Raw genomic sequence first — 108,350 nt, 5'->3', positions numbered from 1 at the left:
GCATTGGCACCAATTTTGTTTCTTGTTTATAGTTTTATTTTGGGTAAATTATAATGACCCCCTTGTACTATAGGGTTAGTGACAGAGACCCCTATACTTTAGTTTGCAACAAAGACCTCCCTGAATTTTTAAGTTGCGACAAATACCCCCTTGGTTGTTAACATAGATGACGGAGAGCGTTAAATTATTAGAGCACCTCCCTAAACTTTCTCTATTTTCTTTTTCTTGCCATTTCCCTTAAAACCTAACCAACTAACAAATACACCCATTATTTCTCAACAGAATGGAAGTCAAACGTAGGCACACCTTCGACCGGTCTTCCATTCAATGGTGGTTGGACACCGACAATTAGACTTGCCTGTCTCATCCCCAACCACGCTCTCAGAAGCCTCATTAGTCATTTCTAATTTCACCCTCTCTTCCCCTCCAAAGATACAATCTCAACCACAACCATAGACCCTAATCTCCACTCTTACCTCCCCATTCTCATCTCTTGACTCCAACCTCAATTCTCTTAACCAACTCAGTCATCTCTCTAAGCGGAACCCACCTAATGCCAAAAGTTAACAGAGGCCGGTGTCGTTTCCACCATTCTCAATTGCGTTGGCTCCAAGGATTCCAGAATCTAAGAATCGGCGCTTTCACTTCTCTTGAACCTCAATTTGGATGAGGACAATAAGGTGGGTTTGGTTGCTTTGGGGCTGGGGAGCAATGAGCTGTGTCAGTTTTGCTTTGCAATCTGGGACACCCAACTGTAAGGTGCTTGCAACTAGGGGTGGCCATGAGCCGAGCTTTTCACGAGCTATTCGAGTTCGGCTAAACTCGGTTTAAACTAAGCTTCAAGTCAAGCTCGAGCCTGACATATAGGCTCGTTTGCTAATCGATCCGAGGTCGAGCCCAATGAAACTCGACTCGTGACGCTCGCGATCCTGGTATAATAAATAAATAATTTTTTATTATATACATATATATAGGGGTGTCCACAATTCGGTTAACTAAACCATGACATTTTTTTGTAAACCAAACCGGTAGTACTGGTTTTCCAATTCTCCAAACCAAAACAAAACCGATACCACCGGTTAACCAGTCTGCCGGTTTCGGTTTTTGACTGGTTCAACTCTTCGGTTTTTCGGTTTTTTATATTTATAATATATATTATACAAATATATGTATAACATTATATAATAAATAATAAATGATATATAATATATTATAAATATTTGAAAAATATATAATATATATTTATAAATAGATCATTATAAATATAATATAAGTATATATTTATATATATAATGAATATATATTTATATATATAATGAATATATATTTATATATAATACACAGAAAATATGTGACATATATTAAAAATATATATTAACCAGAAACCAAACCGGTCCTTCGATTTTTCAAAAATCCTGAACTGATTGGTTCGGTTTTCTCGGTTTGGTAAGGTTTTTTGGTTTTTTATGAACACCCGTATACATATATACATACATACATACATACATACATATGCATATACATATACATACACATATGCATTTATACATATACATATACATATACATATACATATACATATACATATACATATACATATACATATACATATACATATACATATACATATACATATACATATACATATACATATATATAATAAATAATTTATATTATATAATAATATTTTATATATAATATATTAATTTTTTATGTATAATGGTAAATAATTTTTATAATTCTTATTTTTTGTATGTAAAATAAAAACATTATTTATTTGTATATTTTTATTTTTTATATGTATAATAATAAATGATTTTTATAATTCTTAATTTTTTGTATGTAAAATAAAAAAATATTTTTATATGTATACTTTTTATTTTTTATAAAAATAAACTTGGCTTGTAGTCAAGCTCGAGCCAAGCCAAGCTCGAATTTGCAAGTTTTGAACAAAGTTGAGCTCGAGCTTGAGCTCGAGCGTAACAAAATTTCAGTGAGCCGAGCTAGAATAGCCAAGTATTCGGCTCGGCTTGGCTTGAATCCACCCCTACTTGCAACAACAATGCTAGAATGCCTAGCCATTATGGAAGTGAACAAGGAGAGACCATTGGTGCTTTCCCATTTACAATTAGAGGTCTTGTCTCACTTCTTCGTGAGGGCAAGGAGAAGGAGAAGAGAAAAGCAGAGACGAGCTGGAGAAGTGGCTCTGATGCCTAACTAAATGGTGACGAGCTGGAGAGGTGGCTCGGATGCCTAACTGAGTGGTGACAAGCTGGGGAAGTGGCTCTGATGCCTAGTTGAGTGGTGACGAGTTGGAGAGGTGGCTCTGATGCAACCTGCAAGGAAACAGTGTCAGAGTGTCCGGGTTGCTTTACTCGGGGTGGGCACTCCGATGCTTAAGTTAGCGAATCAGAGATTTTAATATAACTAAATGTGGGAGAGCTGGAGAGCTGTGAGAACTAAATTGTGCATCTACCTGGGTCTTAAGGGCTAACGCCCTTATAAAGTTGGGTTGTTGTGGGTCTCACGAAACGCTCCCAGAATCCTTGACCCACGACGTAGGGGTCCGTTTCGCTTTGGAAGGAGGATAACGTTCCAGTTAATAAGGCTTACCATTTCCCTCCGATTCGGGCAAGAAGAGGATAAGGCCTGCGGTTATGCGGCGTGATCCCGAAAGGTTCAGAGACAACTGGAAAGCTTCTAGAGAGGTAGGTCGCTAGGTCGCGCGACAGAGGCAGATCGGAAAGTCGTTAGGTCGGCGACAGAGGCAGGTTGCCAGGTTGCCAGGTCGGCGGCAGAGGTAGGTTGCCAAGTCGGCGGTAGAAGTAGGTCACCCGATTGACGATAGAGGCAGGTCACCAGGTTGCCAGCTGGGACCCCATTTTGGCTAAGGAAAGTTGTTGCCTAGGTGATGCTGGGATGTAGTCCAACTATTCTGATATGCCATGTGTCATGATGTCAATGGAGGGCCAAATCTGCCTTCATCAATTGCCCCCCACTCCTGAGCTGAGATCAGCTTAGCAAAGGGAGTAGATTCATGCTTCGTCGTACGTCCTTTGGCCTTTTACCAACATATTTCGAGGTCGGCTTAGGGGTCCTTGATGCTAAAAGCGGTTTGGCTTTCCCTTGCAATATGTGCATTGATGTTGGAAGTTAAGTAGTGGGTCAGTGTCACGGCTACACTATGTCAATCCTCTAAGGTGCTGGTCATCTACTCCTATGATAAGCCACAAGGAGCTCAACCAGCGAGGGCAGATTTACTAACTACAGGTTGCCAACTTGCATGTGAACCTTGAAAGGCTCAACCCACAAGGGCGATTGTAGTCCGTTGTCTGCCGACTCCCGCGGGAGCCACGGAGGACTCGACCTGTACCTCACAAATAGGGCTGACAAGGCTCGTCCGGGCTGATTATGTGTGTTGCCAGGTCGGCGGAGGTAGGTCTCTAGGTCTCCAGGTCATTGGAATTTTGACAGTCTAGTTTTGCTCTCAGCACTTCAGCCTACAGACACCTCATCACCTTGGTAAGACTGACCTGCGAGGGTGGCTCCACAACCTGCTGGCCATCAAATCCCACGTAACGCATGGAGGGTTCGATCTGCAATGCGACATCATAGTTTGTTGGCTATCAACTCCCATGGGAACCACGGAGGGCTCGACCTGTGGGGTGGCCTCACATTTTGTTGGCCGTCAACTCTTGTAGAGAGCACGTAGAGCTCGACATATGGGGGTGGCCTCACAGTTAGGGAGATTCTGTCCGGGCAAGACTGTGAGAACTTGTTTGGGCTAATCATTTTGCTTTTGCCTCCCTAGGGGGTTCTTTCGATCAAGCATTATTGTTGTTGCTTGAAGATGTTATTACTTGAGGCTCAGAGAATCGGGTGTGGACATAGCCTTTTGTAACGTTTCCCACAAACGGCGCCAAGTAATGATGCACATTTTGGCAACTCCCGGCTGGCAGGTGACTTGGATGCCTGGCTAAATAATCCCTACCTAGAATGTGGCTTGGATGCCTAGCTGAATGGTTCCTACCAGGAAGGTGGCTCTGATGCCTAGCTGAATGGTGACGAGCTGGAGAGGTGGCTCTGATGCCTAACTGAGTGGTGACGAGTTGGAGAAGTGGTTCTGATGCCTAACTGAGTGGTGACGAGCTGGAGAGGTGGATCTGATGCCTAGCTGGGTGGTGACGAGCTGGAGAGGTGGCTCTGATGCCTAACTGAGTGGTGATGAGCTGGAGAGGTGGCTCTGATGCCTAGCTGAGTGGTGACGAGCTAGAGAGGTGACTCTGATGAGACCTGCAAGGAAACAGTGTCAGAGTGCCCGGGTTGCTTTACCCGGGGTGGGCACTCCGATGCTTAAGTTAGCGAATAAGAGATTTTGAGATAACTAAATTTGAGAGAGCTGGAGAGCTACGAGAACTAAATTGCGCATCTTTCTGGGTCTTAGGGGCTGATGCCCTCATATAGTTGGGCTGTTGTGGGTCTCGCAAAATGCTCCCAAAATCCTTGGCCCACGATGTAAGGGTCCGTTCCGCTTTGGAAGGAGGATAGTGTGCTAGTTAATAAGGCTTACTGTTTCCCTCCGATTCGGGCGGGAAGAGGATGAGGCCTACGGTTACGTGGCGTGATCCCGAAAGGTTCGAAGACAACTGGCAAGCTTCTAGAGAGGTAGATCGCCAGGTCGCCTAGTTGGCGACAGAGGCAGGTTGCCAAGTTGCTAGGTCAGCAGTAGAGGCTGGTCGCCAGGTTGGCGGTAGAAGTAGGTCGCCAGGTCAGCGATAGAGAAGCAGGTCGCCAGGTCGGCAGCAGAAGTAGGTCGCCCTATTGGGCGGCAGAGGCAGGTGACCAGGTCGGCAACAGAAGTAGGTCGCCAGGTCGGCGGTAGAGGCAGGTTGTTAGCTGGGACGCCATTTTGGCTAAGGCATGTTGTCGCCTAGGTGATGTTGGGATGTAGTCCAGCTGTTTTGATATGCCATGTGTCATGATGTCAGTGGAGGGCCAAATCTGCCCTCATCAGTAACTAATCTTATTTCCTAAAGAAAACAAAAGAAAATGAAGATAAATTAAAAAAAGAAAAACTGAAGATAGCGAAACTGTTCTGTAAGACTTATGAATAGTTGTTTTTATTTCTTGGAACACCATAGACAAAAATTAATTCCAACTATGCTGCACAAGTGCTTGACTACCTGGACTTTGATCAGTATTAACTGTTTGCTCTGGAAACTCGCCTAAGAATCCAAGATGAAGGGAAGCTTAGGTCTTGGTGGTTGGAGGAGTCTAGCATCCAATTCTAAATATCCATTATTCACCCAAACACTATGAAGAAAATAAAAAACAAATGCACTAGAAATGAAATTCTTTCCATGAGCACGTCTCTGTTTTTCTCAAGACCATAGGGGCCATTCAAATTTGAAAGATTTAGACCTCTAATATAACCTTAGCATGTAAACATTCTCGCATTTGGAATGCATGAACAAACTAGAAGGAGGAGCAGGGAAAGATAATGAACAGTATAAAAAAGGTAAAATAATTCTTTCCATGAGCACATCTCTGATTTGATCTATTTGCATCCTTACCAAACCACTTGCCTACAATGACCTACCTAATTGAATAAATGAACCATTTGACATGGTTTGTGGTCATGTGTTAGATATTAATGCTGTTTATTTTTTATCCTAATTTTTATCTCATTTCTTTCATTAATGAAAATAATTCTCATTAATCACACTTTTTTTATGTGATGAATATATAACATTATATAATGTACCCAAAATTATCTACAAATTTCTACATTTTCTAGCATTTTATTTATTTTATTATTTAATAATAATATCATGTGCTGATCCATTTGACATGGATAGTTGAACCACTAACCCAACACTTGGATGGAAAAGCCATTTTTTTCTTTTTCAGTTGATTATAAATCATGTACTACATTTTCATCATCAATAAAAGTAATTCTTATTTTTGCTTTAATTTTGCATGTGGTAGTATCAAAAGATGATAATGATAATTATCAGTAATCAAAGGACCTTATTGGTTGAACCATTAACCTATTTAACCAAGAAAATGGACTATGATTAAGACAATAATTAATTTTTTTATTTGTATTTTAGCCATTTCTATCTTCACTAACAATAATTCTCATTTTTTAAACATATTTTTGTTTAATATGAAGAACATAATATTAATGTATGTTCAAATTTTCTTATAAAATTTATAAAAATTCTATATTTTTATTTTTTATTATTTAATTTATGAGATAATAAAAATTACTTATTTACCAAGAGGAATTGCAATTCCAATATATTGTTTGGACATTGGTTTTTAATATTGTGGTCAAATCAATTATTTATATGTATATATATATATTAATTATATATAATATATATGTTATTTATTGTTTATTTATAAATATGTTATTTATATTGCATTTTTGTAAACTTTTTATATGATGGAAATAGTTGAAAAAATACTTATACTTTTTGTTTTTTTATTTCAACTATTATTGTTTTAATTTTATTTTAATATTTATGAGATCCGATCGAATCTTTGGATCAGATCAGATTTGAATATACCCTAATTCAAATATGGTTTGATCTGTTTGCATCCCTACCAAACCACTTACTTACAATGACCTAACTAATTAAATTATTGAATCATTTGACATGGTTAGTTAGGCTATGTGATAGACATTAATGTTCTTTATTTTTTATCCTAATTTTTATCCCGAAGATAATTCTCATTAATCACACTTTTTTATATGATGAATATATAATATTATAGAATGTACTCAAAATTATTGATAAATTTCTACATTTTCTAGAATTTTATGTATTTTATTATTTAATAACAACATCTATTTGACATGGATAGTTTAACCACTAACCCACCAATGGGATGGAAAAACCATTTTGTTTTTTCGATTAATTTTAAATCATGTATTCCATTTTCATCATCGATAAAAGTAATTCTTATTTTTAGATTTATTTTTTATTAATATGGTGAATATATAACAATAGAATTGTACCAAAATGCTTTATACAAAGCTTATATTTTTCTTTGAGTTTATATATATATATATATATATATATATATATATATATATATATATGTATGTATGTATGTATATATGTATGCATTTGATATTCGTTACTTAGTTATGACATCATAAATTGACCCATTTGGCCTGGAATGGTAGATCATTGACCTACCTACCATCTAGATATGGAAATGATTTTATTTTCAAATTGGTTTTAAAGTTTGCATTTCATTTATATAATTGATAAAGCAATTATTATTTATCATACTTATTTTTGTTTATATTATTAGTATATAATATTATAAATGTGTCCAAAATTGTTTCATATTTTTTGTACTATTCTATTTTAAAAAATTTGTTTTTAATTATACATCATGAGTGGACCTATTCATGGGCTGGGCCGGGCCGGGCTCGGGCCGGGCTTTTACTCTTCATTAATGGAAATTTGTTAGGCTCGAGCCCGAGCCCGGCCCGACCAATGGGCCTACAACTTGGGTCCGGGCCCTGGCCTTGATAAAAAGCCCGAAGCCCAAGCTCGAGCTCGAAGTCCGAGGACTCACCGCCAGTGATTGTGTTCGTCGGAGCTGAGTTCGCGGTGACTATGAGCTGCGACCTACGATTTTAACAGTGATCAGTTCGCGTCTGAGCAAGAGAGTGAGAGTGAGAGAGAGAGAGAGAGAGAGAGAGAGAGAGAACTCACAGCCGCCGCCGGTGCCTATATTCGCCACCTCGCAGTCGCCGGTGTCTGAGATTTGAAAGAGAAGTGAGATTTGAGAAGAGGGACGAGAGAGAGAGAGAGAGAGAGAGAGAGAGAGAGAGAGAGAGAGAGAGAGAGAGAGAGAGAGAGAGAAGGAGAGGACTCACCGCCGGAGTTGTTGCGCCGATGAACGTTTGCCGCTTCGCCGGTTGTGTGGCTGCCTGAGAGTGTGAGGACTGAGAATTGTGGAGGATGTGGAGAAGAAAGGTTCGACTAGAAAAAGAGGTGAAAGAAAGAGGGGTATTCGACTAGGGTTTTTAGCTTTAATTATAGGTCGGGTCGGGCCGAGCTTAGGCCGGGCTATTTCGACAAATCCCGAGCCCGGCTCGAATTTATTGCGAGCCGGGATTTTTGGCCCGAGGTTAAGCCCACGGGCCCATTTGCGTGTTCAAGCCCATCCGGGGGCCGGGCCGGGCTGGCTCGTCGGGCCACCCAACCCATGAACAGGTATAATCATGAGTTAACTTATTTGACCAGAAAGGTTGAACCACTAACCCACCCCCTAAATAGGAAGATGGTTTAATTTTTAATCGGTTTTAAGTTGTATATTTGATGTCCACCATTAATAAAATTATGTCTATTTTATCATAGTTATTTTTAATATGACAAATATATAATAATAGAAACGTGTCCATTGTTTTTCATAATTTTTTTACTATATTTTTTATATTTTTATATTTCTAAATTTGTATTATTTATTTATGACATTTCGAAATTATCCATTTGACCCAAATGGTTGAAATACTTACCCACGACCTAGATGGAAAATATGATTTCTTTTCTAGGTTTATTTTAAAATATAAAATTTCATTCAATTAGTAATTATTGTGTATGGATTTATTAGTGGAACTTAATGATGATATGGTTGAACTACTTACCCACCACCTATATGAAGAATATGATTTCATTTCTATGTTTATTTAAAAAATATAAAATTTCATTCTATTAATAATTATTGTGTATGGATTTATTAGTGGAATTTAATGATGATAAACATAAGTATAAATGTTGGATTCAATGAGAGAATGTGATTTATTTAATGACTTAAATGTGAGACTTAATGAGAGGTAATTGAATGTAATTAATGGTATTCTTTTAATTACATTTTTGCCCTTTAAGTGGAGATGAACTAAATTCAAGGTGAGGGGTATTTCAGTAAAGAAAAATTCTAAAAGCCAATACCTCATCATTCACACTTTTATAAGTAACTAGTAATTAAGTACATGCATTGCACGTAAGAAAATTTTCTTTATATTAGTTATTTGAATTTTAGATATATCATAGTTAAGATAGAAATTGAAAATTAACAAAAGTAACAATATGATTAAAAATATAACTTAAATATTTATTATTCAATTATGACATGATGGTTTTTTTTTTTGGATCATTGACCCACCATCTAGATAAGAAAATAACTTTGCTTTTGGATTAGTTTTAAATTAGGGAAAATTATAGTCGGAGCCAGTTGTACATTTAAAATTAGGATACAAGTTGGTTCATAAATCAACAAAACTCTAACAACCAACTCTACATTTCAAATTATAAAAATCGTTGCCATGTCATCAAAGGCTTATGTGGCTATTGCTAACATAGGACTTTTAATCCATGTTATACACAAAAAAAAGCTTATATTGAAATTGCCCTTGAATGTTGGGTGATTGGAAAAAAAAAGTTTTTAGTCTCTCTCTCTCTCTCTCTCTCTCTCTCTCTCTATCTATCTATCTATATGTTTGTCTCCATCTCTCTTTCTCATCACACTCACAATCATCTTTATCTGCTCAACAACTATGTGATTTGAAAATAAATAAAAATGGTTTTTGGTTTTTTTATTTACGTTCTCTATATCAATTTCTCTCATTCTCTCTCTACCCATCGTTCTCCCTCAATCTCTTTCATTCTTTTTCTCGGTCGATTTCTCATTCTCCCTTAATTTCTATCATTCTCCCCTAGTTTCTCTCTCGCTCCCTTCTCATTTTTTTTTATTTTCTTACTCAATTATATGGTATTAATCTGGTCGTATAAAATAACATGAGACCAACTTAGTATGGTTCAAAAATTATTACACCAATTTAATAAAAAATCACAAGAAGCTCTTAGCTATGAAGTTTACACCAACTGGAGAATGATAGAGATTGAGGGATAAGGAGATATTGACTGAGAGGGAAAGTGAGGGTGAAGAATGAAAGAGAGAGAGAGAGAGAGAGAGAGAGAGAGAGGTTTTGATTTGGCTACGAAGCCGGGAGAGTGGGAGAGACAGAGGGAGCAGGAGATTGAGAGATGACTGTGAGAGTGAGAGATGGGAGGGAGATCGAGAGACAGAGGAAGTGGGAGAGAAGCTTAAAACCTATTTTCGATATAGGTTTTTTGCTATGTACGACATGGACTAAGAGTCCCATGTTGGCAACAACCACATAAGCCTCTGATGACATGGCGGGGGCTTTTTATAATTCGAAATGTAGAGCTAGTTGTTAGAGTTTTGTTGGTTTCTAGACTAACCTATAACCTAATTTTAAATATACAACCGACTCTGACTATAATTTTCCCTTTAAATTATATATTTTGTTTACATTATATAAAATAATTTTTACTTATCACACTTAATTTTTGTTTGTCTATGATATCATTTGACTCAAACCACTAACCCACCATCTAAAAATAAAAATTGTTTGATTTCTAGGTTAACATTAAATTTTGTATTACATTTCCATCATTGATGAAATTATTTCTTATGTATAAAACTTATTTTTGTTCAATATAATGAATGCACAATATTAGAGATGTACCCAATATTTTATTTTTTATAAATATATAATATTAGATATGTGCCCAAAATTTTCTCTATCTTTTTTTTTTTGTGATTCTTTGTATTTTCTATTATTAAAAATTTTATTATTTGACTATGACATCATTTCATTTCTAGGTAGATTTTGAAATTGGCATTCCATTTTCATCATTAATAAAAATACTTCTTACATTTTTTAATTATTTATTTTATTATTTAATTATGACATTATTTGTTAATCTATTTGACTCCAAGTGGTCAAATTGCTTACCCACCACCAGGAGAGAAGAAAGTGGTTTTGTTTTCAAATTACTTTTCAAAATATTTATTTTTATATTATTAAAATTAGTATTGTGGATTTAATTACAAGAATTCAATGATGAGAAAAATATATCTTAAATATAGGATTTAATTAGAGATAATAGAAAAATATTTTTATTTCCAATTGGTTTTGTTTTTTGCATTCCATTTCCATCATTAATAAACACATTTATTATTTATCATACTTATTATTGTTTAATATGTATGTTCAAAATGTTCCCATTTTTTTTTTCATTTTATCTATTTTTTAATTTTATTATTTAATTGTGGCAACATGGATTAGCCCATTTAACCCAAAATGATTTAATTTCTTACCACCACCTAGATGAAAACACTATTTTTGCTAGATAGATTTTAAAAATATAAGCTTTTATGTTATTGAAATTATTAATTTATTAAGTATGAATGTAATTAATAGAACTTAATAACGAGAATAAACAAAAATGACTTAAATATATGATTCAATGAACATGAATGCAAGTTAATAGCTTAAATGTTGGATTTAATGAGAGAGAATTGAATGCATTAAATATTTTTAAATTACCTCTTTTCAACTTATTTAATATCAAGAACCGATTACCTTATTTGCCCTCATTTTTCTATCAATAAATTTAAATATAAAAGGGTAGATTTTATCCTTAGAAAATTCCAGAAATATTCTTGAAGCCATTCATGCTTTTTAAAGTAGTATAGATATGTACAAAAGTGAAGTCAAGTTGGGTTTGGATTCGCCAAGGCCTCAACCATAACGTAACCCAAACTTAAACTGGACTCATATTTTTAATCCAAACCAGTCCAAATATATATAAAAATTTAAGGAGTGGCGCTCTTGTTTTTTAACTTTTTTTTTTTTTCGTGCAAAAAGATAGTAAAATGCATTAATTAACAGAAACTTTACAAGGCCTCTACTGTGGTAGTTGAGCCATATCCTCCCAAAAAAAAAAAAGACAAAATATTTCGAGGGAATCCGTCTAACCATCTTCCATAACAACATTGGGACACTGCATGACTAAAGCATCTGCACTTCTATTAGCCTCTCTAAATTAAACATTTTGGGTCAGTTTGGAAAGAGTATAAATATAAATATGTACAGTTCTAATCTATACAAAATGTAAGGTTTTGCGTTCTATATATTTGTATTTATACACCTTCTAAATGAAACATTTATTAAAATGATATTTGGACACTGGTTAATCAATTGTATTGTTTTCTAACTTAACTAGAAGAAAAATTAAAATGGATGGCAGCATGGGCGACAGGACATCTAGTGGTGATGGCAATTCAAGCGATTCTCCATGTTCGGAGTTTTTTTAAAGTTTGTAATTTTTAAATGAAAGCGCGTACATTCACGAAATTCCATAAATTGAAAAATGGAACTCCACAAAAGGCCCACTTTTACTTATAATTGAAATCAACAAATTACGAGTGGAGATCCATACTTTTTTTTTTTTTTAAATCGATGTGGCGGATTCATTAAGGATAATTCAGTGAAACATACAAAGAAGAAAATTTCATACTTGGATCCAAACAAGATGCTCAATCTAATCAATAAAAGCCTGGGCACGTAGGGAGGTTCTTAATGGAGTGAGAGAAGTCAGAGGTGAGAACAAAATAGAAAGCTCCAGAGAATACTGAATAATACCTCGCCTCTAAGCTCTACCAAATCATTTTTCCACACTTGTTCAGAAATTATGTCATTCTAAGACCTGATTGAAGTAAATTTCTGGTGGATGTCAAGAGATTAGAGATAGTAACTTCTACGCTTAACAATTCTTTCTCTCTCTCTCTCTCTCTCTCTCTCTGTAACTGGTTTGTCGAACCTCACAATTCTCTCGAACTCGAAAGTCGAAACATTCGGATGATGATCAACAAAAAATGGAGGTCAAATGAGAATCAATGAACAGGAAAAACGTAATGGAGTTAAGATTAATTAGAAAAGAAATATTGTTCATACATCCGCCAAAAAAGCAATATATACAACAGAATTAATTAAAAGGAGCTAAATACAGAGATAAAAGATAATCCTCCTCCACACACACACGCGTCAGACGCAGTCGGTCGGGGAGTAAATAATTAAGCAGAACCCCGAATCAATCGAGGAGGAGGCGTGGGGTGGGCGAAAGGAAGATTTCGGAGAATGAGGAAACGCAACCGCCATGGAAAAGGGGCTTCGTGAAACATTTGCTCTAATACTCTGGCCAGCAGCGCCGTGTATTCCTCCAGAAACTCCGCCACAATCGCCACCAATATCATCTTCTTCCTTTTTTTTCTTCTCTGCCTGCTTAATGTACGTACCCTTCCTTCCTTTCTTCTATTAAACTAAACAGCTGGATCTCTCTCACTCTCTCTGTGTCTGTGTCTGTGTCTCAGTCTCAGAGGAAAACCAAAACCAAGGAAGCTATGAAGGATTTTGGGACTTGGGAGGGAAGACGTTTTTCGGTTTTTGGAGTGGTCGGACAGCTACGCTGGTCATTTTATACGGGCGAGAGGGAGCGGACCGAGTGGCAAATTGGCAATTAGCTACTTGCAAAGTGTCGTATACGACTGAGAATGTGTATTATGTGCTATTTGGGTCCTTGTTTCGTTTTCAACGGCGGCACAACTTTTCTCTCGATGAACCGTGAACGGACCGGGACGGTCGCTTCCAACTGTGTTAACTGACACGTGTACTTATGGCGAGATGCATCCCAAGTTCCACTAACCGTCAGAGCCATCGGATTCGGATCTATTCTTTCTTAGCCTGGCGGCAGCCACCAGCCGGCACTCGGCAGGACTATTGATTATTGAATGAAATTGTTGGAAATATCTAGCAGACTAGCAACTAGGCGCAGGTAGGTAGTAAGCAGTAAGCAGAAAGCAGAAAGAAGAAGCAGGCAAGCAGCTTTTTAATTTTTATCTCATTTCCCCCAAAAACCACTTATGGGCTAACGGTAACGGCGCGTCCGCTGTTTTCCAAGACAATGACGTTAATATACCTTTATTAGTTTATTTGTTGGCGGTTGGCGCTAGTGGCAAGGAACTAAGGATTAAACTTTGGTTTAGGTTTAGGATAAGGACGGAGTGAGTACAGTTTCTTTTCTGTTTTTCAGTGGACAAGGACGGAGTATAGAAGGTTATTCCGATTGGACCTGTTCGAACTTCATCGGGCTTCTTTCGCCCTGCTAGTTGGGCTGGGGCCTGGGGCCTGTGGGTGGCAACTGGCAATTGGACAGCTTTGGATAATTGGGTTGGGTGGATTCGATTTTCTCTGATGAGTTCAAAGTTTCAATCCATCCATCTTATCCATCAGCCCATCCGTCATCATTCATTTGCCATTTACCAGAAACTATATACTATGGGTAACCAGTGATTTGTGAAGCCGTCAAAGGTCTTTCCAAACTTTTCAAAATGGGGTGGATACTCCAAATCAATTAGAATTTTATTTTGGGAAATTGTCTAAAATTTACTATGTCGGTATTTTCTTAAATTCATCGTAACTTTTCAAAATGTCTAAAATTTATTATATAAGTGAGTTTTTATTTTCCAAATTTCACTTTCTCTTAAAGCACATTTGATATTTATTGGCAAAAGTTGTCCACATCGGCACAAATACAATTCTCATAACTAAATTGCCCCTAACTGGCAAAGTACAGAAAAAAAAGGCTCATATAGGGTCTCTCTCTGGTTTCTAGATGTTGCACCGCCACTCACTATCTCTCTCTTTTCGCTCATGTCTCCAGATCCAAGGTAGGCGTTGCACCACCCCCTGCATAGTCTCTCTCTCTCTTCACTCGGATCTCCAGATGCCACATTGTCGCTTACTCTCTCTCTTCGTTAGGAGTGGCAACGAGCCGAGCTCTTCACGAGCTACTCAAGCTTGGCTCGTGAAAAGCCCAGCTCGATTCAGTTTCAACTGAGCTTCGAGCCAAGATCGAGCCCAATTCATAGGCTCAATTAAGAAACGAGCCGAGCTCAAGCCTAATAGATTTCGGCTCATGAGGCTCGTGAGCCGACTCGAATATATATATATATATATATATATATATATATATATATATAATAAAAATATTATAATTCTTAATTTTTTAAATATTAAATAAAAAATATTTTTATATATAATTTTTTTATTTTTATAAAACATTTTTTCTCAAAATCGAGCTCGAACTGAGCCGAGCTTGAGCTCAAGGTTCTAGCTCGAACCGAGCTCGAGCCTTGTAGAACAGTCTCGAGCCGAGCTCAAGCCTTGTACTATTCGGCTTGGCTCGGCTCGAATCCACCCCTACTCTTCGTTCAGGTCTCCAAATCTCCAAGGCAGATGCCGCACCACCATCTCTTGCCCAAATCTATAATAGATGGGTGCCACACTGCCCTCTCTTTGCTCATGTCTCCGAGATGCTGCACCACCCTCCCTCACTCAGATCTGTAGTAGGTGAGCGTTGCACCGCCCTTTCTTCGGTTAGATCTACAGTAGGTAGGTGCTGCATCACCCTCACTTTGCTCAGATCTCCTAGACGTTGCACCACCCTCTATCGCTCAGATCTACAGTAGGTGGGCGTCACTACGTGGGCACCACACCACCACCACCATCTCTCAAATCTATTGTTTGAATGCTACCTCCGCACCACCACTCATATTTCTAGTTTGAAGATGTAGAGGAATGAATACAATGATAAAAAAATTCGGAGATTTCTAGTGTTTTGAAATATTTGTAATGCATTGTAAATTTTTGCAACCTGAATCTAGAATGTAAATCTCCATTGAGGGCTTCATAAATGTATGCAAAAATACTTTTGTAAATTTTTATCTGTTTGTCTTAAATATTATTTTGAAAATTTATTACAATATTCCTTGGATGTCATGTCTAATTTTTATTTGATTCTGCCAAAACTTTTTATCATTTTGTTAGTTTGTTTGCATTTTTTTGAAATTTCTGCTTTTTTTAGTTGATATATATATATATATATATATATATATATATATATATATATATATATATATATATATATATATATATATATATATTATCACTTTATGTTTTTTTTGTAATTGATTTTTTTGAAAAATTTATCATGTTCTTGTTTTCTACAATTTATTACTTTTTTCTATATAATTTTTATCATTTTATGTATATTTGCAATTTTTGTTTTTATCCAATCTTTATATTTTTTTGAGATTTTTTTGTCTTTTCAGTTTTCAATTTTCTTTTTTTTTTTGCATTTTTAGTGTTTTGTTATAATTTACAATGTTTTTTATAATTTCATTTTTTTACATTTTTATTTTTCTACAATCTATAAATTTTCTTGTATTTTTTTTATTTATTTGTAGTTTCTGTGTTTTTCTATAATTTTTGGTATTTTTCTACAATTTTTATTTTCTGATTTTGTTTTCAATTTCTATAGTTTCTATAATTTAAAAATATGTTTTTCCTTTTTTATGTCTTTTTAGTTAAAATATTAAAATATATATGTATATATTTTATATTTTTCTATGAAGGGTAAAATGGTAATATATTAACAACCGTTACTGTGTTTAATAAGTTAGTGACATGGTGAATTTTAAACATTTTGAAAAGTTATGGTGAGTTTAAGAGAAATGCTGAAAAGTCATGGTGAGTTTAAGAAAAATGTTGAAAAGTCATGGTGAGTTTTAGACAATTTCCCTTTTATTTTTGATAATACAAGTATATGCTGATAAAATAAGTGTTTTAACCAAAATTATCTTATATAAGTACTGCCAATGAAATTTAACTTTTTAGATATAAAATAAACAAAAAATACAAGAAAAAAAGAAATCTTCATATATTATTAACCACACAATTGGTTCAAAACAACAAGATTCGGTCCTAGGCCAATTATTAATTTGGACATAAACCGTAGAACCAGAACTGGTATAATTAATTTAGTCAATTCGATTCTATGAGATAGACTCAGCCCATTGATAGCCCTAAATCCACATCAAGCTCCTTTGATTGTTTGATTGTTAATAACTAGAGGTTTAAAGTTGGTCGTGCAGTGCTGGCCCACAGGCCATCATGGGCCGTGCCGCCCTCCTCGATGAAAATTTTGGGGGTCGGCCCAACACAGCCCAAGACCCAGAACCCAGGCTCGTGCGGGCCTATGCCATGCCGGGCCACAAGGTGGGCCTTGAGCCTAGGCCGAACCGGACTAGACTGATTTTTTTTTACTTTTTTTGTTTTTTTTTTGAAATTTTTGATTTCTTTTCTAAGTAAAAGTGTAAAACTAAAATATTTAACTTTCCTTTAAACTTTGGGAACTATTTGAAAAAATAAGAAATGAGAAATCTAAGTTATTAAGAATGATGGAATAACAAATTGGAAGAAAATTAGGAATTTTATTTCATTTAAATTTGAACGATACAAATTACAAATACAATGATCGGATCATTGGATACTTGGATGAATGAAATATGAAAATGGAATAAATTAATAAAATATAAAAAATACAATATAGTTACAAATTAAAAATACAAAATTATATTGTTAAAAATTAAAAAATATATATATAATAAATTAAACAAAAATAAAAAATTACAATAATTTGAAAAAAATAAAAAATTCTATGCAACTAGTCAACTTCATGAATCATGACTTTCATCATCTACTTCAGGTGAAATGTCTGGTGTGGTATCATGCATTCCTTTGTTTTGTAATCTATCTTTTACATCTAGCCAATGATACCTGCACTAAAACAAGACTCCGATGGAACTGTAGACACCGGGGGGGGGGGGTTAGTAGATCACGTGCCATGGCAGCGAGAACTGAATAATTTTTTGAATTGTCACTCCACCAGGCTAAAGTATCAAAATTATTTGTTCCTCACCTAAACTAGAAAAATTGCTTGTAAATAAAAATTAAGTTCAATAAATGAACTTGTTGTATAAGGAGTAGATTTCTGCATTCTACTTGTTAAATAAAAAAGTTTTTCTCATCTACTACTTGTTGTATAACAAATTATTAATTTCTTCTTTTTTATTTCCAATTTCAATATTCATATTTTCACAATATGTTTCAAGTAAAATATCTAAATACATAAATTTATTTTAGAAATATGAGTAGAAATAATATTCAAGGCATCTTGAATACATAAATTTAAGATGTGACATGCACATCTGGTATGAAATAATTTACCATTTAAACATGATTTTAATTGAGATTTAAAATATTTATTGCAGAATCATTATTGTTGGCATTATCAAAACTAATAGAAAGTAATTTATTTTCTATTCCATAAGCATGTAAAGTATTTAAAATACTTGCAGCAATAGCTGGGCCAGTATGTGGCCATTCAAGCCTAGTAAAACTTAAAATTCTTTTATTTAAAAGCCAAATTTCATCAATAAAATGACTAGCAACACAAATATAACTTATGTTAAATTTAGATGTCCAAACATCAGAAGTAATTGCAGCCTTAGAATTAAGACTTGACAACAAAAAAAATTAAATTTTGTTTATATGAATAAAAAATTTTTAAAGCATCCAATCTAATAGTATTCCTATAAACTTTTTTATATTGTAGATTTACAGAATTATGCAACCATCTTTCAAGCTTACTATCTTCAGCTAATATAAATGGTTGTTCTGCATGTACCATATACTTTGTTAATTCTTGCCTCATTTTTTCTTGTGAATATTTAAATGTACCAAAATTCCCCCTCCCAATTTGTGTTTGTGTTGTTTCTCTCCCTTCTTCTTCTTCTTCTTCCTTCTCATGTGTGAGTAAATGTATGCTCAAATGACCCGTACCACCCTTGCTATAATAACTAAAGTCTTTTCTACATTTTTAGCGAATTGCTCTTTTTCCCTTCCCCTCAATATCCTCTACTTTAAAAATTTTCCAAACCAGGCTACTCAACTTAGAGGCCCTTTTTTTTCTTTCCCCTAGTATCAGTACCAGGGGTGAAAGTTCCACTTCCATCAATATCAATAGCATCAGTGCTAACACTATCATTATGCGATTGAATATCATCAACAATGAACATGTTAGGGAATCGGTTTTGGGAAGAGCCGGCCATTTTTTTAATTATAAAAAGATAAAAATTAATTTAATTGGATTTACCCGGATTGCCAGTTCAGAATCCCAACTTGATTTCAATGGCTAAAGCCTTTCAACGTCTAAGCCTCCCAAATTGAGATACTTGAGCTGGTTAAGCAAGCCTTCTTCTTGTTGAAACTTCAATAAAGTTGAGATTTGAGAATTGGAGAATCAGACAATCAACTAATCAGAGTTACTCAGATTGTAGAGAATGTATGAGTATGAGAAAGAGAGAGAAGAGATTAAGACAATTATTACTTTTCCAAGCTGGAAAAGAGATACTCCTAAAGTCAGTAATCATTGCTATTCCTACTTATAGCATTTCTTGCTTTCTCTTGCCAAAATCAATTTGCTCCACCCTCCAAAAACTTCAAACGGAATTTCTAGTGGGAAAATACCCAGAGTAAGAGAAAGCTAAATTGGATAACCTGGAATGAAATTATTAAGAGTAAAGGAGATGGTGGTTTAGGGGTAAGGGATCCTTAGATATTTAATCTAGCCCTCTTAGCTAAGCTTGCTTGGAGGCTTTGTGAGGACTCTCAGAGCTTATGGGCTAGAACCTTGAAAGCTAGATACTACACCAATACCCACTTTCTTCAAGCAAAATATAGATTTAATCAATCATGGGGCTGGAGGGGTGTGTTGGAGGGTAGGAAACTCATTCTTCTTGGAGGGTGTTGGAAGGCCAATGTAGGATCAAATACAAATATTTGGTCTGATCCATGGATTCCGGATCTTGAAAACTTTAAGCCGATGGGACTTAGGACTAGAGATACTCAAAATGCTATAGTTTGCTCCTTGATTGATCCGGAGAGAAGGTGCTGGAACATGGAGAGAATCCAGAATCTCTTTCCTGAAGCTATTGTTAAAAATATATGTAGCATCAGTCTGGCTGCTAATGAGTGGGAAGACAAATTTATTTGGACCCCAACTCCGACAGGAAAATTCTCTATAAAGTCAGCTTATCAGCTGGCTGCCAATGTTAATCACCAATCCTTAATCTCTACAAGGAGAGAATCGCTCCCAAAAGATGTTTGGAATCTGATTTGGAAGCTTCTTATTGAGCCTAAGATCAGACACTTCATATGGAGGTGTTGTTCTAATGGGCTGCCTGTGAGAGAGAAGTTAGAGAAAAGAAAGGTTGTAAGCTCTGTTGAGTGTCATAGATGTGGTGAGGCGAAGGAAACCCCTGTGTAATAAACCTAGATGTGTGTGGTTTGGTTCAAGGATAGGTCTAAGGACTGATTCAATTGATCAAAATGAAGAGTTCAGTAGTTGGTTTCTGAAATCCATCTCTCAGAATGGGAAGCTTGTTACTGAAACTGCTGCTTAAGTGGCTATTTGTCTGTGGATTATTTGGAAGGACCGAAACTCCTTCTACTTTGAGAATACTGACTTAAATCCTTTTGTGGTTATATCAAACGTGAACAGGTTGATAGCAGAGATATTTCAGCCATCGCCTCCGGGATTCAGATTGGAAAGCTGTTCTAGATCTCAGGTAGCTCCAAGCTCTCAGTTTTTGTGATTACCTCCAGCTCAGGGTGTTCTAAAAGTCAACGTTGATGGAGGCCTCTGTGAAGGCTGTCCATTGAAATTTATTTGGGTCCTGCGAGAAGCCAATATAGCAGCTCACAATATTGCATCTGCTGGTCTCAGTTCATCATTCTTGTTCCTGGACTGGTTCCCGTCCATTGAAATCCCAGTTTTAAGAGCTTTCTGTAGTGTTTCTATTGTGCTTTTGTTTCTTTGTTGTTGTTGCTTGTTTAAAACCAATCCGGATTTCCTACTAACTCGATTCTACAATCCTCCCTACTAACCCAATAAAACAATGCCACCTGTCTCTAAACATGCTTTAGAATCCTAATTTGTGCAAATAGTTAACGACTGTTATTGTCCTTGCGTTAGATATCTTTCCCTAAAAACTTTTTTTTTTTTTTTTGTTCTTGTGCACGATTTCTTTGAAATTCCTCTCACCTTAGTCCAGTAATGAGATTATGCTTAGGGAAGCAGCAATGCCTGTCGTGTTGCAATGAAATAGTCGACGGAATTTTGCTCCATTCTTGTAGGCTAGTATGGCCATGCCTGCTTGATGCAAGCTTGGATTGGTGGTGAGAGGATCGCCTGGAACGTCATCTTGCCACACAGTGATCATGGATGGGTTGGGCCTGTGATTCATCTATCGAGGAAATTGGTCATGCTCACTGACCATGGGCTGGCTATACAAAGCAGTCCCTTCTATTCCTAATTGGTCTTACAGGAATGGCTATACAAAAGTCAAAAACTGTGATAATTGGAAGCAATGAATAAGATCTTACCTCAACCTGCTTGTCGGCTACAGAAAAATTCAAAAATTCAGAGACAGTAGTATTACCATTAGCATCCCCGACGTTTACAGACTTATCGGGGTTACTCATTAAATCCAGCAGCTGCTCCAACACATTCAAGCCCCCATACTTGACACAAAGGTGCAGAATGGTCTCACCACGACCCACAAGTTGAAGAATCGTTCTAGGTTTCTCCATAACCAGATCTTTAATGGCATCCACTTGGCCTTCAATTGCTGCTAGATGGAGAGCAGCAATCATTCCATTTGTATCGCGAGCATGGCAGAGGCCAGGGCCAGAATCTTGATCCAGCAAAGCTTTCACGATTTCAAGGTGCCCTCTTGCTGCTGCCAAGTGAAGCGGAGTATGTCCTCGTAGGTCTTTGAGGCGTGCAAGTTCAGGCTTGCGGCTCAAGAGCAGTTTAACAAAATCAACGTGACCGAGGGTTGCTGCTATGTGCAAAGGAGACTCTCTGATGCAACCCACAACTACTCTATCAAGAATTAGATTGTCTTTTTCAAGCAAATCGGACATGGACTCCGCATTCCCTTGCAATGCTGCTTCACGAAGCTGTCTCTCCGTTTTCATGCTTTCAGGAAGCCCTTCCTCCATTCTCTTGTTCTTGCTCTTGCTCTCAGGAAGCTGCATGGATCTCCATTAATATTCCATTGCTCTTTCCTCTTCATTTGGGATGACCGACAATGAACTAGTTTGCCTTGTTTCAGTTGCAGAAAAGAAAACAGAGCAGTAGTGTCTATACTCGATTGAGTTGAGGATGAAAGCGGAAGTACAAGCAAGAAAAGTAAGGGGATGTCTAACTTTTCTAACCTGTTCAAAACAAGTCGTTAACAAGATTGATGCAAATTCAACGAGAATTGGAGCTGGGATTTTCAATACATCTTGAATAAGAGATTGACTTATATTTGAAGGGTTTTGAGAGGTTCAAAGGGGAACGTCCTAATCAGCATATTGTCCGATGAATATAGCAAATTCTAGAAACACCAGAAAGGAGAGGGTGAGAGGAATTTCAAAGAAATCGTGCACAAGAAAAAAATAATATTTTAGGAAAGAATATCAAAGGTTAAGGACAATAACAATCGTTGACTATTTGCTCAAGTTAAGATTCTAAAACATGTTTAGAGATATAGGTGGCATTGTAATTGAGTTAGTAGGAAATCTGGATTCCTTAAAAACACCCATAACGTATACCAGTTAAGTACTGCCGGGGTCCAACTTGATGTGATGTAAGCCCAATAAAAATTGAAAATTCAATGTGGCCATGTTGGGCTTAGACAATAGATCCATTCGTTGCTCTACCGATGGATAACAACGCCCATGCCAAGAGGCCCATGACCTTTGCTTGAAATCCGGTTTGCCCCCTAGACTGGATGGCTGGACCAACCATCCGGTTCGATCTGCTCTCTCCCGAAGCAATTGGCCTGATGCCCTATTACCCGAGGACAGAGGTAATAGTATGCCCGATCAATGGTTCTCTCTCTCTCTCTCTCTCTCTTCTGTCACTGCTGGCGCATTTTAGTGTCCGAAGAGGCAAACTCCTTCAGAGAGAGAAATGGACGTCGAACAAAATGACGGGCAAACCCTAACATCCGATCTGCAAGCTTTGTCGGTATCGGATCCATTGTCGAACCAGTTCAGCTCTTTGAACGATCTCTGCTACGAAGCCTCATCTCTGCAGGAACTAGCTTCTCGAGGTTCATGGCGGTCGATCCTCGACAAGGTTGTCCGAGCTCGAAAACTCTCTCTTCTACAAAAACCCCACGAACACTTGATCTATCTTTGCTACAACGTTCTTGCCCTGACTAAGCTTCGTAAATATGGTGAAGCCTCCGAGGAACTCGACTCCCTTGAGGATTTCGATTCTGCTCGCTACAAGTACGAAACGCATCCGGAACATTACCCCAACCGATCTGGTTCTATGGTTCCTTTTGCGCTTCGGTGGATTCACGCGGAGATACCGCAGAGGTTAGGGAAGCGGCAAGAAACCCTAGATAGGTTGTATTCTCTACTTGATTTCGTTCGGACAAAATTGAAAGAGAAAGAATCGAAAAACATGAACTTCTGTGTCGATCGTTGGAAGAAAAGAGAAGCCTTTCTGATAAGTTCGATCTCCAGTCACCATTTGAGTCATAAGGAATTTAGTGTCTGCTTGGCGTTGCTTAGGCAGTTGCTTAACAGTGATCCTTCAAATCCGATCTTATTATCCAAGCTTGGTTACATACAAATGCAACTTGGAGATCTGGAGGGATCCAAGGCATTGTTCAATCGAGTTGAAACCTTGATGACGGAAGGTAATCCGGGAGCGTTATTGGATGAGGTACAATTTAAGAATCTCGTTAATAGGAATAAGGCTCTGATATATTTGGTGGGAAAGGATTATGTTTCTGCCGTTAGAGAGTACGAGGAGTGCATTGAGAGAGATCCAACCGATGTGGTGGCAATCAATAACAAAGCTTTGTGCTTGATGTATTTGAGGGATCTCTCGGATTCGATCAAGGTGTTGGAGAATGCATTAGAGAGGATTCCGACCGTGGCTCTGAATGAAACTATAGTCGTGAATTTGTGTAGCATGTATGAATTGGCTTATGTTAATCATTCTGACATCAAGAGGACGCTCAGTAACTGGATTGCTCGAGTTGCCCCTGATGATTTTGATTCATCTTGTACCCGAATTTGAGGTACATTCCCCTCCCCCCGAATTTGAAAGAATAGATTTTTCATTTCTATTTACTTGTCAGATTATCTGTAGGTGTTGTAGATATTAACCACCATTGAAAATTAATGGTGCTTACCAAGAGCTTTATTTGGGGGTGTTAATCTGAATAAATAGTGGACCTATCTGCAGTTAATGTGCCTGATATATCTATCCTTTTTTTCTTGCCTTCTGCTGTGTGCACCTTTGATATGTATTGTTAGTGACAAGATTATGTCTAATTGGATAATCTTTCAACATTTACTCTTAACTGTGATGCTAGAGCACTCTAATATAGGTGTTGTTTTTGCATTGTTTTTGTAGAAGTAGGACAAATGGAAACGTTAGTTAAACCTGCCTCATTATAGGTCAAATAAGAATATCATCTTAATCTATTTTACAAATGCCATCCCTTACCCTTTAGTAAGCACACAATATAATACCAGACTGTCCAATTTAAAGTCCAGCTCTTGGATGTTCCGAGGCCTAAAATCTGCCCCATAAGATGAACCTTAAGATATGATGTCTGTATTCATATTCTGGACTATGTCTTATAGTTGTAGTGACTTTGATGAGTCTACCAATAAAGAGGTTACTAGGGTTGTGAGATTGTTGAAATTTGTTGCTGTGTGGTCAGTCAAAAATTTGGGCCATCAATTAGATGGTCTAGATCTTCAAAAAATAGCAATGCCATGATATATATGTGGCTATTTTATTTATAGTAGCCATTGGGAATTTTAGAAGTACCAATTATACAAATTTGGTTTCTTCATTTCATTTAAAATGAGTGTATCAGAGATTGTAATCAAGGCACACACTTGAAATAAGGAGAAAAACATCTAGGGAAACATGTCAACATGACCGTTCTTGTGCATCTATTTAAGATTTTAAAGAGAAAATTTAATTTCTGTTTTCTTATCATTTGGTAATTGTCTCCGCTTTCAGAGGTGTTTACATTTTCCCTATTTTTTCTTTATTAGCAACAAAAGATGTTTTTTTTATTATGCATGAAAAGAGGAAATAAGTACAAAATCAATTTTTTTTTTGAGAGAGAAAAGGTAAAGTATTTCATTAACTGAAGACTGAAAAAAGATCCAGCCTTGCTCACTGAGGAACTGAGCAAGGCAAAGCTTTGTACAACTCAGAAAAAACCAAAAAAGAACATCATCCAAAAAGATTTCTATACTCCAAAAAAGAACTGTAAGGGCAATTCTTGAACAGTTTGTGCGTTGCCACCCAGGAGTGTAACCTTCCCCAAATGCTTTTTAAGACTTCCTCCTCTGATCTCAACTGATTTTCAATGAGTCTCTTGTTTCTTTCTGACCAGATTGACCACACCACCACTGCTGGCAGCACCTTCCATACAATCTTACCTCTTCTTGACAGACCCCTTAGAACACAACCCCGTAGCAGATCCAATACATTCCTTGGGAGGCACGACTGAACTCCAAAAACCTCTAACATTTTCATCCAAATTACCCAACTAAATCTGCAGTGCAGGAAGAGATACTCCAACTTTTCAGAGTTGTTGCCACATAGGACACATCTACTTGGTTCTACTACCCACGCTCTCTTTGTCAAATTGTCAGCTGTTAAGCACATCCCTAATGCCGTCACCCATAGACAAAAGGAAACTTTTTGAGGAGCCACCGTCCTCCAAATGAGGTCTTCGGGAAAATTATCTTCCTCCCTGCAGAGGCTGCTGTAAAAAGATTTGACTGAGAAACTACCTGATTTCTCCTTTGCCCAAATCCTTCTGTCCCCCCTTGTTGTATCCACCCTTATCGCGCTCAGGATCATCAACTCCTCCCATTGCTCCACTTCCCAATCAGTCAGGTTCCTTCTAAAACTGGGACACCACACACCTGCCCCTCCAACCTGAGAACACCTCCGACACCAAACACTCCTTGTTGGTGGCAATATCAAAGAGGGTTGGAAATCTGTCCTTAAGACCTCCTTCCAACCTGAGAACACCTCCGCACCAGACCTCCTTCCAAAATCTAACTCTTGAACCATCTCCTACTTCCATTCTTAAACCGTGTCTGAAAGCCTCCTCTGACTTCTGAATACCCTGCCAGACTGCACATCCATAAGTTAAATTTGATTCCCCTGGGTCCCAATTTGAGTTCCTTGAACCATACTTAGCCTCTATTACTTTTCTCCATTGACTTGTAGTCTGCTCATTCCACCTCCAATACCATTTCCCAAGACGAGCCAAATTAAACTTTCTCACATTCCTTAAACCCAAGCCTCCTGCCTTTCTAGAGTTACAAGCTTTGCTCCAATTGACTAAATGGAATTTAAACTCATCCTTCCATCCCTGCCAAAGAAAATCTCTCATTGTCTTCTCCAACTTCTTAGCCACATTAGCTGGAATAAAGAAGAGAGACAACAAGTAGGTAGGAAGAGAAGACAAAACACTTTCTAATAGTGTAAGTTTCCCTCCCTTTGAAAGATACCTCGATTTCCAATCCATTAATCCATTAATGGACAAAATCCATTAATCCATGCATTCGATATGGGAGGGGAAAAAAAAGAAAAAAAAAGGTCTAAGGTTGGTAGGGCCCAGCAGCGAGCCCTTATACAAACTATAGAAATAGTAGTCCCTGTCTAGGCCATGAAATGGCTTAGTAATGCTTAGTAATGTTCATTCTCACTATTCCATTCTCAAGGCTCCCATCAATGGAATTATCTGATCTTGTAAATTCTATGGAAGAAGGGTTTTACTTTCTCTTTGACCCCACCAAAGCCTGTAGCTGATTGTTCCATTCTAACCTCTCATTTGATTTGTCTCGAGATTGTAGTTTTAGAAGGGGCCTTAGTGAACTTGACTGTGATGATGTTGTCTCCCTCTGTGATGCTTTTAAAGGGACAGGTCCATGGTGTGGTTATTAGATTCCTTGGGTCATTTCTCTTGTTCCTCTATTTTGAAATACCTTGATGTCACTGCTTCTGACCTTCCTTTTTCGGGAAGGTGCTATGGATGGTCTTACTCATGTAAAGATTAAAGGCTTAAAATTTTTTGTTAGGTAGTCATTTTGAAGAAAATAAACACAAGTTAGATGCTCCACTGTGGAATGAAAACTTGGGTAATCTCCCATTATGTAGACATTCTTTCCTTAAAGAATGTTGAGAATGTCATGTCAATCACCACTTCCTTTCTTGAACAGTTGAGCCACATATTGGTGATATTGAACCACTCTCTTCCTCTCTTTTCAGTATCATGCTCTCTCCCTCTTGATATCATGGATGTATTCAAGAACAACATGGTTGCTCCTAGCACAAAGGGGAAAGATAATATAGAAGTATACAATGGCTGCAATCCTATGGGGCGTTTAAAATGAAATAAATGCTATTATTTTCAACTAGGAGAAAAGGCTGTAACAGACTGACCTCATTGCAATGAAGGTAGCCCATTGGATTTCCACAATTCAACTTAAAAGGGATCTTCGTTGACTCTATTCTGCATTAGTAGAAAGTAGTAGTTGGCTTTGCACAGAAAATTGGGCCTATACAGGACTGGATTGCTTAGGGTGATGGGATCATCAATTTTAATTTTGGTTTTTGAGGATGCTCTTTAGGTGATTTCAGCCTTTTAAGTGTTGGTGGTGTCTTTAAAGACTGAGTGAACTATTCTTGTAAGCTTTTCAGACCCAATGGAAGAGGCCAATTCTCCAAGGGCTGAATTTCTTGCTTTGCTGCAATTATTAAAGTTCACTTTTTATTCAAGGTGATTGAATTTGGTTGTGGAGAGTTATTTGCTAGATGGTGAATGACTGGATGTTGGCAGCTGCACAAGGTCCATTTTCTTATTAGAGAGGGTTAGATTATTAGCTCTAACTGCGAACAGCTTGTTCATTTGGATCCTCCAGGACTTCTGTGGCCAAACTAGGCCCAGGGATATACAAGCACTAAATTAACAACCTGTATTGGTTCTACTTTTTTTCCCTTCCTGCTGGTTGGGTGAGCTTCATGCTGTTTATGTTGTATTATTGTGTTTGACTCCTGTTAGTTATAAGACCTAACAGCAGAGAACAGTTTTCTCTCATTAAACAAATTCCTATTTGTGTATGAGAGAGAGAGAGAGAGAGAGAGAGACCATCCTTGCTTGTCATAGCCTTAAAGAATGGGGATGGAAATGAAATAGCATAGAACTCGAAAACTTATAACTGACTTCTGGCTATCGGTATGGTTAAGAGAAATACGTGTGGCATTTCAGTTGTAACCATCTTGCATCCAAATAGGCCCTAAAGTCTCTCATTTTTAATCTCTAGTATGCCATCTACAAGATGACAACACAATTTATGTTTTTGAGGTAAATAATCACTCGTACATTTTAAAACTGATATGAATCGTTTTGTTAGTCAAACTGGATTTGAGATTGTCATCTTAAAGTGGCGGGAATTGCATACTTGTCTCCAAAATCCAAATCACTTTGGTATGACAGGTGGTGCTTCATGCAGTTGAAGAAACATCATTGGTGTCTTCTCAGACCTCAAATTTGCATGAACATTAAGCTGCACGATGCCTGGCCATCATCTGCAGCATTTCTTCAGTGTTCAGAAGTTTAATCTCTTGTCACTTTTTATTCCATATCATTGTTCAAAATATGGCAACATTTTGCTGCATATTATATGATATGTATTAGTTTTTGAACCCACTGAAACGCCATTTAAAGGGTTTCAAGGGGCCTCTAGGACCTAACACCAAAAGGGCAGCCTGAAAAAATTAGAAAAAAAGAGTATCGTAGCTAGGTGTGGCAAATGGGTGGGTTGGGTGTGGGTTGTAGGACCAACCCACCCATATTGACCCACTAATCCATCTGCCACCCATATTTGTGGGTCACAAGACTCACAACCCACTCTGACCTTGACCGACCCTAACCCACCCATTTGACCCTCTAATTCAAAGTAGGGGTGTCAAATCAACATCAATTTGGACTGATTGGATGGACCAATAAGACATTGAATTGGACCAATCCAGGGATTTACTGGTCCAAAGTATTTATTGGATTGGATTGGACCCGGTCCATCCATAATGATTTATATTGGATTTGGTCAGATTAAACCAATATCTGGTCCATTGATAGAAGATAAGAGTACAGGTGTCAATGAAGGGGCCAGTTTTGGAGTGGAACAAATCTAAATTAAAACTAATTTGAGCAGATTGGATGGTCCAGACATTGAATTGGATCAATCCAAAATGGTCCATATTATTCATTGGATTGGATTGGACCATTGGATTTAACCAAATCCGGTCCAATTGACACCCTAATTCAAAGTATACTTTTTTCTTAATTTTTCTCTATTCTAATTGCATAAAAACATAGAACTATATATTTCAACTAAAAAACATAAAAGGTTCCACTTTTTTCAAATAAATAAAAAAATTCATAAAAACACAGAAAACGTAAAAATATATATTTCATGTAAAAACATCAGAAATAGCAGAAAAATACAGGAAAGTTGCAAGAAAATTCAGGAAATGCAAATATTTGAAGAAAGTAATGGGAAATGTAACACATAGAAATTGTAGAAATTGCAGAAATTGCAAAAAAATAAAAAATTTTCAAAAATAGAAAATGTAGAAAAAACAACAAAAATTATAAAAAACACCAAAGACTATAGAAAAACACAAATTGCAAATAAATAACAAAAAATATAGGAAAATGTATAGATTTCATAAAATAGAAAATTACAAAAAAAGGAAATTATAAAAACATTAGAAATTATAGCAAAGCACTATAAATGCAAAAAAAAAAACAAGAAAAATGGAAAAGACAAAAAAACTCAAAAAATATAAAGATTGGATAAAAACAGAAATTGCAAAAATACATAAAATAATAAAAATTTTCAAAAGAAAATGATGAAAGTTTCAGAAAAAAAAGTGTTTAGACAATCAGAAACTGCGAACAATACATAAAATGATAAAAATTAAAATAAAATTTATACATATCGACTAGAAAACAGAAATTACAGAAAAAGAAATGATAAAATTTGTATTTTAAAAATTATATATTTTAGAAAAAACTGAAAATGTAGACAAGCTAATAAAATGATACAAAAATTCAACAAAAAATAAATAAAATCAAACGTGGCATCGAACAAAGATTGCACTAAGTTTTCAAAAAATATTTTGCAATCAGATAAAAATTTATGAAAATATTTTTGCATAAATTTGTGAAGCCCTCAATGGGTATTTGAAAACAGTAAAATATACATTCCATATTCATGTTGCAAAAATTTACAAGACTTTGCAAATATTTCAAATTTCTGAGTGTAGTCTTTGTTCATTCAAATCTTCAAACCGAAGATCAGAGAGAGAGAGAGAAGATCTGAGCGAGTGGCAGTGAGGCTGTGAGGAGGTAATTGGCAACATGAGAGAGGGAGAGAATTTTGGGAGAATAAATCCAACCCTAAAGAGAGAGTCAATGGGGTAACTCTTGACCCAATCGACCCTGACCCTTATGGAGTTATGGGTCATTCGACCCATATTGACCCGTTGTTCAACTGGGTGGGTAATTCTAAATTTATATTATGTGAAAAGTTGAGGGGGATCTTGGTGTTAAGAAATCTGTTGAGATTATTAATAATATTATTATTATTATAAAAAAATATGTTGTGGTGATTAAAGCTCTTATTGGTAAATTAGCTTGGCATTTACTGAATTCTTTGAAATGCTTAAATCTAAATACTTGAAGACTAATTTGAATTTCCCTCACAAAATTAATAATTTTAACATCTCTTATTTGGAAGTGCCTTGTTCGTGCATCCGAAAGACTATTGGTTGGCAAATTCATAAAAGGTCTGATTTGAACGTGTGGAATGTGGCCTGGATATGAGATGGCGGTGATTATTACGCTACTATTGGACGACCGTAAGTATAAATCAAGTTACCATGTGTTTAAGGCTGCGTTTGGTTGCAATGCAAATAAATTTGCACTGTTGCAAAATTATTGCCGTGCAAATGATTTGAGTGTAAATTCTGACCTATTTTTATTTTAAATTTTAGCTTATTTTATTTAATTGCAATACAAATGAAGTAAATTAAGACATGAAACAGAATAAAGTAAAACTCGAAACAAAATTAAATGAGAATTTGCATTTTTTTCATTTGCACTGCAACCAAACACAGCCCAAAGAATTTGATTAATCTTATTTACGGGCAATGGAATTGTCATAGATTAGATCATCTGTCAAAAGGTATTAAAAAACAGGGGTAAGGACAATATAATCTGATCTCCTTGGGGACAATGTAATCTGGGTCCAATCCAAAGGTATCTTGTCAGATTATTTGTATTGTAAGATGTTTTGCCTTTGTTAAGAAAAATTCGGAATTTGAAACTCTCGCCAGGTCTGGATGTAAGCTTGCCTTTTGGAAAAGAATAGCCATTGTGGTTGAACCATTCCGTATGTTGGATGGATGGAGGCGGCATCTACCATTCATATTTTCTCTTGTTCTGAAGGGCTCTGTTTGGGACGAGTGCAAATACAGAAATGTTCAGTACAAATGTGAATGTCTGGTTATAAAAAATGTAAAGTTGGTTTAGTTTTGTGGTCATAATTTTGTAGTCTTGTCCAATTATTTTTAGTTGTTGCAAGTATAAAAGTTACTGGAATTCACATTTTTTAATATTAAATAGCTTTTGGGTGCAAAGTTTTTATCCATTTTAGATCCAAACTTTTCTCTCATTTTGAATGCAAACATATATTGATTATTGAAATCTATATCTGTCGTCATTTCCAAGACAAATGCATTCTTATCAAACACCAACAAAAGCAGTTTGCATATATACACTGAACCATCATTTTTATACCCTTCCCAAATAGAGTACAAATACAAATATGTACAACACAAAATACAAGGTTTTGCACTCACTCTTAGGTATTTGTATTTGTACTCCTTCCAAACTGAGCCTAAGGTTGTGTTTGGTTGCAGTGTAAATTTATTTTCACTGATGCCAAACATTGGTGGTGCAAATTTTGATTTATTTTTGTTTTAAATTATACTTTTATTTGCTTACAGTACAAATGAAATAAAATAAAGCCTGAAGCAATATAAATTAAAACCTAAAACAAAATTAAACCAAAATTTGCATTTTTTTCATTTGCACTCTCATGCATTCGTACTAGTACAAATAAAGTTGCACTGCAACTAAACACATCCTAAGGTTTGTATGAGCTTCAAGGGTCACCAGTGAGAATCAGGGCATCATATCTATATCTATAATATAAAAAGGAATATGTGAGAATTGAAACGTCTGTCACCACAAGCCTCACAAGTTGCTCTTTGCTTTTTCACTCTCCACACATGTGAGTTATTTCAGTTGAATGACAAAAAGAGCCTCTACATTTTGATATCAAGACTCTTATTTAAGCACATAGGAACCCTTATTTAAATATGATTAATTAACTAACATAGACTTTTACTGTTTTTATTCTAATGGAGTAGTGGGTACCGAAAATAGGATGGGTTTCTCCACAAAATAGTCTCTTGGTGAAACCCACTCCATGGATTTCTTCAAATCTTCCATTATATTTTTGAATATAAGGGACATATCCCTCTTAATGCTCAGATTAATTGACTCATAATTAATGCTTAGGTTCAGCCACATCTCTCTTAATTAATGCATAGATTCAGCAATATCCCTCTTAATTAATTGCCTTCTAAATTATACCTTTTTTCTTACCCAAACGTTTTTGAATATGCATCAAATGTGGTTGATTCATATCTCTCCTCAGCCTCACTCTTCCTCTTGTAAGCCACTGTTAGCAAAGGAATCGTCCTTCATTCTCAGTTCAATAGGTATATATAATTATTTTGATGAATTATATATATATATATATATATATAGAGGATCTTTGATGAATTATATGTTCTTTGTTTGGGCTTGCAAATGGTTCGGCCAACCATCAATGTTTCAGTCCGACCACTTCTCTCTCTCATCCAGCCTCTAAGCATGATTTTTGCACTAGTTTTTCTATTTTTCATTTCTTTATAGTCGAAATTTGTTCAAAGCCCTATTTTTCAATTCTAACCAGCTAAAACGACATTTTGTCGGTTGCCCTTAGTATTCTGCTCATACTTTAGTCTCTAATATCAAGCCAACATGCTGATCACGGCTTTTCTACATGTATCACTTGTGGTTTTTATTATTATATATTTCATGCTTCTCTTTTCGGATGCTTTATTAATACAGTTATTTGGTGAGTGTTCTACAGGATAAGAAAACTGAAATTGCAAGTCTGAACAAGTTCTTGAGACCCGTAGTTTATGCTTATTAGTGTCGGTCCTGTAAACAACTGTTTTTTTAGTTATATTTTGCCTTTTTCCTTTAATTTTTATTGCCATACTCTCATTTCTGGAAAATAGTTTTTCTTTTAAACATTCAAAGAGACACTTTAACTCATCATTTTCTGTGACATTTTGTTCTCCCATAAGTTGTTGATATTTCATATAGCCAATTAGGTTTCCTTAATGGAGTTGGGGATAGGGATCAGTAACCGTTCTCATATCAATCTTTTACTTTGTCCTCATAGGGCATAATTGATTTTTGAATACTATAACTGTGTTATGCTGTCCATCAAGTCTATTGCCATCAACATTTTCTACCTTCATGTTTCCATCGTTCATATGCTTCACATCTTCAACGGTAGAGCAAAAGAGGCACACAGATAAAAAAAAAAAAGGCTTTATTTACACAACCAAACTGAATAACAAGTCAAAGAGCTTCTCAGCCATAATATCTTCAATTGAGAATAGCACAAGTGATACAGTCTCACTATTTCACCTTCTTTTCTCAAGTTCTTTCCTTCAGCCTGTGTTTGGTTGCAGTACAAATTTATTTACACTAATACAAATGCATTTGTAGAGCATTGGTCATGTCTAACCTGATAATCAATGTTGTTCTCATTTAATCTTACGGCTAATGGAAACCGTTAATGAGATTGGAATTTGACGGCATTTGCCACAATTTTCAATTATATAGTTAATACAATTATTATACCGATGTAGATACAAAGAGAGCTTTGGACACTTTGTTAAGGCCATTTATTTTTTTTCATGAATAAATAACAATAAAAGGAATCGAGTACATTAATGCCTTGAACTTGACATTATAAATATGCAAAACATATCTTCAAAGTGATGATATCCATTTTATAATATCTTTGCAAAAAGTATTCTATCTCATCTATTATCATTTTCTTTGGTTTTTTGTTAGTACATACTAAAAGCAAAATGGGTACGACAGAACATCCATTTTGTTGCAAATGAAATTTAATAGTTTAAGGGCTCTATGAGCTCATGTGGAGTATTTTAATGTTTTTGGCATTGTGGTGCATGTGGATGTTTATAAGCATTTGCTAATTACGAGACTATCATTCTTTGTCACATTGATTTCTTTATTAATTACAAGAATATCATTATTTGTCACTTTAGATTTTTAATAATTATAAAAGTACCATTGAAATCAATTATAGCTTCTTTTTTTATTGTCCATATAACATTGAATTTTCATATAATTATAAGAGTGCTATAAAAAATAATTACAATATTATCACAAAATTGTTATTACTTTCTTTACTTTTATTTATTACGATAAAAAAGAATTCAACCACTCAAAGAATCCAAAATTGTCTTGTGCAAATTTCAAAGTAGGTATACATACTGTATAAGCCACTAAATTCCTTAAGAAGTAAGAAAAAAATACAGTAGGCACGCTACAATGTGGGCATCACCATCAATGAGGTGCCTTCCTAAGTTGCCACGTGTCTAGAATAAAAATAGGGTTCACCATCCCTACTCTAGACAATAGTTGGATTAGAAAAAAACAGGAAATCAACCAAGTCAAATGGTTCTATTCGTAAAAACTATTTAATGGTGAGTTTAGATTCACTATACATGGGATGTATCATGGTTCACGCACTTGTTAGACTTTCCTCCTTATCTATATTTCAATAAGGGTTCTTACTGATAATGGCAATTTTAGGCCCCTAATATCAATAAGAAAAAATTTTAGTATAATCTCTAGAATAGGCTATGATTTTTGAAAAAAAAATATTAAATAAGGGGAAAAATACTGTTCACCTCATTCTTCCTTCGAATGGTTAACAACAATGACAAACCTCCCCCGTCTCTCTCTCTCTCTCTACATTTGAGTTGTTCCAAACTCAGAGCAGAGTAAAGATTCCTTCTCCTATTACCACAACCTATTCATTCTATTTGACTCAGCTAACTGTAGATGGTAAGCAGCAAAATTGGCGTGCGACAAATGTCTTATAGGTCTGAGTGGAGAGGGATCTCACCATTCTGCTCTATTCTGAGTTTAGAACAGCTCAAATGTGAAAAAGAGAGAGAGAATGAGGGGTGAAGAAGGTTTGCCACCGTTATTCACCGTCCGAGAGAATGAGGTGAACAGTATTTTGCCCTCATTTAATACTTTTTTTTTAAAAAGATAGTCTAAAAACTATATTAAAAAGTTTATTTTTATTGATATTTAGAGCCAAAAGTTGCAAAAAGCGCTTGGAGATAAATGACACAATAGGTTAAACTTCAATGCATGGGTTCCAATGCATGAGATTTGGCCCAGCCTAGCCCAGCCCATTAGCAACCGAACATCAAACATAGACAAGACCGTAAAGGATCAATCATCAATGTCCAGTTCCACTTCCAGCTGCCAATCCCAACTTTGAATATTGAGTGGGTGGTTGTGTCACACCTACTCCCGTCTCCACTACCACTACAGCAGCTTTCAGGTTCGACTCGAATACTGAAGTCCATTAACGGTTGCCTACCCAAAATCCTGTTCCAGATCCGAACCCGTTTATCTTAAGTCCTTTGACCTTGGCTTGGAGTATCCAAGACCTGTGTTCGAGCTTCTATTTGCACGAACTTGAATTGTAGTGCAACCCACCAGCACCAGCCCAGACTCCACGCCGACAGGAAGATTTTTTTCCCAAAATTTTCGGGTTATTCGTCCCGATCCGTTTTTCAAACTCCAAATAACCAACAAACCATGCGCTCTCTCTCACCAAAATTCAGTTGGCATTGCTGGACAAAAACATATACACCCGGCTGAATTACCTATCACGATTGGACACACCAGTGTTCAAAAAGCTGAATCTATGATAGGTAGTTCAGCCGAGTGTGTATAATTTTGTCTTCAGCTCATCTGGACTGGGCATTGCAATGCCGGGCCCAACAGACCTAACGTCCTCATCGCTACCAACTCCCTTTATGCGCTCTCTCTCACCAACCTCTAGCTTTCTACCTTACAAATATTCGAGGAACGAGGGATGAGGGGTGAGGGAATCGCAAATTGAAGTTCTCTAATGGCCGGTTCTATTCGGGGCACCAGCATTACTTCAAGACCAGCTCGTCTTCTTCGAAATCAGCCTTCCGGAATATCTTTGGACCCCCAAGCTTTCAGATCCCTCTCTTTCTCCTCCCATCTTCATCATCTCTCCCTCAAGTGAGCCCCCATTTCCTCTCTGAGTACCTCTTTTCTGCTTTTCTTATTTTCTTTTAGATTTTTTCTGTGGCCTCAGTTTACAAGGAGTTTTTCATTTGAAACTAAAGCTTGAATGTTGCCGTCCTGTATCATTTTCTCTTTCTGAAATTCCCTGCTACTTTATTTATTTATCTCTTTACTCTTTACTGTATGTCGATGAATTTTTTCCGAAAAAATTTTCTTATTATTGCACGAATTTAGTTGTTATTTATAGAATTTTTTTGTCTGGTTCTGACTTACATCCGTTTGTTCAAGTACTATATAAGAACTTGATCGTGAAGATTTTATGTAAGCTCAAAGTAGTGATGCAGGGCTTACTAAGCTGTTGATCTTGATCCTTTTCTCGGTTAATCTTTATTAGACAGCATTTCTTACACTGTTATGTTCTTCTGGTAGATCTTTAGGGAAGAGGTTACGCGTCCAGACAATTAGAATATCTGCTGTGGTAAGAGCACAGAGCATCTTCGAGAATATGCAGGTTGACATCTCGTTGAGCCCCAGAGTAAATTCTGTCAAGCCCTCCAAGACAATGGCTATAACCGACCAGGCAACTGCACTTGCACAAGCTGGAGTGCCTGTTATTCGATTAGCGGCCGGGGAACCTGATTTTGATACCCCAGCTGTAATTGCGGAGGTTGTCTATTCACTTACGCCTAATTTGTTTGCCATTAATCGTTTGTGTTTATTCTATGTTAATACCAATGGTATTCATCATTTAGTTTCTCTATTATCTACCCTATTTTTCAAAATTTAGGCAGGAATTAGAGCAATCCGTGAAGGTTACACAAGGTACACCCCAAATGCTGGTACTTTGGAGTTGCGGACAGCAATTTGTCATAAGCTCAAAGGTTAGTTCTTGTGTTGTAAATCTAAAGTTTCTATAGTCCTCAAACCAAGTAAGTACTTGGGAACTTTATGACTGTTCTTGGGAAAGGTTTTGACACCTCATTTTCGTATGTTAGAGGAGAATGGGCTGACTTATACACCTGAGCAGATTTTGGTTAGTAATGGGGCCAAGCAGTGTATCCTGCAAGCTGTGCTTGCAGTTTGTTCTCCAGATGATGAGGTAAAGTGATTATTACCTTCATTGTCATCGTATCATTGACAGAATCTGTATAATCTCTGGGCAAAACACTTTCAGAACTGTCTTTCTTCTTGTGGATTTATTGTAATGGCATATGCACTAAAAGGGGGCCATTTCTTGGTGTAATTGTAAAATCTCAAGCTGGCAAACATATAAAAACAGGTTTTATCAGAGAGCGACCTCTATGTGCACAAAAAATAAATATTAGAAAGAAAGAAAAATTAGATCCACATTAAATCCACCTCTCCCTAGACCCTAGATAGCCTGCATCAACATTTTATAATGTCTCTGACACACGAAACAAAGTGATACCAATTTTTTGACACATGCTAGTATTTAGAGAGAGAAAAAACTTACTTTATCACGTTCTTACTGAAATTACTTAAACCATTTATATGATTTTTCTTGTGTATTAATTTATTTTAAAGTATCATTGCCATATATCACATGGGACCTAAATTGAGTAATGACTTTTTTTATTGTCATATATCACATGATGAAATTATTTTAGGATCATATCTTGTAACATTTGGAACTGTGTACGTGTGCCTATGATTTGGATTTCTGAATTGTCATGCCAAATTCTTTGTTTAGAGCTTGATATAACATTTTTCCAAGTCCTTTACCAAGGATGTAATCCCTTTCTTGTTTTTAATATTTCTTTTCCTCTTTCTACCTTCTTAATTCAGCTCCTGACATGTTTTGCAAGGTCAAGTTAGGAGTTCAACTTTGAAACCCTATCTTCATATTCTTCAGATATTTTATTTCTTCAATCTCAAGACAGCCTTCTATGTTCCATAACCAAACCATGCAAAACTGCTGCCGAAGCCTCTTACTTTGGTAAAAAAGTTTGATCTGTTGTACTAATTATGTGATTGAGGACAAATATATGTACATTAAGTCTGGTTTTAGAACTTTATGATGCCTTATTAGGAAATGATACAGAAATAGAAAATTCCATGTTGCAACATAATGTTGATGATGGATGGTGGTGCAACAACTGTTCACTTTCATAACCTAGTTAAATATCTTTACTACTTATAGCTATTCAATGTGGCTTAAATCTTACTTCACCTTTAAAAGAAAAAGTTAACATACAAATAAAGTTGTATAAATTCCCAGGCCATTCACATCATAGGATAGGGGTCATTAAAGCACGAATTATTAATAACAGGTGAGATATTTTGATGATTGATGTCAGATTTTTTTTTTATTTTTCAGTTTTAACAGTAGGATTTTGTTTATTCTATTAAGTATCTGAGAAAACTTCCTGATCAAAATGTTGACACGCTTGGAACTCCAAGACCCAGAGTTAATAGTGTAAATGGTGAAAGTGTTTTGAGAGCATATGGATGGCACCTGCTTTTGTACCAGTTGAGATCTATTGTTCTAATGATTATATATGTAGAAAGTGTTTCACTCTAAATTTTCTTTTTCAGGTTATAATTCCAGCTCCATATTGGGTAAGCTATCCAGAAATGGCAAGGCTGGCTGATGCAACACCTGTTATTCTGCCAACGCACATCGCTGACAATTTCCTATTAGACCCAAAGTTTCTAGCATCCAAACTCACTGATAAGTCAAGGCTGCTGATTCTTTGTTCTCCATCAAATCCAACTGGATCTGTTTATCCAAAGAAACTGCTTGAGGAGATAGCTGATATTGTAGCAAAGCATCCCAGGCTTCTGGTAGGATCATATGGTTATGATAAAAGTGGGGAAAAGATGCATGTTCTCTAATTGTTCATCTCAGCCTAAAATTTAACTGGGATCCTCATTTGTGCATCAGGTTTTGTCTGATGAGATTTATGAGCATATCATTTATGCACCAGAGACACATACAAGTTTTGCTTCTTTGCCAGGCATGTGGGAGAGAACTTTAACAGTGAATGGTTTCTCTAAGGTAATGTACAATTTGCCTGCTTTTCATTTGTGCATTGACCCAAGACTTTATCTTTGCTTCATGCTCATTTCACATTTTACCTGCTTATCATTCTTGGTCTAGACAAAGTTTCATGGCCTAAAGCTACTTAACTTAATTGGATGATATGTTTTCTTGAGGGTTAATATTTGAAGGTGGCATATTTATAGGCTTTTGCAATGACTGGTTGGCGGCTTGGATATCTTGCTGGTCCTAGACATTTTGTTGCAGCATGTGGGAAAATCCAGAGCCAGGTACCATTTATCATCCAGTGAGAGTCTACCTAGGAGATTTAAGCCAAAATTTCACCAAGATTGTCTGACCATAACTGTATGGTTCACTGACCCACAAAAAAAAAAAGCAAAAGAAAATAAACATTTAATCCATACAGCTGTTCTCTTGGGCTTTCTTTTCATACTCATCTAAAATTTAGAAAAATATGATATATGTTATTCTTCCACTGCTTTGTGGCTTATAAGATCTGTTAGGTCCATTGCATTAAATGGTGTGGCAGATTTATTCAGGGATCAGGAGACTGACCCCCTAACTATTTGCTTGATACTACTCTGAGCAAACTTTTTGGCCAAAAAACCTGCACCAAATTGACTTTTTTTTTTCACTATGTTACTCAGATACATAAGAACTGAACATGGTTTTGAATGCATAAATTTACAGATAAGTTGAGTATCCAACATGATTCCAAGACTGGGTGGATGGTCAAATTTATGGCCAACTGTTACAATTGTTCCCTGGGTTGGATGGCTGATTTCAGCTGTCTGGATCAATTGTGTCAATTTTGGCATAGAACATATGCCCTTTAACTTTTAAGGGCACCACATATATGGCATAGTAACCTGGGGCTCCCCCTCTTCCTGAAGCAGCAAGTGTTGCTCAATTACAATATCTTGGTTTTTCAGCTTCTCTTAATTTGTTGTTAGTTTTCACCTCACCAAGGCTGGAATTTTCTGTCCAAAAGTCTAGTCAAGATTAATAGAGGTAGCTCTTTTTAGTTTTGTCCTGTATAATGAAGCTCTTAACTAATTTTCATGGTGTTGTTTCAGTCAACTTCTGGTGCTAGCAGTATTTCTCAGAAAGCGGGGGTTGCTGCTTTAGGATTAGGGTATGCTGGAGGTGAGGCAGTCTCTACCATGGTAAAAGCATTCCAGGAGCGGCGAGATTTCTTGGTTAAAAGCTTTAAAGAATTGGAGGGTGTTAAGATTTCAGAGCCTCAGGTAGCAATTTGTATTCTTTCACTTATTTGAACCATGACTTTGAAAACTTTCTCAGTTTCTCTTAATGAATTCCTGTGTATTTTGCAGGGTGCTTTCTATCTTTTCCTTGATTTCAGCTCCTACTACGGGGTAGAGGCCGAGGGGTTTGGTGTCATCAAGGATTCAGAGTCTCTTTGTCGGTATCTGCTTGATGAAGCACAGGTAACAGATGCATTATTTTATTTATCAAAAAAAAACAGATGCATTGTTTTCCCTAATGAGAACCAAAAGTACAAAAATGGGCAGGGATGCAAGTTGGGTTGGGAATTTGCTAAATTTTCAATGGGCCCGAACCCTAACCTAAGCCTGATATGGTTGATTCCTCAAATCAGGCAACTCAACTTACAGCCCTAAAAACGGGACAGAGGAATTAGATCATCTATTCATTACCAAAGTGCAATAGGGTATGAGTTAGAACCACTGATTTGCATCTTAGGAATCTATTATAGCAGAAAAAATTTCTTGTTAGATGATCCTAACTGCCACTTTATTATTCATACCAGACGAGACAAGAATTTGTAGGTAGAAATTAAGATCACCTTGTTAAGTCATGATTTAGAAGATTAATAACTAGGTCCATCAAAGCTAGATATTGGTTCCCATGCTGCCATTCCTCTTAATTATTTCCCCCTGGTTTCTAAATAGTAGATTTAATAAATGTCTTCAATTATTTAGAAATTGGGTGGTGGCTGAATTCACAGGTTGCACTTGTCCCTGGAGATGCATTTGGAGATGATAACTGTATTCGAATCTCCTATGCGGCATCCCTTTCCACGCTGCAAGCAGCCACAGAGAGAATCAAGGGGGCGATGGCCTCACTTAGGCGTGTCATTCCTGTTTGATTGGATTTTTTCTTTTCTTTTCTTTTTTTTTTTTTTGTGGAGTTGATTCCACAATTGGAATGCATTTAGAAAATAAGCAGTTATTATGTACTAAACTACTAATTATGATTGGAATGAATCAGATAAGTGCGAAAGTCTCTACATTTTACCTCTCTTCTACACTGACTATTATTCCTCTCCTCGTTTCTTCCCTCCTTTTTTCCCATTTTTAGCTTTTACCAAAGATGCAGAGGCCATTTAATCCATCACGTAAATCCGTCCAGTGTAAGCGCTAAACTGAGATGGAAGTGGTTATTGTCGTTCACTATAATGTTTTTATCTCGAGTCTACACAGATTTTGGTAGGTTTCACATTGGATTCAATTTTTTGATAGGGCCGATGGCCCCGCCCTCAAATTTCTTAAATTACCCTTATAGTTTAGTTAATTGATTAAGTATACCCTTATTGCTTGATTAAAGGTAAATTTCCTAAATTATCCTTTGACTAAGTATATCACTATATTCTTATTGTTTGACTATTGTCTAACATTATCCTTATTGTTTTTGATAATTGATTAACTCTACCCTTACTGACACCACGTGACAATTTTTTTAAAACCCAATTTTACCTTTTATCCCTCAACAACTCCTTTTTTTTCCTTTCAGCAGCGGCAAATTGAGCTGGCTCGATCTTTAACCCCCTCCACCTCCGGCCCCTCTCACACTCTCTATTTGAAGTATTTCCGTCGGTAGCAGTTGACAAAGAAGTCTGATATACTCATTTGGGGTTGTTCTCTTTGAGGTCTTGTGTGCAACGCCTGCCTTTTCTATTTTATTCTTTGGATAAATTGATACGGAAAGCAAAGTGAAACCCATATTCCAACAGATTCAATTGAATAGTCAAACAAGGGGGTCAAAATTGAATAGTCAGTGATCTTTGCCATTTCAATAGTCGGTGACTATCAACAGTTGGTGACGATCAATAGTCGGTGGCGATCAATAGTTGGTGGCAAACAGGAGTAAATAGTCAGTGACAAACATTGGAATCAAAGTCGTAGAGCGCAAAAACAGATGATGAGGCTTCAATAATCGATGACTATCAACAAACTACTGCCGGCTGCTTTGCTTCTGATTCCGACCTCTACAGTTCTGGCGGCTCCCCTATGGCACCAGGGAAGAGAACGAGAGGGAGAGAGAAGAGGGGAAAGGCTATAATTGCGATTTCCCTATACCATCCATCCTCTGCGGTTTCGATGGTTCCTTTTTCTGACCTCTATGGTTCCGGCAGATCTCTTATATCACCGGGGAAGAGAACGAGAAGTAGGGTTGTTCATGGGTCGGATTGGATCGGTTTACTAGTTTTTTTTTTTCAATTGATCCGACCTGATCGGGGTTACCTAAAGAGTAAATCGAGACCAACCCTCTATTAAGTAAAACTGGTCTAGTCGGTTTGGGTCGGTTCTGGAAATATATTTAAAACTGAAATATACATATTATATATAATATTTCAGAATATATTTTCTGGAAATATATATTTCAGAAATACATATATTTAAAACCAAAATATATATACAAATATATCGGAATATATATTTTGGAAATATATATCTGATATATTTCAGAATATATATATATTTTTTCAGATATATATTTATTATTTAAAACTGAAATATCTATATTTAACAAATATTTTTCAGATATTTTGGTTTTTATGCAAAATTGAAATATCTATATTTAACAGTTTTAAATATAAAATATATATTTAAATTAAAACTGAAATATATATTTAAATAGATTAGGTTTTTCATACAAAACTAAAGTTTTTTTTGTGCAAATATATCATAAATAACCGGATTTTTTTTCAAAGCTTAAACAAAACACAAATAAAATATATCAACTTTTAACATCCATTAAATTTTAAAAATATTAAATAAAACAATACTAACCTGTGAATGTGATGCTTGAGTATTGAGAAGTTGAAACTTGAGAGTTAAGAGAATGAGAGTTGAGATTTGAGAAGATGGAAGAGCCAAGTGAATGAATGATGTTGAAACTTGAAAATCTTGAGAGTGCTTGAGCCTTGAAGAGGCGGACCAGGAAAGAAAGAATCAAAGAATAATGAAATTTGGAAGAAGACTAGGACTTGCAATGCTTAGAGAGTAGAGAACATATTTGCCAATTTGGTGTAAAGGATAGTGGGATACCTTAGAGAATAGAGAACCTCTCTTTTAATCTTTCCAAAAATGCAAAAAGCCAATCTTTCTAAAAGTGTAGGGACTAGGGATTTTTCTTTCCTTGCAATGCTTGCCATTAATGCCAATCCTAAGGACTAGAAATAATAGATAACTAAGTTAGTAAGTAACTAGAAAGAAGTAACTAAAAAATTAATGCTAAAAATAAGTAACTAAGTTAGTAAGTAATTAGAAAGTAGGATAGAGATAACATGGTTAGATAACTCAGTTCAGTTCAGTTTCGGTTTTCATGTATCGGATTATCGATTTACCCATCTTTACAACCCAAAATTGACCGGTGGTGAAGAAAAACTGACCAAATCAGGTCGGGTTGGTCGGGTTGGTCGGTTTGGTCAGTTTGGCATTGTTTGTAAACAACCCTAATGAGAAGGAGAGGGGAGAACCTGCTCTCTGAGCAACTCAGAGAACCAGCAATTGAAACCCAGTGCATTTTGTTATTTCTTCCATAACTTCAACCCACTTTCCCGAGCAACTTGGAGAAGTGGCAACAAAAACCTAGTGTGTATGTTATCTCCTCCAAACTCCAACTTGCTTTTCTGAGCAACCTAGAGAACCAGTCTGCCTTCAAGAATAGAACGTCTAGAATTGCTTGGCCTACCTTCAAGAATAGAGCGTCTATAACTGCTTGGCCGTCTAGTAGTACATTGCCTTCGAGAAAACCAAAGTCAAGCAAGATTGGTTATTAAGTCAAACTCAGTCCCTGTTATGCCTAAAATAAGTTCGCAGAGAAGAAGACGGTGAAGCGGGGGTTACCGCTGTTGTTGATTAAGGACCGAGCCAGCTCGGTTTGCCACTAGTGAAGAATAAGAAGGGAGAGGGAGAGTGACAAAGGGTAAAGTTGGGTTTTAAAAAAAATCCATGTGTCTACGGGTTTTGATGGAATATTAACGAATGCTAATAGTAAGGATAGAACTAGTTAATTGTTAGGAACAGTAAGGGTAGCATTAGACAATAGTCAAACAGTAGGGGTATACTTAGTCAATTAGCTAAACCATACGAGTAGTTTAAGAAATTTTAAAAATTACATGTGTTAGAACTTTTAGAAGAATTTCACAAAAAAAAGGTGGAAGAAAATTGTAAACAAGGGTATATTTTAACCTCTCAAAGTCTCACTGGGGTGCTTGTAAAAATAGACAATAGTTTCTGTTTCCTTATGATCATCAGGCTTAAGGTTGCCAACCCGACATTGGGTCAAGTTGATACTTGGGTTAGGGTTGAAATTCATGAACCCACTTTATTACGGGTTGGATTAGGGTTGACCTCTTGGGCAACCCGACCCAACCCGAACTTGACTCTATAGTATATGTCATACACAAATATATATATATATATATCATACATTGATTTGTTTAGATGTATGATAGTTGTATAGCCCTCACTAGATACTATCATGTCTTTCTTTTAAGATAATCACTTCACTTAATCCCAAATGAAAAGACTAAAACCTTAATAAGTCATAAAAGATTTATCATAAGTCATAACTCATAATAAATTATAGTCATGTCAAATTCTTATTTTTCCAAATTTTGTACTAAAAGAACTAATGAAAATATCAACAAACAAGTACTAATAAAACATAGGACTGATATATATATATATATATATATATATATATATATATATATATATATATATATATATATATATATATGTGTGTGTGTGTGTGTGTGTGTGTGTGTGTGTGTGAAAGTTGAGTTAAGATTTGAGCATTGGGAATCTAGGGCTATCAAGTATTGAAGGAATTTTCATAAATGAGGAAGGGAATGCCTTAGCCCTTTTCTCTAGCCGGATTGGTGAGGGTGACTCTCTTAGGGCTAAGATTTTAGCAGCCTTGGAAGGGATTCAAAGGGCAAGAGAACTGTATTAGGAGGTTAATTGTTGAAGGTGATTCAAAGGTAGTGGTAAATTGGTTTAAGGAATATAAGATTGGAATGTGGAAATACAGCAATGAGAGGAAAAAGTTCAACTGATTGGCAAGGGATGTTGAGATAAAGTCCAATTGGGTGAAAAGAACTGTAAATTCTTCTCTTGATGGGCTAGCTAAGCAAGGGGAATAGGGATTCTTTGTTTTGGGCTTATTTCTAATTTTGTACTTTTTCTTTTCTTTATTTTGGGGGGGAGTTAAGATAATTTACCTCCCTTCACTTTTCTGTAGCTTATTCTTAATTGAATTCAATAAAGATTTATGTTATTGATAAAAAAATGAGACTAAATAGTTTTATGAGATTTTAAGGGATGGAGAAAAGATTGGGTTGGGCTCAACCCGAAATTTACTTCAAGTTAGGTTGAAGGAATTTAGTTAGGGTTTATGTTGAATAGATTGGATTAGGATTAGAATTGAGGGTTTAGAACTTAGGATTGGACTAGGGTTGACTTCAATCCAGCCTAACCTGGCCCGACTTGCATCCCTATTCAGGCTGTTTGTATGTATTGGTTAATGTATGATGACCTTGGCAGGTTCCCTTCTAAGTTCGAATCGAATTTTCTTAATGAATGAAGTTGCTTTTATCAAAAAGGTCTCACAGTGGTATTGTGCTTACTTTCCTATCATGATGAACGGGATTGCCCACGGAGGAGAAAAGCTCCATGACTGTTTTTAATTTTAAGCTTCCACACGTTAGTCGTTATCCCAATTAATTCTTCATTTGTCTTTTTCGATTAAAAATATTGATTGCAATTACTTATTTACACCCATACTAATGTAAGCGTCTCATGCACATAAATAAAAGCATCCAAAACAGTAGCTTAGATCTCCAAAGGGATCTCCATCTGGAACATGGAACTCCTTTCACTATTAGGTTACAGCTGAGCTGACTTTCGCTTCTGTTATAAGAGAGGAATCGTGCCCTATCATTCACCCCATTTCCTAAGTTGGGGGTGTATTTTTGGAAGAATGACCAATCAACCTAGATCAGAATTTTATAACCCTAAAATACAGGAAGAATGCATCCTGACCGTGAATTGATATCAAATTCACGGGCAGGATGTGGTTTGTAGGGGGGAGAGGGCTAGTAGTAGGGGGGTGCTGGAATTCAGAATTCTGCATTGTGTGTCTCCATACTTGTCCATATACTTTTTGACACAACCCATCAGACCGATCCAATCCAAGCACAATTGAATTGGCCTACGGTGCATTGGGAACATCTCCCATAAATAATAACAGATAAGTATGAAAGATGTTTCCAATGCATGATGAAATTTGCCTGTGAGATCAGTGTGAGGCGCATGTGTGAGGAGCAGATCCGGTCTCAGCCCAATCATGCATGACTGATACTTTGAGTCAAAAAAAAGCTGTGTTCTCAATCTATATTTTCTTTCTCTCCTCTTGTTTTTCTAATTTTCTCCTATTTTCTCTCTCCTCTCACTCTCACTCTCTCTCATTCCTATTCCTCTTTTCTCTCTCTCTCTCTCCTCTTTCCCCATCCATTTGGCTCTTCTCTCTCCCCTCCATGTTTCTCTCTTCTTCTTCTATCTTATGTTTCTCTCTCTTCTTTCTTATCTTGTTTTGACTCTTCTCCCTGCTCTTTCTTCTTCAGATTCTATCTCCTCGTGAGTAGGCTTCTCTCTCTTTTATCTCTTTCTTTTCTCTAATCAAGTCAAATATATTTGGGTTGAACCAATTAGATAAGGATATGTATCACACTATATACAAGAAGAATCTTAAGATTTTTTTTTATTCTTTTAATTATAAATAAGAAAGATTGGTTCACATACTTTTACGTATTCAAATGGAGCAAGGTGGATGGATTAAGTTGGATTGCAACTTATGTACATATAGAAATGTGGTTTACAAATAAATGGATGTAGGTGGTTAGTGGACCGTTGATGGGTTGGTTGGCCTTCGAGCCGCATCTAACCCAACCCAACCCAGCCATTCGCCACCCCTTTAGGCTTTAGGAATTAGGATGCCGATCCCGCACGCATCACCTCTGCGGGCTGCCGTTGGATTCTGGCTCTAAAATTTAGAACTCAACACCTACTACCATGAATCGATGATAATATAAGCTAATATCAGAGTGAGAGAGCTGCTCTTGCTTGAAGTTTGAACAATGGCACCAAGTACTTGTACATAGCCCACAATATACGTTGCGATTCTAAACGTAGAAAACACTCCATGTCCACGAGACATCCACCATTAATCTACCGATAATACCGCATGGACCTTTTCCTAATTTTCCTTTCCTGTGTAATTCCATTGTCTGAAAGCCATATCTCATGCATGAACCAGGAACCAATCCTCCTACAGAAATTTGCTTCTATTGCACTGTTGCACCAATAACACCTTCACCAAATGGGTCAAGAAAACTGGATTCTTTTAAAAGGATTTCTTTCTTTGGAAGCGCGCAATTGAAACCTTTCAGGAGAGAGAGAGAGAGAGAGAGAGAGAGAAAGTCTTCTCTCTTAATTAAAATTGTTTGATGTCATTATTCAATTCTTCATCAACTGGAAAGTCTGAAATTGCTGGTTTACATTACTTTGCACAATACATCTCCAAAGAATCTAAGGATGCCTTCCTCTGATCTCTTGACTTGAACTACAAGACAATCTAACCCAAGAAGAATATCCACCATTGCTTCTCTCCATCTCTGTCTACCCCTTTTGGTTCCGTCCCCCACGCGCGCGCCATTTTATAAACAAGCTGAAGTTTACGCTGAAAGAAGAAAAAGATTAACCTGAATTTGGAGACGAGCAGCAGTGGCTTTTTCTCTGCAGGTAGGAAAGAAATGGCAACTCCTCATTCCAATGGTGACGCTGCCACCGAGATTGTGTTCTTCGACTTGGAAACGACGGTACCCAGAAGAGCCGGACAGCGATTCTGGGTCCTCGAGTTTGGAGCAATTGTAGTCTGCCCAAGGAAACTCGTTGAGCTTGAGAGCTACTGTACTCTGATAAGACCCGGGGACCTGTCTGCGGTTGCACTAAGGTCAAGGCGTTGCGACGGAATAACTCGCCAGACGGTGGCCACTGCACCAATGTTCGAGGACGTCGCCGATCGGATATTTGGCATCTTGAATGGTAGAGTGTGGGCAGGACATAACATTCAGAGATTCGATAGCGCTCGTATAAAGGAGGCTTTTGTCGACATTGGACGTTCTGCTCCTGTGCCTGTTGGGATGATCGATTCTCTGGGAATCTTGACTCAGAAGTTTGGTCGTAGAGCTGGTAACATGAAGGTAAATTACACGTTAAGTTTAATCTCTCTCTCTCTCTCTCCCCTTCACAGCTTCACTACTAGCTGGTGAGGTAAAAAATGAAAAATATTTGTCGGAAAACAAAGGAATTAATACTGGACAAATGAAGAAGAAATCTTTCTGTATGTCAATCGAACATTCAATTTTTCAGCGTGAGTGATATCAAATGAACTAGAGCTTTCAATGGGTCGGGTCAATCCAATATAACTGAACTGGTTATACCGGTTCTGGTTCCAAATTTTGTGTCCCAGTTATAATTGGGTTAAGACCAATTTTTGCCAGTGCTTTAAGACTTGGACCGGAATAAAAACCGAAATGCTCTCTGGATCCTCATTTTACCAGTTAACTGGGCAGTTTCCCTGTCTAAACCGTCATTTAACCGGGATCCAGAAAGGCCACTGATTGCCAATTCACGGTCCAACTGCCCGGTCCAGACCAAGTCTTAAAACACTGATTTTTTTTACTAGTTACTGTCTTGTTATTAAGGTTATATTTATCAAAAATGAAGTTTCAAATTGTTATATTAGAGGGGAACGGCAGGGGAACGGGATCTGCTCCTCACACGGGGGCGCCTCACATGCACATCCACCGTGCATTGCGAACATCACCCGAGAATAATAATTAAACATAATCGGGTCTAAAATCAGGCCAGACCCAATTAGCCTGAATTATCAGTTTTGAATCTGGTTAAGACTGGATCTGCATAGTTATCTTATAAGTTCAAAACGGGTCCACCGGGTTCCAGCCCCGATTTGATGCATTGATGGCTCTGAAATGAACACACTTTCATTCGACTAAACCATAACTAGAAGTATAAATCGGGCCATGCCACCCGTGGCCCAGCATGATTTTTGGTCAGACCGACACGATGGAATGTGAGCCGTGTTAGGCACGGAACGGTCATACTAGGCCTGGGGTTTCAGGTACATGGGCTGACACGACATAACACGATTGTGTGTGTTATGCCGCCCGCAACCCGCGTGTCGGCACGACCTAGCACGCAGCCCAGCCCACATATATATATATATATATATATATATATATATATATATATATATATATATATATATTATATATATATATATATATATATATTATACTATTTCAATTTTATTATACTACATTTTATTATTGCATATATAAATTGTATATATCAAAATTCATATAAACTAAAATTTTAAGACTTATTTTAATTTTTTTTCTATTTTGTTAATTTATTTAAATTTTTTATCATTTTTTATTTTTTTTAAAATATACCTTTCATGGCTTGGTCCGGCCTAGCCCAAGGCTCAGCCCACGGACCAGCCCAGCCTGCAGCATAGCACGTGCCTACATGGGCTCGGGCCATGGGCCATGCCAAACCAACCCCCCGAAGTGTCCCAAGGGAGGGAAGCACGGCCCAACTCAACCTATGAGCCAGCATGTACCAGCCAGTACAACCCAATTTACACCTCTAACCATAACCACCATACTATATAACACAATTAGTTTCAAGTTTCAACATAGGAAAAATTACAGTATCTTCCGTCTGAAAATTTTGGGCCAACGAATAAAAAGAGCTCAAAATTATTCTGTTAGTATGAAATTTTAAGCCAATGTGCATAAAACACAAGTTCAGATCTGTTGATCATAATACATTGCTGGCCACGTTCATCCAGCCGTACTTTGAAAACATCTCTTGTATTTTATATTGCCAATATTCCAGATGTGCAGCTGGATGAATGTCACCAGGAATGTGCTGTGGTCATCAGATAGTAAAACGCAGCAGGGCTTCCAGGTATGAGAATTTTGATTGTAACCAAATGCAAATGCAAAAGATTCAAGCATAGAAGCCCTAAGTTCTGCGCTTTGTTCACTAATATAAATAATAGCCATTTAATAATGTGGAAACTAAGAAAAATTGGCTTTCATCTCTTCACCAGATGGCGACCTTGGCTGCCTACTTTGGGCTTGGGCAGCAAAAGCACAGGTGTTCACAATCACAAATTTGATCTTTACCTCTGAAGCAACACTGTGGAAAGTGAAATCCAACTAATGATATCTTCTTTCTAATTTGTTAACTACCTGATAGGAGCCTAGATGATGTCAGGATGAACTTTGAAGTCCTGAAGAACTGTGCCACTGTATTGTTTCTGGTAAGTAGATTCAAAACTACTACTACTACTTTTGGCTCATTATATTTTCCTGCTGCGGTAATTTAGCATATCTTCCATTCTTTGATCTCTCTCGTATTTGGCCCTAATGGGTTTATTTAGGAATCAAGCCTCCCAGACGTCTTGGGTAGTAATTCTAAACCCCAGGGCTTCACCACTGTTACAACTAGAAGCAGTAGTTTGAGATCGTCATATGGAGGAGAAGAAACTAACAGGAAATCCCCTCCTATTCCTATAGTACATCAGAGAAGAGTTCCCTATGCAAACGGAAGATTTGGAAAGGTCCTTTCACTCTTCTTTCTTTACTTAGATTATATATTTACGTAAAAGGTTGATGGATTTCTGAATAAACAGGTTACAGACGGAGTAAAGAATCTCATATGCAGGGTCCATAAGAACCAACCACTTGCACTTGGTAACTTCCTGAAGGCTTCCCATTTTTTACTGAGATAGCAAGGACGAGACTATCCCCTTCAGCTCCAGAGAGATGACTGTTGCGAGACATTACAGAAAAATAAGACCACAAAAGGCATACTCCGGCTCGTTCACTGTACGTGGCTCTTTGAATTTCGATTTGGAGACATCTTTTAACAAAGATCAGACTTCAGAGACTCACATTCCCAAGTCCCAGCAAAGTGTGGAGCACGAAATCCAATCGTTCAGAATGTTTTATCTCAACACTCAACAGTGGAAATTGGGATACACATTCAATGATTCAAATGTAAATATGTAATCCGACCCACCCAGAAAAAAAAAAAAAAAAAAAAAAGTGTTTTCCTGTTTTTTCATGTATTCATTCATTTACACTTCAATGGCATTCTGTAATTGCATTTTTTGTTAATAAGGGAAATAATCCACAATATTACGACGGGCAGCAGGACAGGAAACTCACCTGCGGTGACATCAAGACATGAATCAAAGCAAATCAAAATGCACTCTCCCTGTTAAACAAAATTCAAAGAAAATCACATTTACCAACTCTGACTAGATCACAAGGAAGCCCCATATGCAACCCAGAGAACCGTTAGCTTTTTCCTTTATGTTTGGTCCTGCAATGGAAGAATCTATTTTACCTGAAAAGCTGAAACTTAAGTAGTAATTCAAGCTTCCTTGAACACTAAGTGGCAGTAAACCAAAATCAAAATTTATACATTTCTTTAACTAAAGTTTACAAGTCCTTGTAGATCAGGTTTCAATTGCTTCTTTCTCTGACTAATAAACCATGTTTAATGGGTAACGGAATAGATAAGAACCACTGTGAAATCAACTGAAATGAGATTCACAATTACGTACATAAAATGGACAAAGTAGAATGCTTGGACATGTACAAAGAGCTCAACATCCAAAGTTATTAAGAAAATGAAGAACAAGGAAACCGTAACTTGACCAGTATATAGTGATACATGAAACTCTCGACTCATATCATGTCTTTCCAGTATACTTCAGTGCAGATGTCTCTCATGCATTAGTTTAGCAGTTTTAGAGAGCTGCCAATTATTCTGGACTTTTCTCTTCTTCAATAAATTGCCCATCACCTGCTAAAAAGCAAGATATACCATAACAAAGACTGAATAGTGAATACATATACAAAGAATATACATCAGATGGTTGACACGACAAAGAAAGACAACAGATATATCAGATGCCAAAATATAGTCAATACCGAAAATTAAATGGTTCATTAACAAAGCCTAAGGCTGCGTTTGGTTTCATGGAAAATAAGAAAGAAACAGAAGGTTGAGGGAAAGTTTTCAAGGAATTTTGTGAAGTTCCAAAAGAATTCCCTCTTTTTTTTTTGATAAATAAGAATTCCCTCATTTTCTGTTTCTCTCTTATTTTCCATCAAACCAAACATAGCCTAAGCTCCTATAAAATGGAATTCCACACGCATAGAATTTCAATTCTATGCACCTGATTTGCAATATACTCATGCCATCCCTGCAGTCCATTCTTTTTTGGAAGAATAGAATTTCAATTTGGACACTTTTACCCTTCAAAGGTGCAGATATAGTATTTACAACAATAATCCTAGGATACCATCTGATACCCAGTGTTTTAAAAGCGCAAGGTGCGGGGACCAATTTGCGCCCAAGGTGCAAGGCACAAGGCGAGGCACACGCCTTTTTGAAGCAAGGTGCAAAATACAAAAACAAATGCGAAAAAACAAAAAAAAATGTCATAAAATTTGAAAAATGCCAAAAAATAAAAAGATGCAAAAAAATAAAAAAAAAATATTAAACATAATACTAATAGAAATATAAACTTAAATTTTAAAATAAATGTTTTAAAAAACCTATTATCTACAAGGAAAATACATAAACATAACATGTAAAGCGTATTCAAATGAAAATTAAAAATAACACCAAACATATAAAACATTTTCAAGCATGTAAAACCCACAGTCTCTTCTTTTCCTCAATTGTATTACTTAAAATAGCTAATGTGATGTAAAACATATCACATTCCTGATTATACGAGTCAGCCTTTGTGCCATGCCCCTCGAGGCAAGCCCAAACAAATCTATGTTAGGGTCTTAAATTCTTAGTTCTCACACAAAAATAATGATTTTATAATTTTAATTGGTTTTTAAGAAGATATTTTATTAGGATGAATGAATGAACAACATTGCTTTTTAACTACAATCAAAGTTCAGCTTTATAAAACCAATGGGGGGAGGGATCCAAGACAGACTTAGGTGGCGTTTGGTAAATCTGAAGTCTGAAGTCCCTTTTTCCCTCTCTTTACTCTCCTTCCCTTTATAGGGAAGAGCCGTTTTCTAGTTTTATTTCCTCTTCAGCTTCTTCTGTGGCCCTAAACTGGGATTTTGGTTTCCGTAGAGGGTTACGTGATGATGAAAGTGCTTGTGTTTCAGAACTGTTGTCTTCACTTGAGTCTATTTGTTTAGATCCCCTCAAACCTGACACAAGAATTTGGACCCCTAACCCAAAAGGCTTTTTCACTTACTCCTCTTTCTTCAAGTCCCTTTGCTCCACTTCTACACCCTAGAACTTCCCAGTTAAAGAACTCTGGACTAGTCCCATTCCCCCAAAGATTGTTGCTTTTTGTTGGAAAGTTTATTATGGTAAGATTAATACCTTTGAAAACCTGCAAAAGAGGAGACCAAAATGGTGTTTATCCCCTAATTGGTGTGTTCTTTGTAAATCTCAAAATGAGGACTGTCACCACTTACTGATCTCTTACTCCTTTGCTACAGCTTTATGGAATTGGAATTTTATGTTGTTTGAGTGTAGGTGGAACCTGCCATTTGATACTAGCTTGTTGTTTAGTCCATCTATCTTTGAATGGCACATAAAGAGAGGGAGAATTATGTAGAATTGCATAAGAGCAACTTTGTTGTGGATAGTTTGGAAAAGGAACACCAGAATTTTTTGTGAAAAAGAATGGAGCTTCTCGAAAGTTAAAGAACGTATTTTGACAAGGGCAGTTCAATGGCTGAAAACTCTAAAGCTCTTTGATGCATACTCTTTTGATGACCTATGCTGGTTAGCAGTGGCTAATACTTCTACCATGAAGGACAGACATGTGGTTGAATGGATGCCACCAGGGGAGGAGTTTATTAAGCTGAACTTTGATGGAAGTAGCCGAGGAAATCCAGGACCTTCAGGCATAGGAGGAGTGCTGAGAAACAAAGACAATAGCATTATATCTTTGTACTCAGGTCCTACAGGTGTGGGAGACTCTTTAAGGACTGAATTACTTGTTGTTGTACAAGGAATCCAGCTTGCAAATCAGCTAGGCATAGAGCATCTAATTATTGAAGGGGATTCCTGGGTGATAGTGGGTTGGTTGAAGAATCCAGAGATCTTCTCAAAAAGGTTAAATGGCTAACAAGGAATATGACAATCAGAGTTCAATGGGTAGGAAGATCAGCAAACTCAATGGCTGATTCACTTGCAAAACAAGGGGTTCTTCGAGCTACTTTATTTTGGGCTTCTGTGTAATTTCTTTTGTACTTATAATTTTGTAACTAATTTTAAAGGAAAGGTCGCATCTTGTGCCTTTCCATGAGTTGCATGTAACTCTTATTTGCTGGTTTAATAAAATCTTACTCAATTATCAAAAAAAAAAAAAAAAATCTGAAGTCTGAAGTTTGAAAAGCAAGAAAACCTCCGAAAAGGCTCTGAAAGCATTCAGTGGAAAATTTGCTTTTCTGCTTTTGCACACATCTGAATATAGTGGAGTTGTTCAATAATCTGAATGTTGTAACATCTAAAAAATTGTACATTTTACAAATTTATCCTTTAGGTTGTTTTAAAACAAAAATAAATGAAATGATTAATACAATAAAATATTAAATAAATAATAATAAAGACTAATAAATACTATTTAAACGAGTAATAAAAAATATTAATATTATAAAAATAAAAAAGATCATACAATATTATCAAAAATAATATCAAAGTAAGTGTAAAATATAATAATATTAATAATATAATAATACTAATAAATTAATATAATAATATTAATAAAAAATTAATAATATCAAATATAATGTAAAATAAAATTTTTTCCTTTATTATTTAAAAATCATATAATATCAAAAAAAAAATCTTAACCAACAAACTAAAAATATTAAATATTCTATTGAGCATGAAAATGATAAAAAATTAAAAATAATAAAATAAATTAATAAAAAAAGCATCTTATTTATTTTTTAAATATTAGAATTTTGTAGAAAGAGAAAAAAAGAAAAAAAAAATCATAAATACAAAAACTTCAAATGGGTGGAATCATCGATCATCGGCATGAAGATGAAAAAAAAGCAAGGGATGGGTAGATCAATCAGTTTTTATTAATTTTTAAAAGAGACACTTAAGAAAGAATTTTTTTTCGCTCAAAAATGTTTTGCTTCATTTTCACTGGGCACACCTACTCTCCTTTGCCAGCAGCAACAGTAAGAGAAGTGTCACTTTGCTCCTCCCCATCTTCCCATCTCTCCTTCTGTTTCCCTTCTTTTTCGTTCTCTCTTTCTCTGTTTTGTTCATTATTATTATTTTCTTTTTATTTTCCTTCTCCAAAAATTGGTTCCTTCTCCAAAAGTCGGTGATTCTGTTTGTCAAATCCTCTGATCACGGTAGTGAGGAAGAACAGTTGGATCTGGTTGGTTGGTGACACAAAGAAATTCATATTTGAAAAAAAAAATCAAAAGAAATTGAAGCCCTCGATTGATCTTTGCTTCTACCAATCATTACAAAAAAGGGGTAATGTTGTCATGAAGATCATCATCATCGACTTCTCTGACATCTCCAAAGCCATCATCGCCAGACCTCTCTCCTCCTCAACCAGGCCTCCTGACCAACCCTCTTCGCACCGTCGTAGTCCATTCCCGTCGCCATCCGTGATACAGAGAACAGTCGGTGATCTAGTTCATCGACTCCTCTATTCTCTACGGTGAAGGAGGAGGAGGAGGAAAGATTGTCCATGTTTTGTATTTAGAGAGAGAGAGAAGGAAAGATTGTTAGAGTTTTGTGCTTCGAGAGGGAGAGAAGGGCATAGATGGAATGACATTTCATCCACTACCTCCAAAGTCCGAATGCGCTCGGAGGTAGATTGGGTGCTGAACAATTTGGAGGTATTTTCGGTGTTCAAATGAACAGTTCGGAGGTGCAGCCGAGCGACCTCCTACCTCCAAAAAAGCAAGATTTTTGATGTTTGGAGGTTGGTTCAACGTTACCGAACACCACCTTAGACCCATTTTGACCTAGGCAAAGCTAGCAATCCCTCTCCACTTTCTTAGCAGATCATCCATAATAAAGTCTATGAATAAATCCAAAGATTTTAACCACTGTACCACCCTTACATGGATCAGTTCTATCACATTTTCAATGCTCCTCTCTTTTTATGAGAAGATTCTTGAGTTTCTTTCTTCCCACAATGACCAGCACAGAGCACCCTTAGGCATCTTCACATAATCCTACCTCTTCAAATGCCACTTGAAAAAGGAGGAAGAAAATAGGCTTTGCACATTCAAAGGGGGGTTCCACCTACACCCAAAATGGAAAAATGCCCATTCCCAAATAGTTTTAGCAAAATAGCAAAAAAGTAATAGGTGAAAACCAGTCTCTGAAGGGATGAGAGATCCATCGTACGGACGCCCAAATCTTGCGGAATTAGGGGGCGAATTTCAAAAATTTTTCTCTCCCTTCAATTGGGAATCGCATTCCCTATTTAGAAAATCATATTTTCAAAGATCAATCTTGAACCATAAACTGAACCAGATCTGAACCAAAAGGAGTAGGAGAGGATTATACCTGATACGGAGAAATAGTATCCCCCAATGAAGGTGTTCACGCCCAAGGAAGGATCCAAAGACTGCTCCCACTGAAGATGGCGCAGTGCAGGATGGAGCAGAATCAGCAGAATTCTTCTTCAAGAATTCTGTCCTTCGCAAGAAACAACAGGATGACATGTGAGCACAGCTTCCTATCAATTCTTTCTCAAAGAACTGATGTCAAGATCGAATCTTGACTTCTCCCACAACTGGAGATCGAACTGGCAAACAGGGCGACAAGAACAAGGAGGCGGCAAGAAAGAATTTTGCAGGGTTGCTTAATTCTTTCTTCTGTGATTTCAGCTCTGAAGAGGATCTGATTATGTGTCTTCTCAAAGCTGTTGCCCCCTCCTTTTTGTTAACCTAAAAGATCAGCTCCTAATCCAATTAGGAGTTGCTTATCCAAATCATATTTGGATCAGCCCTCTCTTTAGGTGATAAGGATAAACCCTTATCTTATCTGCAGATTAGATTAGCTTTCTCCTAATCTCATTAGGAGGTTTCTAGATCTGAATGTGTTCAGATCTGGACTCTCTAAGTGGATAGGGTCAAGACCCTATCCTATCTGCTAATCCATCTCAGAATTCGCCCCATAATTAACTAATTAAATAGCCCAGTTCGAAATGGGCTTTAGGCCCATTAAGCTTATATGCTCACTTAATCTTCTTAACTGCTGCCTAGTTGGGCTTCCTTTTATGGCGTGGGACCCAAGCATTGATCTACACATCAGCCACATGGGTTTAACCCAGCCTTTGTTATAAGGCCTGGCCGAATACACTGTTATGGACAGTGCACCCCCTGAAACCCATCAAATGGGCTCTATGGGCCCAACACTTACCCTAAGTAGTCCCTGGGCCAAACCACCTTATAACACCTAGGGACTGTGGGCAGATGCAAGATTAGCCCATCAGGTATTACCCTCAATGATTTTACACATAACCTCTCAGCCCATAATGATCATACACTGCCCGACAAGAGAGGACCTCTCCCTCGACTGCAAGGAACAGTGTTGCACTCTCTACTTCTATGGATCCTGGGAATTAAAACCTTCTTGCAAACATTTTAGAAACCATAATATATATACTTTTATATCTCATATAAAATATACTTTGCAAAACAAATCTCAACGATTAAAATCGGCTGCCGGCAGTCTTGGTTTCCATCAGTGAGACACCCAGGGACTGTGGGCAGATGCAAGATTAGCCCATCAGGTATTACCCTCAATGGTCTTACACATAACCTCTCAGTCCATAATGATCATACACTGCCCGAGAAGAGAGGACCTCTCCCTCGGTTGCATGGAACAGTGTTGCACTCTCTACTTCTATGGATCCCGAGAATTAAAACCTTCTTGCAAACATTTTAGAAACCATAATATATATACTTTTATATCTCATATAAAATATACTTTGCAAAACAAATCTCAACGATTGAAATCGGCTGCCGGCAGTCTTGGTTTCCATCAGTGGGAGTGCATCCCCGATCATTCTGATCCTGTCACTATGATCACCTACTCAAATGAATTCTCAGACTGTCCCAACATACCCAGGTTTTGACCCTCGCTAAGGATTTCACTGATTGGTACGTCAAAGACAACCCAATCCGACACCTAGTACAGTATCATAATTGAGTCTAAGGGTCGGGTGTAACTTTCCAGTTTTGCCCATCAATCTCCAAAGTCCAGGGCAATACTGGAAATCTGGTCCAGTTCATAGATTCAATTAATCCTACACTGTATGTGCCTAGGGTCTCACCCTGGCAGCTGAGACAGGCCACCCCAACCGACTTGGTGGCACCACAGTGTCAGCCTTGTCAGGATAGGTCTTCCCAGACCGACCCACTGGCTGTGAACATTCTAAACTAACACGAGTCTCATTAAGTGTCCAGTTTAAGGGTATTACACAGAAACATACCAAGGGAACATGAATCAAATATGCATTTTTATTCATTTACAATAAACTTATAAAGTACATCATTTTGATTGAAGCTAAGGGCATACAAAACTGTCCAACATCTCCCACTTGCACTTAGGTCCAATCAGGTACAAGCCGGAGTCCCATACTTTCCACGTGTTTCTCAAACACTTTCTGTGATAGTGGCTTCGTCAATGGGTCTGCTACATTTTCCGTTGACGCTACCTTCTAAATCAGGATGTCCCCTCTACCAACAATCTCTCGCAGTACGTGGTACTTCCTCTCGATGTGCTTCGACTTCGAGTGGGCTCGTGGCTCCTTAGCCTGAGCAATGGCTCCATTGTCACACAACAATGGGATGGGTGATGTGCTGGACAGTACTCCCAACTCGTGAACGAACTTCTTCATCCACACGGCTTCTTTGGCAGCCTCACTTGCGGTAATGTACTTGGCCTCGGTCGTGGAGTCTGCAGTGGACCCCTGTTTGTTGCTTTTCCAGCAAACATCACACGATCCTATCGTGAAAACATATCCAGATGTAAACTTTCTATCATCTGGATCCAACTGGAAATCGGCATCTGTATACCCTTGGATCTGTAGTGAGCTACCGTCGAATACTAGACAAAACTCTTTTGTCCTTCGAAAGTACTTAAGTATGTTTTTCACAGCAGTCCAGTGCTCCTACCCTAGGTTGGCCTGAAATCTGCTTACTACACTCACTGCCTGAGCAATGTCAAGACAAGTGCACAGCATGGCATACATGATGCTCCCTACGGCAGAGGCATAGGGAACGTCTTTCATGCCATCAATCTCTTCAGAAGTCTTGGGAGACATCTTCTTGGACAGAGTGACTCCGTGCCTGAAAGGAACATTTCCTTTCTTGGAGTTTTCCATGCTGTATCTTTTGACTATTTTGTCAATGTAAGCAGATTGGGATAATCCTATTATCCGCATCGATCTATCTCTATAGAGTCGAAGACCCAGTATATAGGAGGCTTCTCCAAGATCTTTCATGAAGAATTGCTGTGAAAGCCATACTTTCACCGTAGTTAACATTCATACATCATTCCCAATGAGTAAAATGTCATCTACATACAGAACCAAGAAGGTAACCTTATCTCCACTGTACTTCTTGTAGACACAGGGTTCATCCGGATTCTGCTCGAAGTCAAACGATTTGACAGCAGAGTCAAAACGGATGTTCCAACTTCTAGAAGCTTGCTTAAGTCCATAAATGGATCTATTAAGTTTTACATACCATGTTTTCCTGACCTGCAGCAATGAAGCCTTGCAGCTGCTGCATATAGATATCTTCAGTAAGATCTCCATTCAGGAATGTAGTTTTGACATCCATCTGCCAAATCTCATAATCATGGTATGCTGCTACAACTAGCAGGATCCTAATGGATTTAAGCATGGCCACATGCGAAAATGTTTCCTCATAATCGATGCCCTCTTTCTGAGTGTACCATTTCGCCACTATACGAGCTTTGAAGGTCTCAACCCTACCATCGGGGCCCTTCTTCCTCTTGTAAATCCATTTGCAACCGATTGCTTTTACCCCGGAGGGCGGATCTACTAGAGTCCAGACTCCATTGGTCTCCATTGAGTCCATCTTTGCTCTCATGGCCTCCACCCACTTCTGGGAATCTATGTCCAACATAGCTTCCGCGTAAGTCGCGGGATCCTCCTCACTAGTCAAGGTTTCCACCAGGTAACTATCCTGGTCATAACCAATAACGGACTGGTGGCCTGGATACCCGAGTGGATCTTCTAGATTGGTCACTACCTGGAACTTGTGGGACATTTCCCACTGCTCCTGAGCTCTCCTCATCAAAAACAACTTCCTGACGATGGGTGTCCATGATGTAATCGGTTTCCAAGAATTGTGCATTTCGACTGCAGAACACTTTCTGCTCACTTGGGTCATAGAATAAGTAACCTACAGAGCCTTTTGGGTAGCCTACAAATAGGCAACGACTGGTCTTGGATTCCAACTTGTCTGCATTCGTTCTTTTAACGTGTGCTGGACAACCCCAAATCTTCAAGTGTTTGACACTTGGTTTCTTTCCGGTCCAAAGTTCATATGAAGTATTCGGAACCGATTTGGTTAGAACCCGATTCAACACGTAAATCGCAGTCTCTAATGCGTAACCCCAAAAGGATGTGGATAACTCTGAGTGTATGAGAAGCGACTGGACCATATCCAATAAAGTCCTATTCCTCCTCTCTGAAACACCGTTAGGTTGTGGTGTAGCAGGAGGAGCTAATTGTGATACTATCATATTTTCCTTTAAGTAGTCCCTGAATTCGTCAGAGAGATACTCGCCACCTCGATCTGATCGAAGGACTTTAATTTCTCTCCCTAATTGTTTCTCGACCTCTTGTCTAAACTCTTTGAACTTTTCAAAGGATTCAAACTTGTGTCTCATTAGGTACACGTAACCATATCGTGAAAAATCATCTGTGAAGGTGATGAAATACACGTGTTGATTCCATGTCCTAACACTCAGGGGACCACATACATCAGTATGTATTAGGTCAAGTGTGCCTGTACATCTTTCAGGCTTACCGTTAAATGGTCGTTTCGTCATCTTGCCTTGTAGACAAGGCTCACAGGTGGGAAGATCTTCTATAGTTAGAAAATCCAAAGGACTATCCTTTACCAACCTTGTGATTCGGTCAATACCGATTTGGCCAAGTCGGTAATGCCACAGACACGTGGGATTAACTGTATCACGGGCTCTCTTCTTGGGGATTTCAGCCGACGTAGTTTCGGTTATGTTAGTTTCTAGGGAAGGGATCCAAATTCGGATGTCTTCCTATGTGGGGTCAAAGAACACATTTTCAAGAATACCCAGGAGAGTCAAAGTGTTGTCCAAATCTATATCTCTAACAGTCGTTCTCAAACCCAAATTCCATCCAATCCCAGAGCTTGAAGACGAAGGGACAATAAAAGAGGAGATGGTCTCAAGGTATTGGTTTTTGAATCCACTGAAATGCTATTTAAAAGAATTCAAAAGAGGGTCTCTAGGTATCATTAGTACCCCTCCAGTCTTACTTAACCTTGAAACGACAATTAGAAAAAATAAAAAAATAAAAAAAGAGTATTGTAGCTTACACATTATGTGCATGTATCAATACTTTGAAACTTGGTGCCAACAATATAAGAATGGGGCCTAGGAAGTAGGAACAGGCATGCACATGCTTTAGATCCACAACCTGCCAAAATAGTGTGAATTATTGTGGAGGAAAAACTCCAGACATGCATGGTTTTGTACTTCTCAGTGGTATAAAAAATTTTTAGTAACCAAATGAAAGGAGGATACATAAATTGGTTAAGAGACATTTCGGGATTGGCCCGGTATTTTAGACAAGGTTCAAAGTATCGGAAGCGTAAGATGTATTGGTTAAGAGACATTTCGGGATACGTATGGACACATACGAAAAATCAAGATACGCATGGATACATTAGGAAACTTATATAAATCTTAAAAAAAATACATTAATAACAATAAATATAAATCTTATATGACCTTAAATAAGTTATTTAAACACTTATAAAGAAAACAAGTTATTTAAACATACAAACCCATACCTCAATAGTTTATATAAAATGTGAGATATAGGGACAAATTGGTAATCGTTCAAGATAATGGAAGGAGTAAAATGTGTATTAATTTTCAGAAAATCAACATAATTTATATTAATGTTTATTAGTATATAAATTTTAACATTAATTAATGAATGTCCACTAAGAAGAAAAATATTTGCTTAAGAATAATAATACATACAATTATAATCAACAATTGAATATGGTGTAGTGGTTTGTTTATGTTTATTACAATCAAGGTACCAAGGTTCAATTCTCCTTACCTTTCTTATTTGTAGTTTTAAATATGTTGGTTTAATGACAAGTCAACTTCGAATTTATTGCTTTAATGGTGGGTCAAATTAAAATTTGAATTTGAATATTGTCATAAATGTAGTAATTAATTATTTATTAAGAGAGAAAAGGAGTTATTAAGAGAGAGGTAATAATTTAGGGGATTAGGAGTTATTTAGGGCAAGTTTCCTCAAATGTAGGAATTATTAGAGAGAAAGAATTATTAAATAGGCTTATTTATGAGAGAGAGAGAGAGAATCTAATATTACAATATGTATCGGCCGATACATTGAAAATATCGGTCTATATCAGTCCTGTATCGGTCGATACAGACCCGAAACGACCTGATACGGGTCCGTATCAATCCGATACAGATGAAAAGGAACGAAACTACTGTATTTGTAGCGTTCCGTGTATCACGATATTGCTGGAATATATGTATCGGCCAATACGTTGCGATTTTTTAAACCTTGATTTTAGAGCACTGTTTAAACTTCTAACATGTAGTGGAACTAGGAATAGAATAACGGACCACCATCATGTAATTTTATTGCTTTATAAAAAAAGCATGTATATTTTGTTGCTGGTAACAACAGAATATGGTTTCCAACATGGCACCAAGACCAAGAAAATTAGAAGATTTACATCTGTGTGAAGAGAAAGAACAGAAAAACCACTTGTAAGAAATGTATCATCCACATAGTAAAGCATAAGCATAATTTAGTCCCATGGCAGTGGATAGACATGGGTATGAAATCACAATAATTTATTAACAATGAGTATGATAAATTTCTTTGTTTATGTCTTTTCGAGTCTCATTAGCATATTTTCCTATTCTTTTCAGATCTTGGTTGTGCACTTGTGCTTATAATCAAATACACAAGGACCGCTAAGATAAAAAAATAAACAAAAAGAATAAACTCAACAGCTAAGTCACAGAAAGTTGGTAAACCAAAATTATTGTTAATTGCTTTGCTCATATTGATTTCAAGGCATAGAGTCTATTTTAGGTCTTCAGACATCAGTTCTTGCATAAATTAGCACTTGCTTGCACTTGGGAATATGAGTTGAAAAGAATGGTCATTGAGGTATCCAATGGATAACTTCTGAAGACTGTCTTTAGAGAACACTTTCACCTACCACACTGTCTGTCATTATGACTAAAGAATCCCAGAAGATGTACTATGTCCTGGTTTTGGATATTAAGTAGATATAGACAAACATGCAGAGAAATAAAATGCAAAAGGCTTCATAGAAGGGAAGGATTTGAGATCTCCAAGAGGGAATGAATTTTTTTTTCTTTTTTGGTATGAACTTAGTTCAGCACTTTATCTGCCAGATACCATAAAGTCCTTGCACGAGAATGAATCCATAAACTTGAAAAAGTAAACTTGTGGCAAAGCCCATTTTGTTGGCATGACCCACCTCAATAGCAATCATTATCGAAAACCCAAGGTTCATGCAAGAATAGTTCTCGCCCATTCATTTGCACTGTTCCTGCAGCTATATCTTCTGCACGTTTCCTAGCTGCTGCTTCTCTTCTAGATGCCACATCAGCATCCTGCAGAACCATATGAACACACATAACTAGACCATTCTACAAAATGGCATTATTTTGATAATCTATAAATGAAACAATAGAACCAATTGGATGTTAAGTGCAGAAGTTCAATGCCACGCTGTCAAAAATTGACACCAAAATTCTCATGTTGTAAAATTTTCTGAACTGATACTGTCAATTTAGTTATCTAAACATGGCAGAGCTCTAAAATTTACAGTTAATTGTTAGCTTTCAAGTAACAATTAGTTCTTGATGAGAGACATTTATCAATTTAATAAATGTCTACTAACAATTTCTGTTGTCGATAGTCAGTTTCATTTTAGTAGATAATGGTATCAATTAAAATGTCAAGGTTTCTTTTCACCAGCAATCACAATCAAAGGAGGTCTTACTAAAGTACATAAGAAAGAAGCCCCAACATTTGAAACAGGCTCAAGAAAGAAAAACAATACACAGCATACAGCCGACCAACAACTGAAATAAAATGTTAGATTATGAACTCGTAAGCATGAGCACTCATCGTATATCATCTTTCTTTCAAACCAGAGTAACCAAGATACTTTAAAACTAAGGGATTTAGATGTGCAGACACTTAGACAGCACGCTACCATTTGTTGGCTTGTAACTTGCTGATAATGTTGCAATCTGAAAGGCGCAAAAAATTCCAGTACCCAGTAGTGTAGTTAAGGTGGCTGGGGGACGATAAGCATTTTGGCCTGCCAAGGCAAGTCAATGCCTAGGTGTCACTTAGGCAACAAAAATGAATAAATAATATACATTTTTAAGATGAACATAATACCATACAAAAGTATTGTGGATTTTTTTTTTTTTTTGATAGTTCAAGTATTGTGGAATTTCATGTTAATTATTAACTATTAAATCAGTAAATGATGAAACAACTGCTTATACTTGATTTTCAGAAATAAAGACAAAATTTTAGAGTAACCCTCTTGGTTGAAAAGAAAACAAACATGCACGCAGAAGGATTAAAAGCCCTAATTTTTGGTTCTGAATACACTCCTATCAAGTATCGACCAAAAAAGCGTTTCGCACTCATCAATATATAAAGGAGCATAAATCAAAGTCGGTGTTGAAGAGCAGAAAAGTAGTTAAAAGTAAACCAATAACTATCGAAAATTTATTCAAGAAGAAGAAGAAGAAAAGACCCCAGAAGCTGTGAAAGAAGGAAAATCAGCAGGATACCTTCTGGCGCTTCCATGAGAGAAACTGGGCCTCTGTCATCGGCTGGGTCCTTGGCCGTGATTCCAATGTTCCGGATTCCTTCTGCTCTTCCTCCGCCCCCATATTTTCCCTTTCCCTGTCGCGGAAGCACTCGCTCTTCGCCTTTTCCTCTCTGTTTGTTTAACGCCTTAACGGTCCACGGCTTACGGGTAATGCTATATAGTATTATGCTAAGGTGACGTCAACAAAATTATGGGTGCTCAAAGCCTCAACTGCTCATAAAAAATCGAAAAGACGAACCGAACCAATTCGGTATTTTTGAAAAACCGAAGGATCGGTTTTTGGTTACTCTAAAAACCTGGTGGTTAATCGACTGATATATATTTATGTATATCATGTCTTTTCCATATCATATTATGAACCCATTTTTAATATATATCATATATTATTTATAAAATATAATATGTTATAAATATACATATATATTATATTATTTATAATAAAATATATTATATATGATCTAAAAATAGATAATATATTATATAATTCTATTTATTTATAATATATAAAAAATCAGAGTTTAGATCCCCGCCCCACAACGTCCCACGGCACATCTCCGCCGTGTATTGAGAACATCAGATGATGATATCATCGATTCTAGTACTATCATCGGGAGATGTTCCCAATACACAGTGGAGTGGGTGCCCTTGTGGGGCACAGATGTGAACTCAAAAAATTGAAGAATCAAATTGTTAATAGGTGAAACTAGTCAACTAGTGAATTGGTTTATTCAATTTGTTTCAGTTCTAGGTTTGGTTTCAAAAAATATAGCCCATAGTTTGGTACCACTAACATTCCAGTTTGACCGAATATGAGCCTGAATGAAGAGCCACAAACGATCAAACTCGTCAAAGGAGTAGCAAAAACAATTAGATAGAAGGGGGCATGGTTTAAAGCAATGTTTTTGAACCGTCATTGACTCGGACGATCGGACTGTTTGGCCTAGAAACCGTCCAAGCAACTGGTTTCGTTTCACCCTTAACCTATTCTTAGGTAAAATATTGTTGACTTGGTTAGAAAATCGTTGATTCGAGCGGTCGAACCATCGACTCGTTCGACCTAGACATCGATTTGTGGTTTAAAAAAGTTGCAGAGGATAGAGAGGGAAGAAATTGAGGATCTGAGACATGAACTCAGATCTAAGATCCAACACAGAGAGAGAGAGAAGAAGAAGAAGAAGAAGAAGAAGAAGAAGAAGATTGTTGACGTTGCAGAGAAATCGACCTCAGATCTCATTGCGTCTGTTGCCGCTGCCTTGCCGTCACCTCGCCATTATCGTCGTCAATGAGGGTCGAGTCCTCCCCCTCCTCTTCCTTCTTCTTCCCTCCTTCCCTCCTTCCTTTCCTTTCTCTGATTTTCTTTTTTTTTTTTCCTTTCTCTTTCCTTTATTTCTTTCCTTCTTTTCTTCTTTCTTTCTCAGCCCACAACAAAGTCTCTTCTCCTTTCTCATATAAAACTTTTATATGAGAAATATTTACACTAATGCAAACCATCCAAAAAACCGTTTGTCTTGGACGGTTTAATCACTAACCCAGAAATCGATAGCTAGAATGATTCCATTTCTGGGTTGGTTTTTAAAACCTTGATTTAAATTAAGTATCGATAAGACTGATATGCATGTCTATTGAGTGTTTCAATATTTGATAACTTTTTTTAGTTTTTTTTCAAAATTGTTTAGGGGGTTAATTTTAGGCTTGCCACCCTTGAAAGTGGCGAATTCCAAAATATCCCTTATTTGAGGTTTCAAAAAGTTATTGATATGATACGAATGCACGATACATATGATAGGAGATGTATCTAATCAAAATTTTGTACCTTGAAAGGAGATGTAAAAGACACGAGTCTGGAACCCATTTTCAGGCCCAAATACTTAAGCGATCAACTACCTATTAACTAGCACGCAATCAAAGACTCGAAGTTTCTAGGGAGAATGATGGTTCAGCCCAGGGTCAGAATTTATAGGATCAAAGTATAGTTGGGGTAGGTGCCAGTTCAAAATTGATGCCAATTCATGGGCAGGTGTTGGTGCATAAAGTATGGGTATTTGACATTTTGAATGTTTATAGATCTGCAGTGGAATTCAGAAATCTATATTACGCCTATCCGTACTTCTCCCAAATTTCTATGACTGAAATCTGGTATAGACTATATAGACTATAGAAGTAGAACACTTGGTTAAACACATTCACTCTCTTCATTGGATTTGTCCATTTGAAATCTGTGTGTTTCTCTTCGAGCAAAATCCTCAGCAACTCTAACAATTTGGCTATCTTCTTCTAATTTGCTGCTTGGTTCCCTTTTTCGAGCCCATGAACCGATGAACAGGTCTAGTGAATATGGTGTCTTTGATAATAATTTTAATGCTCCGAGGTGGCTTGATCTAAGATACACAGTTGATCATTATCTTCAAATCTCTCTCCAGCCAAATGTATGTTGATGATTGAAGAACAATATAAGGATTGCTTTTCTCTTCCCCTCCTCCCCCAAGCAACATTGAGGGTCTAATCAGAATCGGAATCAAAATTCTTTAGAATTAGAATCGGAATGGCCTATTCCCATAGTATATTTAGTTAGGGGGGAGGGGGGGGAGAGAGAATGTCATTCCTCCCAATCAAATAGTTGGAATTGAAATTGAAATAACCCATTCGGATTCCAATTCCATGCCCCTATTCCCATGAACCAAACATACCCTAAACGTATGGCCTTTGCTCCCTCTGGAGTCTGGAATGCCCTTATTCCAATTTCAAATTTTTCTTTAAACATTACCCAATTAGAAGATTTCCATTGGATTACAAGTTTTATCTATAATTAACTCAAATGACATCCTTGTTGTCCAGGAATCTTTGTTTAGTTTTTCTACGATCATGACTGGGTAAGGGGTTTTGTCTTGGAATATAAACTCATTTATGGTTGTCCATATTCTCCACAAGTGGAAAGCAATTTTATCCCATATGTCTTTTATTCTATGGCCCACTTTAGATGGTAGTAAACAGTTCCACCGGCATTCTTGGCAAGTGTGCAATTAAAGATATGTGCTATTCATCTTCTATGGTTGATCCACACACACTTCTTCTGGTGCCATTGTCATTTTGTTAAATGAATGGAATATTCCAATGTGATTGTAATGTGGTTATACATTTTTAAACCCCAAACTACCATTATATTATATTTAAAAAACATTTTTTTTCAAAATCATAAAAATATAGAAATTCATAAAACACAAAAAATGTGCATAAAAATTCATAAATTTTATCCAAACGTAGTAAAATGTTACAAAATAAATAAAGGAAGAAAGAAAGAGATACAAATTCATAATCCACCCAAAAAAATCTTGTATTTTGGACTATCTATGAAATTTTGTGTGTTTTTATGCAATTTCCACTATGTTTGACTGAAATATACTGTTTTTCTGGTTTTTATCAATCTTTTTGTTGTTTTTTTTGTGCATTTATATATTTTTTGCAATTTTTGCTAGAATATATGTTTTATTAATTATGAATACTTGTGCTTACTACATTTTCTGCAATCTTTTGTTCATTGTCAATATTATCTCAGCCTTGTCTCAAATATATTGGGTCAGCTACATGTTCTTATTTTGTCATTCCATCTGTTGAGTGCCCCATGACCATGGGCATTTTGTTCATAGTTTTAGTGTTAGTTGTCAACTTAATACAACCCGCCTCCTTTATTTGGGCTTTGGGACTATTGGCTGTAAGACAAGCTTAAATTGATGGAGTTAGATTAAGGGCAACATGATTTGATAAAAATAAATAAAAAAAGGGAAAATTTATGATATGGAAAAGATATGGTATAGAAAGAGTTTTGACCAATCAAAACTCACCCATGAATTTTGATAAATAGCACCTGAATCGCTATCAAGTCTATGATTCTAGTTGATTGGTCACGTGTGTTTTTCGGATTATATCTTTTTCATATCATAGTTGAACCAAAAAATAAAAAAAAACATGAAATACATAGGTTACTCGAATCTAACACATACATATGACTTTGAAAGCATCTCCCATGAAAAATACTTGCTTCATACATATGACTATCTATTAAAAAAAAAAACTAGAGGGGATACCTTCCAAGCAAAAACTCTATGCACACTTTTCTTTAAATGAAATAGTTCATAAATTATAAATTAAACCAGATTTAATTTACTAAATTAAAATAAAACCAAATAGCATAGGTAATTAGGCTTGTAAACAAATCGGATTCGAATCGAATCAGGCTATATTCGAATTTGAAACCGATTATAGCTACTGATATTTGAATTCGATTCGATATACGACGGATATCAAATACATCAATTCGAATTCGATTTCGATTATTGAATCGAATATTCGATTCGATTCGGATTCGACCGAATGCGATGGATTCCCACCTGTAAGACTGTAATCACCTTGAGAAAAGAGGGAGGGGACGACGACAAGCATGGGTTTCTGGCAGTGCAAATGCAATGGGTTCCCATCGGCAGTCATGGGTTGTAGCACAAAGCCGGTGATGCTGGACGGTTGAGGTCTAAGGGTTGCTTGAGCTTGAGTAGTGGCGAATGGGCGATTGAGCGAAAGAGACGGTGTTGATCTTGAGCTCTGAGCTTGAGCTATGGCTGGTGACCGTTGCTCGACCGCTATCATTGGCAATGCCGTTGGTGATGGTGGTTGCTTGGGCGACGAGTCAAAGACTGAGAGAAGAGAGATAGAGGTAAGAGCCTAAGAGGAAAGACGAGACAAAGATGAGTGACGATGGCATTTGAACTCCGACAAATGGCTGGTGGTTGGTCGGATGATGAGGGGGTGACCGGTGGTGGTTGCTTGGGCGGCAACCAGCAATGGCGGAGGGAGTGACGGACGAAGGGTTAGGGTTTTCTAGGGTTTTGAGAGGTAAAATGAAAGAGTTCGAAACTTCGAATGTAATGTTCGATTTTGGTTTTTGACTTTTATTTTTTTTTGAGAGGTAAAATGAAAGAGTTTGAACTAATGCTATTTTTCATTTTCTTTTCATTAACTTTTATATAATATAATATAATATAATATAATATAATATAATATAATATAATATAATATATAAAATATATATAATCAGTTTAGATATTTATCGAATCGGATTAGTGTATATCCGAGTTTGACCGAATATTCGATTCAAATTATCTAAATTCGATTAAATTAAACCAAATCTCGGATTCAAATTTGGATTTTTGAATACCGTTTACAGGCCTATAGGTAATGGAAACATTAAACGTTGTATGACCCATTCCCCTAGATAAAGTGGGTTATTAAATATAAATAAAACATGATTTAATCTCTTAAATCAAATAAAAAATCTATCAGAAATTCTTTAAAAATTGAATAAAAAACTAAGATAAATTTATAGGATAAGAGATGTCAAACAAAATAAATCAAATTTAGTGACAGGCAATTCTGATTTGTCAGAGTTCTTCCAATATCATGTCCTATGGGCACACTTGGGATATGCTATCGAAAGAACATAAGAAAGTGGATTTTTTTGTTCTTTATTTTTTTCTTTTTGCAAATCTACGATGAGATTGGATTACCAAAATAAAATGAAAAAACTAAGGAAGAATGACGTTGAGGAGTTGACCAAGGTTTTAAAAACTGACTCTTTAATGGAACAGTTTTAACTATTGGTTTCTGGGTTAGCAGTTCAACCATTTGGGTCGAACGGTTCGGATGGTTCATATTAGGAAAGGCCAAATAGTATATGAGTCATGAGAAACAGAGAAAGGAGGAGTGGAGGAGTGGAGAAGAGTATTTTGTCGGCTGAGAAAGAAGAGAAGAAGGAAAGAAAGAAAGGAGAAAGGAAAAGAAGAGAAAGAAAAGGAAGGAAAGAAAGAGGGAAGGAGGGAAGAAGAAGGAAGAGGAGGAGAATGATTCGACGCTCATCGACGACGGTGACAGTGACGACAAGATGGCGGTAATACAACGCATATGACAGATCTCATACGAGTTCTCAGATCTGAGATCTGAGATTGATTTTTCATTTTTTTCTTAGATCTAGATCTAAGATCTTCTTCTTCTTCTCTTCTTCTTTTGAAATATAGATCTGAGATCTGCAACTTTTTCTTCTTCTTCCTGGGTATTAGATCTGAGTTTGTGTCTCAGATCTGCAATTTCTCAAACCGCGAACCGCTATCTAGGTCAAACGAATCGATGGTTCGATCGCCTGGGTCAACGATTTTCTGACTAAGTCAATGGTTTTTTATCCAAGAAAAGGTCAGGGGTGAAACAGAACCGGTTGCTTGAATGGTTTCCAGGCCAAATGGTCCAACCGTCCGGGTCAATGGCGGTTCAAAAACATTCGAATTGACATTTGTGCCCCACAATGCCTGACAACACATCCCGACCTTATTCATATTGAGAGATCATGGATTTATGGATTTTTAAACCATGACGGATATGTGTGGAAAATACTCTCTCCAAAACAAAAGAAAAATCCATCCCCACGAAGAATCTGGCCATTATATTGGTCTGGTTAAGTGGTTTCAAGCTTTTAATAGTCTACCCGAGCTTGTCAATATTTCTCAAGTCGTTCTCAACCCGATATTGAATTTGCTCCCCCACACCAACCTCACCTCACCCGTACTTGATAAGTTGATATCATGATTTATGGGAAGATGTTCTCGATACACAGTTGTGATGTAGTGTAAGGTTGGTGTGAGGCGCGTCTTGTGAGGAGCAAACCGAATTCTCTCAATCCAGTATCACAACGGGACCCACCATCCGGCAAAAAAACAATGACCCGCCATTAAACTACTATGAAATAGAAGACAAACACTGGAGAAAAGTGTACAATGTCATTGGTCTACGTTTGATTCAGATTGAATGCAGAGTCAGCAGACTGACCGAACCGAGCTGTTTCCATAAATGATTGTCCCAAAGACAAAAGAATTAAGAAATCCATTCACTCCATTGTGTATAAAATCCATAGATAGGAATTAGGAATAGGCATGCAGAGTCAGAAGTTTCACTTGGAACTTGGGAGGGAAAAGAGAGAGTGATTGTGGTTTGCTTCTGCTCTGTTTCTCCTCTTATTTATCATAAATCGTTAACAAAAAGGCAAATAAAAGAAAAAGCTACTATTACCAGATTCATTGAATCTGGATGGGTTTTGGATTTTTTATTTCTCAATTTTCCATCTCGTGATCTAAGGTTTTCCTTTATAATGTTTATTATATTATTTCGGAAACAGGACTGTCAAGTGTTCGCCAACGAAAACTGAGGTGGTAATGCGCTCTGGGTTCTCCGTTTCTTCACTGATTTTATAATGGTTTGTGATCTTTTTATCATGTCCTCTTTATGTCCTTTTATTTTTTCCTGGGTTTCAGAAAGAATTATTTTGAGTTAAGGTTTGATTTTTTTCCATTTCTTTTTCTCTTTCACTAGGGGACACTTGTCATGAGCGTTACAGAATCATCCACTACCGATGGCTTTCGTGGCTTTGATGTACATTTTGCGTTAAGCAGGGGAGGATAACTAGGTGGGCTTAAGTTTCTTGGTAGTTAGTAGTAGCTTTTCTTTTTTCACATTGAAGTTGCAAAGTAAAAAAATAAAAAAGACCTTTGCATGGAAAGTTGATTCAATTCTGGATTTTGATTGGTTATTATTTGTTTTGTGCCAAGAAAGAAGTGGTGCGAGATATTTTACTAGCCTCTGAAAAATATTACAGGCCTTTCTTCTCTCTTTTCCTACAGAAAACTAGATTAGACTTCTGGGTTTTGATTAAATTGATACTGGAAATCAATATTCCATGGATTAATGATGCATTTGCTTGAGCGTTTGAAAATGACACTGAAAATACAGGTGAATTCATTTTTTCTTTTTCTGTTTTTTTCCTTTTATTTACTCTCTCTCGGTGGATAAAGGATTGCCTAAAGGATTTTCCCAACAAGATTTTATTTTTGCAGCAAAAAAAAAAACAAGATTTATTTTTATTTTTATTTTATTTTGTTGTTGGATATATTATTCTGTATTTAATAGTTGTACTATTTTTAGCTTTTGGTATGCCGATACTTTATGCAGTGAATCTTAGTTGATAGTGTGCGATGACTTATTTTGTACGCACTCTTCTTCAGAACAAGAATGTTGAGAATAAGAATCTTACTATAAAAATGGAGTCCGGAATCATAGAAATTGCCTTAAAAATGGTAATCAGGTTCTAACTTTTTAAGAAGCATATTGTGTATTCTGTATGTGGCATCTGAAATATCTAGGTTCATTCTTTAGGTTATGGTTAAGGCATTCCCTCAGGTTGAGAAGTTTGACGAGGAATTTCTGTTAACTATATATTCAAGCAAGAGCCCCATCCCCCGTTACCTTCAATATCGGGGAAGACTCTAGATGTCTGAAATTAATATTGTGTAGCTCCAATATATCCATTGTTTGTTGGGGTTGGGAACTTGGGCATCAATATCTATCTGCTAGATTTTGTCTTCTCTTTCTAAGTACTTCTCTTCCTTTCTTGAAACATTGACATTTTCCAGCTTTGTATTAAACATGCTTCCAATTTCCAAAAATCAAGGGACATCAGTCCAAATATGACACTGGTTCTTGAAGTTTGAACTTTTGAACATAGTTGAGTTATGTTGAGTGTTGTTGAATATAAAGCCTTACGCTTTTATACTTTAGATATCAAACTTCACAAAGCTGAGGGTTTCTCATTCTCCCTCTCTTCCTTTTCATCTATATTTATACCATTTATCAAAAAAATGTTATGTTTTGTGAACTGTAAGCATTTGTACTTTAAATATCACAATACAACAAGGACTATATCCTTTCTGATCAAGCTTGTCTTGCTTTTCTTGCATTATAGGTAATTTTCATATATAGTTTCAGTTTCCAATGGACCAATCCACTGATGAAAAACTTGAAACAAAGGAGATGGACATCAGACGCCTTTCATCTTCACAACATCACACAGATAACTTGCCATATGTTCACAAGGTGGGAGTGTCCCCACGTCAGACCCTGTTGAAGGAATTTGCAGCAACTGCTAAGGAAACATTCTTTGCTGATGACCCTTTACGTCCTTTCAAGGACCAACCTGGATCAAAAGGGTTCATCCTAGGTATCCAGACTCTTTTTCCCATTTTGGAATGGGGGAGGAACTACAGTTTAACAAAATTTAGAGGAGACATCATTGCAGGGTTTACCATTGCAAGTCTCTGTATTCCTCAGGTAGGTAAAATACTCAAAAGGAAGAAGGAAAATAGGAATCTGATTTGTCTAGCATATCTTGACAACTCTAAAACTATTGTGTTTTTTAATTTTTCAAATCAGGACATTGGATATTCAAAGCTTGCAAATTTATCTCCCCAGTATGGACTATGTAAGTTTATGTAGATCAACACCTTTCAGTTGTTGTTTACATGCAAGTAATGGCCTAATATTTGTTTATGATGCATGTTCTAATGTCTTGATGATTATTTTCTTGTTTCTTGAGGATAATTTCAGACTCCAGCTTTGTTCCCCCATTGGTTTATGCTTTCATGGGGAGTTCAAGAGATATTGCCATTGGACCAGTGGCTGTGGTGTCTCTCTTGCTGGGGACTTTGCTCCAGGATGAGATAGATCCTGTTATTATGCTTTGTTCCCCCTTGTGTTCACCGCTACTTTTTTTGTTGGGATCACTCAGGCTGCTCTTGGATTTCTTAGGTTATTATGCTTTATTCTACCATCAAGTACTTAGGTTCTGCACTGGATATTACAAGTAATTCTGTTAGATGGTGTTCTTTTTACCTCCACATTGTTTTTATTTATTGTTTGCTCTTCTTAATTACCTCATTTTCCTTTGGTCTTCTTTATAATATTAAAGGGTTCTTTTCCTTTTTTAGATTGGGATTCTTGATTGACTTCCTGTCCCATGCTGCCATTGTTGGGTTTATGGGTGGGGCTGCCATCACAATTTCACTTCAACAGCTCAAAGGTTTTCTTGGCATTCAAAATTTTACAAAGAAAACTGACATTGTTTCAGTAATGCACTCAATTTGGAGCTCAGTACATCATGGGGTATGCTTGTTATATAAGCTGGTTGCAATAAAATATGAACCATCCAGTTTGCCTATGGCTTTAAACCAATTTACTAATCTTTACTACATTTTGCAGTGGAACTGGCAGACAATATTTATAGGAGCTGTATTTTTATGCTTCCTTCTATTTTCCAAACACATAGTAAGAACTTTTACTCCTTACCTCCTTCTATTTCGGATTTTATGTGGTTGGAATATTTTACCTGGTTCTTACATGATTTGAGGGGAACAGGGAAAGAAGAGTAAAAGACTTTTCTGGGTACCTGCAATTGCCCCATTGATCTCTGTTATCCTCTCAACCTTTTTTGTGTATATTACACGGGCAGACAAGAAAGGTGTTCAAATTGTAAGTGAGAATTTCTGTTGCTTTCTCTTTCCAGAACTTATAAAATGGAATTAATAGAAGTCATCCTAAAATACTAATTTTATTTTTTTTAAGGTGAAACATATAGAGAAAAGCATCAATCCATCATCTGTGCATGAAATCTATTTCACTGGTCATTATCTTCTGAAAGGATTCAAGATAGGTGTTGTGGCTGGTATGATAGCATTGACGGTAAGTAAATTCTGCACCACATTTTTTAATTTATCAATACAAATTTATTAATTGATTCTTCCACTATGTCTAATAACAAATGCATTGGATTTTTAAGGAAGCTATAGCAATTGGAAGAACATTTGCATCAATGAAGGACTATCAAATTGATGGAAACAAAGAAATGGTGGCCTTAGGTTTAATGAACATTGTTGGTTCGATGACTTCTTGTTATGTAGCCACAGGTAAGGCAGAAAATATGTATAAAAGCAAATATAAGTTAGAAACTTTGGCTACGTTTGAACAAAGACATGCTTCTCAGTCTTTGTCAGCTAGGCCATGGATAACTCTGTAAACCAATGGGCTGTGAACAGAACAGATTGGGCTAAGGGGATCTTTACCAAGAAAAGGTCAAATTAGATGACTGTAACCATTGAATGGGGCGAGTCTTTCAATTGCCATAAAATATACAGAAAATGATTCCTTAATTTTACCATTCAGACGGCTAAGATTGTCTGATCAGGTTATGGCAGATAAGCACCTGCATGTATTTAGTATGGATTCTATGGAACTATGGATGGCACAAGTTCAACTGAAGTGCTTAGGATTCCCCCTTCCCTTATCATGTGTGTATATGTATGATTGATGGGATCCCCTTATCTTGCAGGATCATTTTCACACTCAGCTGTTAATTACATGGCTGGCTGCCAAACCGCTATTTCAAACATTGTGATGTCCTGCGTTGTATTACTAACCTTGGAACTGATTACTCCGCTCTTTAAATACACCCCAAATGCAATTCTTTCTTCTATTATTATTTCTGCTGTGATTGGACTAATCGACTATGAGGCAGCACTTCTCATATGGAAGATAGATAAATTTGACTTTGTTGCTTGCATGGGAGCCTTCTTTGGTGTAGTTTTTGTTTCTGTTGAAATAGGCCTCTTAATAGCAGTAAGTACCAAAATTGATAACCTCCAATATTAGAACTCGTCTATCAATTTTCATTCACTTAAATTTGCTTCTCATTGATGTAATAGGTATCCATATCCTTTGCTAAAATCCTCGTACAAGTTACAAGGCCACGGACTGCAGTACTTGGCAATATCCCCAGGACTACTGTCTATAGGAGCATTGAACAATATCCAGATGCAATCAAGGTTCCAGGCACACTCATTGTGAGAGTTGATTCTGCTATCTACTTTTCCAACTCCAACTATGTCAAGGAGAGGTAGAATGCTCTTTAGGCTTTTTTTAGCAATCTCTGTGCACATTATTATCTCACTTGACCTTCATTTTGCACAAGGAAACATAAACTAGTATTGCGAAACACATCTCTAAACAATGTCAGTATGCATTGAGTAAAAAACTAAAAATTGCTCAAGGCCTTGCATTTGAATGGGTCAGACAATAAAACAGTCAATCATCTGGGTCAATGATCAACCCATGATATCATTATAAAAATTATTTAAAAAAATTAAAAATAATACAGAAAACTGGTAACTGATTGAATGCTGGGTCAATGATGGTTGAAAACACTAATGTAAAACTATATGGGAAATATGGGAATTTCTTCTAAGTGTGAATCCCCTTTTTCTTAATTGAGTTGCTCATGGATAAGAAACTCCAGCTCTTTTCTTCAAACTCCTCTTTTTCTGATAATTTTTTTGTTTCTTCTTTGGTTTAGTTGAGCGATTCAAATCCTCATGGTCATGGGAAGTGCTACACCTTTTAAAACTTGATGCACAGAATACACTAAAATGAAGTAGTAAGAAATTAGTGAACACTGCCTCGTATTACTTCATCTTTGTATGCTGTTAAAATGTTATTTAATCCCACTTGATTGGGCTAGATAACTTTGTTAAAGTTCATGTACAAAAACCTCCATTTTTCAGGAATGTTCCAGTCTTTAACACATCTGGCTCTCACTATTAAAACAAACTTTTCTTTTACCTTTTTCCTCTAACTCTATTTTAGCTACTAGTATTTACATCTTGGTACACTGTTACAGGAAACAATTTGCAATACTATGGCTGACTGATGAGATTGCCTCCAATACTTCTTTTAGACTTCTTCATCCTTGTACATTTTTCATCTCTTAAAAATATGGTTAGGCATAAATGGAAAATTAAAGAAATCAATTTGCTTTTTTCTCATATTTAGAATTATAATGGTGAAGGCCACAGTGTTTATAATTCCAACTATAATATCTGCATTCACATGCCTGATTCTATCTGGTCAATGTGTGACAAATTCCTAATGAACACCTCTGGAGAGAACTCTGGACCAACAGTTACATGCAAGAGATCTTTCTAGGGAAAGAACTGTTCTATTTGGAATGTTTTTAACGTTGGCATTTAATATAAAGGATACCACATACTTTCTTGGCTATGACAATCGAGACTGTAAAAAGAAAAAAATCTGGTCTTTTTTCCTTGAGTCTCAAGGATCTCCTTGGTTTGAAAAATGGATACCATTGTCTGATGCCCATTTTGCACAGAAAGATGAAAGTGTAGCCATCCTGATGTCTGATTTAGAGCCCTTCTGTGGTACCAAAAATGTATGGTACCTAAAAATTAGTAATCTGGTCTGATTGCTTATGACTCTTTTAGGTACCTTAACATTGCAGTACCATAGAAATTGTCCCTGATTAAAGAATTCTTCAGTGTGGCAGATAACACTTCATCCCATACTGATAATATGAATTAGAGTACTAGAAGCTTTTCTCATCATTTAGCTTCTCTGGGCCTTTCAAGTTGTTTTGCTTCTTCTCTTTCGCACCCCTTGCCAGTTTGGCTTTGTAACACCAGTTAATCTCTTATTTTGAATTGAATGTCTTGCTTTGGAATAAAAAAGTTCAACTCCTTGCAGCTGTTACAGATACAATGGTGACATTAACACAAATCCATCCTCTTGTAGGATTTTAAGATGGCTAACAGATGAAGAAGAACACTTGAAAGAGAAGAACCCTAGCAAGAATCCAGTTCTTGATTGTTGATATGTCACGTAAGTAATCACAATCTGATTTTAGTGATCTGTTTTCTTTTATTACTGAATTTCTAACTCATCTCCATTATTCTGTGCTTGCCTGCAGCTGTTATTGACATTTGACACCAGTGGCATCCATGCCATGGAAGAGTTACACAAGAGTCTCCAGAAGAGAGATGTTCAGGTAATTTACACTGATAACCATCCCATGTTATGCATAGTAAGAGTATAAGGCACCTTGATCATTGCTGGTTGAATATCTTCTCAACAAAACAAAAGGAAGAAAGAAAGGTGTACTTGTTGAATAGCTAAAATCATTTATTGTACCTGATTTTCGACCTTGAGAGAAGAATTCTATATGCAGTTCTGGACTTTCAGTTCAAGTTGAGAAGTGGCAGCAGGGAGTTGAGGTACCACCACTAATGTGGCATACTAGGGACTTCCTAAGATTTCAAATTACCTTAGTGCACATATACATATAAATATATAGAGAACTTTACATATGACACAATAATGGCATTTATCATAGAACTATAGAAAACCATGAGAGAAAGTAGATTGAGATGGTTTGGTCATGTGCATGGAAGACCATCTACAGCACTTGTAAGAAGAAAGTGATGATCTGTTACAAGTTGACGAGGTTAGAAGAGCTAGGGGCAGACTGAAAAGGATTTGTGTGGAAGTAACAAGAAAAGATTTAAGCACCCATAATTTAACGATGGATATGGCACTGAACAGAAAGGTATGCCAAAACAGGATTGAGATTATAAACATATAGTTGGGACAAGGCTTAGATGATGATCGTTTTATCCAAGGTTCAAAATTTTGACACGATATGCCCCATATCCCATATCAGGTGTATCATATCGTATTGGTAGATGGCTGATATACCTTTTTTAAGGATTTTCCTAAAAGTATTTAATTAAAATGTTAAGATATTTTTGAACCTTGCCCAAGACCTATTTTTGAAAAAAAAAATACCAAAAAAAAGTGACATGCACATGGTTCAAAGTGTCAATAAACCCCTTCCAGCGTATCCGGGTGTATGATGCTTTGAACCTTGGTTTTATCAATGTCTATTGAGTTTATAAACATGGGAAGTAACTTATTGTTAACTTTTATGCTATTGTGCAGCTTGTTCTAGCAAATCCTGGGCAAGTGGTGATTGACAAGCTATACACATCCAAATTTACAGAGCTGATCGGTGAGGACAAGATTTTTATCACGGTTGCAGATGCCGTGTTAACCTGTGTTCCAAAGATGGTAAACGAAGTGTAATAATTACATCCACACAAAGGCCACCTTGTCCATATGAAAACAGACAACTATGACACACAGAAACGTAAAGAAAAAAAGAAGATAGTCACATGGTTCAATAAAAGAAGATAAAGATAGAAGTTCCTGTGCTCATAATCTATTTTCAGAGAAATTTGGAAGATGATAAAACATGCATGGCCACAGATAGTTAAGGATTGGAGCAGAGAGCGGAGGGACTGTGCACAGAAGAAAAGAAGAAGTTCCGATCGAGTAGGAAGCGTAAGGCGTTGTCTCCTGGAAGTAGTGTTTTCATTTGCATATATATATATATATACAGTGTAAGAGTATTTATGTAATTCCGAAAATATATAGGAAAAGAAATTAAAGGTGGGTATCTAACAGCAGTTATACTTTTTAATAATCGTGGTCACCAGCTCACGCACAGGTGACAAACCAGATTGATCATCAAGACAAGACATGATAACGCCAAGGATTAATAAAATGAAAAAGGGCTAAGAGAAGAGATTGACTAAAGCAAGAAAAGAAAGCAGTCACCATCCATGAATCATATAATAATGGACCTTGTTAATTTACGAAAGCTTAATAAATTAGTTTCCAATAATTTTTTCTCTGAGTTTGGAATAATTGAGTCAGTGACGATCGCAGTTTTCTGATTGAGTTTCAAAAGTTGTAAATCTAAAAGTTTGAACGTAGGCAAAAAAGAGGCTAGATGCGCCCAAAGTTCCTTAGCTCAGCATTACCATGAGGCCATGAGGGGTCTCTGTCATTATATATATGCAAAGTCGTGGAATTCCTGTCAACTTGTACAAATTCAACGCTCCCCTTAAGTTTGGCTTTTTAATCCAGTGTTACTTGTTAAAATTTATAACCCTTTTTTAATGTTAATCACAGTTAGGTGTAACAAAAGGTGAAGTTTCAGAATTAATCAAAAGAGAGTAGAAACCAAAAAATATTAAAATGTGGTGTTTAATTTAGGGAGTAAAATTATAATACAAATTGATGAAAAGAATAATCTTTTATTAATAAATTAATAATCAGTACTTAATGTAATTCTCACTTAAAGGGCAAAGGAAACTCGATTTATGTTTGGAAATTAAATCAGGAAGCAACATGGATCGATCAATGACTTAATAGCAATTAATACGAACTACTGTCAAGCTAGTTATTTCCACCCAGATGTAAACACAGACCATATTTATGACTAATAATAATAAAACTTCCACTGTTTGTACTTTCTACTATGATGGCCCAAGAATTACACGACACCTAACCGGCGAATTATCCATTGTCAAACTCTGAATCTCTGATCCAACCATTGACAATACAAAGTCGGCTATTCTCTCATGCTGTCATGCATATGTCTTAACTCTCGCCGTGAATTGAAATTCCAACGGCCACCACCACGATTAACCTGCTTGGCTACATTCCTACAGAAATGGACCCAGCTGAGCCAGAGGTGAAATTAATTAAGAAACTTGTCAAACTGGCCACCCCATTTCAGCCCTCTAGGCCTCTATTCCAATTCTCCACTTGTTTCTCCCTGGACATGTCAGTTGGCGATGGTGATGATGACTCAATCATCCTGATGCATCCTTTGTATAACTGTTGATTCAAGAAGAAATTAAAAGAGTGACGATTATGATTATGCACAGGAAAGAGATCAGCAAAACAAATGAAGTAGATAACCTTAGCTTTCTATTCGGAGAAAGTCATTTATTGAATTGAATAATTTAATCTCTGCAGTAGGTGAACAATTAATACAAGACTTAATGCCTCACATATAGAATTCCATTTAAGTAGTTATATATCTTCCTTTGCTTTAAATATACAACTAGTGTTCCACAAAGGAATCCATGCATCTTTGGTGTTTTATCTCAAATAAGATTTTTTTTTCCTGCAATTTATGCCTAATAATTATCCTTTTATCCAATATTTCGTAATTAATAAATTAACTAGCCGAGGAGCACCTGCAATTAAATCATTTTCTAGAAAAAGGGCATGGTGAAAAGTAGTTATAAGTTGTTGTATCTTCTATCACTATTCACTCACAAAGAATCTTAGAAACCTAAGATTAATATCCAGAAAGGAAAAGAAAATGCACCTTCGTATATAGAAATCAGAATTTAAGAATACATAATTTAAAAAGCATATTCATTTGTTTGCATTAAAAAAAAAACAAAGCTAGATTAATCTGTAGCTACAAGAAGATACCTTTAATCCTTTATCACAACCAGAAATGTGGTATATTGGAACCAAACATAAGCTAAAATGTAAATGTCAATGGAATGTTTTAGAAGGAAATAGATTGTTGTTATTGTGATATACGATAGTTACAATCTACCAGCTAAGCTATCAATCGTTTCACACCAGTTGACTGCCATCAATTGAGTGAATTCTGAACAGACGGGCTGTACAATGAATATAAGTAAGATGATATTCAGAACTTTACTAGATCATCTCAAATACAGTGCAGAGAAACAAATTCTGATAGGATGAAATAGAAAAGATGGCCATTTGATGTTCAGGGAATCCATGAATGTATTTGAATACTTGAACGGGTTTGGAGGATCATGGGCCTTCTTCTTCTTTGAATAGTTGAGCGGGGATACACATTTACCACTCAACTCAACAGAGTCTGATGGAGAGACAGAGATGAATGACACAACAAGGGGAAAGCCTAGAAGAGAGTAAAATGAAATGACAGGGAGGCGGGGGTGGTAGAAAATTGAGTCACACGATTGGATTGCTCTCACGTGGGACTCTCGGTCTAATCGACAGGAAAACTCATTCGTTCAGCAGGGGACGAAGCCTTGGTGCAGCGGCAGGAAATCGACGACAACTCCCGTCTGTCTGTGCAGATCGGGGCAGGGAAACTCGTTCGTTCAATAGGGGACGAAGCCTTCGTCGAAAGTCAAAGTTTACACGCACAAAATTTTGTCACATGAGAGCACTAATCTACTGGCACGAGTAGATTCCATTTAGCGCAAAGAGAAAAGACCCCATTCGGTAATAAGTAATAATATAGATAATGAATGATCTGTGGCTTGTTCATGACTTGTTTATTGTTTACAAGGAGAGACCCACCGACTTAATTGGAACTTAGAATATCAATATGAATGAAAATACCACTCAACTAATCCAAAATTTGAAACAACGTACGGTTCAGGATCCCATAAGATATAATAATGGATCCCAAAACCAAAAGATATGGTAATAATTGAAGTTTTAAGCCTAAGTCTCAAACAATAAAATAAGGAACATAACATATGTTGGCACATGCAGCTAGCTTTCCATACATGTAAAATATTCTCTAGCTAATTTGGTGATCTTGTTCTTATATATCCATCCAAATAAGTGCTTTCAGTTGAAAATGATCCATTCAAACAATATTAGTACAGTTTTTGGTTCCTAGAAAATTTGGTGTTGCTCTAGCATTTGATGTAATGATATGATCATAAACAGAAGTTCTGTTCTGTGTACCAGTAGCTTGGAACCTGTATATATAGTTACTTAGTCCCAGATTGGTTTACCTTTACCATCAACTTCAGGGTAGTTCCAAGAACAAAAATATGGGCCAGTCCATTGGTTTTATACAAAAGAACTAGCTTGTTGCAAACTCTCCAAAATCCCTTAAGCGGTCTGGGCTATTTTAACTATTTAGTAATTTCATAATTACATTATTAATCAATAATAAATATAAATATCTATGTTGATGATGATGTGTTCAGATTTCTGAACACGGCAGAGCAGACCCCAGAGCTGCTGAATTAATAATATATGTTCCTGGTGTATTATGATGCAGTATGAGGATGGAGCTTACGAGTAGCCTCAGCATTCTTCTTATTATTTTATTAACAAGTACACCTGAGGAGGAGATTAATCACAAGTAGAGATGAATAGTCCATATATCTCTTCTTTTGGGCCAATGCAACCACTACTACTTGACGTTTTCTTCGAAAGTTGGAATCATTTTACACTTCCTATAGCACAGGATCTTATAATTAAGCTTGTTTCACGATCCCAAAACAAAACCTGCCATTAATTGGTTGTTTTGATATCATCTCGTAAATAGTAAAATACCCACCCACTATTTCCAAAATTTAGGGGGGTGTTTGCCAATGTGAATACAAATGTCTTGTTTTAGTTGACTGCAGTTGTTTTTCTTTTCGTTGTTTTAGAAAACAAAACCATTCACATTGGCCAACACCCCCTTATAAGGCCTAAATGACCCCAGATCTACTTTCAGGAAGAACACTCTACCCACAAGATGCTTCAGCTACACATTCGGATCCTGTTCCCATCAGTAACAACATATATACAAGTACCAAACATATTCAGGAATCAGGATGTGCTGCAGCCAGCAATCTTTTGGCCTTGTGGGTAGGTTTGTTGGTAGCAGATCCGGCCACCACCAGAACATACCTTGAGAGACTGCATATTGCAGTGTCATGAATCACAAATTTGTTATTGCCTTGATAAGAAGCAGAAGCAAACCTTTTGGCAGTTTGGCAAGCAATATGTAAAGATTGAATCATGGATAAATACAAAGACATAAATTAACTATTAAAAAAGGGTTATTTGATTTGATATAGACGCTTTCTTTCTTAATATTTTTTCAGGGCAAATATATAAATTGAGGATGCACTTTCAAACTTTATCAAGCAAATCTGTATTAATTCTATCATATACATGATCACATCAAAGAGCTAGCAGCAAGAAAAAGTCCACGACAAATGCTAGGTTAGCAATGCTTCCATGTCGATCGATCAGATAAAAAGATTAAAAAAAATATATATATATACACCCAGAATTTCTGCAGTTCATATCAGAACGGTAAAGTCAACGCTTTCGGCCGATAATAATATTTTTAAGACCCATTTGTAAATTAAAAAGAATAATGTAAGAGATGATTAACTCTATATATTATGGTTTGCTGGCATTCTTGTATGTGTCATGAAAAAGAATCTAGATTCATGCTTTGTGGCTACAGCCAGTTTCGCTAGCTAGCTTGCTTCTAATTGGGAGTTTGACCTAGAATTGCTGTCAGAACTGAATTATATAAGCAAGAGGTTCCATCTATCTTTTGTCACAGAAGAGGTGTAACACTTCTGAAGCATGTTCTGTTAGCTCCTGTCCCATCCACCGATCTGTTTCGTTTGTCCAGGCGGCTGAGAAAGATTTCAGCTCAACTCAGTTTGTTTCTGTCTGTACTTCTTCTAAGCTTTTGTATTCATATTTTATATTTTCTGTTTTGGACTGGAAACATTTTCATTCTGAAAGATCTAGGAAAAGAAAACCAGAACCCATCAACCGATCATGGTTCTTCAATTTTTCAAACTGTGAACTTATAGTGGGTGCAAGATCCACGGGTTGCTATAATTGAATATGATGAAGAGGGTCTTCTTGTTTTAAGTGCATGCAGTTTCCAAGCTTTTTATCCTATATTAAGTATTAAACTAGGACGAGCCACTGTGTCCTTTCTCTGATCAAGATTATATTATCTGGTTTTTCATTGCAGGTGAATAGATAATTAGAAGCTGATCCTAATGGGTCATTCCACAGATGGAGATTTTGAGAAGAAGACAGACATTGAAAGTGCACCATCCTCAAGACGTCACGGAGAGCACTTGCCATACATTCACAAGGTTGGATCGCCATCCCCGAATAACGTGCTGAAGGAATTCAAGGACGCTGTGAAGGAAACGTTCTTCCCAGATAATCCCTTACGCCCTTTCAAAGACCAACCTAGATCCAAGAAGTTCATCCTAGGCCTCCAGTCTATTTTCCCTATTCTTGAATGGGGAAGGAACTATAGTTTAAGTAAATTCAAAGGGGATCTCATTGCAGGACTCACCATTGCAAGTCTCTGCATTCCTCAGGTATATATATACATATATATATATATTTATATGGATATATCTATCAATTACTTCACAAAGAAAATAGAAAGGTAGGAAACCAATTTAATCCCCACTTTGTAAAGATTCTAAGATTTGCTTTTAACTTGGAAATCAGGATATTGGATACGCAAAGCTTGCAAATCTGGATCCCCAATATGGTCTATGTAAGTCTTCGATTACATTGTTATTCAAAAGCTTGCATCCAATTAATTACCATGTCTGCTTGGACCCAGTATGAGGGCTATTTCTCATTTGTGTTGTTTGATGTTTGTTACAGACACCAGCTTTGTTCCGCCATTGATCTATGCCATCATGGGGAGCTCAAGAGATATTGCTATTGGGCCAGTAGCCGTGGTGTCTCTCTTACTTGGGTCCATGCTCCAGGATGAGATTGACCCTAAAAATGTGGTTGAGTATCGTCGGCTTGCATTCACAGCTACCTTTTTCGCAGGGATCACTGAAGCTGCGCTTGGGTTTCTCAGGTAAATACTTTGCATCCTATCTTAGTTCTGAATTCCATATGGGATATATAACTAACTAATTTTGGTAAAGTTGATCTTTGTTCTTGCTTGGTTTTCTCCTCCAGATCGACTGCTTCATGTGTATATGATTTTCAGTTACGTACATTTGTAGTAAGGCAATCTAGTGATTAATTCGATCGGTTTTTTTGTTTTTAGGCTGGGGTTCTTGATTGAGTTCCTATCTCATGCTGCAATCGTTGGATTCATGGGTGGAGCTGCCATTACAATTGCACTTCAACAACTTAAAGGTTTTCTTGGAATACAGAAGTTTACAAAGAAGACTGACATCGTTTCTGTCATGCGTTCAGTATTTGGCTCTGCACATCACGGTGTAAGCAATTCCTCCCTCACTTCCTTTTATCTTTTGACGGGTAACATGGGAAGTCTAGTCTTAAAGTCTTAATAAACTGATGTAATTAATTAATTACCACATTGTGCATGCAGTGGAACTGGCAGACTATACTCATAGGAGCAGCGTTCCTGGGTTTCCTTCTAGCAACCAAGTACATCGTAAGAGTCACTACTATTCCTTAATTAATTTATGGGTTTGAAGGTCTCTAATCTTCTAAATGTTCTGAGGGGTGACAGGGAAAGAGGAATAAGAAATTTTTCTGGGTGCCAGCAATTGCCCCATTGATCTCTGTTGTCCTGTCCACTTTCTTCGTCTACATTTTCCGTGCGGATAAGAAAGGTGTTCAAATTGTAAGTAAACATATAGAGTTAATTAATTCATGCACAGTGAGTTTGTCTTAGATCTCTTTTATGGATTTTGCATCATAAAATCAATGAGAACAATTGCCAACTACTCTTCTGCTTTTAACTATGTATGAAGGTGAAACATATCAAAAAAGGTATCAACCCGTCATCGGTGAATGAAATTTATTTCAGCGGTAAAAATCTTGCCAAAGGCGCTAAGATTGGTATCGTGGCTGGGATGATAGCATTGACGGTAAACCAATTCTGCACCTCACTTCTCAACCTAGCTAACATGCATATATATATATATATGAGAAAATTTATTTTTATTAATTGTTGATTGGTTGGTTCTTTATTTACTGGGTCAGGAAGCTGTGGCAATTGCGAGGACATTTGCATCCATGAAGGACTATAAAATTGATGGGAACAAAGAAATGGTGGCACTAGGAGCAATGAACATTGTTGGCTCAATGACTTCTTGTTATGTAGCTACAGGTAATAAGACTGATCGATTGGCGATTGCTTACCCAGAAAGACCTGCAATAATATAATTAATATAGCAACCCAGAAGCTCTAGCTATACATGTGGAGTAGTGATGGGCTGAGCTGCTCTTCCCTCGCTGCTGCAGGCTCCTTCTCTCGGTCGGCAGTGAATTACATGGCCGGATGTCACACTGCCGTTTCCAACATAGTGATGTCCTGCGTCGTTCTTCTAACATTGGAATTGATCACTCCCCTCTTTAAGTACACCCCAAATGCCATTCTTTCTGCTATCATTATCTCTGCTGTGATTGGCCTAGTTGACATTGAGGCTGTACTCCTCATATGGAAGATCGATAAATTGGATTTCCTCGCTTGCATGGGTGCCTTCTTTGGTGTTGTTTTCGTCTCGGTTGAAATTGGCCTCCTAATCGCAGTAAGTAGTACGTACTACTTGAACTCCATTAATTAGATTAGATTTATTCAAAGCTGAGCTCTCTTCTTGCTTTGCATCTACGTACTACTTAAAATTAAATTTTAAATTATTGCATCTAATTTAATTTGTCAAATTAAAACAGGTCTGCATATCTTTTGCTAAGATACTCCTGCAAGTGACAAGGCCACGGATTGCTTTACTTGGAAAGCTCCCCAGGACAACCATCTTCAGGAACATCCAACAGTATGCAGAAGCAACCAGGGTTCCAGGCATACTGATCGTCAGAGTAGATTCTGCAATCTATTTTTCCAACTCCAACTATGTTAGAGAGAGGTATATATCAAAGTTGTGCGCAGGACCTTGGATTAATTCTCAATACGGTTTTGACAAATTAATTAAACTTGTTCATCAGAAACCTCGTCCATGAATATAATTACTGTTACAGAATTAATTAATTTAACAACACTGACCTAGCTAGCTAGCTAGTAGCGCATATTCAAGAGTCAAGACCCAGTACTGTATGTGTTGATCTTGTAGGATTATGAGATGGTTGACTGATGAAGAAGAGGAATTGAAAGCAAGAGGTTTGCCAAGAATCCAGTTCCTGATCGTTGAGCTCTCACGTAAGCCGGCCATCATACAATAAGCCTTTCTCTCTTAATTATTAGCTAATAGCTAGCTATCTCGCAACTCATCTTCATCATCAGGATTTTGTTTTCATTGCAGCCGTTATTGACATTGACACCAGTGGTATTCATGCGTTGGAAGATTTACACAAGAGCCTCCAGAAGAACGATATTCAGGTAAACCATGCCATGCGTACGTATTAACAAACAAAGCACAAAAGAGAAGCTTTAGCCTTTAGGGTTGTAATATATTATATATAATTAATTAAACTTTACGTTGTTCTCTGCTACACAGCTTGTGCTAGCAAATCCTGGGCAATCGGTGATCGACAAGCTTCACGCATCCCACTTCGCAAATTTGATTGGCCAGCAAAACATCTTTCTCACTGTTGGCGACGCCGTGTTGACATGCAGTCCCAAGGTTGATGAATCTGTTGTGAACTAAACGAGCTAATTAAGCCAATATTCATATCCATCTGAAAGATTCTGACCACCTGGCTTGAAGACAGAAAAAGAGATTCTGACCAAGTAATTGGAACTTTGGAAGATTGCTGGCTTCTTCTGACCTGGTCCAATAAGGGAGACTTGAAGAAGTGGTGTGGTGTGCTGTGGTAGCAGTTTGTTTGTTTGCTTGTTTGTGGTGTGCCAATAAAAAGTTCAGGAGAAAAAAAAATGAATATATGGCGGCATAGCGCAGTCGAGGAGAATTGAGGAGCAAAGTGTTTGTATATATATGTATATTATATATATGGTCAGAGAGAGAGAGAGAGAGTGTACATTTCTCTGTATGTGTTTGGTTAAAATAAAGCGTTCAAAGATTTTTTTTTTATTTTTTTATTTTGATTTTTTTTATTCTATGTCATTTTTTTAAATAACTAATGAGATGCTCTCCTTCCCCAATGATTTTTTCTCCTAAAATTTATCCTAAACTACTTCCCCCACTTTCTTCTAAATAATCTTCAATTCCTATTTATCTCATAACTATTCTCTAATTTACTAGAGAATTTCTCTCCAAATTATCTCTAATTCCTATTTATCCTCTTTTCCACTTTTTATCTACATCTATCTAAAGAAAGTTTAAATTAAAATTTAAAAAATTATTTAAATATTTTAACAGATTATATAATAACTTTAAAATATTTACTAAACATAAAAAATAATTATAATAGATTTAATAATATTCATATTATTAATAGATTTATATTCGTAGAAAATTCATCTCGAAATTATGTACTAACAATATAAATTATGATTTTCCAGATTATTCAAATAATACAAATTTAACATTAAAAAATAAAATATTATTTCAATATTTTAATAATAAAATATATTAAAACTAGCTAAATAATTATATAAAAAATATTTAATTACTTAAATATTTAAATAAATAAATATCTTAAATTAAAATAATGAGTACTTTTCAATATTTTATATATTATTTAAATACTTAAAAATAACTAAATAATTTAAATAACGATATTTTAAATAGTTAAAATGACGAAATAATGCAATAAAATAAAAAAATCATAACATAATATTCAAATAAATAATAATTTAATATTTTTACAAAATTATGTAATAATAGTATAAACTTTAAAATAATTATTAAAAACACAAAAATAATTATAGTAGATTTAATAATATTCATATTATTAATAGTTTTATTCTTTTACAAAATGCATCACGAAATTATGTACTAACAATATATATTATGATTTTCCAGATTATTCAAATAATATAAATTTGACATTAAAAATAAAATATTATTTCAATATTTCAATAACTAAATATCTTAAATTCAAATAATGAGTATTTCTAAATATTTCATATATTATTTAAATATTTTAAATAACAAAATATTTAAAATAATTATATTTTAAATAGTTAAAATAACGAAATTATGCAATAAAATAAAAAATCATAACATAATATTCAAATTAATAATGATTTAATATTTTTACAAAATTAATAATGAAATTATGTAAGAGTAGTATAGACTTTAGAATAATTATTAAAAATACAAAAAATAATTATAATAGATTCAATAATATTCATATTATTAATAGTTTTATATTTTTACAAAATTCATCACGAAATTATGTACAAACAATATAAATTATGATTTTCCATATTATTCAAATTAAATGTTATTCAAATAATAGAAATGTAACATTAAAAAAATAAAATATTATTTCAATATTTCAATAACTAAATATCTCAAATAATAAAATACTAAAAGTAGCTAAATAATTACATAAAAAAAGGTTTAATTATTTAAATATTTTAATAATTAAATATCTTAAATTCAAATAATGAATATTTTTAAATATTTTATGTATTACTTAAATATTCAAATAACTAAGTATTTTAAATAACAAAACATTTAACATAACTATATTTTAAATAGTTAAAATAACGAAATTATGCAATAAAATAAAAAAATCATAACATAATATTCAAATTAATAATAATTTAACATTTTTACAAAATTAATAATGAAATTATGTAATCATAGTATATACTTTAAAATATTTATTAAAAACACAAAAAATAATTAAAATAGATTTAATAATATTCATATTACTAATGGTTTTATATTTTTACAAAATTCATCACGAGATTATGTACTAACAATATAAATTATGATTTTTCAGATTATTCAAATTAAATGTTATTCAAATAACAGAAATTTAACATTAAAAAATAAAATATTATTTAAATATTTCAATAACTTAATATCTTAAAATCAAATAATGAGTATTTTAAAATATTTTATATACTATTTAAATATTAATAACTAAATATTTTAAATAACGAAATGTTTAACATAACTATATTTTAAATAGTTAAAGTAACGAAATTATGCAATAAATTAAAAATTTTAAAATAAAAAAAAATCATTGCATAATATTAAAATTAATAATAATTTAAAGTTTTACAAAATTTATAATGAAATTATGTAATAATAGAATGAATTATAATTTTATAGATTATTAAATTCAATTAATAATTAAAATTATAAAATTTAAATAACTAAATAATATTTTCAATAACCAATTTCACTTATATCAACTAATAATTCTAGAAAAATAATTTTCAAAAAAATAATATTCATTGATAATGATTTTAAAATCTTAATCTATATTTATTATATATTTAATATACTAAAATTAATATTTATTGTATTTTCAGAAATTATTTATAGTTTTTTGACAAATATATTTACAATAATTATGTATAAGTCTATATTTGTTTTAAAAAAATTAATAATTCTTGGATATTAAACTACTATTATTTAACTTTTTAAATTAAATTTATTATACTTATTGTATTTACTGTATTTTTGTTGCACTTTATTCATTGATATTTATTAGAGATTAAACTATTATTTGAGATTACAATATTTATTTATTGACTTAATATATGTTTTTTAGTATTTTTAGTATTTTTGTGATTATTGCAATTATTTTATTTTTATTATCAATATATTTTCAATTATTGTGCATTTTCGCTATAAATTTTTAATAATTATTGGATATTAAGCTATGTTTATTTATTAGATATTAAAATATTAATTTAGATAAAATTAGGAGTGTTAATCACGACCTAGTTTAGTTTGGTTGTAGGCTATTTGGCCAACCAAATTGACATGGTCAGGTTGGGGAGTTGGTTACCCTAAATCTATTGACCATTAGTGAAAAGCAACTAAATCGGGTTGTATTGGTTTGGGTTGATTTTCGGTTTGCTCAATTGGTTTAAAAGATTATATTGAAAACTTAATTTTAAATTTTAAAAATTACATTAATATTATTAAAAATTAAATTTATAATATAAAGTATTTAAGACTAAGAAATATGAGAATTTTCCCACTTTCTTGTATTAAAAAATTATATTTAAAATATAAAAATATTAATATATATATATATATTTATGATTGGGTCATTTGATTTTGGTCAATTTACAAATGGCCACAGCGAAATTGATCCCAATTTCAACCGGAAATATTAGAAATTGAGCAATTCAGGTCAAGTTGGTCGGGTTGGTTGGTTTCATCAGTTCGACGAACAAGCTTAATTGAAATAGATTATTGTTATTTTTGTATTGTAAAAAGTTATTAAAAGTATTATAAAATATAAATAATTAATCATTTTGTAAAAAGTTAGAAATATAAAACAATTGTATACTCTTATGTGTTTTATTATTTAGCTTTCTTTAACAAATCCCGTGCATCGCACGGTTCCCTGCTAATGTAAATTAAAGATGGATAAATCCACATCAAATGTACAATCTATGTCCATTTGACCGGATCAGATGTGGATTTAATCCCATATTCCCATCCAATCCGATTAACATCCTAGATTCATCTATTGAAATTTTTTTATATGTATGAGTTAAAAAGTATTTATTTTTCAAATTTTAATCTTTCTGGATTTTATAGATGATAAAGCTAGCGGATTTGAATAATTTAATCTAAATCCAATTTGAGTCCCATTTGGGATCAAATCCGATCGAATCTATAAATACTAACTATAAAAGAGTGAATGTCCCTTTTCTCTGGAATTTTCATTGGACATTTTTTTATCCCTTATCTAAATGAGACCGGATCTCCTGCCCACACAAACTCTACCCACGTCTACTCACACAACATTGCAGCCACACATGGAGAACATCTCATCCTCCTATATAGTATCATGTATATGTTTGGCATCGATGCTGCAGTTGCAGCACCGTTTTCTAAGAAAACAATGCTGCTGATATGTGGCTTGGAGCACCGTTTTCTCAGAAAAGGGTGCCTTTATTGTTGTTTGGAATCGTTGCTGCTAAGTAGGACATTTCCTGAAGCAACAGAAACTTTTTTTGTTTGGTACCATTGCTCCAGAAAACATTTTCACAACTGATACCCATTATTCTATGCCACATCACTGCCCTGTTGGCAGCAACGAGTTGCAGCTCTAGGAAATGCCTAATTTGGCGTTGCTCCAAGCCATGGCTTCCTGGTTTCCGAGGCATGGCTTGGAGCACCGTTTTTTATGGAAAAACAGTTCCAAACAAATGCCCGTTTCCTGGAGCACCATTTTTTCCGATGTGGTGCTGATGTGGCGTCGTTGCTCCAGGAAATGGCAACGATGCCAAACAGCCGCTATATATGCAAGGGGAGATGTTCCCAATTCACGGGGGTAGTGTGTTGTGGGAAGACGTGGATAGATTTCTCATGGGCAGGAGATCCGAAGTCTTTCTAGATAGCATACAACGTGCATAAAGAGGGTGTATATGTCCTTTACTCTCACTTCAAAAATTGTCAACTTATAATAGTTAAGAAACTGCCCACTTATAACTGTTCAAAAACTGTCCATGAATTGTAAATAGTTTTATCTTGAAGATACTATCACGTGCAAATGCACGTACATGTTTACTAGTATTCCTAAAAAAAATCCAATGGAAATGTACGTACGTGTTATTCTATTAAAAAAAAGAAGCATAATCCATTGGACCTTGCCTGGACATGTAATATTAGGTCCAGGGATGCGGGCCGGGCCAGGCCAGGCCTTAATGCTGTTGATATCCTGTAAAAACCTGGCTTGGCACGGCCCAGCCTAGTCTGTGATCATCCCTACTCTATTCATGGTGCGACCCATCAACCTGTTTCTTCAAGAGCATCGTGCTCTGGTCATGACTCATGACTGTGGTGCATCCATCATATCATGGCTTTCTTTTAAAAGAAGAACAGAAAGAAAAGAGGCAATCCAATTCGGAGGAGACCATCAGGAAGCTGACACACCTGCCTTGCCCTTCGAGGCTAACGAATGAGCTACTTCATTCTCAGCTTTGGGAACAAACCTAAACTTGAAAGAAATATCTGACATGCTATGGAGCTCATTCGGGAGAGGCCAAGCTTCATGGGGAACAGTCAAAAGATTTCAGATTAAGAGCATTGAGCATAGTAAGAGAGTCACTAGAATACCATGAACAGGTTTTCCAAACCAAAGTCTTTCGCAAAAAAAAGAAAAAAAAAATCTCGAATAGCAAAGGCAAAATCACCAGCCATTGATTACCAAAAAACCAAAACCACTATTTAAAGACTTAGTGTAACTGTTAAGAGATTTGGCTTTTAACTAGATAGGCTCCAAAAAAGCAAAGGAATTTTTCCTACCAGGGCATGAAAAGTTTGTTGATTCTTGATGTAAAGTAGTTTTCTCTTCCGCCATTTAGAAAAGGAGGGGCTGTGTCAGCACTCTTGAATCTAAGATTGAAATTACAGGCAAACCAGGAAGCTCTGGCATGGTCACAAGATAGCAGAACATGAGTTATTACTTTCTGTAGCATTTTCACAAAGAGGGCATTGATTAATGTCACTAATGCCTCACTTAAAATAGTTCAAACTTGACTGGTTGCTGAAGGCAACACTTCCAGATGAAGTGCCTTATTTTTGTTGGGACTTTTAGAAATCAAATCTTCTTCCACTATTGTTTAGAATATGAAGTTACATTACTTTCCTTGATCTGTGGGTAGGTTTTAAGCCACTTGATAAGCTGATTACATTGAAAATTTTCCTCTAGAACCCGGTGGCTAAATCAATTTGCCATGACCATCCAATCTAGGGATTTCTAATTCACAAATGATTTCAGCTGTAGGAGCATCAAACAACTTAAAAATTTTCCTTCTGTCCCAAGAGTGATTTTGCTGATTTATGAGATCACTCTCCCACATACTACCATTTGGATTTTTCCTAGGACCCACATGGGTTTCAAGTGAGAGAGCCCAGCCAGCCATGGGTATCAATATATCAATATTTCTGTCCCTTGCAATACTCCAACAAGCCCCTTCTTTCGAAATATCCTTACTAGCTAGTAATCTCTTAGAACCTCAAGAACATCTTGTAGGAGCTTTAACTTTCCAAAAATTCTTTCCTTTCATGTACATACCTTTAATTATTTTAGCCCAAAGATGGTCCCTAGAAGTAGCATCGCTTACTTACATCCACCATGTGGCTCACTACTTGCAGAGTTGCTCTTTGATGTGGCAAAAGAAAATAGTTTATACTTTTATAGTATGTTTTGTTCTTTTGGGGAAAAGAAAAACATTTCTCAAAATTTGATGATAGACACCAAAGTTACGGACTAGGGATGATCATTTTGGTCCTACTAAAATACACTCCAGGCTTAAGCCTAGGTTTTGTGTTCAAGCCTTATCTGCATATATTTAAATACTAGTAAATGTTCATGTGCTTTGCACGTGGCAATTTCAAAAAGCATTAATAATTTCATTATTCTCATTAGAACCATTTAAAAAGGATAAATAATCAAAGCATGGTGTGTTAGTGGATTTAGATGTTATATTTTATTTTTATTATTAATCAAAATACTTCTTATTTATCATATTTATTATTGTATAATATGATAAATATATAATATTAGAGATGTGCACAAATTATATATATATATATATATATATATTATTTTCTATTTATTTTTGAATTTTTATTCTATAATTATGACATCATGTTCTGGCCTATTTGACTTGAAAAAAGCTATCTCATTTTTTAGCAACTTTAAATTTTTTATTCCATTTACTTAATTCATTCTAAAAATAATTAATGTTTATCACACTCATTTTTGTTTGATATGGTAATATCTAAGATGTGTCAAAATTTTTATAAAGTTTATATTTTTTATATTTTTTGTGTTTCTATCTATTTTTAAAATTTTTATTATTAATTATGAAAACATTGGTTAACCAATTTACTCGAACGACTAAACCATTATGGTGTAAGTCAAGTAGGTTGGGTTGAATTTAATCTTGACTCAGACCCAACCTTATGCATTAGGCCTAAGGCTTTGGACCAAAGTCAAGCCTAACTTGTCCAGCTTGTGCCCAAGTTGCATTGAAATTTGATGCATTTGAGTTATTCTTGGTTTTGTAAATTAGCCCCATGACAAAATTTGACATAAAATATATGTGTATAATTGCATATACATGCATGTATGCAAATATGCGCTATATATGTATTTATGATTGTATGTATATAATCAAGCTTGACTTTAGCTACCTAAGGAATAAGCTTGGGCCCAACCTAAAAAATAAAAAAAATGCCTAAACTTTTGAGCTTAGGCCCAAGTTGAGGACCAAAAATCAAAGTTAACTTGTCTAAAATTATGAGCTGGGTCAATTCGAGCTTAAGCTAAGCCCACCTAATTTGCCTTCCTATGGACCATTGACCATCAATTAGATGCAACAATAGTTTTCTATTCATGTTAGTTTACTTTTTAATTATATTTCTACTATAAGTAGGAGGTGACCAGGCCAGGTGGGGATGGTCTCCTTGAAAGACAAAGGAAGACCGGGGCTGAAGAATCAACCGGGAGGCTAAGGTAAGAGGAGGGAGTGATAAGACAGCTGAGCAAGAAATCCAATGATTAGGTTAATCAATGGTTGAATGAATGGTCTTCGTTATGAAGAGGGCCTTTATTTATAGGGAGGGACCTCGAGGTCCTGAAAGGAAGGAGCCAAAAGTGTGTTTTCCTATTAGGAAAGAGAATATTAGATTTGATGTTGGTCATTAAGGAACATTGCTAGTGTTTATCGCAAACGTGTGATACACTACAAGTCCATCATAGATGGCCGGTAAGCTAAAGACTGTTCGCGGGCATCAATATGGTATCGATTCAGTGTCATCTAGACTCTGAAGGATTGAGCGAGCACTATGTACTTACATCTACCATTAATAAAAATAACTCTTATCTATCACACTTATTGTTTAATATGATTAATACATAATACTAGAGATGCACGCAAGTGATTTTTTTACAAAATTGCTATGTTTTTAATAATTGTTGTGTTTCTATCTTTTTTAGATTATTTATTATTTATTATTATATCATAGGTTGATCCATTTGGCCTAAAAGGTTGAACCATTGGCCTACCACTTGAATAGGAAAATGGTTTCATTTCTGGGTCAATTTTAAATCTTGTATTTCATTTACATCGAATAAAAATACTTTTATTTAGCATGCTTATTGTTGTTTGATATGATAAATAGATAATATTATAGATTTGCCTAATTTTTTCATATTTTTAATTTTTGTAATATTTATATTTATTTTTAATTTTTTTATTACATAACTATGAAAACATTGGTTAACTCATTTATTGTGGATGGTTGAACTATTTACTTCCCACTCAAGGGTCATGTTGTTGGTCAAAATGGGTTGAGGGCAACATTGCCAATTCGCTCCTAAGACGAGATATGGTTGAGTAGTTCGAGGCCTAAAGTGGCCAAGGGCTAGTAGGCCCATCATGCAAGGAGCAAAGAAGAGAGTCATTAGAGGCCCTGGGTTGGTATCTGAGGCGGAGATGTGAACACTCAAACGAGGCCACAAAGGAGACTAAAAGCTCTAAAGTTCTTGTTCTTGATTCTAAGATCCAGACCTTTACCTTGAGAGGGTTGCCTCCTATTTATACTTGAGGCCGCCTAGAGGTAGGTGGGCTCGGACGGTCTAGATGTGGTCCATATGCGGGGGGCGTGCATCATCTGAGGTCGCCAAGTGTGGCCGCACCATTGGTTTTAGAATGCCCGCCGAGCTCTACTCTGTGCGTGCCCTGATTGGGCCTGCCTGAGCGCTATCGTCTAACACACGCGGGCCCGCTATTGGGCAAGGCCATGTGCGCCTACATCATTTTCTCCTCACTCTCGAGGCCATGGTGGAGGTCTGAGTTGAGGACCTCGGCTTTGGCCGAAGAGAGTGCCAGTTGTACTGGGAGGCGCTGTTGGGCCTTCTAGATAAGGGTCTCGACCTCGGTTTGCTGGGGACAAGCGTGATGTGGCCTGTGTTGGCATCAACTTGACCTTTGTTCCTTCCTCTGAGGGGTACCATGGAGGCTCCTATTGTTAGGAGGCCTTGGCCTCAGCTTTGGGGTCCGATGGACAAGAGGGAACCTTGCCCCCCTGCCCTGCTTTCTTGCTAGTGTAGAGACAAGTCTGTGGAGGCCTTGGCCTCGGTTGAGGATGCCGAGGGCGTAACACTTGGAGGCGTGAGGTGGTGACTTAGCTGTGTGTAGGATGGATCTCATCATTGTCAGTCTGTGAACTATGAAGGAGATAGGTCTTGATGACGGGTGCAGACCATGCGTGATACAAGTTTTCAAACTGGTGGATCAGGGCCATGTCTACGACGGGTCATGGTGTTGCACCTGTAGGAGAGACGGGAGTCAGACAAGCCAAGTCATGCATTTTCCAGTTCACCATTGCTGGTCGAACGGGTAGACGTGACAAGGAGACCGATTGTTTCGCCTGGCACCGCTTCATCTTCCCAAGGCGAGCAACACGTGTTAGTCGCTGGATAGGACAATAAAGGTTGTCGCTACGCAGTCGTTAGATTAGAGGCAATCTGGACCGTCCATTTTCCTTTAAATAAGGGCCTTAGTCATGTTTTCTCTCACCATTTGCTTCCAAGTATCATTTCCTTCGAGTGACCTTTGCTTCCCAGAGCCCTTGGCTTACCCGCCTTCCTTAGAATTTCCAACCTTTGTCTTCTCTAGGTAAATACTCCTTCATCATCATGTCTTATTCCGATTCCGGCCTAGAATGCTATGAGCTCCTGGACCCCTCAGGGGCAAGCTCCTACTGAATCCCATCACCAGCCAGCCCTAGTCGAGACTCTTCGGTGGCCGAGATCCCAGCTCCGAGGCTTGAGGTCGAGGTGCTGAGGGAGAAGACTCGTCGGTCTTCCACTTGTTCTTGAAGATATTGACGCTCATTTCGCCTTCTTGCAGAGATGTCGGTTGACACGAAGAGGTTGCTAATGGAGAGGGCCCAGACCAAGAAGAATGCCCCATGCGAGGGCACGTCGGGGGGACAGACGTTGAGGAGGTCTGCTCCTGCACCCACCGAGAGGATGGCTTGGCACCAAGCTGCAATTGGTGGAGGGGCTAACTGAGGTAAGAACCCTGAAGTGGCCGAGGGCTAGTAGGCCCGTCCTACAAGGAGCAAACAAGAGAGTCATTAAAGGCCCCGAGTTGGTACCCAAGGCGGAGACTCTGACGATCAAGTTAGTATTAGAGCGGTGCAAGGTGGATGAGGCCTAAGGTGTGAACACTCAGACAAGGCCACAAATGAGGCTAAGAGTTCTCAAGTTCTTGTTCTTGATTCTAAGTTCCAGTCCTTTACCTTGAGAGGGTTGCCTTTTATTTATACTTGAGGCTGCCTGGAGGTAGGTGGGCTTAGACGGTCTGGATGTGGTCCGTAAGTGGGGGGCGTGGTCATTCGAGGTCGCCAAGTGTGGCCATGCCATTGGTTCCGGAATGCCCACCAAGATTTGTTTCGCATGCGACTTGATTGGGCCTGCCCTGAGCACTGTCGTCTAACACGCGCAAGCCCGCTATTGCCTATTGGGCAAGGCAATGTGCACCTACATCAGGTAGTTTGTTTAACTATTTTCCATGTTGGTTTTAAACATAGGTTTTACATTATTAAAAATATTGGATATAAATTTAATTTGTAGAACTTGTTGGTGAGAAAAAAAAATACTTCAAATAAAGTATATAAGAAGAGAGAATGAGAGTTAATAACTTAATAAGAGTAAATTTAATGAAGTAAAAATTAATAGTACTTTAAATTACATTTTTTCACACATGAATTAAAAAGGGACTAAATTCATCTCTCTCTCTCTCTTATGAACCCCCAAGACATTCTTTTAGGTACTCATATTCTAGAATTTCACCGTTCTAAGTAGTCTCTCGTTGCGTGGAGATGGTTGTTTGCTATTTTCTTCTCTAATATGTTTTTAAGTTTTGGGCTTTTCTTCTTCTTCATTTTCCCCCTTTTCTTCCAACTAATACATTGGGGGTTGAGGGTCTAATCAATCTGGCTTGACAAATGACTAAGCTTTTATATTATTTTTGGTCTTTTTGGTATCAAGGTTACAGAATGTGACACTAGTTAGCAACACAGAACTGTGTGTACCCAGAAAGGAGAAACTAGCGGGGACCCATGTGATGCACGGGAAAACCATATGCAATTTTTGACAAATTATTGTAATTTATTTAGGTTCATATTATTTGATAATTTGAAGTAATTATCATCCTAAGTTCAACTAATTTTTGGAATTTAATGGTTATTTTTACAAAGTTATACTAATTTCATCTATTTTATCATATTTTATGGAAATTAGTGGTTATTTTTCCCTAAGTTCTACTAATTTCTATTATATAATAATTTATGATAATTCTTGGTAAATATAATATTTTATGGAAATTAGTTGTTATTTTTGGGTAAGTTCTACTAATTTCTGGTAATTTCTATTATACTAATTTATGAGAATTCTTGGTCAATATATACTTATTTTTTATATAACTAGAAAGTTTATAGGTCAATTAGTGGAAATTAGTTCTATTATATAATTTCTACTAATTTATGGTAATTTCTATTATATACTAATTTCTTGGTAAATATATATTAATGTTTTATATTTATTATATGATAGTTTATTGGTAAATTATAGTAATTTATCGATTTTATGGAATTTAGTGGCTATTTTTGGACATTTCTACTAATTTATGATAATTTTTGGCGAATTGTTTTAATGTATTTAGGATTATATTATTTGATAATTTCAAGTAATTATCATCCTAGAGTCTACTAATTTGTGATAATTTCTTTTGATTTATTTTTAGTTTTTTTTATAAATATTGGTAATTTATGTCTAATAATGGTAATTTCTTTTGATTTATATTTGATAATTTTTATAATTATTTGAAAATTGCTATTGTTACATTATTTGACAATTTTAGGTATAACAATTATCAAATTTAAAAAAAAAATCAAATATCAATATTTTTAATTTACAATATGTAACAATCTTCAAAGCACAAAATCTATAAATGTAAACCAAAACAATTCAAGGTTCAAAGTATCGACACATATCGGCCCGTATTGGTCGATACGTATCGTGTCGATGGCTTCTCGATATGACCCTACAAGGGTTGTATCGGGTTAGTCACTGGTTCAGAGGGTAGCCAAGCCTTAAATTGGCCCCTCTGAACTGATTTCAAAAAAAATTAAGTAAAACATAAAAAATGCACCGACACAGGGCATATCAGTCTGTGTCGATATTTAGAACCTTGAAGCAATTCATTAACTTTTTCAAAATAATCAATAAAAATAATTTTAATAACATTTTAATTATTTTTAATATTAACAATATTTACTAAGTTTATTAACAATATTTATTAATAACAATATTTATTATTTTAATTTAAAGTGAATTTAAAGTAAATATCTTTTTATTAACAATATTTATAATAATAGTAATTATTAGTTATAATCACTAATTATATATTTATTAAATTACTGTAATAATTAGTAATTATTAAAACTGGGTTACTAAATTTATTATCTGTATTTATAATTTTAATTTAAAGTAAAATTAAAATAAATATCTATTTATTAACAATATTTATAATGTCAATAATTATTAATTATAACCACTAATTATATATTTATTAAAGTACTATAATAATCAGTAATTATTAAAACTAGGTTACTAAATTTATTATCAGTATTTATAACTTTAATTTAAAGTAAAATTAAAGTAAATATCTATTTATTAAATTACTATAATAATTAGTAATTATTAAAATCGGGTTAAAATAAATAGATAATAGTATTATAATCAATAATGGCATTGTATATAGGAGAAGGCTTGAAGCCTGAGATTTATACGGAGGAACACGATAAACTGTTAGGTACGTACGAGACGAGTTGGACTATCTTTGTCGATAGATATGGCAAGGATGGGAAGTGAATATATGACTTGGAGATCAAATATGCTTATCTCAGTTATGGTTGTATGAACAACCTTTTGATCAACTACTTTTCTTAATTCACATGGGAATGGAGAAAAAGAACTACCTTTTAGAATTGTATGCAACAAAAAGACAAGAGATAGAGCATTAATGCAATGTCTTCTCGTAGGTAGAGTGTGGGTAGAGACTAGAGAGTAGTGGGCAGGGATAATGGTCACACAAGCTGTTTTTAATGCAAAGATTACGCTTGGAAGAAAATACCCAATTTCCGACCCTTGAAACCATGATTACGCTTTAGAATTGGTTTAAAAGGGCATAGTTGCTCAAATCTCTCAGTTGTGGCTACGGAAAAAGGATTTAACTTTAGAGGGAAAAATTAAAAGGAACAAAAAATTTGGAAATTGGTTATGACTTGAGTGGATGGTTGATAAAGAAAATTAGATGACACTCGAAGGGCATTTGTGTCTTTTCACATTAATGGTTGGATTGATACGTTTTGAAAATTTGGTTACTAAATTGTCGTGTTTTAAAGTTTAGCGACCAAAGTGGCACTGGTCCCAAAGTACATGGTATTAATCGGGATTTTTTCCTTTTAAATTAGGCTTACATAAAAATGTGTGTAATAATGCTGGCATGCCATTCAAGGGCAGTTTGACCATAAAAATTGCATTTATGGTAATGTATAGAACTATTGTCAATAAACACTAACGTGCTCTAATGAATGGTGAGTTTTGGAAAACAAAAAGGGAAAATTTCACTTTAGTACCCTGAACTTTGGGGGTAGTGTCAAGTTAACACCCAAACTTTCAAATATGTCACTATAGTACCCAAACTTTCAAAAAGTGTCAAGTTGGTCCCTACACATAAACAAACGTTAACAGACATGTGTAATGACACAAATACCCCTTGTAGTGTGAAGGAAAGGGATTTTTTTTTTAAATGATGAAACTGTTCATGCGTAAACTTGTATTCGCTCAGACCGAACACTGTTCATCGAAATAATTCATCATTCGACTGTTCGAAGTTGCAACGTTTGCCACTGCTTGTTCTTTTGTGAAATCGTTGTCGTAAAGGACTTAGTTGTTGTTTCTAGTCACCATCGACGATCAAGATAGAACAAGACCCTTGTGGACAAGTGTTTTAAGCTCATCACACCATTTAGTAGAGGAGACAAGTTTTCATACCGCCGCCATTGCCAGAGAAGAAAAGTAACCTTGAAGACGACATTTTCCTTTTTTTTGTCATTTTCTTATTCATAATATGAAATTGAATCTTTTGTTTATACAAATAAAAAACCCATTATGTTTTCGCCCTTTTCTTTAGAAAAAACCTACTTTTCCTAATCTACAACGAATGCATATGAGTTCTCCATGTTGATAACTCAACTTATTATTGTTGATATTTTTTTGATTAGGGAAAGGGTTTTAGCTTTGTTGTGTGTTAGATGGTGTATGCCCTTAGATCCAATTAGAATGATGTACATAAACATTTATTTGTAAATGAATAAAGTGCATTGTTGTTTGATGTTAATATTGGTATGTTTCTGTGTATTCCCCCATAATTTGGACATTTATGAGACTCGTGTTAGTTTAGAATATTCTTAACCATTGGATAGATTTGATGAGTTTATCCTGCCAAGATTGACACTGATGTGTAGTCAAAGAAGTTAGGGCAGTTTGTCTCAAGTACTAGGATTAGACCCGAAGCACATGCAATGTGTATTTGGATGAAACACTGAACCCGAACCATTTTCCAATTATGCCCTGGACCTTGAAGATTGATAAGCAAAACTATAAAATTACACAACCATAGACTTGATTATGATACTATACAAGATGTTAGATCAGACATTCTTTGATATGCCAATCAGTGAGATCCATCAAGGGTCAAAACCTGGGTATGTTGGGGCGGTCTAAGAATTCAACTAAGTGGGTGATCATAGTGATAGGATTGGCCCCTTTATCAGACAAAGTGAATGATAGGGTTTACACTCTCTCTGATGGAAACTTAAATTACCGGCAATGAATTTGAACTATGTTTGGAATCTGATTTTGCAAAATATATTTATGATATATACAAGGATTAAAATATCGATACGATATGTCCGATACGGGGTGTATCATATCGGTATTGTTAGTGAACGATACTGGATACACTATGCCAGCCATGCGTATCGACATAATATGGCGTTATATCGTTGTGTATCGCATTATATCAACCGAACAGGTCGATACACATCGATACAAACAAATACACGCACAACTCCAATATTAAATATGCGGCTAACATGATTCAAACCCAAGTTTAAACAATAAGCGCTTAGCATCTTAAGCTGTTAAGCCATTAAGCCACCCTTTAATTTGCGATTATAAGTAAAATATAATTAATTTTATTATCTTAATTGTAAACATGTAGTTTAAATAAATGTCATATTAAATATTAATATGTTCAACAATTTTAACTTAAAATTAAATAGAATAATATTAAAAATTAATGTTTATAATTATAAATGAAATAAAAATTCTACCAATTTTATATTTATATCAAAAATTGATTTTCCATTCTCAATAAATGTATACAAATAAAATATTAATAATAGAATAATTATTTTAATTCTTAAAATCCACATATTTATTATTTATAAAAAATTAAAAATTTTGTTTACAAAATATTCAAGCATACAATATTATATTGAATCTATAAAACACATTAATTTAAATTTATACAAAAAATGATTTCTTATTTCAAAAAATTTATTGAAATAAAAATGTTAATAATAGAATACTTATTTTAGTAATTAAAAATTATGAATTTGTGCATGATATGTATTTTAAAAATTTTAACATATAGATATAAAATATTTTAAGTTAGGATTATATATTTTATAAATTATCAATTGATATTTTAATTTAAATTTTATAGTAAAATTTATTATTTACAAAAAGAAATATATTATTTATCAAAAAGTTTCAAAATTTAATAATTAGTTGAATTTTTTTCATTAATGTTGAAAAGTAAAACATAGTAAAATAAAAAATAATTGATATAGTAATTAAAATATAATAATTGTATGTTTTTGTTTCTTGGACTTAAATAGAATATAACATAATGATGGTTTTATACATGTGTTAATTTGTAAAGATCCATATAGTATGTGTCTTGGACTCTTGATTTATAGGTTATCAGCAAAATTGTATGATATTTATACATTCCATTATACTTATTGTAATATATTTTCTTATATATACCATTTAAAATATACATTTTTTTATGTATTTATACCTTATTTGTGGTTATTTTGACCTTAAAGTTAGTGTAATTTATGTATTTATCAAGTTCGTATGTGTTTTTCTAGTGTATCCATGTATTTTCATATATTTCATCTGTATCTATGCATTTTTAAAGTGTATTCATATTTATATCTATATCCAATTATCCGATACGATACCCGATACCGATACTTTAATCCTTTGATATACATACATACATACATACATACATACATACATACATACATACATACATATTATATATATATATGTATTAATGTTTTATGAAAAATGTTTGCAAAAGGTTTTAATTCCAAGATCTATCTGAGTAGAGAGTGTGACACTGCACCTTGCAGCCAAAGGAGATGTCTTTTCTTATCAGGCTGTGTTTGATCATTATGGGCTGAGATGTTAAATGTAAGAGACCACCACAAGGCTGATTACTTGATGGGATTTATCTTACTTAAGTCCATTATCCTTAGGTCTTGATGGGATGGCTGAATTCAAGAATCATTTAGGTGTAAATGTTGGGCCCATATTGAACCCATAGTGATGTACTTAGGGGTTACTATGTTTAGCAATGAATTCAGCCAAGCCTTTTCATAGAAGCTGAGCCGAGCCCATGTGGACTTATGTAAGTTTATTATGGGGTCCCACGCCATACAAATCAGGCCTAAGTTGGTTATGCAACACCTTAGGTCGTGAGTCTTATAGCTGATGGGCTTAAGGCCCATAACTAATATGATTAATTAGGCTGGCACATGACCCATGGGGTGAATCTAAGTATGGAGCACTTATTCTTGTAAGAAGATAAAGTTTATCTGTAATTAGAGTCTAGATCTGATTTAGATTTGGATTATTTCCTAATTAAATTAGGAGATAGCTCCATAAGAGATTATAAAAGATGAGGGGGCGAACTAGCCAGATACAACTTCATACTTTTGTAGTTTCTGGTTCTCTCTACTCCTCTTTGTCTCCTAGACTTATCCAATCTGACATCAACTATTTGGAACTGATATATATATATATATATATATATATATATATAAGTTTTTCCTCTGATTTTCCTATAAAAATCAAAGGTATATCAGTCTCATATTCCTTAGTTAGATTTAAGCGATTGGATCTCAGTTTTGTAGAAAACTAAAACTATGTTGTTGAATCGGCTTCAGATATACACTGTGCCATCTTCAGTAGAGGCTGGTTTTAGGACTGATTTGGGCATCAATTTTCACCTTGGTATCTACATATGTGGGATCTATATCAGGTATACATCTCCCTCTTTGTTTGGTTTCAAATTTGGTCCAATTTAGTGTAAGATCGATCTAGAAAAATGCAGTTTTTCAAAACATAGAGAATTCAATTCACAAAAGGATTAGGAAATTTTTGAAATTTCACCCATCCATCCAACATGGTTTGGCCATCCATAAGATGGATCCTAACTCTTCCAACATTGTGTACTTTCGTTTGATGTGTACATGTGAAATACTCTTAGGTGTACATGTGAAACATGTGACTACTTTTTAAACTTTCTAGGTTTCAGAATGTTTAAATTCTTATTGACTTTGTTGTTAGTGCTTTAGATAACCGAGATTGTCTGTGATAGTCCCTTATCTTGTCCCCCACATGAGAATTGATTTGGGTATTTATTAACCTACCATTGTTAGTGTTGGGGGTAGGAGAGGGGACCATTTACCCTTTTTATGTTACTCT

At 35.8% G+C, this 108,350-nt stretch overlaps 6 protein-coding genes and 1 pseudogene across 13 annotated transcripts; 5 read left to right on the top strand and 2 right to left on the bottom strand.

Annotated features, from left to right (window-relative positions):
- Positions 1–20,904: 20,904 nt before the first annotated feature.
- Positions 20,905–21,901, bottom strand: LOC104606016 (uncharacterized). The gene is made up of 2 exons (XM_088897175.1): positions 21,245–21,901; positions 20,905–21,105 (listed from the first exon to the last, which is right to left on the bottom strand). Exons 1-2 carry the CDS (start codon positions 21,899–21,901, stop codon positions 20,905–20,907), a joined length of 858 nt encoding a protein of 285 aa, XP_088753301.1.
- Positions 21,902–22,716: 815 nt separating this feature from the next.
- On the top strand, positions 22,717–33,323 carry LOC104605919 (Tetratricopeptide repeat (TPR)-like superfamily protein). 4 transcript variants are annotated; one of them, XR_002023159.2, is made up of 3 exons: positions 22,717–23,949; positions 30,719–30,839; positions 31,317–31,630. XR_002023159.2 is itself a non-coding variant. In XM_088892099.1 (2 exons), exon 1 carries the CDS (start codon positions 22,824–22,826, stop codon positions 23,946–23,948), a length of 1,125 nt encoding a protein of 374 aa, XP_088748225.1. In that variant the 5' UTR covers positions 22,717–22,823; the 3' UTR covers position 23,949; positions 33,185–33,323. The 4 variants fall into 4 exon arrangements, 3 of the variants coding, with proteins under 3 accessions (XP_088748225.1, XP_019054757.1, XP_010269177.1); XM_088892099.1 differs by lacking the exons at positions 30,719–30,839; positions 31,317–31,630 and adding an exon at positions 33,185–33,323; XM_019199212.2 differs by having other exon boundaries at positions 30,719–31,630.
- Positions 33,324–36,145: 2,822 nt separating this feature from the next.
- On the top strand, positions 36,146–41,734 carry LOC104605921 (bifunctional aspartate aminotransferase and glutamate/aspartate-prephenate aminotransferase-like). The gene is made up of 10 exons (XM_010270877.3): positions 36,146–36,435; positions 36,871–37,108; positions 37,229–37,322; positions 37,437–37,540; positions 38,998–39,246; positions 39,347–39,460; positions 39,649–39,732; positions 40,540–40,710; positions 40,798–40,911; positions 41,451–41,734. Exons 1-10 carry the CDS (start codon positions 36,296–36,298, stop codon positions 41,589–41,591), a joined length of 1,449 nt encoding a protein of 482 aa, XP_010269179.1. The 5' UTR covers positions 36,146–36,295; the 3' UTR covers positions 41,592–41,734.
- A 5,929-nt stretch (positions 41,735–47,663) lies between these two features.
- LOC104605923 (protein NEN4-like) lies at positions 47,664–52,161 on the top strand. Of its 3 annotated transcripts, none has more exons than XM_088892079.1 (6): positions 47,664–48,995; positions 50,719–50,790; positions 50,936–50,982; positions 51,085–51,148; positions 51,269–51,448; positions 51,528–52,161. In XM_088892079.1, the coding sequence occupies exons 1-6, from the start codon at positions 48,546–48,548 to the stop codon at positions 51,534–51,536; spliced, it is 822 nt and encodes a 273-aa protein (XP_088748205.1). In that variant the 5' UTR covers positions 47,664–48,545; the 3' UTR covers positions 51,537–52,161. The 3 variants fall into 3 exon arrangements, with proteins under 3 accessions (XP_088748205.1, XP_019054737.1, XP_088748201.1); XM_019199192.2 differs by having other exon boundaries at positions 47,672–48,995; positions 51,521–52,161; XM_088892075.1 differs by lacking the exon at positions 50,719–50,790 and having other exon boundaries at positions 47,681–48,995; positions 51,521–52,161.
- Positions 52,162–52,424: 263 nt separating this feature from the next.
- On the bottom strand, positions 52,425–66,199 carry LOC104605922 (zinc finger CCCH domain protein). Of its 2 annotated transcripts, none has more exons than XM_010270878.3 (3): positions 66,022–66,198; positions 64,683–64,818; positions 52,425–52,701 (listed from the first exon to the last, which is right to left on the bottom strand). In XM_010270878.3, exons 1-2 carry the CDS (start codon positions 66,121–66,123, stop codon positions 64,684–64,686), a joined length of 237 nt encoding a protein of 78 aa, XP_010269180.1. In that variant the 5' UTR covers positions 66,124–66,198; the 3' UTR covers positions 52,425–52,701; position 64,683. The 2 variants fall into 2 exon arrangements, with proteins under 2 accessions (XP_010269180.1, XP_088748211.1); XM_088892085.1 differs by lacking the exon at positions 52,425–52,701 and adding an exon at positions 56,213–62,593 and having other exon boundaries at positions 66,022–66,199.
- A 6,808-nt stretch (positions 66,200–73,007) lies between these two features.
- LOC104605924 (sulfate transporter 1.2-like) lies at positions 73,008–81,291 on the top strand (annotated as a pseudogene). Its single transcript, XR_016078763.1, has 16 exons — positions 73,008–73,086; positions 73,273–73,350; positions 73,467–73,560; positions 74,893–75,257; positions 75,360–75,408; positions 75,534–75,734; positions 75,914–76,088; positions 76,185–76,250; positions 76,341–76,454; positions 76,548–76,664; positions 76,762–76,888; positions 77,311–77,597; positions 77,684–77,874; positions 79,563–79,649; positions 79,738–79,815; positions 80,766–81,291. The product of XR_016078763.1 is annotated as a sulfate transporter 1.2-like (transcript).
- A 5,142-nt stretch (positions 81,292–86,433) lies between these two features.
- Positions 86,434–90,370, top strand: SULTR1;2 (sulfate transporter 1;2). Its single transcript, XM_010270881.2, has 13 exons — positions 86,434–86,788; positions 86,925–86,973; positions 87,087–87,291; positions 87,487–87,661; positions 87,775–87,840; positions 87,919–88,032; positions 88,163–88,279; positions 88,395–88,521; positions 88,656–88,942; positions 89,085–89,275; positions 89,480–89,565; positions 89,669–89,745; positions 89,864–90,370. The coding sequence occupies exons 1-13, from the start codon at positions 86,456–86,458 to the stop codon at positions 90,011–90,013; spliced, it is 1,977 nt and encodes a 658-aa protein (XP_010269183.1). The 5' UTR covers positions 86,434–86,455; the 3' UTR covers positions 90,014–90,370.
- The last annotated feature ends 17,980 nt before the right edge of the window (positions 90,371–108,350 follow it).

This window comes from Nelumbo nucifera, chromosome 1 (assembly GCF_055504915.1).
Source record: "Nelumbo nucifera cultivar China Antique chromosome 1, China Antique-T2T, whole genome shotgun sequence".
NCBI lineage: Eukaryota > Viridiplantae > Streptophyta > Magnoliopsida > Proteales > Nelumbonaceae > Nelumbo > Nelumbo nucifera.
Note: the sequence above shows the minus strand (reverse complement) of the source record. Positions and strands in the feature narration are given on the sequence as shown.

Coding starts and splice junctions, on each gene's coding strand:
- LOC104605921 (XM_010270877.3), top strand. CDS start 36,296: ATGGCCGGTTCTATTCGGGGCACCAGCATTACTTCAAGACCAGCTCGT. Junction 39,247..39,346: donor CAAAGCATCCCAGGCTTCTG/GTAGGATCATAT, acceptor TTTGTGCATCAG/GTTTTGTCTGATGAGATTTA. Junction 40,912..41,450: donor ATCTGCTTGATGAAGCACAG/GTAACAGATGCA, acceptor CTGAATTCACAG/GTTGCACTTGTCCCTGGAGA.
- LOC104605923 (XM_019199192.2), top strand. CDS start 48,546: ATGGCAACTCCTCATTCCAATGGTGACGCTGCCACCGAGATTGTGTTC. Junction 50,791..50,935: donor AAACGCAGCAGGGCTTCCAG/GTATGAGAATTT, acceptor TCTCTTCACCAG/ATGGCGACCTTGGCTGCCTA. Junction 51,149..51,268: donor GTGCCACTGTATTGTTTCTG/GTAAGTAGATTC, acceptor GGGTTTATTTAG/GAATCAAGCCTCCCAGACGT.
- LOC104605922 (XM_088892085.1), bottom strand. CDS start 66,123: ATGGGGGCGGAGGAAGAGCAGAAGGAATCCGGAACATTGGAATCACGG. Junction 64,819..66,021: donor TCTCATGGAAGCGCCAGAAG/GTATCCTGCTGA, acceptor ATGGTTCTGCAG/GATGCTGATGTGGCATCTAG.
- LOC104606016 (XM_088897175.1), bottom strand. CDS start 21,901: ATGCAGCTTCCTGAGAGCAAGAGCAAGAACAAGAGAATGGAGGAAGGG. Junction 21,106..21,244: donor TAGCCGACAAGCAGGTTGAG/GTAAGATCTTAT, acceptor TTTCCTCGATAG/ATGAATCACAGGCCCAACCC.
- LOC104605919 (XM_088892099.1), top strand. CDS start 22,824: ATGGACGTCGAACAAAATGACGGGCAAACCCTAACATCCGATCTGCAA.